This window comes from Heteronotia binoei, chromosome 15, assembly GCF_032191835.1.
Source record: "Heteronotia binoei isolate CCM8104 ecotype False Entrance Well chromosome 15, APGP_CSIRO_Hbin_v1, whole genome shotgun sequence".
NCBI classification, from domain to species: Eukaryota; Metazoa; Chordata; class Lepidosauria; order Squamata; family Gekkonidae; genus Heteronotia; species Heteronotia binoei.
This window is the reverse complement of record NC_083237.1, coordinates 22537058-22652148: the sequence shown is the minus strand read 5'-3', so window position 1 is coordinate 22652148 and position 115091 is coordinate 22537058. Positions and strand designations below refer to the sequence as shown.

Sequence of the window (115091 nt, the reverse complement as noted above, 5' to 3'; positions counted from 1 at the left end):
GGGACGCGCCTCAGATATTGCTGCCAAGACATTGGCCAAAATCCCAACATCCTTTGCGCTCCTGGAATGCCTTTTGAGTCTGGTTGGAGGCCTTTGAGGTGGGCGAAGGATGAATGACAGGAGTTGCTTTGTATGGAGGGGGGGGGTAGGAGGAGGTAGTTTAAAGCGGCTGAAATAGGAACAATTTCTCTCTCCCTCCATTCAGTCTCTTTTGTTTTGTGCAGTTCTGGTATTAGAAGGCCCTCCCCAGAATAGCCTGACCTGGTTTGCTCTCAGAAACTTAAGCAGAATCAGCCCTGGTTAGCGCCTGCATGGGAGACCACTGAGGAACGCCAGGGCTGCTAGGCAGAGGCAGGCAATGGCAAACCCACCTCTGTTCGTCTCCTGGCTTGAAAACGCTACTGCAGGGATCCGCACTCTTTTTGAGATTGTGGGAACGTTTCCAGCTCTGACTTTACATGGTGGGCACAGCAATGCAATGGCTACTGCAGGAAGCAGGGCCAGCCCCAAAATGGTTGTCACAACTTATCTTTGGTAATCCAGTGTGGATTCTGGTGCTGGGGTGGCAGCTGCTTCCAAAGCAATATTTTTATTAAAAATCTGCACAGCCAATCAAATCCAATAATCAATTAGATGCCTTGCTGGGCAAAAGCTCTCCCTGACCCCACCCACTTCCTACAAACCCTTATTGGGCACCAGAACAGATCTCAGCATAGATCACTGCCTCCACGTTGGGACCTGAGAGGGTCACCATATGGCTGCGATTTCACAGCAGTTTACATCACCACTGATAACGTGTCCGTGTTTGCATAGTTCAAGGCAAACTTGATGCATCTTGAACAATTGTGGTTGGAAGGCATTCAACAGGTATAGCTTTCCCCCAGTAGTATTCTAGGCACCGCTGCACCACTGGAATAACTCCCATGCAGTTGTGGAGTGTTTGGTATTGTTTGCAGAGTCGGTTTCATTCCCAGCCTGGGACAAGCAGAAGCACATCTCTGGGCTAAGGGAGTATCATCTTCCATCTTGGGCATATGCCCGGGAGGAGGATGTGTCAGCTCAGCACGGGTGGTTGTAAAAGACCAAGAAGTGCAGGGTAGCCTGCGCTGAACTGGCAGTTTCTCTTGTACACTTTTCTCTAGCTTAGCTATTTCTCTTCAGTTTCAGGAAAATGTCCCAAGTTCCCCCCTTCATCCTTTTTCACCTCCCCGACCATCCCCCCCCCCCCAATTGCTGTTTTCTTTCTCTTTTCACTTGTTCTATGCCCTCTTAATGTCTCTCCTTGTTTCTAATAACCTTTTTCTGCGTCACACTTTGTTTTTCTTTCAGCCAAACACCACTCTGGTTGCCAGTAGGCCTAGAGGAAAAATACACTGTCCTTTTAACTGTTGATTAATATGTGGAAATGGGCTTCTGAAACTTTGCATGGTTCAGAGATAAACAACATTACCTGATAAATAACACCCCATTAAGCCTATATTAAAGGGGCAGGACATTTTAAAGTTGGTTACCATAACCACCACTGCTTCTTTATCCAGAGCTAAAAAGCACCTATAAATATATTATCTGGGCTCTCTCCCTTTTACCTTCATCTTCCTGTCTTCCAACATATTTCAGCTTACGCTGAAACAAAATATTGTCAATCTCTGGCACCACAAGTCTTCTCTTTATTTTTATGCTTTGTCATGGTATTTCAGCCCAATTCCACTATTGCTGAATATCATACTGTTCCTTTCCTTCTTTTAATGCAATCTCCAGACATTGCATTTGTAACCAGTAAGGTAACAGGTTGTCCCTATATTGTATGCTCTCCTTGAGACCTAATGACCTTGGTGACTATTATCCCACTAGCTGTAGTGCAGGAACTGCTAAGAAACTTGCCAAGGTGAACAGCCAGCCAGCAGATTCATTTTCCATAGCTGCAGCCCCCTCCTCACATGTCTCTGGCTTCGAGGTTGGCCAGCTGGTATCATTCAGGGGGTTGAAACTCACCATGGGTGCTGATCCCTGTATGGGGATTGTAAGGATGAGAAAGGTGGAGCTGTGGATGCTTAGAGAAGCCTCTGCAATTTCCCTGCTCCCACATTCTTTTTCTGCCATTAAAACACCTGGCTACATTGCGGGTTTTTTACAGGGGAAGTCACAAGGAATGGGGGGGGCGGGGGACAAAGAAGGGAGATTAATGGACTGGGTGTCCCAGAGCTGTCTGCATTGGGGCGGGAGAAGAACTTAGATTGCTATCTTTAGGAGCCTCTTGCCTGGGTGCCTCTCCAGCGACAGCTGGGGCCAAGCATCCCAAAAAGGAAATTTTCTCAGGGACATTGGATACCCTTGGCTGGGAGAGAGGAAGGGTGGAGAGGGGGATGAAGGAACGTAACCATTCTGCATCTTGCACTTTAAACTGATGTGTGAAACCTTTGAATGTGTTTTGGCATAAGAGACAGCATCCTTTTCACCTGGCCACACAAAAAAATGATGAAAATGCCGTCACCCGCCCCAGTGCCTGGCCATTCACTTGCAGAAAGGCTTCTGAGCCAAATATCCCATGGTTCCAATAGGTGGCCCAGCCCTGAATTCAAGTTAGCCCTTTGTTTTCCAGTGTCCATGCCAGAGTTATAGATCTCGCAGCACCCACCAGACAGAAGAAGACAAAAAGTTTTTGTGCTTTGTAGAAGTTGGTGTGGGCAACTTGATGGGTATAACAAATAAATTCAAGACCTCAAAGTTTTGTACAAGAAGGACTGATATATAGATGCTTAGTATTTCGGTAAATAAAAAAGCAAAAATCCCTGAATGGGACTTAAAGAAGAACAGGTTCCCAAACTGTGTGAAGGAAAGGTAAATCTGGGATGCTGTGGACCCTTAGGATAAAAAGCATCGGAAAAGTCAAACCTAATATACCTCTCCCTTCTCCAAGAAAGGAGCTGGCCCGTTTGCGTTCCTCTGCAGTCTATTTCTGGACTCTGGTTACCCCCCACTCCCACCCCTGGAGCCAAACTGGAAGACAGGGCTATAGTTAGCTGCCCCGCCTCCCACAATGGGTGTCTATATAACCCCAAGGGAATTGGCAGCCTGCGCCTAGGCTACTCACCCTTCTGGGACATCCCCATCGCGCCCACAGCCACTGCTCACTGGCCCACTGAGAAACAATGGTAAGTGGAATAGGTGTCAGAGGGTCCCTAAGGAAATAAGGAGGAGAGGAAACTGGCTAATACCACACACACCTCTGGAAATTTACAACCTCAAAATGGAGAGGAAATTAACAAAAGGAATATTGGTCTATTGAGCAGTTTTCTTCCTTTCTTTCCGAGGGTCTAGGATCTGCAGTTTTTGTCTTGGTTAAAGATGTGTTCTAACTAAAAAATGTTGGACATAAGGGGGGGGGAGACCTTACTCTAATTTAATCTGTGAAAGGAATATTGGTGGCCAACAAGTCTCCTTATCTGTTTTTCTCTTGTGTTCATCTGGTTCCCCACTCCCCTTCTCTCTCTCACACACACACATCTGGCCCTTTCATTTTCTTTCCACTTAATGTATTTCCGCAGCTAAGCGGAAGGAATATTTATGTTCAGAGAATACCTTGGAGCTACTGAAGAATGATTGAGGAGTAATGTTTTAGTGGGGAGGCCATAAAGAGCAGCTGGGGCTTTTGTAAAGCAAAGAAAAATGGGGAGGTTGGCAAAACGGGATCAGAATTGCATGTGATGGAGCATGATATATAAAAAAAAACCCTCAATCCTGCATACCTGGAGCTGGGTTCTCCCCTTTAAGATCCTGCCCTGATTCCCGTTCCTGCACCATGCGCCCAAGAACTTGCTGGTGAATCCTTTGAAGCCCTTTAATAACCGCACAGTGCTCTTAATTCTTGACTAATACAACTAACCCCTTAATGGAACTGGGTATCAGCTGGACCCGCTCTGAAATCCAATGATACTGCCCCACCACAAAGGCCAGCTGCTTAGGAGTCTGTTTTAAGGGAGGGATTCAAAGGAGCAAAAGGCAACTAACAACTGCTGAGCAGACAGCAGCCTCAGGAGTTGGATTCCTGAAGATGCTGCAGGAGTCAGTCAAAAGGAGCTGCGATACAGAAGTGCTGAAGAGGTGGCCAGGATCTATGGGTATTACAACCTCCCTTTCCGTTGGTAATAGGAAACAAAGGGAACATGCATTTCTCTTTTGCTTTTTTAAGCTCTTCATGTCCCCTGAAACATGCCCAGTGTATGCACCTCGTTTTATGCAATCCAGAGCACAGAGGGTGCTGCCAGCCAGAGCCCTGCAAAAGGTGCTTACAAAGCAGCTCGGGGTCACTCATGAGAGTAAGCTGAGCCTCACAGCGCTGCATGTGGAAGTTATCCATCCCCATCCCCCCACTCCCTGCAACAGCCTGGGTTACTGACAGTGCGATCCTATGCTGAGTTACTCAAATGGGCTTACATGGGAGTAGCTCTGCAAAGGAATACCCTGATTCTATCCATGGTGTGAGTGCTGTACAAAAAGACATAGTCCTCCCGCCACCCCCGTTGTGTGCGGGTGTGTCTCAGTTTCTTACTTTATGGTTTCAGATGGTATATGACAAAGCAAGCTTTGACTCAGGAGAGCTTACGCCTTGGAAGATTCTGTTGGTCACTAAGGTCTTATTTTCTGGTGTCGATGTACCTAAATCTTCAGGCTACAGGCCACTTTTTAGACCCTCACCTCACCCTTCCAACTGAACTTCTGCCTGGGGAGGGAATCCAGCACAACACTCTGTAGTGATCTTACTTCGCTTACCTACCATCCATCTTTATGTCTCCTTAGCTTAATCCACTCCTCTATTAGAGATTGTATCATTAAAAAGGACCTAAGAAACAGTCATTTTTCACCTTCAAGTCCCCCTTAGGATCCATCTTGTCCACCAAGCCTCTTTCCCAAGCCTTCTTTTTAAGGTTGCTTGGCCAGTGTTGTACCTGAAGACTTTGGGGGTGGAGCCAGGAGAATGTGGGATTTGGAGAGGGGAGGTTCCTCAGCATGGAACACTGCCCTAGAGTCCATCCTTCCAAGCAGCCATTTTCTCCAGGGGAGCTGATCTCTGCCAGCAGGAGATCAGTTGTAAAAGTGGGAGATTGCCAGACCCCACCTGGAGGCTGGCAACACTGACTTCTTTTGGAGATGAATGTGTATACTTTAGTGCACCTGGAATCTGGAATTATGTCACACCCCTTTAGACACGTTTGGGCCAAGTTGCGAAATATTCTGTACGAACTCAGCAGCAGGCTGTAATTTTATTTTTACTATATTGGCTTCTTCCCGAGTTAATTTCTGCACATTGAAGAAACTTCAGAAAAGCTTCTGAACCAGAATTATGATGTGCCACATTCTATGTGCTTGTTTCCTGCCATAACTAAAGAACACAGATTTGTAAATTAGTCTATTTCATTTACATTCAAAGAAACAATATTATTAGTTACAAAACAGAAATATATATTTGGTGATACCTCAGGTATTCTGTACTACTTTACACATGTAATCTGAAGCAGTAATTACAAATTCTAAGACAAGCCTGTCATTTTTTATATATATATATATATATATATATATATATATATATATATATATATATATATATATATATATATATATATATATATATATATATATATATATATGAAGCATCTTTTCCTCCCAATTTCAGGATTCCTGTACATTTTATTGTCATGACATACATATTGGAATCTTCTGAAATTTCCTCACGCTCTGAGGAATATACAAAACCTGGTACCAACATTCTATTTTGAAGACAAATGGAAGAAAGGTTTATTTAAAAGTGGAAAAGATGTTTCTAGGCATCTTGTTTTCAGAGACTGAGTGAGGGGTATGAAAATACAGGAAATGTTCAACAAGCCTCTCAACATTTTCTTCTCTTGAAATGTGTGGAGGGAGCGCCCCCTTCTTGATATTTGTTTCATGTACCTTTATGCCAGGGGTGGGCAAACTACAACCCGGGATTCACATGTGGCTCTTTCATGCATATTGTGTGGCTCTTGAAGCCACCACCACCCTATCGACCAGCCCGAAGAAAGCATTTGAAATTAAAGTAGCTTTCTTTCCACCCCTCTTTCCTCTCTCCCTCCCCCATTTATTTTCCTTCCTTTCTTCCTTGAAGCTCTCAAACATCTGACGTTCATGTCTTGTGGTTCTCCAACATCTGATGTTTATTCTATGCGGCTCTTACTTTAAGCAAGTTTGGCCATCCCTGCTTTATGCCATGAATTGGTCTGATTTTCCATTGCCTCCTTAACCTGTTCCAGGCACCCAAGAAGGCAAAGAGGAGGGCAGCAGCCGAAGGAGGAAGCTCCAATGTTTTCTCCATGTTTGACCAAACACAGATCCAGGAGTTCAAAGAGGTAAGGAACAAGGACAGCAGTGGTGGGAGGGAATGGATGCCATTTACTGGAAGCAGGACTAAGAGCTAGAGGAGGATTCTTAGAACTCCCAGTCCTTTATAAAGTTCACATTCTGAAAGAAGATCCAAAGGTGGTCTCCCCTGTAATGTGCCATGATTTACGGTCCCTTCTGTCCTTTCTACAGCTTTCTTAACAGTCTCTTTAAAAAGGAGGGATGTTATTTTAGATATGCAACAGCAGAAACTTAACATCTTGGTCTGACGGTGCAATCCTCTGCACTGTTAAGTCAATTCATCTCCAGTCTAAGTCCATTGATTTCAGTGGCCTTAGACTGGAGTAACTCTATGGTACTGTTCATTTTTTTCAGCTCTGTGTAGTGCAAATATTGGCTCTGCTCTGCTTACAAACTGGGGTGCCTTTAACGGCAAAAAACAGAGATTTAAGTGTTTTGGGGGAAGACTAAGTTACATGGGCATAGACATTCAGCTAACAGAGCGCAAAATCCTAGAAGAAATATGTGAAGAATTTCCCAGTTATGTAGATCATTGCCTTGAAACTGATAGACAACATCCCCCCCCCCACACACACACACATAGACACTCACACCGGGAAATCTAGGTGTGCCCCAACACTAAACATGGCAAATAATAGCCCCCTAGAGCTGTTTCAGGTTGGGAAACAGTGCGGGGGGGAGGCTGAACTTCTTTTCCTCATACACAATGATCGCAATCCTAATTGGGCTCACACTCTTGGGAAGTAAGTTCCTGGCATGATCTTGCAACATACATCTGATCATGTGGTCCTAGGTGGGGCCCAGAGAAAACAGTGTAACATGTAGGTAGATCTTCAGTGTCCTATCTTATGCTTTAATAGATGTAGAGCAGTGCTTGTGTAGTAGACGGGAACCTATGTGATGTTGTAGTTGAGAATGTTGGAGTACATCTGAGGAGTCCTCACTCAAGTCAGCTTGGGCCTGTCTCTATTTCACAACCAACTTCAAAAGGTTATATGTTGCAGGGAGCTTCCTAGGACAAGATTTAAAAAAAAAAACAAAAAAAAAACAAGGAACATTCCCAAGTCATAAAAAGGACAAAGATGCATAGCAACTGTAATCTGACAAAGTTTTTAAGGTTGTGTAGGATTTAAGGGCTTAGAACAACTGATATTGTTGATGCCGCTTAGTCTTGCATGTTTCTGTAGCTCCTCCATTTTGTAAGACAGATTTCTCCCCTTCCCATCCTCTCCACCACATGCACACACCCTGTTTCAGAACCCTTTAGTAATAAATCCCAATTCATAGCAAAATGCCCTCATGGAGAACACCAGTGAGGAAGACATCTCAGCTTCTAAGTCTCCATTTCCTTGCCCTTATGTGGGTGTCGCTACCACCCCGCAACACCCCCCACCCCAAGAATGACGGAGGTTCCTTTCCGGAACCCTTGAGACACAGCAGTATCTATTTTGGGCAAGGGATAACTGAGACAGTAGGCAGCATCTGTGCTTGGACGGAACAAGCGGCAGCTCCTTACAAGGAGATCTTTGGAGACATATTCTGGATGACGGGCTTGGAGAAAGAGGGGTCACGGAAATCTACGGGCTTCAAGTCATTGAAAGCGGAGCCAGGGCCCACCTTTGAAAAATCTATAAAAAAAACCCTTAATCTTTAAGTCTCATTCTGGAGGAAAAGGGGGAAATGCTACATTTAAATAGTGGAGTGAGGAGAGTCCCCATTTAAATTATAATTCCTTCCAGCTCGGTTGCTTTTTGATGTCAACATTTTTGAAAAACTTTGGTACATATGCCACATCTCACCAGCAGAATACTGGAAGAAGAGCCTTAGTTTTTCTTCTAGCATCTCCTTAACCACTCTTTGGGTATGATTTTAGTTCCTGCCTTTTGCTTTGCTGACCTCCATTTTTGGAGAGAATCTGTCTAGAGAGCCATTGCCAATTGCAGCAGAGAATGTTTAGGCTTGTTGCACCAACAGTCTTGACTCAGTATACGGTACCTTCAAAGGTTCGGTGTTACTTCTTACTTTATGGAGATCAGTGTCTCTTGCAAGGTGTCTTTTGAGGACAAGGTTCTAGAATTGCACAGCTTTGGGTTGCTGAGAAAAACAAATTCTCAAAGCAAGTACTCCCTTGATTTTAAAATTGCTATATATAAGTTGTAAGCTGCTCACTGTGCGGATCCAACATTTGCCTACGGACACTAATGACACCATGTAATTAACAATAATTATTTCTACTAGTAATAATCACTGTCCTCTCCAAATCTGCCCAAAGGCACTGTGAGGATTTTCCAGTTAGTGTTGTTTTTGAGCATTCAATTTTGACCATATGGATTGGAAATAGGATTGCCAGCTCTAGGTTAGGAAACACCTCCAGATTTGAGCAGTGGAGCCTGAGGAGGGCGAGGTTTGGGGAGTGCCATACAGCCCCCTTTCAAAGCAGCCATTTCTCCAGGTGAACTAATTTCTCTGTCGCTTGGAGATCAGTTGCAATTCCAGGAGATCTCCATCCTCCGCTTGGAAATTGGCAACCCTAACCGGAAAGGATCCGGATTGCGCTTCTGAAGTAGGCCTCATTGTGGCACTCCAGCCACAATGGGGGATTGTTGGGGAAATGCAATTTCTGCCTCTCACCATTCCCAGCAGTGTTCCCTCTAAGCTGCAGAGTCTAGTGAGCAAAAATTCTACTTTGTGAGCTACTGGCAATAAAGTTGTGGAGCTACTGCATAAATTATTGTGCTCTGGAGTCATCCTTCCTGAGCTAAAACAAAAATGTGTGAGCTGGAGGCTAAAAATCTGTGAACTAGCTCACGCTAACTCAGCTTAGAATGAACACTGATTCCCAGTATTTGTAATTTACAGGGGGGTGGGTTTCAAATGAAGAGAGAGCATTGGCAAATCCTCCACTTGTGCATTCCCTGAAGGACAGGACCGGCTGTGTGCACATTGTGGCTATCAAGCAGTTCCTTTGTAGCAGGAAGGAAGGAGACACATGTGGAGTGAAGCAGAGAAGGGGAATGAGTGAGGCAAGGCAGCAGCGGAGACTCCCTCCTTCCCCCTCCCCACAGTGGCAGCCTCTGGAGATCTCATCAACAGCTCCTTTGGAATGTACCACCTGTCTCCCAAGGGAGGGGCTTGGGGTTTAATAGGAGACAGAAGAAAATTGTTTCCATTCCTGGCAGACGCAAAGAGGGATATCGGGTGACAGGTGTCTCTAGGGCACAGCTGCAGAGAAGGGGGGGTGGGGGGGAGAGGCCAAAAGAGAATCAAGTTGGTCAGGTAACCCCCTCTCCAATCCCATGATGCTTTGTTTCATGAAGGGCAGAAATCAGGAGATGTTTGTAAGTTCTATAGAAAGATCTGGCAACCCTGCTAAAAAATTAGTTTTTAGATTCTGTCCCCCTACACTGCTACCTAAAGATATTGAAACTGTTTAATTACAATCCATCCCTACTGTATCTTGGCTGTTCCTCATTTGCCCATGTTAATTTTTCTCCCTCTTGATATTAGGGCTTTTCAGATAGGTAGAAGCCATTAATATAACCTCTTCCTTTAATTTTGCAATCACTTGTTTGTTTGTTTCCATTTATCCTTCCGAGGTCAGTAAAATGAGTACCCAGCTTGCTGGAGGGGAAGTGTGAATGAGTGGGGAAGGCAATGGCAAACCACCCCGTAAAAAGTCTGCCAGGAAAGCAACGTCATCCCAGACGGAAACGACTGGTGCTTACACAGGGGATCTTTCCTTTCCTTCCATTTATATCCTGCCCTTCCCACCGAAGCAGGCTCAGGGTGGCGAACAAGGCCGATAGGCAAACTAAAACAGTAAAACCAATTCGATAATCATTACAATAACATTAAAGTGCTATTTCAGTGATGGCAGTACTGCAAGTCATCTTTGTCAGAGCATTCATGACCTCCAACGCATATCAGGTCTGAGGCCCAAATTCCATGATGACTTGCAATTGGTGAAGTGTATCCCATTTTTTCCTCTTCTCCTCAGCACTACCCTACAGAGCCTGTGTTAACTGAATTGATTTAGGGTCAGCCTTCATAAAAGGTGATGATCTAAGCTGGAAATTGCAGCCAACTTTGTTATTGGCCATTACTCAGGTTGGAATGTCTTCCATATTGTCAGATAACAGCTGAAGGCAGGGAATAATCCAGGGGTCACCTATCAGAGCCCCAAAGTGTCCTTTTTGTACACTGGCCAATTGATGTTGAAGACAGAACAGTTTATTTGACATCCTTTTCATTAAAAGAGAATTTGTACAAAACTGATTATATGCCACCCTTGCAGACATGCTGAAAGAATTGTGTTGGAATGAACTTGCCGAAAATGCAAATATGCTATGCAAATAGTGAGTGGCTGAATTCTTATACAGATTCCATGCAAAGTTGAGGACAGTTGGAATCAGATGCAAGAATCAAAGGCAGTTGGAAAGAAGAGCTATTGTATACAGCACGTTATCATCCAGGTCCATTGTAGTTTAGGCTGAATGTGGAAATGCATTTTCTGCTATCCTGCCATGGCTTCTTTCTCTCTTTCTCTTCCTAGGCCTTCACTGTCATTGACCAGAACAGAGATGGCATCATTGACAAGGAAGACCTGAGAGACACATTTGGTGCCATGGGTAAGATAAGAGGGATGCCTGGAACAGCAGGACCTTGTGAAGAGGAGGTGGGTAGCCCATGGATCCTACAAACCCAGTCCTCAGTCACCCTTCCTTGTCCCCACAGGGCGCCTAAATGTAAAGAATGAGGAGCTGGAGTCCATGATCAAAGAGGCCAGTGGCCCAATCAACTTCACCGTCTTCCTTACCATGTTTGGGGAGAAGCTGAAGGGTGAGTGATTTCCCCCGTTTTGCCCTTTTTCCAAGTAGATGGCATCTTCACCCTTTGGACTGTTAACACCTCCCATTTGCTCTTTGCCTCCACCAGGCGCTGATCCCGAGGACGTAATCATGGCTGCCTTCAAAGTGCTGGACCCCGATGGCAAGGGCACTATCAAGAAGCAATTGTGAGTACCTACTCCCCCTATTAACGATAGAACATTTTGGAGGTCATGAATGTATAGCGTCACGTTAAGTTAGACGTGGCTTGATGGTACTTAACCCCAGGGCTTTTTATGAGCAGGAACGCAGTTCTGGTTGGCAAGGGGTGTGGCCTAATATACAAATGAGTTCCTGCTGGGCTTTTTCTACAAAAAAGGCCCTGCTTAACCCCCACACCATGCCTAGAGGTACTATCTCCTAGAGGCACCATCTCCCACATTAAGGCTCATTCGGTGATTGGTTCCACTTGGAAATGTGCATTATAAGCATTATGTGAAGAGAGAATTCTGACCACATTCCACTGGCCCATCCTCGCAGAATGGAAGTTCCCAGGATTCCCTTGGGAGGGGAACTGATATACCACCACCTTGAATCTTTGGATTAGAAAGTCTGACAGCCCCGGATTCCAAAGAGGTGAAATTAGTTGCCTGCTGAGAAATGGCCCCATTAGCAAGCTAAAGAATAAAGCAGGAACATATTTTGCATTTATGTAGGATTGTGAGCACAGGTGGAGAGATTCTTTGGGCTCTGAGGCCTCCCAAGCTGGAGGATTTGGGGTGAGTTTGATAGAGGGTTCCTAATATTTGGGAACCCCTCTCACACGCCCTGTTTTCTTTGGCTTCCCACAGTTTGGAAGAGCTTCTGTCCACCCAGTGTGACCGGTTCACCCCTGAAGAGGTAAGGCTGCCATTTCTTCTCTCATCTGTATCTTCTTCCTTCTGCCCTCCTATTCATATGTCTTCTGCCACACACTACTCCATATCAATATTTTGTTTCCAAATCCAGTTTTTACAAGGTCTTAGAGTATGGCATCAGCGTTATTAAACATCATGAACCAATGGAGGTTTGTTTGTGAAGGAGGCATCCATAGTTTGAAGCAGGGCTCCCCACAGTCTTTTCCCTCCCTTCTCTTCTTTGTGTGGTCTTTTGCTTTCAATAAACATCCATTGACTGATGTCCAGATCTGGATACTGGAGCTAACTGGTGTTTGTTTCTTCCCCACAACCTGGTTTAATTTCAGGACAGGGCAGTGCTTTAATCAAGGGATAATTAAGAGTTTCTGAACATGCGCAGAGCTTTTCTGCCACCATTGATAAATCATAGCTCATGTCCTGTTGTCCAAAGCACTCCCATTGTGTCAATATTGGCTGGTTTAAATGGCAAAATTCCATCACAGTAAAAGTGACAGATGGTAAGCTTGAAAAGCAGTTAGTGAAAGCCAGGTAAAAACAATAAACAAACACCTTTTTTCATTTGTAAAGCATCCTCTTTGCACCTGAATTTCCCACTTTGCTAGGCTTGCCAGCCCCGCCAGGTCTAGGTGGGGTTCCTCCACTTTTGTGGGCTCCTCCCCATCCACAAATACCCCGAAACGCAGCACCATGACGTCTCCTGAAAGTGACATCGTCATAGAGTTTTGCCCAAAACCTAGAGTGTCGCTGGCGTGATGTCACTTCTGGGGAGTACATAGGAGCCCTCTAACAGATCAAAAGTAGGACCTGGCAGCCTTACACTGTACCCACAAAGATCGTTTCAGGTTGGTCAGCTGTGTTGGTGTAGAGTAGAAGGGCATGATTTGAGTCTGGGGCACCTTAAAGACCAACAACAGTTCCTGGGTATAAGCTTTCAACAGTCAAAGCTCCCTCTGTCAGATACTTCACCCTACACATACTGATCCATCTTTATTTAAAGATGCCAATCAACGTACTGAAGGAGAGATGTGCTAATGCTCCGGTTCCCCATGCAGGTCAAGAACATGTGGCACGCTTTCCCTCCAGATGTCGCTGGCAACGTGGACTACAAGAACATTTGCTACGTCATCACACACGGAGAGGACAAGGAAGGGGAATAAACCCCACATTTCCCACCCTTGTGTTGTGGGGGAATCCACCCAGACACCCCCAGGCCGGGGAGTTTTCTTTACGCTGGTCCCGGGTGATCCACACATTTTTGTGAACCAACAATATAAATGTCAATCAATTATTTATTATTATTATTGGGGGAGGAAAATTACACCCCTCCAACACCAAACCCTGTGCACCTCTACCAGTCTTAACTTGACCGGGATCTTCCTCTGTGAAACGTCTTAATAAAGATGCGGACATCTCTGTTTCTAATGCTCCTGTTGTTACAGTCTTCTGTCTGTCTTCTCTCAGCTTGAAAAGCAACATACATCTAGCAGTAAAACATGTATCTAACGGTAAAGTGACTGACTCATGACTATCAGAAAGACAGCAATACTGGTCCACCCGTGGATAAGGTAAGGATTTCTGCACATTCTGGCGCCTTGTCAAGCATCAGAAAAAAGATGGCTACACAAAAGAAGCGAAAGCAAAATGAATACACTCAAATCCCGGCAAAATAAATGGGCTGTTGAGTTTTAAGTGTGCTCTATGAGGCACGAAACATTGAGAGCAACTGAGAAACCATTAAAAGTGAAAACCGATGACGGAAAATAAAGCCTGCTCCAAAGAATGAAAGAGTAGTAAATCCTGGAGATTTCAGGGTGAGCTGGAATTTCCAAATAATCTCCCTTCCCACAATTCTCTACGGATCTCTGCTTCCCCCCCACTCTCCAATTTTCCCCAGTTATTGTTTTAACTCATTTACAATCTATTTCTTCCATTGCTTCAGCTGTACAGTTTAAAAAAGAAAAAACAGATCTTAGATGGTCCTGGGGAGGGGCGCCAATTTTTGCTGAAGAGACTTTTTAAAAGATGGCTGTTCTACTTGCTTGCCACCTAACCTGTCTGCAGCAGAAGTGGAGGAAACACAAAAGAAAAACATTACAGACATTTTTAGTCATTTTGCCAGGTGATAACCCTAGAGATTATGTCAACTGCTTTAGAAGGTCTGAAATCACAACAGATGCAGCCCCTGTGCCTTTTCCACTGCTTCCTTCTCCAGCTCTGCATCCCACACTAGGCAGGTCCCACTTGCTACAACAAGCAAGAGTTACATGCCATTTTTTGAGCTAATACAACTAGAATTATTATGGCAAGCAGTAAACTGGCATGGCTTTTTTTGAGCAGGAACACAGTTCTGGTTGGCTTGGAGTCAGGGTGTGTGGCCTAATATGCAAATGATTGCTGCTGGGCTTTTTCTACAAAAAAAGCCCTTGCTACAGAGCCCCGTGGCGCAGAGTGGTAAAGCTGCAGTACTGCAGTCAAAGCCCCCTGCTCACTGAGTTTGATCCCAGCAGAAGCTGGTTCAGGTAGCTGGCTCAGGTTGACTCAGCCTTCCATCCTTCCGAAGTCGGTAAAATGTGTACCCGGCTTGCTGAGGGGAAAGTGTAGATGACTGGGGAAGGCAATGGCAAACCACCCCATAAAATGCTTGCCGTGAAAATGTTGTGAAAGCAACGTCACCCCAGAGTCGGAAACGACTGGTGCTTGCATAGGGGACTACCTTTTTTTTTTTACTGGTATTAAAGTTGTGAGCTACAACATAAATTACTTTGCTCGGGCCATCCTTCCTGAGCTAAAACAAAAATGTGTCAGCCGGAGGCTAAAAAAACCTGAGCTAGCTCACACTAATGCAGCTTAGAGGGAACACTGCACCACCTCCCATTTCATTCTTTTCACCACAGGCAAGATTTCCAGGTCTGAACCTAGCAAATGTTGTGTGGAATAAATTCCACTAATCTCCAATTTGACACTTGACTGGCATGTAACAGATGAATGCATAGTCCAGCTCCCCCATCTTCAGAAGTCAAAATTCCTCACAGGCGGCTTGGAGGCTGGGTCTCGGCAGAGCTTGAGGGAGAAATCTACAACTGTGGCTGATTGGGTGAGGCAACCAAGTGAGACCACGTCAATATTGGGCCCCACAAACTTAGCCAGGCTTTCCTCGGTAATTCCTCCACTGGCTTCTATCGTCACATGAGGAAAGGAGGCCTTCAAAGTGCTGGCTGTCGGATGCAGATCCTGTGAGAGGAGAAAGGAGGGAGATTTAACAGGAAGAGAGGCAGGGTCAGACCAGACACATTCACAAAGTATATCAATTTGTTTTGTTACCACTGTGGAACAGTTGCTGTTAGACGTTGTGGTGCCCAATATATATTCAGGTGGGCAGTCGTGTTGGTCTGAAGCAACAGAACGAAGTTTTGAGTCCAGTGGCACCTTTAAGACCAACAATGCTCATTTCTGGGTATAAGCTTTCATAGATCTTAAGAAGTGACACAGAGCACGGTAGTTTTTAACCAAATTAGGTTTTGAGGTTTTTTTGACAAGCTGTAAAATTGATGCCATTAAAGTACTCCACAGTAACGTTACAACTGTAATAATTCCCCATTACAGCGTCAGAAAAAGCTTTGGGGTTTTATTTCCTTGCTTTAAAATTGTAATGAGTTTTGTTGCAAAAGCTGTTCCTATATTGCTGCAGCCCAGTACCTCAGGAGTAAAATTGTCCAACATGACAATATCGGCCCCACATTCTGCTGCTTCAACAGCCTCTTCTAGTGAGCGACACTCAACTTCTATCTTCAGGGCAAAGCTTCCAACGCGGCGGGCATTCTGGACAGCCTGCAAGGTTATAACCATTGAAAGGCAGAAACCTGTTAGAGAAAGGAGTCTTGGATTGCCAAATCAGGCTCGGGAAATTGCTGATATTTGGGGGCAGTGCCTGGGGAGGGTGGAGCTTATGGAGGGAAGGAGCTGAGTGGGGATGTGATGTCACTCTAGGACTTCTGGTTCTTCTAGACTCTGTGGTGTACCAAAGGCATGGAATACCCTCCAAAGCTAATTTCCTCCAGGGGAATTGATCTATGTATTTTGGAGATCAGTTGTGTAATCCAGGGAGAACCCCAGGTTTTGCAAATCCTATCAAGAACACATGCAGGAGGTTTTCCCTTCGAGTGCTGAGCCATCAAGGTTGATGGGAAATGAGTCACCCACCATGTAGGCTGAGGTACCTTACCATAGCTGTGAGGCCCACTTAAACCTAAAAGGTAAAGCTAGTCCCCTGTGCAAACACCGGGCTGTTACCGACCCATGGGGTGATGTCACATCAGGATGTTTTCTTGGCAGACTTTTTATGGGGTGGTTTGCCATTGCCTTCCCCACTCATCTACACTTTACCCCCAGCAAGCTGGGTACTAATTTTACCGACCTTGGAAGGATGGACGGCTGAGTCTTCCTAGATGCAGGTAATTCTGAAATACAGCCTCACAACAGGTTGGGGAAAAGTTTAAGCAAAATGCATTATTCAGTCTCTTTGGGAGCCTTCAGTCTATAGAACAGCAGTTATGAAGATGGCCACTGTATTAATTAAAAGCAAATTTACCCACACTTTGGGACCATAAGTATTCATGCGGACATCTGAGTCTTCAGGTCACTCCGTAACTGTTCCATTTTGAGACTATGGCATAGCTTTTAATCAAGAAGGGTTGTTCTTTTGCCACAGCGGTAGAGTTTCCACAGGCCAGGAAGCATTAAGCCCAAAGTTACATCTCTCTTATGGAAAACGGATTGGGTTTTTGTCTGGGCTGGCCTAAGATTTTTGTTGACAGACAAAAGAACCCCCATTCTGATACTGAGGAGGAGGAGAAGAAGAATTGCAGATTTATACCCCGCCCTTCTCTCTGAATCAGAGACTAAGAGCGGCTTCCCATATCTTCTCCCCCCACAACAGACACCCTGTGAGGTAGGTGGGGCTGAGAGGGCTCTCCCAGCAGCTGCCCTTTCAAGGACTCCACAGCGTTAATGAAGCATATTAAGGTTGGTCCAACATTACTTTTATATTTTCGTTCTTAACTTCAGCCACCCAGCTGTTCTGCACCATAAATACTATCTCTGGATTCCTGGGCCTACCCACTGATGTACTCCTACCCACGTCACCCATAATAAACACACACTGAAAAAAGTAGATGCATCATGGAATTCAAGGAGTGGTTCTCTACAGGATACTTAGGAGCCAATGGCAGCATTTTGTTTTAACAGATGTAACAGGAACTGAACACCCTTCTGAAATAAGAGGAAAATAAATTCTGGAGAATGAATTGAGAATAGCAGTGGGGCAGAGGAGGATGGAAGTGCTTAATACTCCCCCCCTGCTATTTTCTCTGCAACTCCCAAAAGGTTTCACATGTTTTATAAATATGCATTTGTAGCCCTTGTTATTGGCTTCTTACACAGTTGAGTCAAGCACTCCAATCGAATGCCTAATTTGCTTCCATGGTCAAATCCCCTTGGTTTTGTCCAAAATGCTTTCTTTTACAGCCCCTTTAAGTCAGGCTGGTTTAAAGGGACTGCAGAAAATATTGGGGGAATTCATTATATGTGAGTCATGGGCACTATCCACATGATGACACTTTTGTGCTGAGGAAAGATTCCCCTTGCACAAGCAGCTATAAGAGCCAGTTTGGTGTAGTGGTTAATTGTTCAGACTCAGATCTGGGAGAACCGGGTTTGATTCCCCACTCCTCCACTTGCACCTGCTGGTATGGCCTTGGGTCAGCCATAGCTCTGGCAGAGGTTGTCCTTGAAAGGACAGCTGCTGTGAGAGTCCTCTCTGCCCCACCCACCTCACTGGGTATCTGTTGTTGGGGAGGAAGGTACAGGAGATTGTGAGCCGCTCTGAGATTTGGAGTGGAGGGTGGGATATAAATCCAATTTCTTCTTCTTCTTCTTCTAAAAGTGGAATTGAAACTGGGGTTCTATACAGTATATAAATTAACACTAACAATTCCCCATGAAAATCCTCCCCTGTGGAAAAGATCTTACTATACGTTTCAGGAGTAAAACCTATTTAGTAAAAGGTCTGCTTGTCCTTGCAATTGTCCTTTTGTATTAGCCTAATTAAGTACTTTCTGCTCTCCTGGTTCAATTATTAATGTAAACTGAAACTATCCAGAATTCTGAATGATCAGTTCTCAGTTCTTAATGTTCTGTTACTGTTTTCCACTTTGTAGCCAAAGATACTACTCATTTTAAAAATGCTATTGTTTATTGTATTAGCAGGATTACAAAGCAGTATTTTCATATAGGAGATGGCAAATTTTTATAGGCTGATATATTGTTACTTGCATCAATACTCCTCTCATTTTTACTGAAGGTTTTATTGTTTGTACACTTGTTTATTTGCTACTTATATACTCATCTTATGGAGCTTGCTGTATTGCATTCTTCCCCTCTATTTTTGTTATGTTGATATTTGCTTAAATAAAACATGTTAATTTAAAAAATGAAATTAAAAAAAACAAAGCAGCATTTTTAATGATCAGCAGCTTTGGTTGGCTGCAAAGCAAAAAGCAGGACTTAACTCCCCCTCCCCACTTTGTGTACTTGGGTCAGGCACGCTGTCTCAATTTAACCTATCTCACCGGGCTATCATGAGAATAAAAAGGGGGACTAGAGGCCCATACATGCAGCCTGATCACTTTGGGAAAAGGGCTGGATAAAAATAGATAGGTAATTTACCATTGATTTATAACTCCTGTGAGAAAACATGATATAATTAATTAAGTTGAGAAGGAAAGATGGAAAATGAAAGGGGGCAGTAGAAACCTAAATACTGCCTTTTATCTTTACTCAACAGGCTGGTGCTGAAATGTTATGGTTTTATAGAGGTTGTTTAAAAAAAAAATCAAAACAGGCTTGAGAAAAGCAAAAAAATCAACATACCCAGGGCTTTTTTTTTGTAGAAAAAGCCCAGCAGGAACTCATTTGCATATTAGGCCACACCCCAACACCAAGTCAGCTGGAACTGAACATACAAAAAACTGGAGTACAATAGGCTGTCAACAACAATATCTGGATTCTCTGTTAAAAAAATGAAATCAATGAATCATGACAATGAAGAAGCCACCATGAAGGAATAGCCCAGGGGTGTCAAACTCATTTGTTATGAGGGCTGCATCTGATATAAATGAGACTTTGCTGGGTTGGGCCATGTTGGGCCGGGCCATAAGAACATAAGAGAAGCCATGTTGGATCAGGCCAATGGCCCATCCAGTCCAACACTCTGTGTCACACAGTGGCCCAAAAAATTATATACACACACACATATATACACACTGTGGCTAATAGCCACTGATGGACCTTTGCTCCATATTTTTATCTAACCCCCTCTTGAAGCTGGCTATGCTTGTAGCCGCCACCACCTCCTGTGGCGGTGAATTCCACATGTTAATCACCCTTTGGGTGAAGAAGTACTTCCTTTTATCTGTTTTAACCTGACTGCTCATAAATTTCATTGAATGCCCATGAGTTCTTTATTGTGAGAAAGGGAGAAAAGTACTTCTTTCTCTACTTTCTCCATCCCGTGCATTATCTTGTAAACTTCTATCATGTCACCCCACAGTCGACATTTCTCCAAGCTAACGAGCCCCAAGCGTTTTAACCTTTCTTCATAGGGAAACCCTTTAATCATTCTAGTTGCCCTTTTCTGGACTTTTTCCAATGCTATAATATCCTTTTTGAGGTGCAGTGACCAGAATTGCACACAGTATTCCAAATGAGACCGCACCATCCATTTATACAGGGGCATTATGATACTGGCTGATTTGTTTTCAATTCCCTTCCTAATAATTCCCAGCATAGCGTTGGCCTTTTTTATTGCAATTGCACACTGTCTTGACATTTTAAGTGAGTTATCTACCATGACCCCAAGATCTCTCTCTTGGTCAGTCTCTGCCAGTTCACACCCCATCAACTTGTATTTGTAGCTGGGATTCTTGGCCCCAATGTGCATTACTTTGCACTTGGCCACATTAAACCTCATCTGCCATGTTGACGCCCACTCACCCAGTCTCAACAGATCCCTTTGGAGCGCCTCACAATCCTCTCTGGTTCTCATCACCCTGAACAATTTAGTGTCATCTGCAAACTTGGCCACTTCACTGCTCACTCCCAACTCTAAATCATTTATGAACAAGTTAAAGAGCATGGGACCCAGAACTGAGCCCTGCGGCACGCCACTGCTTACCGTCCTCCACTGCGAAGACTGCCCATTTATACTCACTTTCTGCTTTCTATTAATTAGCCAGTTTTTGATCCACAAGAGGCCCTGTCCTTTTACTCCATGACTTTTGAGCTTTCTAAGGAGCCTTTGATGAGGAACTTTATCAAAAGCTTTCTGGAAGTCAAGTTAAACAATATCTATCGGGTCTCCTTTGTCCACATGTTTGTTCACCTCCTCAAAGAAATGTAACAGGTTAGTGAGGCGAGATCTTCCCTTACAGAACCCATGCTGAGTCTTCCTCAATAACTCGTGTTCATCAATGTGCCTACTCATTCTGTCCTTGATAATGGTTTCTACCAACTTTTCCGGTATTGAAGTCAGACTGACTGGCCTGTAATTTCCCGGATCTCCTCTGGAACCCTTTTTAAAGATGGGGGTGACATTTGCTACCTTCCAGTCCTCAGGAACGGAGGCAGATATCAATGAAAGATTACATATTTTTGTCAGAAGATCCACAAGTTCAACTTTGAGTTCTTTCAGAACTCTTGGATGTATGCCATCCAGACCTGGTGACTTATTAGTTTTTAATTCGTCTATCAGTTGTAGGACTTCCTCTCTTGTCACCTCAATCTGACTCAGGTCTTTCAACACCCCTTCCAAAATTAGTGGTTCTGGAGCGGGCAAACACTTCTCGTCTTCCACAGTGAAGACGGAGGCAAAAAATGCATTCAGCTTCTCAGCCATTTCCCTATCCTCCTTCAGTAATCCTTTTACCCCTTGGTCATCCAAGGGCCCCACTGCCTCCCTGGCTGGTTTCCTGCTTCTAATATATTTGAAGAAATTTTTATTGTTGGTCTTTATGTTTTTTGCAATTTGCTCCTCATACTCCCTTTTTGCCTGCCTGATCACAGTCTTGCATTTGATTTGTCATTTGCCTTTTATTAATCTCACTTGGACTAGCTTTCCACCGCTTAAAGGAGTCTTTCGTACCTTTTACAGCTTCCATTACGTTGTTTATTACCCATGCAGGCCTTTTCTTATACCTGTTTGTGCCTTTCCTAACTTGTGGTATATATTTTATCTGAGCTTCTAGGATTGTAGTTTTAAATAGCCTCCAAGCTTCCCCAAGGGTTTTGACTGTATTTAGCTTTCCCTTCAGTTTCCTCTTCACATGCCTCCTCATCAGGGAATTTACCCCCTTTAAAGTTAAATGTGGTCGTGCTGGACTTTTGGGGCAATTCTCTATTTATACAAATGGTGAAATCAATAACATTATGGTCACTGCTCCCAAGCGGTGCGATCACTTTTACATCTCTCACCAAGTCTTGGGTATTACTTAAGACCAAATCCAGGATCGCCCCACCCATGGTAGATTCTGAGACCATCTGCTCCATAGCACAGTCATTGAGAGCATCAAGAAACTCAATCTCTTTCTCTTGACCAGAACACATGTGTAGAAGGGGCCATGTGTGTACCTATTTAAGATTAGGTAGCAGAGATATAAATTTTATAAAAGACACAGAAAAAAACAATTAAAAGATTTTTTAAAAAACTTAAACTAAAACATGCTTAAAACATTAACACTCATTAAGTGTGGGGCTCACGTGCTTGAGCCCCCAGACCCCACAAAGCCTGAAGACAGAAATGTGGGTGGATCACACATTTGGCATATCAGCCTGAGCCGCCCACATTGTGTCTGAAAGGCTAAAAGGGCACAGACATCTTACTCTCATATTCTCGCTTCCTTTTGCTGACACATGTATTCTTGATAAATTGCTGGCTGTATCGAATCTTGGAGGCTATGAAGATATAACCTCATGCTTTTGAACAAAAGCTTCCTGTTTCATTAACTGCCTGATTAGCATCAGCTAGAGATGTATAAATAAAACGAGGACTTGCAGAGAGCAGGCAAGCTTTCCTCACTTCCTCAATATACGTGTCGAGAGTCTTCATTCCTACAATTAAGGTGCTTTCTTTGTATTTCTCCCATGGGATCCAGGGAACTGGACAAAGGAAACTCTGCCTCTTTCCTTCCTTCCCCAGGGCACCAGGAGGGGAAGGAGGCCCAGCCAAAAGAAGGAAGAGAGGCTTAGCTCAATAGTTCTGCTGTGCAATTGAGAGAGCCTGGCAAAGCAAGCTATCCCTCCCCCCCAAGAGAGGAGCCTCAGCAAATGGAGAAAATAGAGGCTTCGCTCTGTAGCTCCTGTGTGATTGAGCAAGCCTGGCAAAGCAAGCTGTGATTCAGAAGAAAGCAAGAGAATGGGAGAAGGAAGCAGATGTTACTCAGGGGCCATATAGAAACCAGCTGCATGTTTGACACCCCTGGAGCAGCCTTTCAACTGCAACATGCATTGTACAATTATGGAGGAAAAGTGAGACATCAACGAAACACCCACTTGTGTGATGCTGCCAGAAGCCCACACGTGGTTATCCTTCAACATGATGAGACTTCCCAGATCATAACGGTGGCAGGACGCTCCTCCCACTAGGAGGGCATATTTCTCAGGGAGACGGAATCCAGGTGTGGTCTTTCTTGTTCCAGCCACTTCTCCATGCCAGCCAGTTTCTTGTGCTACCCGACATGCCTTTGTTGCCAGCGTGGCGATACCGCTGCACCGTCCCATGCAGTTCAGAGCCACCCGCTCACCAAGTAAGAGGTCTTTGGCTTGCCCACGGACTTCAGCCACCCGGGTAATCGGTTCTACCCATACTCCCTCTGGTTGGAACCACTCCACGGAGCAGCCCACCTCAGCAAAGACAGCTTGGAAGAAAGGAAAGCCAGCCAGAATTCCTGGAGACTTGCAAAGGAGCATGGCTCGTTCCTGTCGATCGCCCACAGCGTAGCCTCCATAGTCAAAGCTAGGAGCATCTTCTTGCAGCCACTCACGGGCCAGTTGGCGCAACTGGGCAGCGGGGAGAAGGTGTGAAAGGTCAGGACGTGAGGCCATGGAAGCTGGGAAGGAGAAATGGCAAAAATATACCAGACAACATTCTAAGAAGCCAGTGGAAGACCAAATAGAAGTAAGTAATGAAGATTCCCATCACACGCTCAACAGCAGTGGTTTTCAGTGTTTCCAGTTCTGAGGCTCACTGAACTGCAAGCATGATTCAGAAGGCACATGACAGAGTCACATGACAGGAAGAGAGGGAGCCAGAATTTTGACCAGCCATTGTCAAAGCCAGGACTACGGACCTCGCTGTTCCACTGCTTTTCTCAGCAATTGTACAAAGAGAAACAAGGGATATACCATAGCACTCTGTTATCAAGTCCTTCTGAAAGGTAGCAAAAGAATGGCAGAGCTACAGGGAATTGGGACTCACCAGAAGGGCCTGACCCAAGGCTTCAAGACAACTGCCCTACAACATCTGCTTCTACGGAGTGAATCTGGGGCTGAATACATTTATACATTTATCTCCCAGCTATCCCCTGGGATGAAAATAAATACGAAAATAAAGAAAAATTATGGGGTTATGTTTAGGTCCTTATTTGGCTTATAGTTACAAATTGCCAATCATCCCCATAGTCAGAGACACCACTTGGGAAAATCTGGACTCAGGCAGTTTCCTGGACAAACAGCCATTGTGCCACTGGTGACCTTATTAGGACCAATGGAAAAGTCACTGAAGTAGAAAGTTCAAAACCGTGACCTGGATGGCCCAGGCTAGTCTCATCTCACCAGATCTCAGACGCTAAGCAGGGTTGACCCTGGTTGGACTTGGATGGGAGGCTTAGTCCAGGGGTGCTAAGCAAAGGCAGGCAGCAGCAAACCATCTCTGTACGTCTCCTGTCTTGAAAAACTTATGGGGTTGCCATAGGTCAGCTATGAACTGCTGGTACTTTGCACACAGAGTGAATTCAAAAACTTGCTTACTATTCTGTGATTTTTTTTTTTAGTTAGTTATAATAAAGGTTACTTCTGCTGCTGCTACTTCTGGATTTCATCTAATGCCCCTTTCACAGGTGACAGTGAACACATATATGATCCATGCAATGTTTCCTCTAAGCTGCAGAGTCTTGTGAGCAAAAATTCTATTTTGTGAGCTGCTGGCATTAAAGTAGTGAGCTACTGCATAAATTAGTGTGCTCTGGGGTCATCCTTCCTGAGCTAAGGCAAAAATCTGTGAGCTGGAGGCTAAAAAGCTGTGAGCTAGCTCACGCTAACTCAGCTTAGAGGGAACACTGGATCCATGTAGAGTGTGCACTTGATTTTTCTTTATATGTTCACACAGGAATTTCCGTGTTATATTCAATGCACATACAGCTGAATATATGATTTAAACCCCACATCTGCCCAAGTACTGATCTCCAGTTGCATTTGTAAAGTGAGAGCACACTGGCTTTCTTATGAACAGACAAAAAGTCGCCAACTCCAGGTGAGGCCTGGAGATCTCCCACTATTACAATGGATTGCCAGTAGGGTTGCCAAGTCCAATTCAAGAAATATCTGGGGACTTTGGGGGTGGAGTCAGGAGACTTTGGGGGTAGAACCAGGAGACATTGGGGGGGTGGAGCAAGGCTGTGACAAGCAAAATTCAACTCCAAAGGGAGTTCTGGCCATCCCATTTCAAGGGACCACACACTTTTTTAAATGCCTTCCTTCCATAGGAAATAATGGATAGGGGCACCTTCTTTGGGGGCTCACAGAATTGGACCCCCCCAGTCCAATCTTTTTGAAACTTGGGGGGTGTTTTGGGGAGAGGCACTGGATTCTATACGGGAAATTGGGTGCCTCTACCTCAAAAAACAGCCTCCCCCCCAGATAGGCACGGATCAATTCTCCATTATTTCCTATGGAAATAAGTCTCCATAGGGAAGAATGGAGTGCCCAACAGACATTTCCCCCCCCCCCCGCTTTTTGATGACCCTGAAGTGGGGAGGAGGGCCTTCAAACCGGGGGATCCCCTGCCCCCACCTGGGGATTGGCAACCCTGATTGCCAGGCAATAGAAATCACCTCCTCTGGATAAAATGGCTGCATTTGTGGATGGACTCTATGGCATTGTACCCTGCTGAAGTCCCTTTCCTTCCCAAATCCTGCCCCCAAATATCCAGGTATGTCCTATTTAATAAAGCAGGGGTATGTGTGTACATACAGGAAGTACATATGTTCACTGTAACGTGTGATCATGGCTACAGCTGCCTTCAGTTCTTTTCATAAGGGGAAGAGGGATTTCACACCAAGTGCTAGGAGGGGGTGCCTTCCTATGGACCCCTCCAATCCCCTTTCCTGAGTCAGCTGCTCCTGATGGGTGAGCCAACCAAACCAAATCAACTTTGTAGCCCTGGTCAGCTCAGCAGGATAAAGGTCAACATTCACTTTTGTCTGTACAGGCTGACTTTATTAAGTAAGCTCCACAGAAAAAAGAAAAAACATCTATTTTTGTTTGTTTTTAATTTATTCAGACTTTCAGCAGCCGCTAATGGGAGATCAGGTGTAGATGGGCCTCCACCTCTCCAAAGCGAGAAAGTCAAATCATGCAAGCAACTTTAAAATGCAGCATATACTTTATACTTTATTTGATTTATATCCCCGCCCAGCCTCCCACCCCCCCCCACCCCCCGCCGCCAAGGCAGGCTCAGATAGAGCATGATAACCTCCCCCAAACCAGCAGAAAACGAGAACCCGGAAGAAAATGCAGTTGCAATTGTAGTTAGCCCAGAGCAGATAAAAATGAGGCAAAACAGGACTGTCTTTTTGGTGCGTCTGGATTTTTATTTTATGACACATACCCCATTCCGTGAAAAATTGAAAAAGGAACTGAAAAAAGGAAGCTCTGGTTGCTTACCTGAAGACCCACCCTGCTCAGCTCTCCTTTGCAACTCTGGCTTTAGTTCCACTGGTTGCACAAAACTAACTTCCTGAATTCCTGAGGGGTGGGAGGCTGCAGGGTGAGGGGTGGGATTAGATCTGGAGCACTTTGGACTCAGGCAGTTTCCTGTACAAACAGCCATCCCTGCTCAATACACAGAGATGTTAAAAGGAAGGAGGGACAAGAGAATGACCAGAAGGACAGTCGAAATCCATTCTGAAGGATCTTTAAAAGAGCATTAAAACCAAGGGGATTGGTTGTTCAAAAGAGACTGTCTCCAAGTAGCAAAATTTGAGACAAAATATTCAAGGATTCCACATCCATTACTTATAGCACAGATGCTTTCATTCAACACACGTGTTTACTGAGTTTTGTTTCTCCAAGCAAGATTCATATTTGGACATACAAGCAAAGTTTTCTGTAGAATCTCTTTGTGAGAAAGTTAAAATGCAAGGTAAAACCTCACAGGTGGGATGACAGGGCATTTGCTGATATGAAATCATTAGAGGACATGAGCTCATAAACTGAGGGGGGTGGGCTTTCAAAAACAATGCTCATTGAAAAAGTAGCAAAAACTGAAAAGTGTGTACAGGAAAGCAGGAAACATGCAAACAGAAAGCCTGGATACAAACATACAAAAGGAAACCCACTGTGTGGACTGACCATTCACAATGCACAGTGTTGGGCACCACACCGGTGGCAAGGGAAACACTGAGCACAGTGCTTTCTAGAAGATGCATTAATATGTGACAATGGGCAGCTGAAGCTTTTCATCTCGTCAGGGCAGAAACAGATGGAAAAGGAGAGCTTTCTTGCCTAGGCATGGCTGTTTGGCGTGACCATTAGTCCACTTTGGGAAGCAAGGCACATGTCTAACTGCCACACAGATAGACATCTCTCTCATAGTTATTTGTTAAACTGACACATCAGGTTGGTGTTAGGCCTGGGATCAGAGTCCATAGAAAAAGGAAGCAACCGTAGTATAGTAAATGATGTGAGTGTATATTCCTTTACTCTATGTGTTTTATATACTTTCTGTCTACCGAAGCGGTTTGGTGGTTGTAATTAGTGCTGTCAAGCCACAGCTGGCTTATGGCAACCCCAGAGGGTTTTAAAGGCAAGAGATGTTCAGAGGTGGTGGTTTCCCATTGCCTGCCTCAGTGTGGGGAGACCCTGACTTCCTTGGTGGTCTCCCAGCCAAATACTAGCTGGGGCCAACCCTACTTAGCTTCCAAGATCTGACCAGATCAGGCTGGCCTGGACACCAAAGCAGCTACTGTTTAAAATATTAAAAGGCAAAGCAATAACAATTGGAAAATGCCTTTAACTACTGGTTTCCCCTCTCTCCATAGGCAGACTGTTAATTTTTCAAATTGTTGTCATTGCATATTACATAAAATATAAAAAGGAATATGAAAAACAGCAATGAAAGCCTCCGACCCTGAACTGATCCAGGAGACAGACAGGCGCCCTAGTGAAGGAGAAGGAATTAAGCAAGAAATGTTGGCAGCCCTCCCTGAAACAGGGAGGAAACGAAAAGAAGCAACTTGCCAGGGAAGCAGGATGTCTATCGAAAAGCCTCTTTCCCAAATAATTATAATACAGGGATTTTGCAAAGTGGGAATCCAGCAGCACCTTCAGACCAGGGGTGGCCAAACTGAGACTCAGGAGCCACATGTGGCTCTTTCACACATATGGCTCTTGAAGCCCCCACCACCTGGCTTGGAGAAGGCATTTCTCTCTTTAAACAAATTCTCTAAGCCCAGTCAGCCTGTGTCTTGGAGAATGCATTTAAAGTTAAAGTTGCTTTCTTTCCACTCCTGCCTTTTTGCCTTCCTTCCTTGCAACTCTCAAACATCTGACATTCATGTCTTGTGGCTCTCAAACATCTGACGTTTATTTTATGTGCCTCTGACGTCAAACAAGTTTGGCCATAAATCTTTGTTGGTCTTAAAGGTGCCTCTGGACTCCAACTTTGTTCTATTGTTTCAGACCAAAACGGCTGCCCACCTGGATCTATCTGTAGCCAGGGGTCTTGCGTTAAGGATGGGAACTGCCAATTTTTTTATATATATAAATTGTTTAATAACCACATGCTCTGCATGACGGAAGAAAAAAACCTATACCCCAAAAAGAGGCCACTGCGTGAAGAAAAAAACCCTTCGGTAATACACTTGGACTCCACGCAACACCACATTTTCGCGCGCTACCAGGTCTAGCGCGTGTTTTCCTAAAGCAGATTCACCCGCCCTTCTCCATTGGCTAGCCTGTGTGTGTGTGTTCAAGAGTCAACACCAATCGCAAAAGAGAAACCAGAATACTGCATTCTTATTGGGTCTGCATATTCCAGAGTCTGGCTACCATTGGTGGGAATTGTGAGTTCAGAATACTTTCGGTCTCTTTGTAAGAAAATTATTTCCTTTTCCAGAATCAAGGTTAAAATTTCAACATATAAAAGTTTCCTTTGTGAGTCTTCCTCCCTACCTTTTATTAAAAAAAAAATGTATTAGCTACAGGTGGCTTCTGATTGGACACTCTCTCTGCCTGTCCTCTCGTGAGAAGCTTTACAACCTGCTCCTCCCGCCTTCGTTACTTTTCAGCGATTGGGTGCAGATACCCCCTTACGTTTCCCAACTTTGATTGGGTCACAGATTGTCCTTCCTCCCTGCCATGCCGCTGCTATCCAATCAGAATCCACTTCCATGCCCGCTGCTGCCGAGCCGGGTGGATTGTGAAGAGCTCCGGGCTCCTTTCCGAGGGTCATGGCATCGCCGCATGCACAGCCTCCAGCCAAGAAAGGCAGGCGGATGCAGAAATACCGGCAGGAGTGGGAGAAAGGGTTTCCGTGGCTGCACAAAGTGCAGGATAACGCTCTAAAAGCGCGCTGCAGTGCTTGCAATAGGGACTTCTCCATCTCTCACGGTGGGGTGTGCGATGTGAGGCAGCACGCGGCGGGAGGAGGGCACATGCGCAGCATTCGAATGCAGAACCAAAAGCGAGCTGTGTTTTTAGAAACCGATGGCTCGACTGAAGCCGATAAGGTGGAGTATCTTTCTCTCTCGGCGTGGGTCATGCTGTATATGCTCTGTCATGTTTATCCTGTTCCCAGGGAGCTCAAGGTGGTGTACATGGCTCTTCTTTCATTTTATCCGCACAGCGATCCTGTGATGGAGGCTTGGCCAAGTGGAGAGAAAGCAAAATAGATAGCTAAAAAGGCTTGGGAACTTGAAATGAGTAGGATGGGCTCCCTCCAACTTCGAGGGTAGTGCACGAATGAGTGGCAAAGCATTGCTGGTACTTTAGGTAAATGTCTGACCCAGAATCCCTTTGGCAAATCTGACTGCAAACCATGTATATAATCTGTCACATTCCTGTTTGCGCACAGCTGGCACCAGAGTCTTGCTGAGGGGAGATGTGGCAAAATGAGAATATGAATATTCATAATATGTAATGAACCATGTGTGGGGTTCAAGCCATTTCCCACCTAGAAGCTGCTTCTGCACAGGAACTTGTGGGAGAGAGCCCTGAGGCCTGGCTGAAGTCATATCCTTGCTTCTCTAGCCCCTCTGGTGGTGGTGGTAGTTGAAAGTCCTGTCACGTAGTTAACCCTTGAGGTATTCAGGGCAAGAGATGCTCAGAGGTAGTTTGCCATTGCCTGCCTCTGTGTCATGACCCTGGCTTCCTTGGTGCTCTCCCATCCAAGATTAGCCTGGGCTTACTAACCCTACTTAGCTGCCAAGATCTAATGAGGCTGGGCTAGCTTGGTATGCTCAAACATGCCACCATTCAAGAAGTCCAGTGTAGGAAAAAGATCAGCTAAGAGTAGGAGGGATTTGAAGGGCTTTGTTTGGCTTGCAATATGGAGAATAAAAATCAAGACAGGTTTTGGGTATGTGAGCCCTGGCTCTTGGACAGCGCATTACCCTCCGAGGAGCGTAAACAGAAGCTGGGTCTGGTACCTTGAAGTCTTCTGGGTCTCTGAGCACCACACAAGGGAAGATGTAACTAATAGATGGGGTGTATCCTGTGAGTAAATTGTAATGCTGAAAGAGAGGTGGGTTCTGCTGTGTGTTTGTGTTTCCATTGCTGTAGATGTGTCTGTTTCAAAGGCAGGTAAATCTGGGCCTGGTGGATGGGCAGTTCCGAGCTTGGTGGCTTCCCTGAGCACCAGGTTATCTTAACAAAAGAGCAGAACGGCAGATCTTTAAAGCAGGCAGCAATATGAGATTGGCTGCCTACTACCTGATTCCCAGAACCAGGATGGTGGTGGGCTGTGGCCACAGTGCCCCAACTTGAACTGAGCTGCTCTTCTCTACCCGAAAGCTCCAGTGGCACATGGAGTAGGGCCAAGTGCCTCACCTACAGAGCTACCTGCTGTCCAGTTTTTAACTGATGGGGAAGTTGCTTCATTCTTTGGTGCAAACTAAGAGTTACATGATTATTATTTTTCCTCACTAGGCTCTGCACTCTTCAGCCAGTTCTTTGGATATAAAAGTAGAAAAAACAGATGAAGCGATAGTGGAAGATGGGGCTGGAAATTCAGCAAAGACGTTTCAGTTCAGTAGTGAGCCCACCTTGGAAGACATGTAAGATTCCTTGCCCCTCTTCCACCCTACCCCACCCCAGAACTCAGTCTCAGTTGATAAGGCCGCATCACACAAAGCATTCTGGGTAGGCTGAGTGTCCATTCAAGGGAAGGAAGCAGCTGTATCAGAGTGGCAATTTCCAGCCCTTGACTTGCACATGTTGCTGATGTGCATATACAGATATATGTGAATAGAGCTCTGGCTCAATTGAAAACCCTGGAAAAGGAGTTGGATTTTGCTGTGATGTCGCTATGTCGTCCCATAGCAAAATCTAAAAAGTCTCATAATATTTCGGTTGGTCTTGATTCAAGGTCATGTCATGTGACATAGTGTTGCATGAGTTTTGTTTATGGGCTGCCCACTTTGCATTCCGTCTCCCCATAATGTGGTTTAGGAGAGAGTGAGCGTCCCCATAACCTTGTTCATCTTCAGGTGTTCCAACTGTTTCATTCCCCCATTCTTTCTGAAGCCTTCTGTATGCACATGTGCACATGCACAACCTCCATTCCTGGCCTCATCCCTCTTTTCCTTTCTCTCCCCCAGCCGAAGCCTCCAGTCTGCCTTTGCTGCCGAGAGGGGCTGGGGAAAGTACCACCAGCCTCGGAATCTGCTTCTTGCCCTCGTTGGGGAGGTGGGGGAAGTGGCTGAGCTCTTGTGAGTACCAAGGAGGGAATTGCTGCTCAGCCTGCCGAAAAGCAATACTTGGGAAGGGGCAGGGGGTGGAAGAAGGGGGAGGCCGATAGTTATGTCCTTGGCGGTGTTGATCTCCATACTCCCATCACATTTTAATTTGGAAGAAGCCACAACCCTACCTGGAGACGGGAGTTTGGGAGCTGAGGGTTGCCTGTGCTTAGGCTTTTTAATTAAATGGATGGCTAGGCATTACTTTGCCAAAACCAGTCCATTGGTCCATCAAAGTCAGTTTTGTCTATTCGGATTGGCAATCTCTCTCCAGTGTCCCAGGCAGAAGTCTTTCATGTCATCCACGACCAGTGTTCCCTCTAAGCTGTAGAGTCTTGTAAGCGAAAATTCTACTTTGTGAGCTGCTGACATGAAAGTTTTGAGCTACTGCATAAATTAGTGTGTTCAGGGGGCCGTGCTTCCTGAGCAGGCTGAGCTAAGACAAAAATGTGTGAGTTGGAGGCTAAAAAACTGAGCTAGCTCATATGAGCTCAGCTTAGAGGAAACACTGCCCACAACATAATCCTCTTAACTGGAGATGGCAGGGATTGAACCTGAGACATTCTGCGTACAAAACAGATGCTGTCTTCTTGAACCACAGCCCACCTCTTAGAACATGGATAAAGCATTTACCTGAGCTTAAATGGCACAACACATACATGGTGCAGTCAAGTGTAAATTGTTTGTTTGCATTTACATGGCTGGGTTTTGTTGCTGTAAGCAAAGATGCAAGATGCTGATCTTCTCCTAATCATGATTTCTGTGTTTATTGTGAGGAAACCTGCCTGCCTGAACCCCTGTTCCCGCAAGAGAAACCACAGTCATAACCAGGGCTTTTTTCCTAGCAGGAACTCCTTTACATATTAGGCCACACCCCCTGATGTAACCAGTTCTCCTGGAGCTTACAGTAGGCTCTGAAAGCTCTTGGAGGATTGGCTACATCAGGGGTGTGCGGCCTAATATGCAAAGGAGTTCCTGCTATAAAAAAAGCCCCGCTCATAACGTTCCACAGATTTGAAAATCGCACAGTAATGAAAAAATGACACATAATTTGTTGCTCTTGAGATAAAGTCTTGAGGAGATAGATGGATCAACAAACACATGGCAGTTCCATATAAAATGCTTTATAGAATCATAGAGTTGGAAGGGACCTCTAGGGTCAACTAGTCCAACCCCCTACACAATGCAGGAAACTCGTAAACACTTCCCCCTAAATTCACAGGATCTTCATTGCTGTCAGATGGCCATCTAGCCTAGATGACTTGAGCTACGACAAAGAATGGTGTGTGGGGCAGAAGATGAAACTTCAAATTAGGGTCAGACCCCAACACCTCTTGGTTTTCAATATTACACGCTGCCTTTCAGGCTCTTCATAACCTGGGCCCAGCTGAGGCTTCACCCAGCTTTGTTTGTGTGTTCTCAGCCAGTGGAGGCCTGAAACCCCTGAAGGCCTACCGGGATGGATGGAATCAGAGCGTGAAGCCCTCTCCGATGAGCTCAGTGACGTCCTCATTTACCTGGTGGCCCTGGCTGACAAGTGCCATGTGGACCTTCCTTCTGCCGCCCTCCGTAAAATAGAGAAGAATCACCTCAAATACCCGGCCGAGAAAGTCTACGGCTCGTCCAAGAAGTACACGGAGTATCAGCAGTAGGACTTGCCCCTGCCTGTTCCGGAGCAGGACAGAAACTTAACTGTGGCCTTGAAAGGTTCTTTGGCTCTAGTTTCAAGTCAGGAGGGACAGAGTATGCGGTTGTGATGTTAGGCCTCATCCAGATTTTCAGTTCCAAGCATGCCCCTATCTCATTTTAGCCATTGGATTGGATATCATTGTCCTGATATCCAATTAGTGCGTAATGGGTTGGGAGGGGAAGCATAAGCTGGTCTGCTGTTACTTCCTTGCTCCTCTTTACAAGTTGTCATATACTTCAGTTGCCTCTAGAAACTAACCGAGCAAGCAAAAGTCCGTCTTGCCCTTTCAGACATGGCTTTGAAAAGGCAGCTGAACTTCTAGATGCTGTGGCTTTGGGCTGGTCAAGTGTCAGGAGAAAGCTGGATGTTACAGAGCAGATTGCATATGGCAGCTTTACTGTGTATATTCCTGGGGAAAGCAGCCAGTTTTGGCAGGGGAGAAGGCTGCACAGTCCTTTTGGTTCCAGCCACCGGGGAAGAGGCATCCTTTCTATCCACGAGTGGAAAAGGAGCTGAATGGTGACGGATTTTGAGTGACAAAAGAGCAGGAAGGGAAAGGGTTAAGCAGCACATCTGCCCCCCCACAATCTATTCCCCTGCTCAGGCTGGTTGCCTCCACTGTGTCCTTGTTCACACTCCCCCCCCCCCCCCTCAATTGGTTGTTTTGGGTTTAGCATTAGAATGCAGACTCACAGTCCATTACTCTAGCATAAAGTTTTCTTTGCTTGAGAACTGTGTCCCGTCTGGTTGATCGCCTGGTTGAGTTACCACTAGCTACTCAGTTCTTAAAATTACCCATATCACCTCAGAGAACTGTCTGCCGTAATATTGCAGCCTCTCTGTTTGTAGAGGGTCTGCGGACAGCATGGTGTGTATTTCTAGATAAACAGATAGTTCTTGCAGGTGTTGGGGGGGCAGAGGAAATGGATTCGTAGAGACACATCTGTTTGAGAATAGATAGGGTAGAGACACCCTGACGGACAGGTACCTTTGGGGACAAGTCTTCGGTGAGAAACAGATGTCAGTATGAAAAGTGGGTAAATCAGTTGTGAACTTTAGATGTCTCCATGAACTTTACATTGTGCAAAAATATATTTTACTTTCTTTGAATGCTCTTGCAGTTTATTGAAGCAATTGCACGCCTGTGAACTATCATCACAGCTTTGATTATACTGAGAAGAAAGAAGGATGTATACATGAGTAAGAGATAGGAAAATCTCCAACTGGATTGCCTAAGAGTCTTCTATCCCTACTTCTCTTCCCCCCACCCCCAGAACGTCAACATTGACCCTGTGATCTCCAGTGCTAAAGAGTTTCTTCAGTCACTTGCCATATGGAAGTCAGGGGGAAAATGCAGGAAGTTCCTTTGGTATCTTTCAGAGACTGTCTGATTGCTCCACTTGACTCTGCAACATCTGTTCCTTCATCCTCTGTAACATTTCCTGCATTCGGCGGAGCTGGGCAAAAGAGATAGAGGCTGAGATTGCCCAAGGGGGAGGTGGGTTAAGACGGCAGTTGTTGACACTTTGCCCACTGCTGAGATTGAGCGGCCAGTAAGGGGCCAGGTGACCGTACAGGAGTCTGTTGCCCCCTGATCTCTGATCACGGACTCCAGCAGAAAACAGGATTTTAAAAAGCACAGACCTGCTTCAGGCAAAAGGGCCATTCCCCAGAGACTCACCTCCTCATCTTTCTCACGGATTAATTTCTCTGTCTCAGCATTCAGGGGCAGAAGTGGCAGCTCAGTAGCACTTTGACGAGAGAGCTTCCTAGAAAGGCAACAGAGAGCTGCTTAGAAGCCAGGAATCCTGCCTCCTTGTAAAGGCCTCCCTTTCAGTCATCAGTTTTGTGTTCAACCACTCTGAGCAGCATTTTCTCCACCCCCACCCCTGGCCCTATGTTGAAACCTGTCCTTTGTTGATGACTAACAAGGATTTTATAAAACCCAGCTCCTTTTCATGTAAAGCAGGTTTCCTGGTCAATCTGATAAAAGCCAGTTAACCGGATGACAAGTATCAGTTCCCAGAAAGTTCTCTCACCTTCACACAAACCTCTCTTTCTCAGTCTTTACAAAGCAGTTGATTATTGACCGTCTGGTGATTACCTAATGACGCTTGCAATTGCTAGCCATTTTTAAGATACTGTGAGGTAGACCCAATGATACTCTAAAGCAGTGTTCCCTCTAAGCTGAGTTAGAGTGAGCTAGCGCACAGATTTTTAGCCTCCAGCTCACATACTTTTGTCGTAGCTCAGGAAAAATGGCCCCAGAGCACGATAATTTATGCAGCAGCCCACTTTAATACCAGTAGCTCACAAAGAATTTTTGCTCACAAGATTCTGCAGCTTAGAGGGAACATTGCTCTAAAGTTATAGATTATCTAATCTTAAATTGTAAAAGAGGCTCCCTTTTTATTGATTCCTTAATTGAGTCTTTATCCTCTTGGACCAGTGTCCCTCCCCTCGAAGATGATTTTGGCACCCCAGAATTTTCTTACGCGCGGCTGCTGCGATCCCGAGCCCCAGTTCTGGTCAGGCTCTGGATGCATTGTGCACGGTAGTTTTCATAATGGACTTCATGGGTTACATCCTTTAAGTCCTGCATATGGGTTTGAATCAGCATGTTCCGAAGTTTGAGAAAGTCGCAGTGAGCAGAATTCTCCACTAGGGGGTGACAAAAGGGGAAGTAGCATCAGCGGCTTCCTGTGGCACAGTGCCATCTGCTGGTCCCTCCCATGAATGCAGCTTACCTTCCACTGTTCCCCAGGGATATTGCCTTCCTCGGAATACTTTGTCCTTCAACTCTCTAACAACCTGGCTAGATCCAATGACAGCAAAGGGGATGCTATGCTACAGGGATAACACAAATTGGGTATGTAAGTTTTAGTGCTCCATCTCCCTCTGAAGAAACCCCGAACACACAAGAGCTCAGCTGCCAACCATCCAATTCTCACCTTCATCTCAGCATCCTGAGCTTTGAACTCTTCATCTTCATCCGAGTCACACTCAGGAAACTCATAAATGGTGATCCCATTTTCTTCTAACTCTTGCCGGATCTGCAGGGTCAAAGGAGTTGAAACAAGCAGTTAAACAGCCATGAAAGGCAGCTGTGGGAGTAGAGGGGTAAAACCGGGATACAAGAGTCCCAGCAGCAGAGACATCTGTTTTTCTCCTGGCATGATATTTCAAGTAGGTTTTATTACTTTTGGATGGAGGATTTCTCTGCTCCATTCATCACTCTGCTCCATTAATCAATTCCAGGACCCTGAGATTTGAGGTTCCCTTCCACCACACCCTTCAGGCGCCTCACCTTCTCTTTCTTCTGTTGTACCTCTGTTAGAGTCAAGCAATCAGCCTTTCCAATTACAGGCACAATATTGACTTTGTTGTGGATGGCATGCAAGAATGCTATATCCAGAGGGCGGAGCCTGTGGCAGAGGAGGAGGAGTCAGAATCTTGGCATATCCTATCAGAGCACTTGGGACTTCTGGCACTCTAAATAGGCTGCTTTGCTCTGATGGGGGGGGCTTATATACTCCCAGGTGTGGCCAAGGTGTCTCAGCTGGTTAGCTTTTTCAATTTTGCCTGCCTAGAAACCCTTTCCTGTATCCAGAAGTTTGCAGGCTAGCCGTCAGGCATGAGTGATCAAGGCCCCCTGCACATGTTCAGTGACATCATTTAACTTTTTTTCAGCAGTGAATAAGATGCTTGGAATATATCTGGGGACTCGTCCTGGCGCAGTCTCAGTTTTAATTGTCCCACATCTGGGAAGTATCTGGCCCTCCAGAGACTAAATGTATGGCTCTAACCCCCTCTTCTGTGTCACAGCTGTAAACTTCCACACATTATACCCATGTCCAAAAGGTGAGAGGACGTAGAGGCAGCAGTGAACGCGGCCATCCTGAATATTCTTGCGGTCAAGGCCGCTCTCGTCTCGAAAGTACTGCTCGAACTGGCAGTCGATGTAATGGGCAATTGGCTTCCAGCTGTATGTTGCGCAAGAGATTGGGAAGGAAAACGATGTTATGAGAAAGAGCCCTCTCAGATAGATTCACCCACACAGCCTTTTTTGTAGCAGGAACTCCTTTGCATATTAGGCCACACCCTCTTGATGTAGCCAATCCTTCAAGAGCTTACAGTAGGCCCTGTGCTAAGAGCCCTGTAAGCTCTTAGAGGATTGACTACATCAGGGGTATGTGGCCTAATATGCAAAGGAGTTCCTGCTACAAAAAACCTACACGCGCATGACATTTTAAATTTTCTTGCAATTTAAACCATTGAACACCATATAACCAATTATGAGAGATTGCTGAGCTAAAAGTTTGAGAAGAACAGGTTTAAGATATTGTATGTAGGAAGTTAATACTTAAGAATATAAACTTTATTGTCTACACTGATATTTTGAAAGTAGTCCTCAAAACTGGATCTTAACTTTAAAATCGCTACAGTTTACATTTGGAACAGAGAAATTTATCAGAATGTTGACAGAAATAATTTTAAAACTAAGTTCCAAAGTTCTAATTTGGTTGGTTCCACAGTTCCTTCAAAAGATCCAAGAACTGTAATTCCTTGCATGCCATCTTCCTGATGGTGCCCCTTTTTGGTCACCTTTGTCACCATTAGGGTGACCGTGGCACATATCCATATATATGTGACCTCTTACCACTCCTCGTTGTTCACTGCATCTCCAAGTCCCGGAGTGTCGATCACTGTCAATTTCACTTTCACCCCCCTTTCTTCAATATCTACAGCATGCTTGATGATCTCCAGCGTCTGAGGGATCCTGGCTGCAGAGCAGGGAGACGAGGCAGGATGGAAGAACAGTCAGCAAAATGCTCTTCCTGCCTCCTAATGTTCCAGACAATGCCCATCAGTATAGATCACTGCCACCCAAGTCATTGATTTCATTGGTTCCTTTGACCATAAGACACTCCTTCTCTCTGTCCTGAATCTCTGAGTGCTCAAATCCAGCACAAACTCTTAATCTTTACCTTCAAAGCCCTCTGTGGACTTGGCTGCCCTTCTCTCTCTGTTCTTGTCACCCAATATATCCCTGCCCGAGATCTTTGGTCCATCCCCCTTGGCCATCCAAAGGTCTCCCGCTCCCTCAGACAACCTTGCCCTTTCTCCCTTGCCTCCCCTTATGCCTAAGCTGACTCCAGAATAGCCAAGGAGATTTCCTTCCTTGTAGAAACTCACCTTTTTTGCAACAGAGGCCCTTAGTCCTATTCTTAATCCTAGTCCCATTTACTGTAGCTGCCTTCTTTCCCTCCATAGCCTCCCTATGTGCAATTCAGATTGTAATTGCCTTGGGGCAGGGATCTGTCATCCTGTGGTTATGCTTCAAAGCACTCTGCATGCTGATGAGGCTACTTTATTGTTGTGATTGTTCATGACAAGAAGCCTTGCTCACCTTGGGCATCTGGAACTGTCCGATCTTTGTACAGATCTGTCAAGAAAAGGCTATTGATGAGGGTGGATTTTCCCAGGCCAGACTCTCCTGTAGAATGAATGAGTGAGAGGGAATAAATTGATGATTCTACAGTTCTTGGGGTCATATCAAGCCACACACTGGAAAATCCATGACTGCATATCAAAACATTGTTATGGCAGTGCCAGGGACCCAAGATTAAAGCTGCAGGGTAGGGCATGATGGGGCAGATTGAAGTCTTTCTTTCCTCCTCCCACTCTATTTCGTGAGCTCAAACCACTCTCCCCTCCTCCCAAGCTGCGGTTTGTCCAGTGAGGAAAATGTGCAGGCAATATTGAAGCAACCTGGGTGTTTCTCTAACAGCAAATCTCAGCTTCAGAGGGATGTCTGAAGTGCACCAAACAGTTCAAGAGGAAAAGTTTTAGCTCCCCTCCCTTCCCCAGTGCAAAGTGCTGGAGATCCATCCACCTACAGATCTTCCAGTGTCTCATCCGATTTGATTGTGCCAGGGCATCTGCATAAAGTACGTGGAAAATAAGTACAGAAACAAAGCTGGAACTTTGTGAAATGTTCCTTAGGCCCCCTCCCTTCCTTGTTTGGGAGGAGAATGTAGCTAAATGGGTCAGAGGGCCTGCCTGTTAGGACCTCTGAGTTTCTGCCTCTCCCATACCAGTTTTCAAGTGGGTTGAATCCCCTTTACATTTGTGGAAAGAACAGTCCAATAGGTCTATTAAACGAGCACTTAGGATGCCAGCACCACTCTGGCTTGGGAAATTCCTGTGGATTTGTGGGGGTGGGGATCCTAGAAAGGGTGGTTTGGAGAGGGAACTCAGCAGGGATGTGATGCCAGAGAATCCACCCTCCTAAATGGCCATTTCCCCACAGAGAAACTGATCTTTGGAGAAATTGAGATGTAATTCCAGGAGAAAGCAAGGCCCTCACCTAAGGTTGGCCATCCTAAATGCTAACTATATTCTCCTTCAACTACCAGACTATGCAAATGGCTACAAGGAGGCACCATTTTATACAACAGCATATCTGCAGCTGTGTGAAAAAATAGAGAATCCAGATGTCCTGGGAATGTCGGGTTGGTGTTCATTACAGTGAAAGAAACGGTAATTTTATCACTTTACCTGCGACCATCAGAGTGAAGTCAAAGCCCTTCTTCACGGATTTCCTGTGGACTTGGCTGGGCAGGGTAGCAAAGCCAACATAATCTTTGTCCTAAGGCACAGGGAAAGATTCCATCAAAGACCACCCCTCAAGGCTGGGCCTTCCCTGGTATCCTGACACCCCTTGCTTCTCAAACCCAGAAAAGAAACAAGGCCAAGGGGGGCTGTTTTCTGGGTACTTACCATATCTGGCCTCTGGCTGTGCAGTTCAAGACAGAGTGCTGTCTGCGTACCTTGCTGTCTCTCAGCTTACCACTTCCTCTCGCATTGGGGAAACAGGAAGCCAGTCTTCACACCCGTTGTGGTCCCCCATTGGCTGGCCCACTTTCATTTCTAGTTTTTTTCCTTCTTCACCTGTGGGTGATGCTAGTTGTAAGTGGATGTTGCTAAAGTGCAGTACAGAATTTGGCTGTGTTGTTGGTGTTTCTACCTATGTACTTCCCTGCCTTTTGCCCACGATCATTGTACTGGGCAGACATGTAAAGATACTCTGTGTGTGTGTGAGAGAGAGAGAGAGAGAGAAAGAGGTGTCATCAAGTTGCAGCTAGCTTACGACAAACCCAGCAGGGGTTTTCAGGGCAAGTGGTTAAGCAGAACTGGTTTGCCATTGCCGTCTTCTACAGAGCCTTCCTTGGTGGTCTCTCTCTTTTAAGTACTGACCACTGCTTAGCTTCTGGAGATCAGACTATACTGTGCCACCTTCCCTCCCATGGAAAGATTAATGCTATTAAAAGTTCCCAAGGAAATTAATTTCATTACCATAATGCTAATGTACTATGGTCCAGTTCCGTGTTTTTGTAAACCCTGGGCAACAGCATATATGAACTGTCTGAGCTGTTTTCTAAAACTATCCATGCTTGGGCTCAGGTAAATGGCTAGGAAAACCTTCCAGCACCCCCTACTGGTCTTGTTTCCCTAACGGTGAAATTAGCATTTATTTATTTATTTGTGCACTTTTCGTCCTGGGACTCAAAATTACCTTACACAGTTTAAATAAGTAAACAGAGAAAGTACAATGCACTGACATTAAAAGTTCAATAAAAAGTATAAGAGCAATACATTCTAATAGCTTGTTTATTTAGAAATTGGCTTTCGTAGGGGGAGAGAGAGAGATTGCTTCAAACTCCTTACTGGAAGGTTAGGATAAAAGTTCAGGATCTAGTTACCTCTCTAATTTAAATTCATTACACCTTGGCCTCTAGATCAATCTTATTTCTTTGCCAGCGTTGCTAGGAATTTTTAAAATTCTGAACATTTTTTGGAAGATAGCTAATACAGCAACCATAAAATATAAATATTTATAACACTGCATTTGCTGAGCTGTACAGAAATATGTATTTTAGGTGAATCTTTTGTAATGTTTTGGTGTGGTGTGTTACTATCCCTCATGGAAGTGATCCATAGATTATTCATGCTCAGCAGGCAGCAAAGAACCCCCCCCACCCCCCCCACACCGCCAGATGCTTCATAGTTTTCAGCTAACTCCCGATAGGAAACGCGCTCTCTTTCCCCCTCCTCCAGCCTCTCACTGATTTTTTGAAATTGCAAAATGGCAGTTCCTCCTACTGACACACTTGCTGAGTACCGGCTTCAGACCCCTGCTAACAAAATGCCCATTCAGGAACCTGCAAAAGACACATCAGTGTTAGGATGTTAAATCCTTGCTGTCAAAATAGGCAGGAATTTAGGCAAAACCACTATCCTGTTCACAGGAAATCAGGCATTGCAGTGCAAAAAGTGTTTTTGTCACGCGTGGGCTGACGCAACTCTCATTGCTTGGGGGCAGCTTGGTGCATTTCACCACTCTCCCTTTGAGCAGAGGCAGGAAGAAGCGTAGGTTCCTTCCTCCTGTCACCCATGTGTTGCCAGTTCCCTCTGGCCCATGCTTACTGCACCTTGTGCAGTGGCACACAAAGGGAGGGGGTGTGGGGAGTGTGAGAGATCACTATCTGTTTGGAAATTGAAAAGTCTTTCCACCCCTTCCCCTTTCCTCTGCTTCTTGTGTTCTTTCAGTCTCACTCTGCTCCAAAAGTATCTCTTGGCTTTATCGAATTCTTCAGCTGGGTGCCCTGGCGTCTCCTACCAGGTCATGCTCTCCTGAAGATAAGCGGCTACAACCTTTGCTGCCACAACACCATGGCTGGTCTCCCATTTCCATCCCACTTTCTGATGCTTCTGATTGGATCTGTGCTTCGAGGTAAGTTGAATTGGATGGGGATCAGATGGCCACGGCTTAAGGAAGCCAGGGGGGCGACAGTCTGCTGGTGTAAGCCCACACGTTCTGTGCAGAGTGACCAGAGTGGACTTGGCCTTCTGCTAGGGCTGGAAATCCTTGGCCTTCTCTTGGACAGCCTGGTTTGGGTGTTATTGGGAGGCGTGCAAAGTAAAAAAGTCAAAATTATTTTGCGAGCAAGTAGCTTTATTTGAGAGTTGTGGTGGCGAGGAAGATTATTGAATTCTCCATAAAGTGTCCTGGGAGTTGTATGGTTAGATTCAAAGCCAGTAGAACCTTAGAGAGCAGCAAGAGTTTCATGGTATAAACTTTTTGAGAGTCCAAGCTTCCATCATTGGGCACAACTAAAGTATATATGCAAGTAAAGAATTGTACAACTCATGCATTTCAATTAACATTTGCCCACCGTAATTGACTCCGAACACCATCTTGTTATTACTTCATTGAATGTTTCGTATTGTGGTTTATTATTCTCTAATGCTTCTTTTCCAAAGATTGACAGATTCAAAACTGTAAGCATGTTTGGAATACTCAAGTGTAAAAGCGTTGAGGTGTATCTTTTCCCCTGAACTGATCTCGTAAGAATTCTATGCATTAAACAGATTGTAACAAATGCCCATCTATAGTTGGAGCCCACCTCTAGCAGAGGCTGTTTCTGGGTGTCATTCATGCGGAGAACCAGAATATTTTCTTCCTGGCATTAACCGTTCTTTGTCGTTCTCTCCCGGTTGTGGATGCAGCTGCTTTCAGTCATTTGTCTTGTTGATGTTTTTATACAAGCCGCTTCCCTCTGCGCTCAGCCTGAGTTAGCATTCAGCCCCTGGACTTGGTTTTACTGTTAAGAGTTAGTCTCACAAGACATAGAATAATAAAAGAGAGGAGGCTCTGTGCCTGAACAGAGGGCATCTCCCCTCTCTGTCAGTTTGGTGTGGCGAGCCAGTTTGGTGTAGTGGTTAAGTGTGTGGACTCTTATCTGGGAGAACCGGGTTTGATTCCCCACTCCTCCACTTGCACCTGCTAGCATGGCCTTGGGTCAGCCCTCTGGCAGAGGTTGTCTGTTGTGAGGGAGGAAGGTAAAGGACATTGTGAGACGCTCTGAGACTCTTCAGAGTGGAGGGCGGGATATAAATCCAATATCATCTTCTTCTTCTTCTCTCTGGGCAATTGTAGCCTGTCAGCTTGCTAGCAGTGGCTGTTACTTTAACGGCAGATTGAGGAACAAGCATTTTAATACTTTAGTCATTTAATGGCTGATTATTTTTTATGGAGAATCCACAGGACAGCATTGTCAATCCAGTCCTGTTTCCTCTGTCATTTTTCTATCTTTTTTCCTGATGCAACTGTTGTGGTTTATTTTGATTCTAAAGTGTAACAGCAACATCAGGCTGTCCGACTGGAACAATCAAAGAGCCATGAAGTTTTGCACAGCTTCTTTCAATATTTTTCCATTCTTTTTCCTTTCTGTTTCCTTCTTGTTCTCTTCCAGCTGGCTGTTTTTTTTCTAATCACTAATCAATTCTAAACATTAGAGGCTGTTTGTGAAGGAAAGGGGTCTCCTTCAGTACCATTTTCCACTTTATATTCTGGCAAAGTTACTGCTCATGATTTTTAAATTATTGTTTATTATTGCAATATAGTGTTGTTACAAAATAATAACAATAAAATAAATGTAGCTATTAATCTGTTTTATTTTATATTATTACTAGTTTACAATTGCTCTGTATTGCATTCTTAAAGAATATATTACAAACAATATTTGCAGTTGTTCCATATATCGGTGGTCAGGGCTGACTACAACTTGGAAAATAGCACTGCTCCTTCCCAAGAACTGAGAATTAACCATTGATCTGTGATTTCTGAATGGCCAGCCTCAGTAATTAGGAAGCAAACAAAGGATCAAAAGAAAACTGCAGGGAGAAACAGAACCTTTGCTTGAAGAGGCTTTCTTCTTAGTAGACTCAGTAATATGTTGTTTACGGGGAATATAAAATTAAATACTTAGTAGGCTGCAATGTTCATTTCTTTTTCCTGCTGATTGTGCAATAACAATCCTTTAGCAGCAGAAAACAACCACGCAGATAATCTCAGTGTTTATCTTCATACTGCAAAAAGCTAATTTTTGCTCATCTGGCTGTTTCTAAAGGCATAACCATAAACCAGGCCAACTCCTCCCCCCCCCCCATGAAATGGCAACCATATTTGGTTATAGGAAACACAAGTTTAAATTCTTGCTTGGCCCCAAACCTTACTGTTTCACAGGTTTCGTGGGAGAGATCCATAATTCGATATCCCAATGTTTTCTCTTGCATCAAAAAAGTAGCTGCAGAGGCTCTTGTTTTACATCAAAGCTGCAGTGCTTCTCACCTGTGCTATTTCCTGGAAATAACCCCCAGATATGCTATTAGCCACCGTAGGAAAAAGATGTGGGTACTCTCTCCTTTCTCTTGCTGTGGCAAGTAGAAGCTTGATGTGGAGGAATGACGGGGAATTTCTTTTTGGAAAACAGCATGGGAGAAATTCAAAGGAATTTCAAAGAGATTAGAATGAAGACTGCTCAATGGGAAGTGATAATGAAGCTCAAGACAATGCATCCTCCTGAACTAAATCAAGACCTAGGTTTCTTGTCTTATTACCAATGCTGATTCTCCACACCTGCTAATCCTCTGCATTCCACAACTCATCTTGCTACTGTAATTCATCTGTTGTGGTTATTTGGCATCTGAAATCACTGCACTCCAAGATATAAGGACAGATGGACTGACATTCTAGCTATATCTGTAGAAGGGAGCAATTACTCACAAAAGCTCATACTCTGCCACAAATTTGTTAAGTCTCTAAGGTGCTACTCAACTCTTGTTCTTTTCTACAGCATGAGAGAAAACAGTTGTATTCCTTTTCTCACCATGCAGATGTTCTAATTGGGTATGGTGGAATCTGTGCTTCTAGCAAGGCATTGGTAAGGATTTAAGATCATGTCCCTTGGCCCTGCCATGCATGCACCCAACCATTGTATGTTCTGAGGTCACAGCTGGACAGGCACCTGCACACATATATCTGGACTTGCCCTCTCCAGTTTTTCAGCAGACTGAAAACTGATTTTCAGTTTTTCAGCAGACTACATATATTGGGGTGTATCTGCTGGTACTCCTGTGCAGATGTGACCTCAGAATGCATGGAAGTCAAACACAATGAGGGGGTAAAGAAAGTGTGCACCCTAACAACCACTGTATATGTCCTGTGTCCATTTCGAACATCTGTGTAAGGCTGTTGTCTTTTAGCCAAAGCTGCCTCACAAAGTTGTTGTGAAACTAAAATGAGATAAATCCCCGCACGCTTGCTTGAGTTCTGTTAAGAATCATGGAGGCCTTACACAAGTGAACTGGTTGCTAGCAAGAGCCTACAGAACTGGATATGCCCAGTGAAAATGCTGTTGCTAAGAGGCTGAATGCTAGCACTTTGTAGTATGATAACCCAGGAGGGACCAATACATGACTCCCCTTTCTCCTAACTCAGCCTTGAAATGAGCAGAGATGGGCTTTGGCGACTCAGGTTGACCCAGTGGTATTTGATGCCTCAACAGGCTGTGGCTCTTTTGGGTCTATGTTAGGCACCTTGTCAATATGTCCTCAGCATGCATTGACTCAACACTCCCTGCTGCTGGGACTTCACTAGTTATTTGCAGAGAAAGGCATACAGCCAGGGATACGGCTTCTCACCTGATCCACATGTCAGCTGAGCAGACGTCTATCTGCTGTCTCAGTCCTGTTGGACAGAGGCCCTGCAGCTTGCAGAGATCCACACTGTGTTGGAATTCTGAGTATTTATGTTGCAAGTCTAGGCAGTGTCTAAAGTTCAGTCATTATAGGTTAAATATGTTTACCAGTTTATTGTTTAGCTGACTCAGGAAGGGATATCTGCCTCACTCCCAATGAGATGAGAGCTGATGGAATGTTAAGAAGAGGGTTGAAAAATGATGGTTAAAGAAGAGCAGTTGGCAGTTTTGGATCTGGGAGAGCTGACTGAGTTCCAAGCTTGTTAGCGATAGAGTAAAGACGTAGTCTATAGTGTTATTATTTTCAGTTTCTTTTGCAATCCAGCGGTCCATTGAACTGTCTGGGAAAATTTAAACAATTTCCCTCACAAAATTTCCCAACACACTGAACCCGTAGGACCAAATCAATATGTTTTTGAGGAGGGCAAAATTAAAAAACGGCACCCCCTTATGGGCCCATAGAATACAATGGACTCCATACCCAATTTGGACCTCCCCCTCTGGCGGCACCTGGGGCAGGCGCCCTCTCTGCTCCCTCCTAGATCCGGCCCTGTGAACCAGAACCATAGTTTCTGAACTAGCTTCATCTGGGGCAAATACATGCCGGAGCCTTCATACCCCACCTATTATAACAGTGGTCATCAGCAGTCTTTGGTCAGGCCTCAGGTCTAGGATAAAACCAACTAATCTGTGGAGGCAATTTTAGCTCAGGACAGCTTCTGGCAATCCACATGTGTGAGGAGTTGATGTAAGATTCTGAGATGATTTCAGGTGTCAGTGATGGCAGAGGACTAATTTCCAAACATTTGGAATCTGTCAGCCACTGTCAAGTAAGTCTGCCCCTAAAGCAGGTTAGCAAAGTCAGTAGGAAATTGTGACTCCCTCAGCTGCACTGGGGTTATGTGACAAGTTCTCTGAAGGGTGGAATTCAGATGTGGTAACAAGTGGTATGTCATGGGTGCTGGGGACCCTTCAGAGGAAGTTGAGTCTGATGAGGAAACTGTGCCCCTGCCACCTGCACCAGTGCCCCTGCCTCCTGCTGGAGAAGATCCCAGCCCCCCTGCCTCGCCCTCTCGGGTGGCTCGTGTGCGTGACCGCCTCCGGCAGGACCTCAGGGATCGGAGGAGGGCGGCACGCTCACAAGCAAGACGCTCCCTGAGCCCTGAGTTCTGAGAGGATTCTGGCCCTTCTAAGAGCAAGGATGCTTGAGTGGTAACAGGATCCTGGCTGCCTCCCTGAGCCAGCAATTAGCCCAAACGGGCAACAGCCAGCAGAGGGCTATATAGCTGTGGGCTTTGGGAGGAAGCTTTGTGGAAGCAACTAGTCATCTCCCTGACATTCTAGCATCCACTCCGGCTTGACTTTGGTTCCTGACTCCCTGACTTTGGCTTTGGACTTCTGGACTCCCTGACCTCGGCTTCTGGACCTCAGACCTGCGATACTTCTACAGTGATTCGGATTTGGCGCCTCGGACCCTCCTGCTTACTGGCTACAGACCTCGGACTGCCTCTGGACTTTGCCTGACCCGGCCCCAGCCGTGACAGATTGCTTCCACCGACAAACACCCACTCCACAGGATGGATGCTGAAGCAAGTGAAACCACAGAACTACTGGCTGCGCTCCAAGCCCAGGTACAGCAGCTAACACAGGCAGTAGTGCACTTGCAGCAACAACCTGCGGCCAGTGCTCCAGCCAAGTGCCCAGTTCCCCCACCTGACAGATTTGGGGGTGCCGTGGAAGAATTTCCTGCCTTCCTAGCACAGTGTCGGCTGTACTTTGAACTGAGAGCACGGGACTTCCTCAATGACAAAACCAAGGTGTGTTTCGTCATCAGTCTGTTAAAGGGGCAGGCGGCCAAATGGGCCACACCCTTACTGGTCGCGTCCTCTCCCCTACTGACTGATTACCAGGGGTTTGAGGCCCACCTGTCTGCTGCTTTCTCAAACCCAGTCCAAGCAGCCACAGCCAACCGGAAGATCAGGGCACTGAAACAAGGCAACTCCTCGGTGGCTCAATATGCCACTGAATTCAAGCTCCTGACCCAGGACTTGGCGTGGAATGAGGCTGCCCAGATGGACCAGTTTACTGAGGGGTTGGCAGAGGAGGTCCTGGATGAACTGGCCAGGGTGGAGCAGCCACCCACGCTCCAAGAACTTATCACCCTCTGCCTCCGCATTGATGGCCGCCTGGAAAGTCGCCGCCAAGCCAAGACCAGAGGGCGCCAGCTCCCTGCGCCGTGCTACCTGGCTCCTCGCCCGTCCCCAGCTAGTACCAGCACCAAGGATGAGCCTATGCAGCTTGGAGCTGCTCGACCCCGCCTGACCCCAGAGGAAAAGACCAGACGCCGCACGCAGAATCTGTGCCTCTACTGCGGCACGGCAGGCCACTATGCCTCTGGCTGCCCTGCTAAGCATCGGATACCTGGACCTTCGCTGCCACCGCCGCCAAAAGGGCAGCCCCAGGCGTAAGTGGACCCCCCAGCCTGGGGCGACTAGCTGGGTCCTCCGAACAGCGGGCTGATACCCCAGGGCCATTCCTGCTACCAGTCAAACTCCGTCTGCCTGACGAACGCTGGCTGTTCGTGTATGCCATGCTGGACTCGGGAGCGGCCCACTGTTTTATAGATGCCGCCTTTGTGAAGCAGCACCAGATCCCTGTGCAGACAAAAGGGATTCCGTCGCTGGTGGAGGCTATTGACGGGCGCCTCCTCCGTTCTGGCCCCGTCACCCAGGAGACCTGTCCCATCACCTTCCACGTCCAGCAGCACCAAGAACAGCTGCGGTTTGATGTCGCCCGCATGCCTCGCTTCCCGCTGATTCTAGGCCTTTCCTGGCTGAAGCTGCACAACCCCATCGTGGACTGGGCCCAGCAGGAACTACGCTTCCGAGACCCATGCCCCCATCTGACTCCTCCCACCACTCTAGCAGCTGGCATCCCGAGTGGTGGTCCTCAGCTCCCTCAGAAGTATGTGGACTTTGCTGATGTCTTCGAAGAGACAGGAGCTGATCAGCTTCCCCCTCACCGGCCCTACGACTGTGCCATTGATTTGGTACCTGGGGCACCACTCCCGGTGGGGCGTCTGTACCCAATGTCGGAGCCGGAGTTGGCAGCTCTGCGAGACTTCCTGGACAAGAACCTGAAACGCGGATTCATCCGACCCTCAACCTCTCCCCTATCTGCTCCAGTCCTCTTCGTGAAGAAGAAAAGTGGGGAGCTCCGGCTGTGCAATGACTACCGGGCCCTGAACAAGATCACCATCCGCGACCGGTACCCTCTACCACTGATCCCTGAACTCTTGGATCGCCTAAAGGGGGCCCAAATCTACACCAAGCTGGACCTCCGTGGAGCGTACAATTTGGTGCGCATACGGCCCGGAGACGAATGGAAGACTGCGTTTGGGACCCGATACGGGCAGTATGAGCACCTGGTAATGCCCTTCGGACTGACCAATGCCCCCGCTGTCTTCCAGAGGTTCATGAATGACATATTCCGGGACCTGCTCGACCGCTTCGCGATCATATACCTAGATGACATTCTAATTTACTCCCGCAATCCTGCCCAGCACGCCGAGCACGTCCGCCAGGTCCTGCAGCGCCTACGAGCCCATGGTCTCTACGCCAAGCTGGAGAAGTGCGACTTCGACCTGCGCTCCGTCGAGTTCCTTGGGCACATCGTGTCACCGCAGGGGATCCTCATGGACCCGAAAAAAGTAGAAGCGGTCCTGACCTGGCAGGCTCCTCAGAATCGCAAAGACCTGCAGCGGTTCCTCGGTTTTGCCAACTACTATCGGCAATTCATCCCGGCCTACGCATCCCTGACCACACCCCTGACTCAACTACTCCGCCCCAAAGAACCCTTCCACTGGTCCCCAGAGGCCGATAACGCCTTCTCCACCCTGAAGACTCGCTTTGCCACCGGGCCACTCCTGAGATACCCCGACCCCCAGCTTCCCTTTACGGTGGAAGCTGATGCCTCCAACGTGGCCCTGGGAGCAGTGCTGTCCCAGCGCGAGGAGCTGTCCCAGCCACTACAGCCCTGCGCCTATTACTCGCGGCAGCTCACTGCTGCAGAGAGGAACTATACCATCTGGGAGAGGGAGTTGCTCGCGATCAAGGCGGCGTTTGAGGTTTGGCGACATTACCTCGAAGGGGCTCGCCACCCTGTTCAAGTGCTCACCGATCACCGGAACTTGGAACACCTCCAGACCACCCGCCGTCTCAACCAGCGCCAGATCCGGTGGTCCCTATTCTTCTCTCGCTTCGACTTCCGGATCTCCTACATCCCCCATACCCAGAACCGGAAAGCAGACGCGCTCTCCCGGAAACCGGAATACGCCCCTGCCTCAACTGAGACCGCGCCCGCTGCTCCAATCCTGCCGCCCTCAGTATTTGCAGCCACCTCCACTTCACCAGCACTCGTGGAGGACATTCGGGCTAGCCAGGCCAATGATCCCTGGGTCCAGCAACACCTCCAGGCTCTCCAAGATGACCCAACAGGGGAGTTCACGACTCGAGGCGGCCTCTTGCTACACCGCGAACGCCTCTATGTGCCGCCCGGGCCCTTGCGGGCAGAAGTGCTACGCCTGACCCACGACTCGTTACCCGCCGGGCACTTTGGACAGCATAAGACCACCCACTTGCTGACAAGGGAATTCTGGTGGCCACGAGTTCGCGCTGATGTTGCCCGCTATGTCAGCTCCTGTGACGTCTGCCGACGGGCCAAAGACATCCCAGCCAAACCCTCAGGGTTGCTGCAGCCCTTGCCCACATCTTCAGGACCCTGGGATACCATCTCGATGGACTTCATCACGGAACTTCCACGCTCCAAGGGTCAGACTTGTATCTGGGTGGTCGTCGACCTATTTACCAAGATGGCCCACTTTGTTCCGTGCCCGAAACTCCCCACAGCTCAGGAGACGGCCCAGCTTTACCTGCAACACATCTTTCGTCTGCATGGACTCCCAGCCCATCTGATCTCCGATCGGGGCCCTCAGTTCTCCTCTCGGTTCTGGCAAGCCCTCCATTCCAGCCTGGGTACTCGAGTGCACCTGTCCTCGGCCTACCACCCACAGACAGATGGCCAGACAGAGCGCACCAATGCCACGCTAGAGCAATATCTCCGCTGTTACACCTGTTACCAGCAGGATGACTGGACCACTCTATTGCCCCTAGCGGAGTTTGCATACAACAACGCGGTCCATTCATCCACCCAAATGACCCCGTTTGCTGCAACCTACGGGTACCACCCTCGGTTCTTCCCAGCGATCCTACCACCCACGAATGTCCCCGTCGTCGATGCCTACCTGCAAGAACTCCGTGCCAGCCAAGACTTGCTCCGAGAGCAGCTACAGCAAGCCAAGGAGGCATATAAACGGGCTGCGGACCGAAAGAGGCAAGAAGGCCCTCCAGTGCAGCCGGGGGATCAGGTGTGGCTCTCAACTCGCTACCTGCGCCGGCCTGGTCGGTCTCACAAGCTGGATGCACGGTTCATTGGACCCTACCCCGTCGTTGAACAAATAAACCCCGTCGCCTTCAGGCTCCAGTTGCCACCCCACCTCCGCATTCACCCCGTGTTTCATCGCTCCCTCCTTGTTCCGGCTGCACCCCCTGACCCAGCTCGGACTCCTTCCCCACCGCCGCCACCACCAGTGTTGGTGGATGACGAGGAAGAATATGAGGTGCGCCAGATCCTGGACTCCCGGTACCATCGTGGAGGCCTCCAGTACCTGGTGGACTGGGAGGGATACGGCCCAGAAGACCGGTCTTGGGAGCCCGAGGACAATCTTCATGCCCCGGACTTGGTGCACCAGTTCCACAACGACCACCCCGACCTTCCAGGTCCCTCGACGGAGGGGGTCCCTGGGGGGGGGGATAGTGTCATGGGTGCTGGGGACCCTTCAGAGGAAGTTGAGTCTGATGAGGAAACTGTGCCCCTGCCACCTGCACCAGTGCCCCTGCCTCCTGCTGGAGAAGATCCCAGCCCCCCTGCCTCGCCCTCTCGGGTGGCTCGTGTGCGTGACCGCCTCCGGCAGGACCTCAGGGATCGGAGGAGGGCGGCACGCTCACAAGCAAGACGCTCCCTGAGCCCTGAGTTCTGAGAGGATTCTGGCCCTTCTAAGAGCAAGGATGCTTGAGTGGTAACAGGATCCTGGCTGCCTCCCTGAGCCAGCAATTAGCCCAAACGGGCAACAGCCAGCAGAGGGCTATATAGCTGTGGGCTTTGGGAGGAAGCTTTGTGGAAGCAACTAGTCATCTCCCTGACATTCTAGCATCCACTCCGGCTTGACTTTGGTTCCTGACTCCCTGACTTTGGCTTTGGACTTCTGGACTCCCTGACCTCGGCTTCTGGACCTCAGACCTGCGATACTTCTACAGTGATTCGGATTTGGCGCCTCGGACCCTCCTGCTTACTGGCTACAGACCTCGGACTGCCTCTGGACTTTGCCTGACCCGGCCCCAGCCGTGACATGGTAAGCCAGTGTGGTGTAGTGGTTAAGACTCTAATATGGGTTTAATTCCCCCCTTCTTCTCCCCAGGAAGCTTGCTGGCTGACCTTGGGCCCGTCATAGTTCTCTCAGAACTCTCTCAGACCCACCTGCCTCACAAGGGGGGAGAGGAAGGGAAAGGTGATTGTAAGCCATTTTGAGACTCCTTAGAGTAGAGAAAAGTGAGGTATAAAACTAGCTCTTCTAAATACATTTGAGATAAGGGATCAGTTTTATAGATATGTTTGAGGCCTAGATGGAAGGGGTAAATTTGAAGCCTACTTAAGAGTTGCCAACTGACTAAAGAATATCCACTCCCATCTGCTCCTGTACTTTTAACAACAGCCAGGTGTTCAGATATCAACCGGCAAAGGTTTTCAAAGCTTGGAGATGTGGTTTTTATGGAGAAGGCTGTAGTATTTGGGGCATATTCCAAGAAGCAGAAAATGTGCTTTTCTCAAATGAGAATGTGTGGCGATGAGAAGAGCTTCATCTGTCAAATTTCTTCCTGTTCTGTAACCACTGAAGGTGTAGGGTATTTGCTCTGGGGGACATGTTGACTTCATTAACTGTACACCCAGGGGAAATGGAAGCGGCTTTCAGTAAAGCCTCCTCACACTGCTGTGTGAACTGCACATAAGCACACACTCCGCTGTTTCCTCAGTTCCTCTTCACCGTTGCACAAACTTTTCTTGCTACTTATTGTCTAATCTCTATATGATTATTTGTTATTTGTTATTACTATAGCCCTGAATTAGCGTTCCCAGATCCAGCATGTGAAATTTCTGGAAATCTGGGGACACTACATTATAGGGTTGCCAGCCTCCAGGTGGGTCATCGAGATCTCCCATTTTTATAGCTGATCTCCAGCTGGCAAAGATCAGCTCCTGTGAAGAAAATGGCTGCTTTGAAGGGTGGACTCTATGGCATTGTACCATGTGGAGGACCCTCCCCACCCCAAATCCTGCCCTCCTGGCTCCACCCCCAAAATCTCCAGGTATTTTCCAACACAGACCTGACAACCCTATATGGTGAGGAGCTCAGAGGGGATGTAATGACAAAGAGGCCACCTCCGAAGCTGCCATTTTCTCCTGGGTAGCTAATCTGGAGATAAATTGTAATTCTGGAAGATTGTAAATCTGGAGCTTGCTAACCCTAAGCAATATCAGTACGCTTAGTGTTTTAGAGAGGGAGCCCCGTGGTGCAGAGTGGTAAGCTGCAGTACTGCAGTCCAAGCTCTTCTCATGACCTGAGTTCGATCCCGGTGGAAACTGGGTTCAGGTAGCTGGCTCAAGGTTGACTCAGCCTTCCATCCTTCCGAGGTCGGTAAAATGTGTACCCAGATTGCTGGGGGGAAAGTGTAGATGACTGGGGAAGGCAATGGCAAACCACCCCATAAAAAGTCTGCCATGAAAATGTCATGATGCGATGTCATTCCAGAGTTGGAAACGACTGGTGCTTGCACAGGGGACTACCTTTACCTTTAATAGGCACAGCTGCAGGACCACAGCTTTACTGGTGGTGTTGAAAAGTGCCATCGAGTGGCAGCTGAGACCCTGTAGGGTTTTCAAGGCAAGAGATCAACAGAGATGGTTTTCCGTTGCCTGTCTCTGTGTCGCAAGCCTGAACTTCCATGGTGGTCTCGCATCCAAATACGAACCAGGGCTGACCCCACTTAGCTTCCGAGATCTGATGAGATGAGGCTAGCCTGAGCCAGCCTAGTTGGGGTAACCTCACTATTCCTAAACTTCGGGTTCTCAAATTATGAGGTGACTCCTCAAGCTCCAGAAACTGATAACCAGCTCTGTGAAAGCAGCATGGTGATAGGAATGCCCCTGAGCGCACACAGGGTGCCCTTTTCTATTGTTAATTCACAGGCTCTAGAGCTGAGCTCAAACAGAGGGGAAGGAGGAAATTTTCCATTCCGTGAAAATATATCTCCCCCTGATTTGCAGAGCAACATCCGTATTTTTTTTTAAAAAGAAATCTTCAGCCAAGACTCAGAAGCACCTCAAAAAAGGCACTAAGCCAAGACTCATCTGTCTAAAATTCTCATTCCAGGCAAGCAGCAGCATTTGCACTTTCCAGCCCAGATATTTTAAACACACAAGTTCATCCTTCCTTTCATTTTGTACTGCTTGATCCCAGTCAGCTGGGGAAAAGAGTGGGATGGAGCAGGCAGCGAGGGTTGGTTGGTTTGCATGTTTCGTTTCACAAAATAAAAATGGGTAGTTAGTTACCTAATTGAAGAATTTTTTGTGGATTAATCACATGAGCTTTAATCAGTTTGTTAACTGAAGTCAGCTTGTTCATCAGTTTGTTAACTAAAGAGATTAAGGGTGTGCATGGGTCTGTACTCGGAGAGGTGGGTCCCAGATTGTGATGGGATTTAAAACTGCAGTAAAAAAGGGGTTGTGGGGGGGGGGGGATCAACAGATGCACAACAGAATAGAGCACTGAAGAAGAAGCAGAGTACAACCTAGGAATAAATGCCTGTACAATAAGAATTATGCATGCACTTGTGCCTGTAATAAAACAGCACTATGTGGGAGTGGGGAAATATACTTTCCTCCTTTGTAAGTTGATGTACACAGGGCTTTTTTTGAGCAGGAATGCACAGGAACACTGTTCTGGCTGGCTTGGCATCAAGGGGTGTGGCCTAATATGCAAATGAGTTCCTGCTGGGCTTTTTCTCCAGAAAAAAGGCCTGGATGTGCATGTGTATCGCAAGAAGCATCACTGTCAAACGGGCATTCTCACCTACATGGCATGAGAAAGAAGGTGGAATGTTCTCTTCCAAGACAGTGCTTCAGTTGCTAGCTAGAGATTCAATGCAATCATAACCAGACACACCGTTCTGACCCCGTGGACTTCAGTGGGTTTTAGAAGGCTGTAAATCTCTTTTGGACCACATTTGACTAAGTATTTAAAAATTAACCATTTTAAAAGAAATTTTTCATCTGACTAATCACAGGCATCTTTTTACTTGAAAGATATATTTTCTTTTTTATTGATTAATTTGACCTGGTCAAACTATCTTGAAGTGACAGCCACTTCTAGATTTATGGTGCTTTTGGGGGACTTCTGTACAAAGCAACTCCGCACTACTTTGCCCTGTCCCAGGACAAAACGAAGGAATCTCCCACTAAATTATATTTTACTTTCAATGTTCCTTATGTATAAACGCGTAGCATTTCTGAGCGACAGGCTTTATTTCATGACTGTTTTGTCCATGATGCAGAGGCAAACCCAAATTTTCTGAGAAGCCTAGAGATGCTCAAGCACTCAGTTCAGCTCACACCTCTCTCACCCGTCATGAACAAGGAGGTGATGGTTTGGTGGGAAGTTTGGGGTTGCTTGTGAGCTTCCCCACTTCCTGATGGTCATACACAGCACACAGTAAAACCCTCTGCCCCAGATGCTACTGCTGCCTGCAATTAAATGATGAAAAGGAGCCAATCCCGTATAAATAAATACTGCACAGTTTTTTAAGGCTTATCATTCAGTGTTCATCTGTGTCTGTCTGACACGTCAACATTAATTCTGCCAAGCTGTCTGGAATTGCAGCGCCGTCATAAAGTGCTGCGGGTGTTGTAATTTTCACCACGTATCATGTGCCCATTTGTCACCCTGGGGTGAAGGGAATCCATTTTGCCTACTGTGTTAGGTGCAAAAGCGCCCTCAAGGCAGAAAGAATTTAAATTCTACCACTGCAGCTCCTGCATAGCTGCAAAACTGCTCGGCTCAGCTCTCGAGTCGATAGAGAGCAAAGAAGGTGAGACAAGGTGACTTGAGCTGTGGTTCACAAGTAACCACACGGCTATTGAAAATGGTATGCTTAACTGCTGAGCATATTTGGCGCAACGTTCTCAGAATGGCTAATTGTGCTTTCTAGAGCCTCTTCTCCAGGGCTTTATAAAAACTCATTTGCCTATTAGGCCACCCCCTGTGACATCACACAGGGCTTTTTTGTAGGAAAAGCCCAGCAGGTATTCATTTGCATATTAGGCCACACCCCGTAGCACCAAGCCAGCTGGAACTGCATTTCTGTGTGTTCCTGCTCATAAAAAGCCCAGCTCTTCTCCCAACTCCTCCCTCCTGGCTTCTTAGCCAATCTTTTCCAGCATCTCTGAGGATGCTGTGCTACCACACGGTTTGCTCCTTTAGGAACGTACCTAGTTGTTATGGTCTGCAGTGGTGGCCCTGCTATAGATGCTTCTGCTTTTGTCAGTGAACTGGGAGGTTGACAAGGATAGAACCTTCTGCATTGGGAAATATGAAATTGCAATCTCTCCAGCCAGGCCACTTTCCCATTCAGTTCAGTCTTGTCTAGTTTAACCCGCAGCAATTCTTCAGGGTCCTGGGACCACTTGACTGGAGGTGGTAGGGACTGAACCTGTGATGTTTCCTCATGGAAGGCGCGTGCTCTGCCCCTAAGCGATAGCCCCTGCCTGCTGGTCCTTTGCTTGTGGAAATCCCTGGCCAAAGCTCTCTGCCGGGCATCTACTTTGCTATAATATTTTTGTGCCAGGTGAAATATTTTTCTTATTGTACAGGCATTTAATGATATTTGGCTGTTTTCTGCCATCTCTAAAGTGGTCCATTTAGTTGTTCGCTTGTTGGTTGTTGTTTTTTCTGCCCCTGTTTTTATGGGCCCCCTCACAATGTGGGACCCACTTTTCCTGGTAGAGACCCATGCATACCCTTAAATCTGCTCAACAATCTCATTTGTCTGTTCCCTCACACCAGGTTTAGCCTCTGGTCTTGGTTAGACAGCAGGTATTTATTCGTTTGCAAATACTTATCCATCCTTCACCTGAGCAACCAAAACAGTCTCTGTCCAAAGTCAGGTCTGAAACCCCATTGAAATGGGTCTAGTCTTTGATCAGATCTTACTTCGAAATGCCTCCATGTTCTTCCTCCTCTTTCTGTATTTCATTTTCTTCTTCTTCCTGCTTAGGCCTTTTGTTCTACAGGTACCAGTCTTCTGGTGAAACCAGAGATTGTCCTCTCTGTTCATTGCTTGGGCTCTTGGCAGCATTTGAGACAATTAGGAGAGACTTGAGAATAGATGCAGGGAGTCCAGGAATAATATTACCCTAAATATTACGCAAGATAATAAGAGAACAAACTGACATTGATCGTGCCAATGAGGGCTTTTTTGGTATAAAAAGCCCAGCAGGAACTCATTTGTGTAGTAGGCCACACCCCCTGACGTCAAGCCAGCCGGAACTGTGTTCCTGCTCAAAAAAAGCCCTGGTGCCAATAGGCTGAAAAGAACAAAGAGAAAATAAATAAATAAAACAAACAAAAAAAATACAACAGGCCTTCGCATTTACTAGATTTGCCAGCCTTCAGGTGGGACCTGGAGATGTCCTGGGATTGCAACAGATCTCCAGAGCACAGAGATTGGTTCCCTTGGATAAAATATCAGCTTTGGAAAGTGGACTCCATTGCATGACATCCTTGCTGAGTTCCCTCCCCAGGCTTTCCAAATCTCCAGGAATGTCCCAGACCAGAGCTGGCAACCCTAGCATTTACTGTACAAGGATACAGAACAGAGATAGCAGCAAGTTGTTGTGTGTGCATGTAGTGGAAAACACAACTGTGTGTGTAAGCCAGCTCAGCTGGAAGGAGATCAGAGCCTGAGAACCAGAAAAGAGGGTTTTTTTTGTTTTAATTAGCAAGGGTAATCATGTCGGAGTGAGAAACCTCCCTCAAGAACCACATGGGTAGTAGCTGCTCACCTTTCAAAAGAGTGTGAAGTGGTTTCTATTATTATGCATGAGAATGATGAAGAGATAGGAACAGAGCGCTTTCCGGTATGTAAGAACACCCCCATCTTCAGGTGGCCCCTGCTCAAGATTCCATCATCCAGAGAGAGTCAGCAAAGAGAAGACAACCCCCCCCCCATTTCTACCAGTTTGCAAAAAAATCTCAAAACGGAAATTTCAGGAACACCTTCTTGTAGAACAGGGGTGGCAAAACTTGCTTAATATAAAGAGCCGCAAAGAAAATAAACATCAGATGTTTGAGAGCAACAAGGCATATGGAAGGAAGAAAATAAATAGATGGGGAGGGAGAGGTGGCAAGAAAGCAACTTTAATTTTAAACACATTCGCCAAGCCACCTGCTGGCTTGGAGAAGTGACGTAACTTAAAGACAAAAATGCCTTCTCCAATCTGGCCAATGGGGTGGCGGTGTCACAGAATTTTGGGTTGGGTCTCTTGTGAAATAAGCTCTTCAAACACCTTAGAAGCCTCTATAGCTCTCTATGATTTTTGGCTGCAGTTATGAACTTGGCCACCAGAGTTCTAAGCTCTTCAGCACCTTAAGCGTTCATATTGCTCTCAACAGCAATGTAATCACTCAGCCATAAGCTGAGAATCTGGGTCAATGTGTGAAGGTTGAAGCTGCCTCCCCAAGACAGGAAGACCATATTTGGTATTGCAGGAAGCCGCCATTTGCAAAGACCCAGAAAATAGGTGAAAGGGAAGAGTGAACTGCGGACAATCTTGACCTTAATGTTTTGAGTTGGCAAGTATTATTGTTGACATCAGAGGCACAACTGTGACCCAGTAGATCTGATAAGTGATGTCAGTGCTCCGGGAAAAAAACGTTTATAAACCCTGCACTTTTCAGCAGAAGGGGCTGACTGAGTGAGAGGCAGGGGCCTCTTTGTCAGTCCAGCCAAGAAATTAATAATCCTTGTTAATGCCACACTCTTGCTCCTGCCTCTACCCCCAAAGTCCTCAGATATTTCTTGAGTCAGATCTGGCTACCTTATTTGAGCCTGTCATATAATGGTTCAAAATATACTTGAGCATCTTCAGTGTGCAGGTAAACTCATTTATACATGAGTCAGTGGATGAGGCAGTAGATTCCTTAGGGGTGCCAGGTTCATGCCAGGAGCCCCTAGGAGATTTTGGGGGACAGCACACAGGAAAGAGGACATCAGCAACATGTCAACAGCACTTCTAGCTAAAACCTGAAAGTGATAGCAACGTCTCATTCTCTATGGTGAAATCTAAGATCAGCAAAATCCTAGCATACCGGTGACATCACATCCAAATTTTAGCTGGAAGTAGTGTTGATCAGGGCTTTTTTTTTATAGCAGGAACTCTTTTGCATATTAGACCACCCCACTCCAATGTAGCCAATCCTCCAAGAGCTTATAGGGCTCTTAGAACAGGGCCTACTGTAAGCTCTTGGAGGATTGGCTACATCAGGGGTGTGTGGCCTAATATGCAAAGGAGCTCCTGCTACAAAAAAAAGCCCTGATGGATTGACAATCCATCCCCCCCATTTTCTCCCTCCTCTCATTTGAGCAGTGGTGAGGGAGAGTTTGCCTGCCAAAAGCAGGCAAATGGCACCTCTAAACCTGATGTACAAATTGGACTCCGTAGACATCAAATTTTTGACAGGGAATGCTGTTTCGGATTATTTTTCTATATTAAAAAAGTCTGCAAATAACCCCTGTAATTTATCAGGTGTAAGATTCTAGCCTCACTTGTTTCCTGATGTGGGATTTATCTAGACACTTTTTAATATCAGATAATATTTCAGAATCCAGTCCCTCCACCAGTAGTGTGAAGGAGTACTATCAATTCTTCCTCCTCAAAATTCTACTACATGTGCAGATTAAAGTTTGTAGATTTGCCATGATGGTATGAAATAAAATTCAGTGGTTAAGGGCACAGACTCTTATCTGGGAGAACCGGGTTTGATTCCCCACTCCTCCACTTGCAGCTGCTGGAATGACCTTGGGTCAGCCATAGCTCTCGTAGGAGTTGTCATAAGAACATAAGAGAAGCCATGTTGGATCAGGCCAATGGCCCATCCAGTCCAACACTCTGTGTCACACAGTGGCCAAAAAAATTATATATATACATACACACACTGTGGCTAATAGCCACTGATGGACCTCTGCTCCATATTTTTATCTAACCCCCTCTTGAAGCTGGCTATGCTTGTAGCCGCCACCACCTCCTGTGGCAGTGAATTCCACATGTTAATCACCCTTTGGGTGAAGAAGTACCTCCTTTTATACGTTCTAACCCGACTGCTCAGCAATTTAATTGAATGCCCACGAGTTCTTGTATTGTGAGAAAGGGAGAAAGTACTTCTTTCTCTACCTTCTCCATCCCATGCATAATCTTATAAACCTCTATCAAGTCACCCTGCAGTCGACGTTTCTCCAAACTAAAGAGCCCCAAGCGTTTTAACCTTTCTTCATAGGGAAAGTGTTCCAAATCTTTAATCATTCTAGTTGCCCTTTTCTGGACTTTTTCCAATGCTATAATATCCTTTTTGAGGTTCAGTGACCAGAATTGCACACAGTATTCCAAATGAGACCACACCATCGATTTATACAGGGGCATTATGATACTGGCTGATTTGGTTTCAATTCCCTTCCTAATAATTCCCAGCATGGCGTTGGCCTTTTTTTATTGCAATCGCACACTGCCTTGACATTTTCAGTGAGTTATCTACCACGACCCCAAGATCTCTCTCTTGGTCAGTCTCTGCCAGTTCACACCCCATCAACTTGTATTTGTAGCTGGGATTCTTGGCCCCAATGTGCATTACTTTGCACTTGGCCACATTGAACCTCATCTGCCACATTGACGCCCACTCACCCAGCCTCAACAGATCCCTTCGGAGTTCCTCACAATCCTCTCTGGTTCTCACCACCCTGAACAATTTATTGTCATCTGCAAACTTGGCCACTTCACTGCTTACTCTCCACTCCAAATAATTTATGAACAAGTTAAAGAACATGGGACCCAGAACTGAGCCCTGCGGCACGCCACTGCTTACCGTCCTCCACTGCGAAGACTGCCCATTTATACTCACTTTCTGCTTTCTATTAATTAGCCAGTTTTTGATCCACAAGAGGCCCTGTCCTTTTACTCCATGACTTTTGAGCTTTCTAAGGAGCCTTTGATGAGGAACTTTATCAAAAGCTTTCTGGAAGTCAAGTTAAACAATATCTATCGGGTCTCCTTTGTCCACATGTTTGTTCACCTCCTCAAAGAAATGTAACAGGTTAGTGAGGCGAGATCTTCCCTTACAGAACCCATGCTGAGTCTTCCTCAATAACTCGTGTTCATCAATGTGCCTACTCATTCTGTCCTTGATAATGGTTTCTACCAACTTTCCCGGTATTGAAGTCAGACTGACTGGCCTGTAGTTTCCCAGATCGCCTTTGGAACCCTTTTTAAAGATGGGGGTGACATTTGCTACCTTCCAGTCCTCAGGAACGAAGGCAGATTTCAATGAAAGATTACATATTTTTGTCAGAAGACCACAAGTTCAACTTTGAGTTCTTTCAGAACTCTTGGGTGTATGCCATCCGGACCTGGTGACTTATTAGTTTTTAATTCGTCTATCAGTTGTAGGACCTCCTCTCTTGTCACCTCAATCTGGCTCAGGTCTTTCAAAACCCCTTCCAATATAAGTGGTTCTGGAGCAGGCAAACACTTCTCATCTTCCACAGTGAAGACGGAGGCAAAAAAATGCATTCAGCTTCTCAGGCATTTCCCTATCCTCCTTCAGTAATCCTTTGACCCCTTGGTCATCCAAGGGCCCACTGCCTCCCTGGCTGGTTTCCTGCTTCTAATATATTTGAAGAAATTTTTATTGTTGGTCTTTATGTTTTTTGCAATATGCTCCTCATAGTCCCTTTTTGCCTGCTTGATCACAGTCTTGAATTTGATTTGCCACTGCCTGTGTTCCCTTTTATTAATCTCACTTGAACTAGCTTTCCGCCGCTTAAAGGAGTCCTTCTTACCTTTTACAGCTTCCATTACTTTGTTAACCATGCAGGCCTTCTCTTATACCTGTTTGTACCTTTCCTAACTTGTGATATATATTTTATCTGTGCTTCTAGGATTGTAGTTTTAAATAGCCTCCAAGCTTCCTCAAGGGTTTTGACTGTATTTACCTTTCCTTTCAGTTTCCTCTTCACATGCCTCTGCATCTCAGAGAATTTACCCCTTTTAAAGTTAAACATGGTTGTGCTGGTCTTTTGGAGCAACTCTCTATTTATACAAATGGTGAAATCAATAACGTTATGGTCACTGCTCCCAAGCGGTGCGATCACTTTTACATCTCTCACCAAGTCTTGGGCATTACTTAAGACCAAATCCAGGAACGCCCCACCCCTGGTAGGTTCAGAGACCATCTACTCCATAGCACAGTCATTGAGAGCATCTAGAAACTCAATTTCTTTCTCTCGACCAGAACACATATTGACCCAATCAATCTGCGGGTAGTTAAAATCACCTATGACAACACAGTTTTTACGTCTATCTTTAAGCCTTCCATCATATTATAGTCATCCTCTATCTTTTGATTTGGTAGGCAATAACAAACTCCCATAGTTAAATTTCCTTTTGGGCCCTCTAGTTCAACCCAAAGCATTTCTAGAAGGGAATCTAATTCTCTGACCTTAGTCTTACTGGACTGTATGCCCTCTCTGACATACAGAGCCACCCCACCTCCAACCCTTCCCTCCCTATCCTTCTGATGTAACTTATATCCAGGAATCACTGTGTCCCACTGATTCTCCTCATTCCACCAAGTTTCTGAAATTCCCACAATTTCTATGTTTTCCCCCAACACTAAACATTCCAACTCACCAATTTTACTTTGAAGACTTCTAGCATTTGTGTACAAACATCTATAATTTCCCAGGCAAGCTTCCTTCCCGCCACCTTCCTTCTGCCACCTCGAGACTCTGGCAGGCAGTCCATTCTGTTTGTCACCATCTCAGTGGACAACTCGGATCCATTATCCAGTAGAAAAGTAACAGCTAACTCTTCATCTCTTTGAGATGAGTCCTCTCGAACCAGAGACATTTCATCTCCTGTCGGCTTTCCCCCAAGATTTAGTTTAAAAACTGCTTTGCCACCTTTATGATTTTAAGCGCCAGCAGCCTGGTTCCATCTGGGGACAATTGGAGACCGTCTTTTTTGTACAGCTCCCGCTTCTTCTAGAAAGCATCCCTTGTCATTGAAAGGGCAGCTACTGTAACAGCTCTCGCAGCCCCACCTACCTTACAGGTGTCTGTTGTGGGGGGGGGGAGGGAAGGTAAAGGAGATTGTGACCACTCTGAGACGCTGAGATTCAGAGTATAGGGCAGGATATAAATCCAATATCATCACCTTCTTTACTAGTCATTAAGAAAGAGAATATTTTGACTGTTCTTGTTGGGAAGGGAAGCAGCATGGTAACGTAAGCATTTTGTGGAGTGTCTGCAGATTTCAGAATGACTGTGATTGGTGCTTCTTGCCATGTTGCTGAACTCGTATCTTTTTCTCAAACCACAGCCAAAAGCTCAGTTTGTTTAGAAAATGCTTATGCCACTACTAGGGAACCTGCTTGATGCAGTTTACAGTCACTAATCAACTGCTACTTATGGCTTCTGTTTCAGTAACTCATCAGTTTAGAAGATCTCAATTAACCCGTTAAATAGAGGAGGGAAGGAACACATTTGTAGGAGAACAAGCCAAGCTTGTGCCTGTCAGAGATTTGTGCATGGCATCTGAATGCAGTCATCACCTTATTCAATTTTTTAAAATTAATCTGGACCTAACTATACATTATGTTATCCTGACATCCTCCCCAGGTCCTCCTCAAGGATTTTGGTCCCATGTGCCTTCTGAGGTTTGTGCTCAGAACTTAGTGTCCAGGTATGCTCTCAGAACTCAGTGTCCAGGTATATGAAGGCCCTGCTTGGATCAAAACTGTGGTGTGTGGGGAGAAGAGAGCCAGTTCAGTGTAGTGGTTAAGTGCACAGACTCTTATCTAGGAGAACCAGGTTTGATTCCCCACTCCTCCACTTGCAGCTGCTGGAATGGCCTTGGGTCAGCCATAGTTCTCACAAGAGTTGTCCTTGAAAGGGCAGCTTTCTGTGAGAGCTCTCTCAGCCCCACCCACCTCACATGGTGTCTGTTGTGGGGGAAGAAGGTAAAGGAGATTGTAAACTGCTCTGAGACTCTGATTCAGGGAGACAGGTGGGGTATAAATATACGGTCTGTGGTCTAGAAGGGGTATGAGCCTTCCCCACCATCGTCTTTTCTCAAGCAAAAATGCCCTGCTAGGGAAACCTGCATAAAGCTATCAGTATCTGTATCCCAAATTGTCAAATAGTAGTTTCCTGGGATGTTTCAGTTCAGGAAAGTGGCATTTGAGACAGAAGCTCCTGTGTCCATGGGAACTGAATTCTTGTCATAGAATTCACAAGGCATGTCTGATCAAAGGTTATCATATGGGCATGAGGATAGATTAACATAAAGTTAGGTCTTGTTGAAGCAAAAACAAAAAGGACTTTTTGGCACTCTAAAGATTTCCATGGACTACTAGAGCTAGGAATGTCAGCCTTCAGGTGGCACCTGGAGACCACCCTAGAATTGCATGTCATCTCCAGACTTACAGAAATCACTTCCACTGGAGGAAAACGATGTTTTGGAGAGTGGGGTCTATGGCCTTGTACCCCACTGAGGTCCCTGTCCTTTCCAGGCTCAACCTCCCGATCTCCAGGAGTTCTCCAACCTGGAGCTGTGTTTGTGTGTTCACATGCGTGTGAGTGTGTACATACACACACACATTTTAGATCTTTAACCCGAGGCTTTCCAAGACCTTCAGTAACCATTTCTGTTTGGCGTGTCTGTATCTTAACGGTTCCAAAAAGAGAGAGAGAGAGAGAGAGAGAGAGAGAGATAAGCTTGGTGTTTTTAACAGTTTCTATTTGAGAACTTTGTTTCTAACTTTGGTTAGTGGTCTCTCTTTGATTTGATAATGCATGAAGCTGGCAAGCAAATCTTGTGGGCGAGATTTTTTGCTTCAGCAATGGAATGTGCTTTCCCCATTTTTGGGACGGTCTCCTTCTCCTGATTCATAGGCATGTTTAACCATCATGCAGGGAAATTTCTAAGGTCAAAGCCCTTCCTTGTCTTTGGAGAAACACCAAAAACATAACATTTCTTTTGCCCTGCGCCCTCTACTTTGAGCTTGAGCTGTTCTTCAGAAGTTTGAGTCATGCCTATCCGCTGCCAAGTAAAACCCAGTGCAATTATAGCATCTGGAGGATTCACACAGCTTCTTTAAATTTTTCATGTGTGGAACTCATCCTGTTACTGCTGGGTGAACTCAGTCCACTCTTCAGAGAGCCAGTTTGGTGTAGTGGTTAAAAGTGTGCACTCTTATTTGGGAAAACCAGGTTTGATTCCCCACTTGCAGTTGCTGGAACAGTCTTGGGTTAGCCATAGCTCTCACAGAATTGTCCTTGAAAGGGCAGTTTCTGTAAGAGGTCTCTTAGACCCACCCACCTCACAGGGTGTTTGTTGTAGGGGAGGAAGGTAAAGGAGATAGTGAGCCACTCTGAGATTCAGAGTGAAGGGTGGGATATAAATCCAATATCATCATCCTCTACGGTAAAAGGGTGCTCTAAAGATAGATCCAGGTGGGCAGCCGTGTTGGTCTGAAGCAGCAGAACAAAGTTGGAGTCCAGTAGCACCTTTAAAACCAACAAAGTTTTATTCAGAATGTGAACTTTCATATACTAGAAGTACACTTCATCAGACAATGAAATGGGGTCCAGTTAGCAGTGCTACATATAGCTTGTTGTGGGCACTGGTTAAGCATGCAAAATAGTACAAAGGTAGAATCCAATGGGCAAATAGTGAAATTAACGAATTAAAAGAACAAGTTTGATGCTCGAAAGGATGATCTTCATTTTGTTCTAAAACATGGAACCTGCATGTTGTAGTGGTTAAAGCATCAGACTGGGATCTGAGAGATCAAGGTTCAGATTCTCAGTCTGCCATGGAAGCTCATTGGTGGATGGCCTCGAGCCAATCACATGCTTTCTACCTAGCCCTACCTTCCCAGCTTCTTGTTGTGAGATTAAAATGGAGGAGAGGGAAGGCTTTTTTTTTTAGTAGGAAAGCAGTTTCAGCTGCCTTGGTGTCAGGAGGTGTAGCCTAATATGCAAATGAGTTCCTTCTGGGCTTTTTCTACAACAAAGCCCCGTGCGAAACAATGGTGATGTCATGGGGTGTGGCCTAATATACAAATGAGTTCTGGCTGGGCTTTTCCTACAAAAAAAGCCCTGGAGAGGAGAACAATGTTGTGAGCTGCCTTGAGTCCCATGGGGGAGATAAGCAGGATATAAATATCAAAATAAATGAATGATAGGTAGACTCCTAGAGTCATATGGTTATGGAATTTGAAATGGGCTTCAAGATTGTGTGCTCTGCTTCTTTTGCTCCACAAACTTGGCCCTGTGCCTTTGACAAACTGCTTGATCTAGAATTAATAGTAAAAGATTATTTTGAGCTCCATATCATGGGAAGATTCCCATGAGCTACACCTGTAGCTCAAATTGCTATTCAGGGCAATAGAAGCAGGCCAAGCTGATCATCTGGTGCAGAAGAGAGACATGAAAGTTAATTCCAGCATATGTTAGATAAACATTGCTTCTTTTCTTTTGGCAGGTCCTTCCCCAGCACTGGGGTACAATATCGACATCTCTCCTGCCGCTGTATTCTCTTCCAACTCCAGTGTGCAATTTGGATATGAGGTTCTGCAGATTGGGGAAGGCCCTGAAGCCAGGTAATTCCCTAAACGTAGTAGAATCCAGGGTTAGTGTGTGCATGTGTGTGCGGCATGCCAGTAGGAATTGTAACTTGTTCTACTGGATCTCAAACACATAAGCCCATCGCCATTGTTTATATTTAGAAGTTAGGGTTTCCAACGTTGTATAGGAAAATGCAAGGAGATCTGAGGTATAGTTCTTGGGGAGAGTGGAGGTGGAGAAGGTGTGTTGTCATGTCCGGGCGATGCTGTAAAACTTTCCCCCAAAGTTGCCAGATCTCCTGCAATGGTGAGAGATCTCCTTCCAGCCACCTGCTCTCCTCAAGAACAAGTTTGGTGTAGGAGCACTGACTCTAATCTGGAAGAACTGGATTTGATTCCCCACTCCTTCACATGCAGTTGCTGGGTGACCTTGGGTCAGTCCCAGTTCTCTCAGAGCTGTTCCCTCAAGAGCAGTTCTCTGAGAACTCCCTTAGCCCCACACACAGGGTGTCTGTTATGGGGAGGGGAAGCGAAGGAAATTGTAAACTGCTCTGAGATTCCAAGTGAAGGGCGGAGTATAAATCCAATCTCCCTCCTCCTCCTCCATTACCACTGCTTTGGATGCAGGAAGAGAGAAAAAAAATCACTGACATTTCGTGTGGCATGACTTCTGGGGAAAGCTCTCAAGTGATGGCAAGTTGCTCTAGAAATTACCAGAAACTCTGTGGCTTTACCGCAGAGTAAAAGCAATCAAGGTATGAACATGACTTGTAGGGTTGCCTACTGCCTTGAGGGGAAATGCCCTGCCCCTTGATTAAACGTTATTTACTTTTATGCTGTGAAAAGCTCGGATCGCCTGCTTTCACAGATGGAGTCTCTATGCAAGGGACAGGTGATTCTTCTCCCGGCCTGTTGGCAGTGGCAAACTTAGGGAGGAAGCAAAAAAAGAACTGGAAGTCAGTTTCACTGGCATAAAACTGGAGAGTCCCGTGGGTATCTATAAGCTCAGGGAGAAGATTGGGTGAAATGGGAAATGAACAGGCATTTTGGAGGTTGCATCACAATGGAAGTGTTTGTTTGGGGAAGAGGAGTCCCACACATGTGACTTCTACTTTCAGTCTGGATTCTCTTATCAGGTTAGATTCAGGTGGGGTAGCCATGTTGGTCTGAAGCAACAGAACAAAATTTGAGTCCAGGGGCACCTTTAAGACCAACAAAGTTTAATTCTGGGTATAAGCTTTCATGTTTTCCCCATCGAGCTGTATTTGATTAGCAGAGTCAATCGCGCCACACAGTTTCATTTCGTTCAGGGTAGAGGGGCACGTCCCTCTCTTCTTTAGCTGTTTCATTGGCCTGAATCTCACCTCTTGTTCCTTTTTTGGTGAGTCATACCGCTTCTTCTCACATGAGTTGTTGTAGGAAGTGAGAGTAAAGGGTTGGAGCAGGGAGGGAGATAGGAAGTGCATTTATCGATTTTGAATATTTAAATCTTGCCTGTCCCTTGAGAGACTCAAGGTGGCTTAATGAATGAATGAAATCAATTAAAACAAGCCGCAAAAATAATATTCGCAACTGTTTGCTAAAGCAACAATGTTGGCACATGGGTCTCTTTAACTGCTGCATGAGAGGCTGAAATACAGATGCTGCTGCTTTCCCCATTGTCAGGAAAAGGCTTTCTCTGTTGAGTCCTTCCTAGAATTGCCAACTCCAAGTTGGGAAATAGCTGGAGATTTGGGGTGGAGCCTCAGAAAGATGGAGTTAGTGAAGGAAGAAGAGATTGGATTTCTACCCTGCCCTTCACCCGGAGTCTCAGAGCAGCTTACACACACACTCCTTCCTTTCCTCTCCCCACAGCAGACACCCTGTGAGGTAGGTGAGGCTGAGGGAGCTCTCAGAGAACTGCTCTTGAGAGAACAGTGGCCTGCCCAAGGTTACCCAGCAGCTGCATATGGAGGGGAGGAGTGGGGAATCAAACCCAGTTCTCCCAGATTACTGTTGTAAGCCACCCTGAGCCCGCTTGTGGGATAGGGTGGGATATAAATTTAAAAAATAAATTAAATTCTGTGCACGGCATCTAACTGGCTCTCAGGCCACAGAATCCACCTTCCAAAGCAGCCATTTTCTCAAGGGGAACTGATTCCTGTCATCTAGAGATCTGTTGTAATACTGAGAGAGCTCCAGGTCCCACCTGGAGGTTGGCAACCCTAACTAACATGATTATTTTTAAAGCACAGGAGATTATACCTTTGAATAGGGGTCAAGCTTAAGCCTGGGGATTGAAAATAAGACTTGACGGTGCTTTGGAAAGAGGTCAGTTTACTAATGATAGCACTACCCTGTCTGTGCCCTCTATTCTTTTATTTCTTTTCAGGATCATTATAGGAGCCCCTGGTGAGCCAAACACCACAGGCCATGTGTACCAGTGTAAAATGCAAAATGAAGAGTGCCAGGATATTCCACTTGAGGGTGAGTATCAGGCCTTGAATAAAAGGGAATGAGCGATCTTTCATAATTGAAAAGGACTCTGGTGCTCTTATGGAGAGAGCACCCAGGCTTTTCAATAAATTAGGTGCTCACGCACCACTGGTACTTCTCTAGCCAGCAGGTATCCAACAGTGCCCTCCTTTAGGCTTCTGTTCAGTTCATTGTGCTACTGACTGATCCTGTGAAACGATTTACTGAAGGTTCAGAGAACAGCATCTTTGTCAGCTTCCAGGAAGACATACTACCCAACTGTGTTTCCAAGAGGTTTTAGCTGAAGTGTTGAGCATAGCCAGCCAGTTTGGTATCGTGATTAATTGCACAGCCTTTTACTTGGGTTTGATTCCCCATTCCTCCACTTGCAGCTGCTGGAATGGCCTTGGGTTAGCAATAGCTCTTGCAGAGCTGTCCTTGAAAGGGCAGCTTCTGGGAAGAAGATATTGGATTTATATCGCGCCCTCCACTATGAAGAGTCTCAGAGCAGCTCACAATCTCCTTTACCTTCCTCCCCACAACAGACACCCTGTGAGGTGGGTGGGACTGAGAGGACTTTCACAGCAACTGCCCTTTCAAGGACAACCTCTACCAGAGCTATGGCTGGCCCAAGGCCATGCTAGCAGGTGCAAGTGGAGGAGTCAAACCGGTTCTCCCAGATAAGAGTCCACACACTTAACCACTACACCAAACTGGCTCTCTCAGTCCCACCTACCTCACAGGGTGTCTGTTGTGGAGGAGGAAGATAAAGGAGATAGTGAGTTGCTCTGAGACTCTGAGCAGAGGCTGGGGTATAAATCCAGTATTATCATCTTCATCTTTTTCACACCTGGAGAAACATGTCCTGGTCTGTTAACAGAGGCTTAATGTGTGGGAATGGGCCACTGAAGCTTTTCATGACATGGAGGTAAAAAACAGCCTGATCAACAGAATCCTTCAAGTCTTTATTGGGGGGACAGGGCATTGCTTTTTTTCAGGCAGTGGACAGCTCAACGTATAGGGTTGCCAGGTCTCCCTGGCCACAGGCAAGAAGTGGGAAATTGGGTGAGTCTGAAGTGATAAATTTGTGGTATCTATAAAGGATGGTGTAGATATCCTCTGCTCCAGACTATTCCCTTATTTATGCCCATTCACTGGAGAGAAAGAGCCCTGTGGTGCAGAGTGGTAAAGCTGCAGTACTGCAGTCAGAGCCCTCTGCTCATGACCTGAGTTCGATCCCAGCAGAAGCTGGTTCAGGTAGCCGGTTCCAGGTTGAACTCAGCCTTCCTTCTGAGGTGGGTAAAATGAGTACCCAGCTTGCGGGGGGAAAGTGTAGATGACTGGGGAAGGCAATGGCAAACCACCCTGTAAAAAGTCTGTTGTGAAAACGTTGTGAAAGCAACATTACCCCAGAGTCGAAAATGACTGATGCTTGCACAGGGGACTACCTTTACCTTTACTGAAGAGAAGTGTGTACTTTTTCTTGAGCCATTTCTCCTGCTCTAAGGAGCAGAAGTTCACCAATCACATTTAGAAGAAAGATTTCATAACTTGCTTTTAATTTGGGTAGAGTTCAAATTGGGATGCTCTGATAACATGGTGGGCCTGAGGGCCCATTCCTCCAAGATTAAGAAGACTTTGGTCTCCATCAGTTCTTGGAACAATTTGATATTATGGGAACCTTGTATGTTTTCAGACAGACACTGTATATTTCAGTCCTGTTCTGTCTCTGAAAATATAGCCTTCTTGTTAGATGGTTCTTAACTATAAAATAGCCAAGGCGTGGTCCAAGCTCCTTCAAGATAGGAAATCACACCTCCCCTGACAGTGCTCAAAGTAAGAAAGGTAGTGATTTCACCTCAGCGGAGCATCTCTGGGCCTGAACCAGTGCTCTGCTTTTTTGAATAGTGGTGCCAAATCCAAACATGTGAATCTGCATTATACAATCAAACCCTTTGTCCATCAAGTTAAGTCATCTATGCAGACTGGCAGTGGCTCTGCAGTGTCTCAGGCAGTGGTCTTTCTCATCACCCACTGCCTGGTCCTTTTAACTGGAGATGCCAAGGATTGAACCAGGGACTTTCTGCATGCCAAGCAGAGGTTCTATTACTGAGCCATGGTCCCAGGTGGGGGGCGGGGTGGGGAAGCATAGGCACGTGTCTACTTCAGCATTAATCCATCTGGCCTCATGTGTCTTCCCAGGAGGCTCTGGAGTATCCCACCTTGGCATGACACTGGCAAGCAACTCTCAGAGATCTAAGATGATAGTAAGTACTGCAGCATGCAGCATCTATTGGACTGAGCCTGTGCTCCTTTTAACATTAGTTTTTTCTTACCAGGCTTTTCTTCTCATTACGTCAATTCCATGCTGAGAATATGCATGTTGATTTGAGTGAGGCTGTTAAAAGGCTTGAGATGTGCACAGCTATTTTAGGGAGCTGGAGTTTGATGTAGTGGTTAAGTGTGCGGACTCTTATCTGGGAGAACCAGGTTTGATTTCCCACTCCTCCACCTGCAGCTGCTGGAATGGCCTTGGGTCAGCCATAGCTCTCTTAGAGTTGTCCTTGAAAGGGCAGCTGCTGTGAGAACCCTCTCAGCCCCACCCACCTCACAGGGTGTCTGTTGTGGGGGGAGAAGATACAGGAGATTGTAAGCCGCTCTGAGACTCTGATTCAGAGAGAAGGATGGGGTATAAATCTGCACTTCTTCTTCTTCTGGCTATGTTTTCTCTAACTTTGTTTGTTTCTTTGTGAGATAATGTGTATCTGGATTAATTATACTATTCTTGAATCAGCTAGTTTCAATAGGACGCTTATTTCTGGCAGCCTGTTGTTGTTCTTTTCTCCCTGCCGCTAGCGATGAAATTCTCAGGGGTTGCACTCCTTGCCCAAGAAGTCTTTCCTTCATCATGACAGGGAGAAACTGTTCCTATTTTATATGCATCTCACATTCTCACTTGCAGAATGGGCCCAGTGAGGTGTGAGTTGGAGGGGTGTATGTGACTTTTTTATAGTTTCTCAGAACTATCAAGTGGTAGAAGGGGTCTATATATGTATTTTTAGAAAAGGTGGTATTCCTGGGCAAGGAGAACTGAAGCTGTTCATGCTCAGATTCCATGCTGATTTACAGTATCAGAACTAGGCTGAGACAAAAATGATTCAGCTTCCAAGTATGGTACTGGGCAGGGTATAGCTTCCTGTTTCTACATGTTCCAGTTTTGTTTTAAAATTGATACACACACATGCTTTATTTTTACATAAGAACATAAGGATTCCCAACTCATTTTTTCCTGACAGGCCTCATACATGGCACTTTCAACATCAGTCATGTCTGATTTGTGAAGCTTTAATCTCTGCCTCTGTTTCTCCCACCTGCAAAGCCAACAAGCTGCCTATCACAGGGGAGAAGGGCGAAGTCTCCCCCTTGCCCCTCTGCCTGCCTGCTTGTAGTTGCAAGCAAAGCATTTGCCTCTGAGAGCCAGTTTGGTATAATGGTTTGATTCCCCACTTCTCTACATACATCTGCTGGAGTGACCTTGGGTCAGCCACAAGTTCTCTCACAGCTGTTTTCTCAAGAGCAGTTCTTTGAGCGCTCTCTCAGCCCCACCTACCTCACAAGGTATCTGTTGTGGGGAGGGGAAGGAAAAAAGATTTGTAAGCCACTCTGAGACTCCTTCGGGTAGTGAAGGGGGTATAAATTCAATCTCCTTCTCCTGCTCCTCCTTCTCCCCCTTCTCCTTTTCCTCCTTCATCTTCTTCTGCATGGATTGCTCCTCCCCCCCAATAATTGGGCCCTTTCCCACTGGGAATTCAACATGCTTTTAACCTGTTTCTGAACTGTAGAATCTCCACTTTTGACTAAAATGCATGTTACTTTTTTATTTATGTTATGTTAGAGTACCCTGTTTTGAACATGCTTTCCCTGAAGCTGCACAGCAACTGTGGGCAAATGCATTTTAAAATCCACAGGAGCTCAGTTCTGCTTGGGACTGTGGCATGAAGGGAAGAGAGGCTCCTGCCTTCCTTTCCATGGTGATGTCTTCCAAAGCTGATGTGTCGCCAGCTGTGAAGTGATTTGCGACAGAAGCTGCAGAGCGCTCAAGGTGCATGGCACAGTGGAATTACCTGGTGTGGGTGCTGTTGAAGAAACAAAGTTGCCATGGAGCCTTTCTATCTTAGCAAAGTAAAGAGTCCTTTGTTATAAGGCACTCTATTCCAGGCAGGATAGAGTAGAAATAGGCAGGCCTCGGGTTCAGTGGGAGCTCAAAGGAGCACAGCTCCTGAAGCTTTCTGACAGTTCCACCTCCTCCTTCCCATCTTGTCCATTGAATAGTAGGTGCAGCTGCATAACAATCCCTGGATGAGCTCCACCACCTTTTTTTCTACAAAATGACCCCTGGAAATAGAATTTGGATCTAAGTAAGCAGGTAGTGTGTCCCGCTGTTATGATAGCAAGATGGAGAAAAGGCAGAGAAAGTGAAGGCAGGCAGGAAGGAAGATTCCCAGAGAGTAGCAGTCTACATAGCAAAGGGATAGTAGCAGAGCAGTTGAAATGAATAATAATAATAATTTTTAATTTATATCCTTCCCTCCCTGCTGAAGCAGGCACAGGGCGGCTTACATAGCATAAAATACAACATTACAATAGTACAATAATAAAATACCCCAATTACATAACAGTTATGTTCCTTAATTAAATATGCAATTTCATTAAAAACAGTAATTAAACTAACAATTTAAAACCACAATTTAATTTGGTGCTATGATTGCAGGCCTGGCGGAACTGGTTGAGGTTCCACAAGGCCCATATCTCTTCTGGTAACTGATCTATCTATCTCTCTGGCTGGCTGTAGTTCTCCTCTGAAGTCTGAGGCTAAGGGGCAGCGCAAAGTTTTTCACTACTAATGATTTGTATAACTTTGGAGCCTCACGCGGAATATTCCAAGTCCCTGTAGCTCCAGAATTAAGCCAAACTTCTTGCTGGGGCCTTTTTGACTTGGGAAAATGTGGTAGGGTAGAAGGCAGGAGCTTCTCCTTCCCTCACTGTAGAGTTTGAAGCAGAACTGGACTCCTAAGGATTTTTTAGAAATTAATCTCCCTCCCCCCCTGCAGCTGCTGTGTGACTGCAGGGGAAGTGTGTTGAGACTCAGGATCCCCAGCCTACCTTGCCAAAAATGGCATGTGTAGTTAAGTCCTTACTGAAGTTGTATTTAACGAGTTTGGTTGCATGATCATTTGAGCAGTAATTTTATGTGCTATTTCACTCGTGTTCTTTGTCAGCAGGAGCGGCTCAACCAGCTGCCACATCACAGTCACATTTGCAATAGTCCCCACAACCCAGAAAATAGTTCTTGTTTCTCACACCTCCTTATATTTATGCAGTTTACAGAGGGGGTGTGTGTGTGCTACAGTGTGCTACTTTTATCACTTTCCTTCCCACCCTCCATGAGAAAAGCACAGCAAGGAAGAGAAAAGCAGAGGTGATCTAGTCAGACTAGGAATCAGGCAGCAAAGGAAAAAGAACAACCACTGTACCCTCTTGCAAAAAGATTGTCCTGTGTGACTTTGTGTTTGTATGACATCTTCTTTAAACAGAGCTGCTGTTTCTGTGGAGCCAAACAGCGAGAGTCCAAAATCCTTCGCAAGACTGACCAATCACAGGCTTGGATTGACTACCAAGAAACCCTGTGAAAAAGCTCCCCTAGCTTTTTGCAGACAGCAGCAAGATGGTAGGAAGTAATTCTGGCACTGAGAGCTGAGCAGACTACCCTGTCAGTTGCAAAAGGCATTGAACTCTTCCAAAAATCAGTAGGTTTGTCTCAGTTGAATGGAACTTTCAGACAAAGTAGACTGGCATATCGTTCAATAGATCTGCTGATCTCCAGCACACCTGGCAACAGTCTCTGCCTTTAACACGGCTTCCATTTTCTCTTTTAAACTGACAGTGCAGTTTTCACTTGACAGCAGTATCAAATTTTAATAGGCATGACTTGAGGTGGCAGATCAAAATAGCTTCCTCTCACACACATCTGTTAATGAATACAGGGCACAAGCCACTAGGGAGTGTTCTTACTAAGCTTGCCATTTGCACACTGACAGCAGGAAACCCCCCATTCTTGACAATTTGAGGAGTGGGAGAAAAAAAAACTACAAGGGGAAATAGCATCAATGGTGATGCTCTAGGAATTTCTGAAATCTCAGAAAAATACCATAGAGATTATAAGGACTCCTAGAGTATCATTTGGAAGTGACAGTACATCCTCCAAACCTCCACCTGGAAGTGCTGTCATATCTTAGGTGAAAACTAAAAATCTCCCCATCTCTGTGGTCTTTATCGTAGAAACTGGGGGATTCCTAGAGCATCATGCAGAATGTGCCTTCACATTCCCTGAAACTTACCAAACACCACCCCAGAAATCTCCCAGCATTTGTCTGCACAGGACTGTCAGTCCTAGTTCTTAGCTCCAGTTCATGTCAACTAGACTTGTGCAGGAGAATTTCCCATCAATAAAAGCAATAATCTGTTATACTGCCCCAAATTTACCTCTGTCATGGCCAGGACAGCCACCTGAGGTAGCTTTGTGGAAGGACGTCACCAGCTAAGGAAAAAGAACTCACTGTGGAACTTCGCACTCACACCGCCTCTCATTTCAGTTGACCTGCTATCTATGCAAAGCAGCTACCCTGCTCAATACTGTCACTCTGGAATCCAGTTTTTGAAATTCTCAGCATCCCCACTACCTGTTCCCCTTATTAAAATATAATACATTTATTAACTTGTTATCTCTTCTCCTGCAGGCGTGTGGGCCAGGAGTTGCCCAGCACTGTGACAAAAATCTCTTTGTGAGCGGGATCTGCTATCTGTTTGATGCCAAACTACATGAACCCAAGAACATAACTACAGGATACCAAAGTGAGAAGAAGTTCCATCACTTTCAGGCAATTTTATTCTAATCTCTTGGCACCCAAAGTTTAACCCTTTAGAACCACCACCACCCCAATCCCAAGGATAAAACTTGGGTGGCATAGTTATTTATTTGTATCAGACAGATAGTTGTCCTCCAAATGGACAGATATCGAGGCAGACTTTGTAAGTCGGAATTCATAAGTAGCATAATATTTTATGTGCAGTTTCTCAGGGAACTACCACTTTGCCAAAGCCCTCAAATGCAAGAGTGGATCCCCAGGTCCCACCTGGAGGCTAAAGACAGCACAACCAAAGTTATAGTGACCAAATAAAAAAGAATGTATTGAAACAAAATCATACAATATGTTCAATAGAAGACTAAATAACTAAATAAACCTTTGGGGAATTGTTAATTCTGTTTAGTCTTCTGTTGAACATATTGTATGATTTTTGTTTCAATACACTTAGTTATTTGGTCACTATAACTTTAGTTGTGCTGTCTTTATCCTACAAGTGACCTCTCTCCCTTTACCCACCTGGAGGCTGGCATTCCTATCATGCCATCTGAAATGGCACACCTTTAGAGCTCCATCTGCCATGCTGTTTGCTGCATGTGTAAAGTAGACCGAAGAAGAACCAGAAATGCTCCCAGTTAGTTCATAAGTAAAGACCTATTCGCAAGCAAAGAAAGAGAGGCAGGAAATGGGTGTAGCTAGAAGGCCGGCGGGGTGGGGGAGCGGGGAGGAAGCTATGAACTCTGTGGTTTATCCTCTGCAAAGTAGGAGCTGGCAGGGGAAGGGGGAGAACAGCACACTTCCCTCCACCTGTTTACCCCACTCTTAGGGCCTGCCCTGCTATTAGGCAAACTAGGTGATTGCCTAGAGCACCATTCTTCTGGGGGTGTCAAATTGGGCACCCCTGTGTGATTCTGACATCAGTGCAGGGGGAAAAGAACCAGAAATTAGACTTGGCTAGGGCACCAGACAGTTTAGGGCCAGCCCTGTCCACTCTCCTCACATTTTGCATAGAATGAGCAAAGCTCTTCAAAAACATAATCTCAGTAATCTTCACAAGAACTTTTAGGTCACTATTATGGTCCCCATGTTGCTGAGGAGGGGGGCAGTGTTTTAGGATGAGTCTTCTCCAGAAATTAGGCTTTACTTCCTTTCCCCTTAAAATAAGGAATTTCCAGATATGAATGCTCCTTTTTTAGGAAAGCTTTGTACTAAGAAACTTGCAGAAACCAGCTGAACTGAATAAAAATCTTTGGGTATGAATTGTTAGGTAATTTATCTTGTTTCTAAACACTCATGTTCCAGTAGAATAGCTGGTCTAGGATTGCACATGTTATCTTTATAAACAATGAATGCACAGATGGGGGGAGGGAACTGTACACTAGGGTTACCAACCTAGAGATCTCCAAGAATTACTGTGCACAGTATATATTATCTGTTTGCCATGTTTATTATTATCTCGCTCTTGCTACATTGTTTTCTACCTGTGTAGTTCCACATTTTGGTACTGTTAACTTATTGTGTCTAATAATACTTCCAGATCTCTGTATTGCTACTTTGCTTATCAGATGTCTTACTTTGATTGATTGCATTGATTTATGCTATTTTCTTGAGAGCCAGTTTGGTGAAGTGGTTAAAGTGTGCTGACTCTTATCTAGGAGAACCAGGTTTAATTCCCCACTTCTTCACATGCATCTACTGAGTGACCTTGGGTCAGCCACAGTTCTTTCTGAGCTGTTCTCTCAAGAGCAATTCTCTCAGAGCTTTCTCAGCCCCACCTACCTCACAGAGCGTCCATTGTGAGAAGAAGAAGGGAAGGAGGTTGTAAGTTGCTCTGACACTCCAAGTGAAGGGCAGGGTATAAATCTAATCTCTTCTTCTCTTTGTACTCTTCCTTGAATCTCAGTATTGCCTCATTTAAAAAAGTTATAGAGAATATGTTTATACCATGTAGAAACAACTTTTAATTTTATTCATCTGAAATTTGAGTGGTACAAAAGCTTTTCTTTAGCAAAAATGTTCCAAACTGCTGTACTTTTGGAGACTCTTGAGTGATCTCAGCAGGGTATAATGCCATAGAGTCTGCCCTCCAAACCAGCTATTTTCTCCAGGCCAATTGATCTCTGTGGTCAAGTGAAATTCCAGGAAACATCCAGGGCCCACCTAGAGGCTGGCAACCCTGTATGGAACTCTTATGAAATAGATGTACTTCTGTTTGATACTTACACTAATTACAAATGCAAATGAACTTTTAAATTTGTGATTAATTGTTGTAACATTTAACATTGTTGGGTAACATTTTTACCTGTGGATAATTCACTGAACAGCTTTTTGTTCTGGAGCAGCTAAGTCGGAAAATGGAAACTGAAATAAATTAAAAGTGATAGCAATTATTAAAAACAAAAAACGGATGTGCTAAGCTGTGAGCAGACCAGTTCTTCCTATGAAGCTGCCCCCACACTAATAGCAACTGGACAGCTGGGGAAGGTTTGCGGTGCTGTTACATGCACCCCTAGGGTTGCCAGGTCTGTGCTGGAAAATAGCTGGAGATTTCAGGGGTTGAACTGAGAGAGGGAGGGGTTTAGGGAGGGGAGGGGCCTCAGTATGGTACAATGCCATAGAGTCCACCCTTCAAAGCAGCCATTTTCTGCAGATGGAGATCAGTTGTAAAAGCAGGAGATCTCCAGGCCCCGCCTGGAGGCTGGCAACTCTATCAGCACCTTGACTGTTGCAGGCTGGGAGAAGGGCAAGCAGCCCTCATCCCATTGCTTGGTAATGACACCATAATGGATTTTTAAAATGGTGATATTCTGGCTTCATGGAACATTCCACAATCCTGGACGGTGCTAAATAGATAAGACAGTTGTCTTCCATGCCAATCCTAACTCTGTCCCATCTTTGTGTCCTGCAGAGTGCCTGAAAGGGGATGTGGACCTGGTGTTTCTCTTTGATGGCTCAGAAAGCTTGAAAAGTGGGGAGTTCAACAACATCAAGGAGTTCATGATTGATGTGATGGAGAAATTACACAACAGCACCATCAGGGTACAACATGCCAGTCATTTCTTTATTTAATTCATTCATTTGCATCCAGCCTTCTTCCCAATGGGCTTACATCGTTCTCCTCTCCTCCATTTTATCCTCACAACAGCCCTGTGGGGTAGGTTAGTCATGTGCTGAGGGTTAGTCATGTGCCCAAGGCTTTTAGAGACCAAATAAAGTGGGGCCACATCCACACACATGATTTTTTCCCCTGAGGGGCAGTTTTTTTCTAGCAGTGTGCATGATGAGCATGTCATTAATGCTGCCATATAATCCAGGTGCATAATTCTTTCCTGATAGGAGCATATGCTGGTCTTGGAGGTACAAGGGAAAGAACTGCTGCAACATCTCTCACTCTCCGGGCTATGTACAATAAAAAGTTGGAGTGTGCAAACAGCTTTTTCTCCCCAGGAAAGTACTGGGTTATTCTGGCAGCTTGTCCCAGCTCAGCCAGTGAATGCAACACATAAAGATCCACCTGCTCAGCAAAACTGCACAGTAGAAATCTTGTAGGGCTGTACCATTTCAGACTGCAGGTGTGGGAGGAGGGTTTCTCCCTTTTTGGAACAATAACACCCCCTTTCCTGTAGAAAGCTTGTATACCAATCAGGAGGCAAGGCTACGAGTATAGTTTCTGATTGGTTCATTGCCTATATGCAAAGAATTTTTAGTGTATGAGAACATTTGAAAAAAAATGGTTACACTATGCAGCAGAAATTGATACAGCCAGGAATATACTGTATGATTCTGTAAAAACTGTACGTGGCAGCTAAGTCTTCCGAAAAACTCAACAGTTCTTTCAAAGACTTTGGTCACTGGTTGCTTCCACAGTAGAGACACATTTACACAATTCCAGACCGAGGGTGGAAGTAGCCTTTCTGTTCACACCTTTTTGTGGCCTTTGAGTGTTAGCTCTTTTATCCCTGAACCTGAACAGTAAGAGACATTGTATAATGTTGCCTAACAATGTTCCTGTTTTCCTTCCAACTCCCTCCCCCCAGTTTGCTGCTGTGCAGTTTTCATTTGATATCAGTATCGAGTTTGATTTTAATAATTACACCAACAATCCCAATCCTCGAAATTTGTTGGCTAGTGTGGAACACAAGAAAAGTACTACAAACACTTTCAAGGCCATCAGATACGTGGCGTGAGTACTTTTGTCATTAAAGTGGGGAGACGGTGTCAGGAATGAGACTACTTGGGAACTTGTGGGATGCTTCAGGAGTTAGGGATGATGGTCTTGTGACATTATCTACATACAAGCTGAGAACAGACCCTGGGTGACAGGAAGCAAGATTTGTCAAGAATGGAACACGATAGTACGCTGGTTAAAATGTTGGATTAGGACTGTGGGGGATTGGAGTTCAGATCCCCACTTGGCATTGAAGTTCAGACTTCCTCTATGCTGGGAGTTTCCCCGGCACAGAGAACACCAAGCCCCTGCATTTTTGAGAACTTCCACACAATGTCCTGCTGTTTCGTAGTGTTGTATAGTCAAGTGGTATAACATGCATGTGTGAACGAGCCAGTGAGCAGAATAGCATTAAGCATTTATTTATATTCTGGTGATGGTGGTGTATATTTATATACCTCATTTGTCGATGACAGGGAAAATGTTTTTGTTCCTGAACGTGGCACCCGACCAGGAGCAAACCGAGTAATGGTCATCATCACAGATGGAGACGCCACCGACTCAGACGCTGGTGGAAGAAGCGTACAGGCTGCCAAGGACAAGAAGATCTTGCGCTTCATAATTGGGGTAAACATTCTAAGAGTCCTTTGTACTTTTGTAAACATGGGCATTGCTTAGTTCTCTGCATTCTGTGTAACAACTTAAGGGGATCCTGCAGTTTTTAGATTTCATTCTTGCCCAGTTCCTCTCCTTACTGCAGTCCCTGCCCATAGATGGCTTTTGCTCATGATCTCCAGAAGAGACTTGTTGTGTCATCAAAGTGAAGACCCACACCCCTTTTCACCAGACAAAATGTTGGCTGGATCCCACCCTGTATATTATATGAACTTTTGCTTTTCTAACTGATCGTAGGCCACCTAGAACAGGACTCTGAAGCAGCAGCATAGAAATATCCTAAAAAAATAAATAGCTGGATGGCTTACTCCAGAATCAGGTTTCTCATACAAATGTGTAAACCAGGGGTGTCAAACATGCAGCCCAGGGACCAAATCAAGCCCCTGGAGGGTTCTTATTAGGCCCCCAAGCAACTGACTGTCATTTGCTTCCTTCTTCTGATCTCTTGCTTCCTCCTCTGCATTACAGCTTGTTTTGCAAGGCTTGCTCAATTGCACAGGAGCCTCAGAGTAAAACCTCTATTTTCTCCATTGGCTGAGGCTCCTCCCTTGGGGAGAAAGAGGGGAAGGCCGAGTTTGTTTTTCCAGGCTCTCTCAATCATACAGCAGAGCAACTGAGACAAGCCTCTCTCCCTGGGGAAGGAAGGAAAAAGCCACAGTTTCTTTTGCCCAGTTCCCTGAATACCAAGGAAGAAATACAACGAAAGAACCTTTAATACCAACAAGTGCTAACATTTTAAGCATGTTTTAAGGTTTCTTTTTAAACAAATATTTAATTCTGTTTGTGTTCTTTATAAAGTTTATATCTCTGCTACCTAATCTCAAATAAGGTACACACATGGCCTGACCCAACATGGCCAAGGCTGACATGGCCCAGCCCAACATGGCCTGGCCCAACACGACTTGGTCCGGCCCAACAAGGTCTCATTTATGTCAGATTCGGCCCTCATAACAAATGAGTTCGACATCCCTGCTCTAAACTTTATAGGGAAAGGGTTAAACACTTGCTTCTTGGATCTCCTCTCTCCATCTCTAAGTGAGTTGTTAAAAATGTGATTTTACTTAAAAATTAAAATGCTTTGAAGATAAGTCATGGGCCTTCTGCATACTGTGTAGTTCAGAGAACTGTGAGCTTAGGTTGGCTGGAGCCTGCAAGGAATCTGTTTACTGGGAAATCTGGGAGAGCCAGTTTGGTGTAGTGGTTAAGTGTGCGGACTCTTATCTAGGAGAACTGGGTTTGATTCCCCACTCCTCCACTTGCATCTGGTAGCATGGCCTTGGGTCAGCCATAGCTCTGGCAAAGGTTGTCCTTGAAAGGGCAGCTGCTGTGAGAGCCCTCTCAGCCCCACCCACCTCACAGGGTGTCTGGTGTGGGGGAGGAAGGTAAAGGAGATTGTGAGACTCTTCGGAGTGGAGGGCAGGATATAAATCCAATATCATCATCATCTTCTTCTGTTGGAGGACTAGCAATTGTGCTGCCTGCTGTTAGGCATCCCTTTAGGTTGGTTGTGCTTTGCTGGAATAACTAACTGAAACAGAACAGTAAATCTCCAGTAGTCTCTTATCTGAAGGTAACTAAACCTAAATCACTTTTGAGAGTGTGTTGCAGGGGTTCAGGGAGTGTCCTTCTCACCCTTTCCCTACTCCGCAAATTCACATGTTTATGTAGTAATGCTGCCTAAAGCCTGCCCTTTTATTAATGTTTTGCATGAGGACCTTACCTTGACCTGGATGGTCCAGGCTAGATGGATCTCATCAGATCTCAGAAGCTGAATATGGTTGACTCTGATTTAGTACTTGGATGGGAGACCACCAAGGAAGTCCAGGGTTGTTAAGCAAAGGCAGGCAATGGCAAAACCACCTCTGAACGTCTCTTGCCTTGGAAACCTTACAGCTGGGCACCATTTTCCACCTTCGCCACCATCATGAGTATCTCCCTGTGCAATGAGGAGCTCTTCTCCTGCAGGGTTCCTGGTTACCCAGAGAAAGCCTTGCATGCTTATGATCCATGTTTTAAACTGAATGTGTGGAGGCTAGAGTGACTCCCCACCCAGGCATTCAAAATAATGTAAAATTAAAAAATAATAGAATGAGTACCCAGCTTGCTGGGGGGAAAGTGTAGATGGCTGGGGAAGGCAATGGCAAACCACCCTGTAAAAGTGTCTGCCGTGAAAACGTTGTGAAAGCAGCGTCACCCCAGAGTCAGAAACGACTGGTGCTTGCACAGGGACCTTTCCTTTCCTTTTTTTTTTAGTCCTTAGAACTAGTAGTACAACCTCTAGATCAGGGGTGTCAAACTCATTTGTTATGAGGGCCGGATCTGACATAAATGAGACCTTGTTGGGCCAGGCCACATGTGTCATAAAATGTAATGCCAGGTAGCAGAGATATAAACAAATAAGCAAAAAGATTTTTTAAAAGCTTAAAATAAAGCATGATTAAAACATTAGCATGTGTTGGTCTTAAAAGTGCTTTTTTTTATCTCTCCTGTGCGATCCAGGGAACTTGGCAAAGGAAGCTCTGGCTCTTTCCTTCCTTCCCCAGGGGACCAGGAGGGGGCGGAGCCTCAGCAAATAAAAGGAAGAGAGGCTTGGCTAAGTAACTCTGCTGTGCAATTGAGAGAGCCTGGCAAAGCACACTATTCCTACCCAAGGGAGGAGCCTCAGCCAATAGAGAAAATAGAGGCTTTGTTCTATAGTTCCTGTGTAATTGAGCAAGCCTGGCAAAGCAAGCTGTGATGCAGAGGGAAGCAGGAGAGAGGCAGAAGGAAACAGATGACAGCCGGTTGCTCGGGGGCCTAATATGAGTCCTCTGGGGGCCTTATTCGGCTCCTGGGCCGCATGTTTGACACCCCTGCTCTAGATTTTTCTCAGTTCATAGAACTAGAGAGCAAATCACAGAAGGGTTGTGCTCTCTCTCTCTCTCTCTCTCATGATTTGCTCCCCAGCTCACTCTCTCAGGATCTCCCTTCTCTTACCACTGCTCAAAATCTGCCTCTGTCTCACGTGGTCCTTCATTGCCTCCCCAGGTTGGAAGTTACTTTCCCAAGAATGTGAGCCAAGCTAAGGTCACAAAGATTGCCTCTGAACCCATCAGTGACTTTGTGAAGGTCCTCAGGAGCTTTGAGGAGCTTAAGGACAGCTTCAATGAGCTCCAGTCAAAGATCTACGATATTGAAGGTGTCATGTCAAGCTTACATATCACTTGGTGGGTTGAGAGGGGAGGAGACATTGAAAGCCATGCTTCCTAAAATCTGATTGGTTCTTTGCAAACCCAGCCCACATTTCCACCCTCCCAGAGTTCCTTCTGGGCTTCTAGGATGGGAGGAGCATCGGTTTATTTTCAAAGATAACCTTTTCCCTCCTGTCTTCATTGCAGACACCAGTGACAGCGACAGTCGCTCCTTCTACCTGGAGATGTCGTCCAGTGGATTCAGTGCTGATATATCCCATGTGAGGGTGAACCAGGGGCATGGTGTGGAATTAAGATGGATCTCAGATGTGGGCGGGCCTTGCAAGTGCTAAACCTTTTCTTTCTTCCTCTCCTCACTCTAGGGCCGGGTGGTCCTGGGAGCTGTAGGGGCTAACGATTGGGCCGGAGGCCTGTTAGAGCAGCAGGAGGGTTTGGCCCACGAGAAGTTCATCACTGCCTCTGCTGCTAAGGATGAAATGAAAGCAGCCTACTTGGGTATGTAGAGAAGGTCTGTGAGAAATTCTTGAGTCAGTTTTGTGTAGTGGTTAAGTGTGCAGACTCTTATCTGGGAGAACCGGGTTTGATTCCCCACTCCTCCACTTGCACCTTTTACAAATTGCACACCTTTTACAAAATTTGTAATGTGGTAAGGAAGCATTGGCACATTGTAAGTGATATTGGAGGTTGTGAAATGCCACCACAAATAGGATTGCGTCGCACTTATTCCATTAGGGATAAATTGGTAAGATCTAGAGAATACCAGTCGGTCAACCATACTCTTAAAGGGCACTTTGATTGTAAAAGGTGTGCAATTTGTCATTTATCTATGAATGTCAAAGAGTATTATTTTGCTGAAAAGACTAGACCATTTGTTCTAAATCATTACTCTACATGTGCTACCCGCTGTGTCGTGTATTTGATCATCTGTGGGTGTGGCCTAAGGTATGCTGGCAGCACTACTCGAGCCCTTAGAGTACGTATTCTGGAACACAGGAGCAGACTTAGGACCCATGTGATTGAAGCTCCTACGGTCAGCCATTTTATGCAAAAGAATCATGACTGTGAAGATTTTTGTTTTTTCACCTTATACAAATATGAACAAAGAGATAGAAATGAAGACGTGCACAAGATCCTGCACTTGGGAACCCATGGATCAGGCCATATCCAGGAAAATCTGAAACTGGACCAAGATAGTATGATCTTTTCCCAGAATGCCATATTTATTATTGTTCAGAGCCAGTTTGGTGTAGTGGTTAAGTGTGCGGACTCTTATCTGGGAGAACCGGGTTTGATTCCCCACTCCTCCACTTTCACCTGCTGGAATGGCCTTGGGTCAGCCATAGCTCTGGCAGAGGTTGTCCTTGAAAGGGCAGCTATTATGAGAGCCCTCTCCAGCCCCACCCACCTCACAGGGTGTCTCTTGTGGGGGAGGAAGGTAAAGGAGATTGTGAACCGCTCTGAGATTCTTCGGAGTGGAGAGCGGGATATAAATTCAATATCTTCTTCTTCTTCTTCATACTTTGGACCCTTCCTCTCAGGCCCATGGAGTAATCCTAGGCAGTCAATATTGTCAGTCAGTCTGCGTTTATTACAGCTCATGGACCATTCAGAAGAAGAAAAAGCACTATTATAATATTATAATGTGAGACATTATAATGTGAAATCTCAACATACATCATTCATCCTAATATATTTAACATTAACGATTAACATCTGAGTAGATTATGCGCAGGACATTAAGTCAGCCTGTATTTTCATTGCAGAGAACAGCAATTGAGCCACAGACAGCAAGTGTTCCCTCTAAGCTGAGTTAGTGTGAACTAGCTCATAATTTTTTAACCTTCAGCTCGCACATTTTTGTCTTAGCTCAGGCTGTATGGCCCCAGAGCAATCTAATTTCTGCAGTAGCTCACATCTTTAATGCCAGTAGCTCACAAAGTAGAAGTTTTGCTCACAAGACTCCACAGCTTAGAGGAAGTATTGCTGATAACAATAGTTCTCTGCATAAAGCAAGGAGATCTACATAAACAATATGATCCTACCCATTGTCCCCTGTTAGCTGAGTTAGCGTGAGCTAGCTCGCAGATTTTTAGCCTCAAGCTCACACATTTTTGTCTTAGCTCAGGAAAATTGACGCCAGAGCACACTAATTTACTCAGCAGCTCACAACTTTAATGCCAGGAGCTAACAAAGTAGAATTTCTGCTCACAAGACTCTGCACCTTATAGGGAACATTGATTCCTACCCACCATAGGATATATTTATTTATTTAATTCATTTATACCCCCACCTTTCTTCCCAGTGGGGACCAAAGCACTTTACAGTGTTTGCCATTCCTCCAGTGTGACTGGCCCAAGGTCACCAAGTGAGCCTCCATGGAACGAGTAGGGGTGGCCAAACTGTGGCTCGGGAGCCACATGTGGCTCTTTCACATATTGTGTGGTTCTCAAAGCCCCCACCACCCCATTGGGCTGCTTGGAGAGGGCATTTGTCTCTTTAAATCACTTTTCCAAGCCAAGCCAGTCAGTGGCTTGGAGGATGCATTTAAAGTTAAAGTTGCTTTCTTTCCACCTCTCCTTTCCTCCCCCCATCTATTTGTCTTTCTTTCTTCTTCTTTTGTGGCTCTCAAACATCTGATGCTTATTCTGTGTGGCTCTTACATTAAGCAAGTTTGGCCACCCCTATCCCAGATCCTAGTCTGACGCTCTTAACCACCACACTGGCTTAACAGAAGCACAGAGAGCCTCCCAGTGCCGGCTTAGCAAGTTACTCATCCTCCCTGCCCCCAAACCTAGAAAAGGAAGGTGAATTGATTTGACTGTGTAGAGGCTTCCTCATCGCACCTTGATTTTGTCTTTCCTTTCCAGGGTATGCGCTGAAATTCTTACAGCATCAGAAGAGGGAGCTGTATGCGGTCGGAGCCCCTCGGTACCAACATGTGGGAAGGGTCTTGGTGTTCGAGGTCAACCCCAGCCCTGCCAACTGGACATTAAAGCAGCAGATTCCCGGGGAGCAGGTGAGGGGGGTGGGGGTGGGGTCCTCTATTGTAAACAAAATTGACTGGGGGGGATTTTTATGGCAGCTACATTATTATTATTATTTTCATTGTATAGCCCACCCTTTCCCAAATGGGCTCTTAGTGGGTAACAACAAGCCAAGTGTCATGCCAAGTGTGGTGCAGAGGGCTAAGGACAGTGGCCTAGCCTGCCTGATCAAGACTCACCATGTGCCTTGAGGGACTCCTGTGTCCTTTTCATCCCACACATTTGAACATTTCCTTTGCAGATAGGGTCATATTTTGGGGCAGTACTTTGTTCAGTGGATGTGGACAGCGATAGTGAAACAGACCTGCTTCTCGTCGGGGTGCCACTGTATTTTAAAGACAGGAGAGGAGGTCGGGTTTATGTCTACGGCTGGGCACAGGTGAGGAGACTGGGCAGAGAGAAGGGGCAGTGCCAAACGTTGGGGGGTTTTGTGCCCTGTTGGGACTACCCAATATCTTACCACAGAATTTGTGAATAGGAACACCCTTTCAAGGATACTTCTCCTTCCAGGATAATCTTGCCCTCCTGGGGGAGCTTCAAGGGGACTCAGGATATCCCTTTGGCAGTTTTGGAGCAGCTGTTGCTGACCTGGCAGACATCAATGGGGATGGACTGACAGATGTGGCTGTGGGAGCCCCCCTAGAAGATGGGGAGACTGGAGTTGTCTACATCTACAATGGCTACGAGAAGACGGTGCATATGGAGTATAGCCAGGTAATGAAATGTAATTCCATAGCTGGATGACAAGGGCTTTTTTTTGTAGCAGGAACGCCTTTGCATATTAGGCCACACGCCCCTGTTATAGCCGTTTCTCCTGGAGGTCCTGTACTGAGCCCTGTAAGCTCTTGGAGGATTGGCTATATCAGGGAGGTGTGGCCTAATATGCAAAGGAGTGGATCATTCTAGTTCATAAGCTGCAACTTTTGAAGATCTGTTGACTGACAAACACAGCCACTGCCAATCAATTAGGTAGCACCTTTTTTTTAATACTCCTTGTTGGAAAAGAAAAGCATGGGAGGGGTGGACTCTTCAAAGATGGTGTTTACTGCGACCATCTAACAGTAAAAGCAGTGCATTTATTTTTCCTTCAAGGTGATTGTTTTAGTCACAGGCATTTCTGTGTATATTTAATGAACTGATTGTATCAATCAAAACACATAGGAGATTAATCCTAAGGGAATCATTTTCAAATTGCGTCAAGTAGGGCCCTTTTTCCCTATCTTTGTGCCCCTGGTTTCTGGCAGCGCATGTCTGGGGAGGCAGTGGGCATAATGTATCACTTCTCAGACTGTGGTTTGCACCTCCCTTGCAGGTGGGCCATGAGACCCAATGGAGGAGAACAGAAAGGCTTGATAGCAAATTTGGGTTTCCCTACTGTATTCAGCTTTGTTACTCAGTAATTCTATATACTTTAGAAACACTAAAGATGGGAGGTAATTTCTTTGCTCTTTACCGATGTGAGTTTCCTGCATTTTTATGTGGAGGAAAGGAAAAGAAGCAAGTGATCATAGTTTTCAGGCCCACCCAGCAAAGTCAATGAGTGCCAACCAATACTCCCTCTAAGCTGTGGAGTCTTGTGAGCAAAAATTCTGCTTGATGAGCTACTGGCATTAAAGCTGTGAGCGAGCAGTTTGGCTGCTGCATAACTTAGTTTGCTCTGGGGCCATCCTTCTGAGCTATGACAAAAATGCATGAGCTGAAGGCTCAAAAACTGTGAGGAAGCTCACATTAACTCAGCTTAGAGGGAACACTGGTGCTACCAAGGACGTGAAAGGCCCTTTCCACATGGGGAACACTTTCCTGTGGTTTCCGTGTTGCTGGTACAGCAGCTGATGGCTATTTTCCCTGTTCTAGTTGCTTTAGTGGTCAAACAAGGGTTTTTTTTTATTTTTTCAATCAGTCGTTAACATATTAATATACTATTACTGATATGTAGCTGTCTGGTCATAAGTTAACATTTCCCTCCCCCAGAAAATTAAAGGAGCAAACATTTATCCTGGCTTGAAATTCTTTGGACGGTCCATCCATGGAAAGACAGACCTCAGTCAAGATGGGCTCCCTGACGCTGCCGTGGGAGCTCTGGGAAAGGCTGTGGTGCTCCGGTGAGTGACTGCGGACCAAAATTCCTGAGAGCTTTTAAAATGGCGGCTGAGGTTATAGGAATGTGTGTCTGTCTTTTCCAGAGTTCCTGGATTATTCCCTCCATTTGGTAGTAAAATGGTGTATTAGAGAGGAAGAAGTATTGAAAGATGAGTCCAGGATTGTTGGGTTTTACCTCCAGTAAATGAAGAGAAGTGGGTTTTGTTTGATGAGAAATGTGTGTGTGTGAGCCTGAAAGAACTCCAGCAAATAAGCCCTTGTGAAAAAGAGAAGCCTATGGAGAAACAGGGACTCTGGGACTCTGGTTATGGAAGGGAATTAAAATCTAACTGGTTGAGGAAAGGGGATGTGATGCTAAGACTTCTCAGGGAGGGGAAGGGGAAGGATGGGATCTACTGATTCTGTCAGTGAGTGAGCTGTGAGCATACAAACAGCCCTGGTGAATCAGAAGATTCCACCTTGTCTAGCATCCTGTTCCCACAGTGACAAATAAGATACCTCCAGGAAGCCTGCAAGTAGGGCAAGAAGGCAAGAATAGCCCTTCCTCCAAAGTGTGAATCAAGATGAATACATAGCTGGGACTTAATGTAAATCCTGCAACCTATGAAACCATATTTCAAGAGGGGAGTGCCTTGGAGCATGTCCATAACTCTATATGGGCAGCCATTTTAGCCTATAGTATCAAAATAAAAGAGTAGTCCAGTGACACCTTGAAGACTAAGACAATTTATTCCAGCCTACAGCTTTCACAAGTCTGAGCTCACTTCATCAGATAGACTGAAATGTATGTCCATTGGTGGTGGAAAGTCACCACGGACTTACGGCAACCCTGTAGGGTTTTCAAGGCAAGAGACTGTCAGAGGTAGTTTGCTATTCTCTGCCTCCATGTCATGACTCTGGCATTCCGTGGAGGTCTCCCATCCATTTATTGGCCAGGGCTGACCCTGCTTAGCTCCCAAGATCTGGCGAGACTGGGCTAGCCTGGGCTATCCAGTTCAGGGCATACATCCATTAGGCTGTTAAACTAAGAGCTGCAAACAACAGAAAGGCAGTTAGGGGAAGAGGAAGTGTTACAAAGGGCATGTTGAGAGCATCTTTCTGCAGAACTAACCAGAGCTGGCCCTTAGATATTTATGATCAGTAGGCAGGGCTTCCAGGAGATTTGAAATACCAGCAATTCCTTTAGCCTCGCCCGGAAAGCTTTTGTCTGCAGGGAACAGCAGGTGATAACTGTTCTCCGTGTATCTGCAGCTCCAGGCCCATTGTGACAGTAGCTGCAACTGTGCAATTTTGGCCACTGGAAATCCCAGTGAAAGAAGTGGAGTGTCTGGGGAATGCTGGCTCCTGGCAGGCGGTAGAGATCAACCTCACCATCTGCTTCAATGCCAGTTTAGCCACCAAGCACTACCAAGGTAAGGAATGCCAGAGATTCAGGTATAGCTGATCCTAATCCCTGCTGCCCAGGGACAAATTCAGCATCCAGGGCTGCATATACAGCAGGCAGCAAGCAACTTCAGAATGGGTGGGAAGGGAACACATTGCATCCCTATGCTGCTGATATTCTGTCCACCCAGGGCTGCTTTGGTAGAAAAAGCCCAACAGGACCTCATTTACATATTAGGCCACACCCTCTGACATCACCTTTGCTTCACATAGGGGACTTTTTGGTAGAAAAAGCCCAACAGGAACTTATTTGCATATTAGACACACACCCCGCCATCACCTTTGTTTCACACAGTGCTTTTCTGTAGAAAAAGCCCAGCGGGAACTCATTTGCATATTAGGCAACACCCCCTGATTCCAAGCCAGTCTGAACTTCATTCCTGCTCAAAAAGAGCCCTGCGTTCACCTTATAGGGAGTAGTCTTTTTTTGCTTACAGGGCATCTCTCTGCCAACCTTTCCTTCTACTTGGAGATTGACGGGAACCGGATGAAGAACCGAGGAGTGTTCAAGAATGGCAAGAAGGTTGTGGAGGGGACCCAGCGCATATCTGTGGGATCAGTGTGCATTCAAGATAAGATGCGCATCCCAGTAAGTAGAGGTTTCACTCCAGGATGAGAAGCGGCAGCTTTTCTTTATAGGAATCACTGCAGCTGCTGAGATGGAGCTGGCTGGGTGTGCACAGATCCCTCTATAGACAAGAGCGGATTTGTACCTTCAAGGGCTGTGTGGTGTTATCTGGCAACCATTTCCATTGCCTTTCAGAACTGCATTGAGGATTACATCTCAAGTATCAAGGTCTTTGTGAATTTCTCCCTCATCGATGACGAGGACCCTAACAAGGGAGATCTTGGCCCTATTCTGAACCCATTGAGCAACAGAACTACAGTGGAGGTAAGAAGGGGGGATCTGAACCCCTGGAGTCCTTGGAAACAAAGTGGATCTGGCAGAGTAGAGCAGACAGAGGGCTGATCATTACATTTCTACAAAGGGTTTAGTGCAGGGATGGCCAAACTATGGCTCAGGAGCCATGTGTGACTCTTTCACTGTGTGGCTCTTGAAGCCCCCAGTGCCCTGTTGGCCAACTTGGAGAAGGCATTTGTCTCTTTAAATCATTTTGCCAAGCCACGTCAGCCAGCAGCTTGGAGAATGCATTTAAAGTTAGTTGCTTTCTTTCCACCCCTCCCTCCCTGTCTTGTGACTCTCAATTTGATGTTTATTCTGTGTGGCTCTTACGTTAAGCAAGTTTGGCCACTCTTGGTTTAGTGGCTCTGGGCGGAGCAGTATTAAGGGATAAAACAGAAATATGGAATGACTAAGCTGACTCCAAAGCTTTCTGTGTTGGGAAATGCATGAAAGTGGTATTGATCTTTCCAGTTAAAAAAATAATAATATTACTATTGAACTGTAGGAAACAGGGCTTTCTGGAGGGGGATGGATGAGCTAGAGCAAAAGGCTTCTAGCAAGAAGAGGTAATACATGGAATGGATATAATACACTAACTACTCTGATGCTCTTGGTAAATGTCAGATTCCTTTTGAGAAGAATTGTGGGGAAGATGGGGTTTGTGAGGCTGACCTGAGACTCCGCTTCCATGCTTCAGGGTATGTAAAATCCATCTGATGGCAGCAAATAATTATTCTCTTGTATTGCTTTGTTGTTGCTGTCAAGTTATGGCTGACTTATGGCGATCCTGTGGGATTTTTAAGGCAAGAGATGTTCAGAGGCAGTTTGCCATTGCCTGCCTCTGCATCATGACCCTGGTATTGCTTGGTAGTTTCCCATCCTAATACTACCCAGGGCTGAACCTCCTTAGCCACAGCGTATTGATGGAACTCTCTGTCTGGGGCAGTGATGGTCTGTATTCTTGGTGCTTGGGGGGGCACAGTGGGTGGGCTTCTAGTGTCCTGGCCCCACTGATGGCACCTGTTTTTTTGGCCACTGTATAACACAGTGTAGGAGTGGATGGGCCATTGGCCTGATCCAACATGGCGTCTCTTATGTTCTCTTAATATTACAGCTGTCTGCTGTATTAATATTCCTGTATCGCGGGTGGGGGGCTGAGGCCGAGAGAATATTGGCTTCTCTAAGGTCTTGTTTATACCACAAAACTGAAGTGGGTACATGTAGGGAACCAGCTTTAGGAAATGCCAGCAGTTAATTGAAAAACTGTGGCAGTGGATTTCAGTGTTTTGAGTTTATGTTGTGAGTAGTCGCACAGCATTCTGTAAACTTTTGTTTATTCTACATCACTGTCTCCTGTGGCATCATATGATAAACCTACCAGCAATGAATAATATAAAACCTATATCAGTTCTACACTAGAATAATCATAATGGCTTCCTCCAAAGTATCTGTGAGGGTGCTGAGAATTAACTTTTAGCAATCCATAGCCATCTTCTTCCTGCTACAAGACTATAGTTTCCAATGTGCCGAGACAGGAAATAAGTTTTGAAGCATTTTTTTTTTGTAGAGCTATGCTGCACAGCTACCTAGCAACTTCCACATGGGACAGCCATCTCTCTGATGTGTTCCAAAAAGTGGTGACCCAAATGAGGAACTGAGAGTGGCTAACGTATTTGTTCCCCTGAAACTTCTTTTTGAGCAGGTCTGAGGAGCTGCTTCTCTCTCCTGCATTTGTACTGCGGGTGGTCTTGGAACTGGAGAACTTCCATGAGGATGCTTACCATGCCGTCCTCTCCTTGCTCCACGTTCCTGGCCTCTCCTTCCGCAAAGTTTCTGTGCTCAAGGTAGGTACTCCACCTGTACAAGGCCAGGTCTTCGCAATAATAGTAACCTATCTTTCCCCCAGCATGTTGTGACCTTCCCAGGTGGGGTGGTGCAGGTAGGTTTCTTTTCTCCCACCAGGTGAAAGAGAGTGCGCAAAGAAAATTGCCGCTGTTATCAAGAATTGGATGGAATAATGAGTAGAAACAAAGGGCCAAACTAGATGTTACATTTTTAGCAAGTTGATTCTTGGTTTCCCCAGCCCAGCTTGCAGCCACACAACAGCGGCCAGGAATGTCATTTTAAAGATTACAGGCAGCCCTTTTCAGCTTGGAGCTCCAACACAGGGAAGATGGGGATCCTGCCTGGAACTGCAGTGTGGGTCAGGAGGAGTTCTTGCCCTCCCCCACAGGCCCCATGCCTCAAAGAGCTCTCTTTGATTTTTAACATGACATTCCCTGTGGCTACAAGGGAAAAGTGGTTTGGTCGAAAGAACCAAAACCCAACCCGCCAAAACCCGTAATGTCTGGCTTGGCCCTGTGTCACACAGCAGGGGACCAGGATAGGGTTGCCAATCCCCAGGTGGGGGCAGGGGATTCCCCGGTTTGGAGACCCTCCCCCTGCTTCAGGGTCGTCAGAAAGCGGGGGGAGGGGAGGGAAATGTCTGCTGGGAACTCTATAATTCCCTATGGAGATTTATTCCCATAGAAAATCATGGAGAATTGATCTGTGGGTATCTAGGGCTCTGGGGGAGCTGTTTTTTGGGGTAGAGTCACCAAATTTTCAGTTTAGCATCTAGTGCCTCTCCCCAAAATACCCCCCAAGTTTCAAAAAGATTGGACCAGGGGGTCCAATTCTATGAGCCCCAAAAGAAGGTGCCCCTATCCTTCATTAATTCCTATGGAAGGAAGGAATTGAAAAGGTGTGCCATCCCTTTAAATGTGAGGGCCAGAACTCCCTTTGGAGTTCAGTTATGCTTGTCACAGCCTTGATCTTGGCTCCACCCCCAAAGTCCCCAGATATTTCTTGAATTGGACTTTGCAACCCTAGACCAGGAAGGGCCTTCTGCTGACTGCCACCACTCTGGAAAGGGTCTGCCTGGGAGGGCTCAGAGCACACACACGCACCCAACTACTGTGTTTTCCTTCTTAACAAAACCGTCTTTCTGTGACTGAAGAGACGTGCAGACCCAGGCAGTTTAACAACAAGAAGTTTATCATAAGTGCTCAAGAACAACAGATGGATAGTAAAACATTTAGTGCACAGTGAATATAGAAAATAGTAAAGGTTGGTACAAAGAAATAAAAACCCTGACGGTTCTGACTAGGTGTTCCCATCCTCTAATCCCAATAGACTCATTCACCCTCCTTGGATGAGGGATTCTCTCCCACTCCCTTCTCTTCAGATTGCAGCCTTTCCAGAGAGACCAACCTCTATCTCCAGCTAGGCCTATTTATTCTGTTTTCCCAGGTCCCACCCCTCTGGGCAAGTTTTTCCTCCAAAACTGCTGCCCACGTAATCAGAGGGACAGAAGGGATCCTGGGAAATGTTGGCCTTGACGCTTCTCTAACCTAGGCTTCCCTGGAGCCTGTAGGCCTCACTAGGCCTAGGCTCATGACATCCTGAGATGCAATTTGGGAAGTGGGCAGAGGGGGGCTTTACTCATCCAAGATGTTCATAATCTCTGAAGATTTGGGTCTCATTGCAATCGGGCAAGAGAATATTTGCAACTGGGTCGATTTTTCTGTGGCTCATGACACCCCTTGTTTTCTCCCAGTCTAGTGCTCAGACCATCGTGAGCTGTGATGGGATGCCAGTCACACAAGGAGTCAAGAATCTCATTTGCAATGTCAGCCATCCTGTTTATAGGGCACAAACAAATGTGAGTAGGCAATAATGCCAGTGATTTCACAATATCCTGTGTGGTATTTAACTGGAGCTAGCCCTAAGCCCTGAGACAATTCCTTCAGCTCTAGAGAAGACATCTGCCCATTCTGTATTCACTTTTTGGGCTGGCATCCTCTGGAGACTACAGAATTAGCCTCCTTTTGGGAGGAAAAGATGCTCCAAGATTGAAGTCTTCGATAAGCCACTCTGTGTTGACGGGAAATGTATCTTGGAGCCAGGAGCAAAGTTAAAAACACGCAAGAGCTAGAAGAGGAGGAGGAGATTGGATTTATACCCCGCCCTTCACTCGGAGTCTCAGAGCGGTTTAGAGTCTCCTTCCCTTCTCTTCCCAAAACACCCTGTGAGGTAGGTGGGGCTGAGAGAACTGTGACTGACCTAAGGTCACCCAGCTGGCTGCATGTGGAGGAGTGGAGAATCAAACTCGAAAAAATAATTGCTTCCAGGCTCCATTGTTCAAACCCCTGTGAGGATTTTGCTGAACTCTAAGATTTGACAAACTTTCTAATATTTCCCCCCACAAAAAAATGGGGAAATAACCAAAATATATCAAGCAGACGGATGGAAATCTTCATCATGCCACTGTGGCCACGTAGGAGAAAGTAATTTTAAAAGTATGATGGAAGTAAGATTTTATTATGACAATTATAATTCAAGAAGCATTTGAAGGTAGATGCTGAGCTGATATAAGTTAGTACACCTTCCGGTGATGTCAGGGGTGTGGGGCATATGCAAATGAGTTATACAAATCAGTTGTGCTAATGAGCTCTGGCACCTCTCTTTCTACAAAAAGGCCCCTGGGACACCACCATATGAAAATGACTGTCATTCTCTTTGCAATGCCAACTTCCCTGGCATGCATCTCTCTTTTGTTCCAAGTTGTGGGTGTACAAGGGAGGGATCAGTCCTCTGGAGAAAGAAAGAAAGAAAGAAAGAAAGAAAGTTTTGGCTTCTCCTCCATTTCAGGCTTTGATTGAGCTCCGGTTTGATGTCCTTGAAAACAGCTCCTGGGGAGACAATGTGGAGATGAAGGCATATGTCAGCAGGTAAGCTTACGCCATTCAGTGTCTTCTGGAGGGTTTGTGCTAAGGGGCTGTGCAGAACATGGCCATGGAGGGAGAATGCTGGGATGAGGAATTTGGTGGCAGTGCCAGGGCATGCAGTCAAGAAAGGCTTTGATAGGGAAGAAGGGCTTGAGGACTAAGGACTTGGAAGAAGAGAGGAAAGTGGAATGATGGAGAAAAGAAGAGAGCCCAGAAAAATGCTGATCACTGTTTTGGGGTCAGGAAGCAATTTTTCTCCAGGCCAGTTTGACCAGGATTCCTGGAGGCTTTTTGCCATCTTCTGGACATGGAACAGGGTCACTGGTGTGTATGTGGGGGGAGGGATGAGGTACAGAAGTTCCTGCATTGTGCAGGGGGTTAGACTAGATGACCCTGTGCGTTCCTTCCAACACTGTGATTCTATGAAGAGAGACTCAGTCATACAGAAGAGTATAGCAAAAAAGCACAGTAGAACATAAGAGATTTTAATTTATTTTAAGCATTTATTAGCTCCTTTTCTTCCTTATGGAGGTTAAGACTGCTTGCCACAGAGATAAAATAAATGCAATAAAATAGACTAAAATAGAAAAACCAAAATAGAAAATCATAACTGAGTACTGCTAGTAAACATGAGCAAACACAGTCCTAGATAAAACTGTCTTCTGATGCCTCTTAAAGATTGAAACTGAGGGGGCCAGGCACACCTCCCTGGGAAGATTGTTCCACAATTGTGGGGCTGTCACTGAAAAGGCCCTCTCTTGTGCACCCACCAAATGAGCTTTTTTGAATGATGGGATGGTCAGGAGGGATCTTAATTTCCAGACAGGAACATATGGGAGAAGATGGTTCTTTAGATACCCTCATTGCAAGCCTTGTTGGGCTATTGTTGTTGCCCAGCAGGAATTCATTAGCTATTAGGCCACACCTCCTGACACCAAGCCAGCTGGAATTGCGTTCCTGTGCATTCCTGCTCAAAAAAAGCCCTGGTCATCATCGTCATTAACTCTGGGCAATGTACAACATACATAAAACCACAACAGAATAAAAACCAATTAAAAAGAAGTTATGGAACCAACACTTTTAATTGGGCTCAAGAGTGGCTCAGTAGCCAGTGCAATGGCTGTATATCAGGCTCAGATGCTCTTGGTCTAGCTGTAGCATTTTGTACCAGCTGTAGCTTCTGAAGACTTTTCAGGGGTACATACAAGGATACATCTAGGATGCAGGGGCAGATTTCCGTGTAAGGACTTGATTTCTTGGCTATGCATGGGCTCAAAAACATGAGACGGTTCCTGACCTTAGTTAAAAAAACAAACAAACTTGACATCTGTTTGGCGGTCTGTCTTGCAGTGATAATGAGAGGAATGACACCCTTAACAACAACGTGGACACTCTCAGCATCCCTGTCCAGTACCCCATCAACATCATGGTCAAAGGGTAAGAGAATCGGTGCCTTTGCACCCTCCACTCCCACTTTCTTCTAGAGCTAAGGGAAGTTCTGGGCCATAGCTGTCTTTTGTACAGTTCCATGTAAGTGTCACACAAGTGTAGAATCTGGAAATGGGTGCAGAATTCATCAGCCTAAACATCTTGGACTGAACCCAGCGACTGTCCTCTGCCAAGATGGATCCACTGATTCCCTCACTTAACAGAATGGAGTCCTTGGGATCCAAAGCCTTAGCTTTCATTTGTATGTTTTAAAGTTAAGTTTCTAGCCCTTGCTGCTATGAAAGTAGGTTTGAAAGTTAGAGAGCAACACTTGGGTGAATCACAGTTGTTGTAGGGATGGGAAGGGGAAGAAGAGACCTGTGTTCTCCACCCATTTGTCTTTTCCTCGTGTCCTAGCAGAAGCAGCAAGAGGGCACTGTTGCAACAAAATCACCTTGTGTCAATTTAAGGATTAATAGGTTTATTATGGTATAAACTCTCAAGGTCAGACGCCACATAGTGTAATCCTCAATTGGATCTGTGTGTGTAATCACGTGGATAGAGAGGAAAAATTATAAGCAGTTGAGTTGAAAGACTCTGAAACGCAGGAGGTGCAGCCTGTGACGTTTCTGTGGGGCAGAGGCTTGAGAATTTGGAATGTTATCAGAAAATCTTACTGGCAAGGAAAAGGGGAGATGAGAATTAGGGCCTGGGGTGGTCTAATGTAACTGTGGTTGGCGATAGCTGGCCTCCAGCTCTCTCCCCCCCACCCCATGCCAGATCCCCTGCCACTGATGTTCCATTCAGGGCTTTTTTTGTAGCAGGAACTCCTTTGCATATTAGGCCACACACCCCTGATGTAGCTAATCCTCCTGGAGCTTACAGTAGGCCCTGTACTAAGAGCCCTCTAAGCTCTTGGAGGATTGGCTACATCAGGGGTGTGTGGCCTAATATGCAAAGGAGGTCCTGCTACAAAAAAAGCCATGCATGGCATACTTGCAAAGAAGAAAAAGTTTCCCCCTGGTAACAAGTTCAGGCTTATTCCCCCCTTCCTTTTTTTAGCTAGAACTGTGACAGTGACTACAGTGGAGTTATTGGAAGATGTCCAGTGGCAAATTGTCCCATTCATTGTTGCTAATAATAATTTATTTTCTAGCATTGTGTCTGGTATAGCCAGGAGACCCAAAGATGATCTAGCAGCCTTTACATTCTAACTCCTTTAGTGCTATGCATCACTAGGTGGCGAGCTAAACTTATTGGGGGGGGGGGGGCTAGGAGAACTCTGAGAGCTGTGATTGACCCAAGGTCACCCAGCTGACTTCATGTGGAGGAGTTCAGAATTGAACCCAATTCTCCAGATTAGAGTCCGTCACTCTTAACTACTACACCGTGCTGGTTCTCTTGTTGCTGAAATAATGGGGGTGAGCTCACCCTGCCTCAGTGTCTTGCCCTTTTCATTTTTGTGTTTATTCTTTTTCTAATACAGCTTGGAGACATCCATACAGTACATTAACTTCAGTTCTGTCCATCAGGAAAACAAGACGGTGACGCACATCTATGAAGTGAGTGAGAGAGAGAGAGCCTGCAAGGCCATGCAAAAAAACAAGTTTAGAATATTCAGGATCTGAAATGATCAGGAAACATCTTACCTGGGTTCCAGCTTTCTCTTTTGTAAACTTTCTTGCCAGTCTTCTCTGTTCTGCTTCTAATCAATTAGGACTTGGAAAGTCCAGTTTTTCCTTCCTATGAAGCTCTGGCTACTGGAGCTGGTTGGCCTTTGTTAAGTTATTATATAGGTTTCACAGGCTTTGAACAGGAGAGCTAAGGAGGCTGGGGACAGATTGTGTGGACAGATGTCTATGGAAATAAAGAGGTTCTGTATTATTAGTGAAAATAGAAACAGATTTAGAGATTGCTTTACTGGGTCTGCCTGAAGTCCATTTGTGTCACTTCTGTTTCATGTGCAGGAGCCAGATAGATAGCTAACCCCAGGAAAGCTTAGAAACAGGGTTTGTTTTTAGGGAGAAATAGCAAATTTTCATATGGATCCAAAATCATTAGTTACAGTGCTGGACTTTAGTAACTAAACAATTCTAGTGGGTGGATTTATTTCCTGCTCTGCAACAGAAAGAGGTTCATGTTTTGCTCATAGGATTTTACCTCTGGGAATGGGCATTGCTGTGCTTTTATGGGGAATATAGGGCTATATTGCATTCTGCAGAACCTGTTTCAGTTGTGTGTAGCTGGTCCTAGAGAAGGATTGTCTTGAGTAGTGCAAACGTTCATCTTTGGCCTTTTATTCCTTGAAAAATAACCTGCCATCCCCTCAGCCTCTTGCTCCTTCTCCCTCCAGGTGAAAAATGTGCCCCTGGGTGATTTCCCACCTGCTGCAGTGACAGTGTTTGTGAAAGTGCCAACCACATTGACTGCTGGGCTGATATGGGAAGTTAATAGTGTCCAGGCTGTAAGTATTATACAGAGGGATCTGGATGTCAGCTGGATGTTTGGTGGAAAGCCACCACCCCATCGAGCTAGGAACAGACAAGATAGATCTTTCTATGAATCTGAAAAATGCCCTAGCTTTGCAGAAAAATCTGAAATCTTTAAAAAATATATACATTGAGGGGTTAACCCCCATAAAACAATAGAAGCAGTGCCTGTAGCTTTAAGAAACAAGTGTTCTTGTTGCTAAGCGACCACACATTAATGCCAGCCTTCAAGCCTTGGTTTCTGTCAGTACAGAGCAGGAGTCTCCCCTTGCATTTACTGATGAATGATTTCGTATTTCGCGATTTTCTTCTCCTTTGGTCTTTTTTAAAAAGTGCAAGGAAATCAAAAACGGACGTGACTTGATACCTTGTGACCTTTATGACTCACCCAAGACTATATGCTTGTGACTGTTCAACAGCAGCATCTCCCCAAAAGCCAGTGTGATGTTGTGGTTAGAATTCCAGATTAGGAGACCCAAGTCTGAATCACCACTCTGCTGTTGACACTCACTGGGTGATCTTGGACCATTACACACTAACTTACCTCACAGGGTTATTGTGAGGATAAAATGAAGGACAGGGGAATTATATAAGCAGCTTTGGATCCCCATTGTGGAGGAAGGCAGGGTACAAATTAGATCATAGGTATAGTAGCTGAAGTTGGGGAGGCAGAAAGAAGAGTAGGTAGGCTGGTGGGTGGAATAGAGAGAAGGTAGCAAGAGAAAGGGAGAAGATATGGGGGCTTTCAAGGAAAGGAAGGAGGAGAAAATGAGATGCCCCTCACAACTCCTTGCAGGTCTTCCATTTGTAATCTACAGTTTACATGTGGCCAGATAGATAACAGAAGGACCCTATATTCAGCCGATCGACATCTACTGGCAATCCCTGGCCCAAAAGACATCTGTTTAGCCTCAGTTCGGGCCAGAGTGTTTTCAACTCTGACCTCGACCTGGTGGAATGAGCTCCCAACAGAGATCAGGGCCCTGCAGAGTCTTCTACAATTCCGCAGGGCCTGCAAAACAGAGCTATTCTGCCAGGCTTTTAGCTAACACAACAAAAAATGCAAGCTAGTGACCAATTTACAAAGAAGTATATAGAAATCAGTCCAAATGTCCAAAACATGTACATTCAAGTCCCAAAGTAGTGTGGTGACAAGCCAATCGATTAAGTACTTGTTTCTTTCCAGTCTTCGTCAGACCTGGGACCACTAACAAAAGAAAATATTATACAAAAAATTTCAGAAGGACATTCAGACACCACCAACCCTCTTCCAGTGAAAAAATATATCATACTTACATATTGATTCAAGTATATAGATTATTTACACAATTTTCAAAAAAGCAGCAATTTCACATCGGCTATAGTTCAGTATGTGGCTTCTTGCGCACCCTAATGGTGCAGCTAACATATTTAAAAAGGCAAACATCTTATTTACAGCTGCCATTACACAACACTCTTAAAGGTAAAGTAACATATTTCTAATGCAACATGCTAAAAGACACAAACACCGCAAACTATATCACAGCAGATACAACATACAAAATATTCCATACAAAGAATGTCAAATCCCATAATTTATACAAAAATACGTTATCACACAGGCAAATTATTCACAGCACTCATAATATTATAAAGAAGACCATTCATAAAAAGCATGTCAAATCATTGGTCATATTCAGTCCATATAGAGAAATGCAATTCAACTGGTGTATCCAGTATGCCTCTTTTTGCAGCAGGATCTTGTGCACATCTTCATTTCTATCTGTTCGTTCATATTTGTATAAGGTGAAAAAACAAAAATCTTCACAGTCATGATTCTTTTGCATAAAATGGCTGACCATAGGCGCTTCAATCACATGGTTCCTAAGTCTGCTGCTGTGTTCCAGAATACGTACTCTAAGGGCTCGAGTAGTGCTGCCAGCATACCTTAGGCCACACCCACAGCGGAATAATACTCTTTGACATTCATAGATAAATAACAAATTGCACACCTTTTACAAAATTTGTAATGTGGTAAGGAAGCATTGGCACATTGTAAGTGATATTGGAGGTTGTGAAATGCCACCACAAATAGGATTGCGTCGCACTTATTCCATTAGGGATAAATTGGTAAGATCTAGAGAATACCAGTCGGTCAACCATACTCTTAAAGGGCACTTTGATTGTAAAAGGTGTGCAATTTGTCATTTATCTATGAATGTCAAAGAGTATTATTTTGCTGAAAAGACTAGACCATTTGTTCTAAATCATTACTCTACATGTGCTACCCGCTGTGTCGTGTATTTGATCATCTGTGGGTGTGGCCTAAGGTATGCTGGCAGCACTACTCGAGCCCTTAGAGTACGTATTCTGGAACACAGGAGCAGACTTAGGACCCATGTGATTGAAGCTCCTACGGTCAGCCATTTTATGCAAAAGAATCATGACTGTGAAGATTTTTGTTTTTTCACCTTATACAAATATGAACAAAGAGATAGAAATGAAGACGTGCACAAGATCCTGCACTTGGGAACCCATGGATCAGGCCATATCCAGGAAAATCTGAAACTGGACCAAGATAGTATGATCTTTTCCCAGAATGCCATATTTATTATTGTTCAGAGCCAGTTTGGTGTAGTGGTTAAGTGTGCGGACTCTTATCTGGGAGAACCGGGTTTGATTCCCCACTCCTCCACTTTCACCTGCTGGAATGGCCTTGGGTCAGCCATAGCTCTGGCAGAGGTTGTCCTTGAAAGGGCAGCTGCTGTGAGACCCCTCTCCAGCCCCACCCACCTCACAGGGTGTCTGTTGTGAGGGGAGAAGATAAAGGAGATTGTAAGCCGCTCTGAGTCTCTGATTCAGGGAGAAGGGCGGGATATAAATCTGCAATTCTTCTTCTTCTTCTTCTTTATTGTGATTTTAATTAATGTTTTTAAAAACCCTAACATGGTTTCTCCGTTATAACTCATATGCTGTAAACCGCCCTGAGCCCACTTGTGGGGAGGGCAGGATAGAAAACAAATTAATAAGAAATAATTCTCCTCTCCCTAGGAACCCTTTGTGATGTGTGAACTTATTCCACTGGACAATGGCACAGAAAGGACAAAGTCCATTAAGGACCATCCTCAGCTAACCGAGGTAGATGATCTCAGTATGGGAGCTGATACTGTCGCAAGGGGAAAAAGTAATGTACCCCAAGGGACAGTTCTGTGACGAAACACAATAAGGTGGTGTCCTCCAGGCAAGTCCAGTTGAGGGGTCAGCCTCTGCTGTTTCCCATGCCTTAATGTCCCTCATGTCTTCCACCCAGGAATTGAGCAATCAACAACCATTTACTCAGGGCTTTTTTTGTAGCAGGGACTCCTTTGCATATTAGGCCACACACCCCTGATGTAGCCAATCCTCCAAGAGCTTACAGGGCTCTTCTTACAGGGCCTGTTGTGAGCTCTAGGAGGATTGACTACATCAGGAGTGTGTGGCCTGATGTGCAAAGGAGTCCCTGCTACAAAAAAGAAGCCCTGCATTTCCTTCTCCAGGTCTTTAAACACAGAGCAGTCAGCTGAGAATGCCCAATATGGCTTCTTCAGAATATGGCAGTGGAGTGGAAATTTGGGAAGGAAGGTGGCAGCCATAGCTGTGGATTCAGTGGGCAGTTGGCCCCTAAGAGCACTCTTGATTCAGTCACCTCTGAAAAACCTCGGGGTCTTGAAGACATTTTAAAGGGTTTTAGAAATTGGCAGTCCTTGGAGACATTTTGGAAAAGATCAGCAGCATCATGTTCAGGGCCAAGTGGCTACTGATCCCAGACAGGCTTACCTGCTGTAAGCTTCCATCCCTTAGAATGCTCCCTCCAGGGCACTGAGGTCCCTCTTCTTTCGACAATATGCGTCTCCTACTTAATCGGGAATCTAGTTGCTTCAGTGTGCTGGATGACTGGAGTGCATATTCTCCGTGCTTTGGTTCCTTCCTGCTCAAGTTTAAATCGCTGAGATAATGAACATATATGAACATATGAAGCTGCCTTATATTGAATCAGACCCTGGGTCCATCAAAGTCAGTATTGTCTACTCAGATTGGCAGCGGCTCTCCAGGGTCTCAAGCCGAGGTTTTTCATGCCTATTTTCCTGGACCTTTTTTAGTTGGAGATACCGGGGATTGAACTTGGGACTTTCTGCTTACCACGCAGATGCTCTACCACTGAGCCACCGCTCCTCCCCAATGTGTTTACAGTTCTACAATTCATGCTGAACAGTGCCTATCTTTAAGAGTAGTGGAAAGCTATCTTTTTAAAAATTGTACCTACCTAACAACTTCACTTTTATGAGTAAACTGTACAGTTAACTCTGGAATTCTTGAGCAGCTGCATAACTTTATTGGTTATTAATTACTTTGTTCTTGAGGTTATTTGATACCAGGATATCCAAGTCTGATTCCTCTTGTTCCTGAGTGGCCTTGCTTTGGGGACAGCAGCAAGAAGTAATCTCTGCCAACCTGCACAAAGTTTACCCTTATTTTTCATGGGGGTGCAGTCATTAAGTGGCAGTAAATTAAATGGGATAAAAATGAAATATTCACTCAGAAATAGCTATTCTTGGAAAATAACTAGTGTTGGCAGCTCTGGGTTCGGAGATATGTGGAGATTTTGGGGGTAAAGCCTGAAGAGGGTGGGGTTTGGGAAGGTATGACTTCAGCAGGGTAGGATGCCAGAGTCTGCTTTCCAAAGCAGTAATTTTCTCCAGGTGAACTAATATCTATAACCTGGGGATAAATTGTAATCCCAGGAAATCTCCAACCACTTTCTGGAGGTTGTCCTAAAAATAACACTTTGGAGTGTGGATATACACTTTCCTTAATACCTCTGTTTTCTTTCTACCAGTGTGCTCTTCACAAATACCACATCTATCAATGTAGCCTCGGACAGCTAAATTCCTGTGTTATCAATGTTACTGGAACAGTGTATTCTACGAGCAAAATTGAGGTAAAGATTTCTGAATAATCTGGAAAGGGCAGGGCTTTTTTTGTAGCACAACTCCTTTGCATATTAGGCCACACACTGTTGATGTAGCCAATCCTCCTGAAGCTTACAGTAGGCCCTGTACTAAGAGCCCTGTAAGCTCTTGGAGGATTGGCTACATCAGGGGTGTGTGGCCTAGTATGCAAAGGAGTTCCAGCTACAAAGAAAGCCCTGGGAAAGGGTAACTCATGGGGGGAAACCAACTCCTATCTAGCATGGGCTTACACTGGTAGGGTTGCCACCTCGGTTTGGAGATTTGTGGAGATTTGGGGGGTGGAGCGTGGGGAGGGGGGACCCTCCGTGTGCCATAATGCCCTAGAGTCCATTCTCCAAAGCTGCGATTTTCACCAGGGGAAATGATCATAAGAACATAAGAGAAGCCATGTTGGATCAGGACAATGGCCCATCCAGTCCAACACTCTGTGTCACACAGTGGCCAATACACACACACACACACACACATACTGTGACTAATAGCCACTGATGGACCTCTGCTCCATATTTTTATCTAACCCCCTCTTGAAGCTGGCTATGCTTGTAGCCACCACCACCTCCTGTGGCAGTGAATTCCACATGTTAATCACCCTTTGGGTGAAGAAGTAATTCCTTCTATCCATTTTAACCTGACTGCTCAGCAATTTCATTGAATGCCCATGAGTTCTTGTTTTGTGAGAAAGGGAGAAAAGTACTTCTTTCTCTACTTTCTTCATCCCATGCATAATCTTGTAAACCTCTATCATGTCACCCCGCAGTCGACGTTTCTCCAAGCTAAAGAGTCCCAAGCGTTTTAACCTTTCTTCATAGGGAAAGTGTTCCTACCCTTTAATCATTCTGGTTGCCCTTTTCTGGACTTTTTCCAATGCTATAATATCCTTTTTGAGCTGCGGTGACCAGAATTGCACACAGTATTCCACACAGATCCCTGTTGTCTGGAGATCAGTTGTAATTCCAGGAGGTCTCCAGGTCCCCCTTCCAAAAATTTAAGACCAGAAAGGCAACGTATTTAGCATGGGGACTACAATGGAAAGAAATTCCAAGCCTGCAGGCCCAGTACTTTTCTATGCTTATGCTTGCAATTAATATACAGAGTGCTACCAGTGGGTTTCCCATTATTATTATTATTATCTGTTTATTTATATTCCACCCGTTCCCTAAAGGGGCTCAGGGCGGAGTACAACATGAGTAGTAAAATCAACATAACAATAAAACAGCATTACAGTAGAACCAATTTCAATATACCGTCCAACAGAATAGTTCAGCAGGACCAGATGGCATTACAATACAATGCAGCAAAACAGCACAGTAGGATAATACAGCAGGGGAGGCCAACCGATGTAATGAATAGATGCCCACCGCTTCACCCCAAAACCTGGCGGAACTGCTCGGTTTTGCAGGCTCTACAAAAGGCTAGCAAGCCAGGTAGGGCCTGGATCTCCATAGGGAGCTGATTCCACCAGCTTGGGGCCTGGACTGAGAAAGACCTGGCCCTGGTAGAGGCCCATGTGCATGTCCAGCCTATTTTTAAATCAGCTGTTGCAACAGTGACCACCTAGAAGCATGTCTCTTACTTGGAAAGGAAGCTGGGGATTTCTGGATGTGAATTTTATTGTCCAGTGTGATCTAAAGCTTCTTGTTGTTGTTTTTCATTCTGCCAGCAATTCTCTCAGTCCAGCTTCTGCACAGCCTCATGGCTCACGTTTGACACCAGAAGATACTTCAATCAGTATGACAAATATGCCCAGTCTCAGGTAGCAGAATAAGCAGATGCCCTTTTTTCATTTACTGCAAGTGTATTCATGCAGTTTGCAACATTGGTTCATGACATTCCATCTGCCAGGAGTATTTTGTGAGCCAAAGTGTTAACCTCTGTGGTTTATAGGCCGCAGCCCAAATTTGCAAGAGGGGATCATTCACCAAGACTCTGGGAAAATACCCATAGAGAACAGAGAACATCAGACTGAAAGTCCTTAGATGCATGACAATTTATATTGCTAATACATGGTTATAAAATTCAGAGAATCTCATGGAAAAATTACAATGAATACATGGTTATAGATTTTACCTGGTTGCAGCCTTCTATAGCTATAATGTCCCCTATAGCTACAGTATCTAGCCAATCAGCAAAGCATTACTATGCAATGGGGAAAGCTTTGCTTTGCTTGATATTAGGTTTGGCCACCCCTGGTTTGGAATATTAAGTAAATGAATAGATTAAATATATATTTAATATTATGTGGGTGGGAAAGTGGGTGATATTGAATAAGAAATCTACAGAGCAATAAGTCTCACTAGTGCTATCTTGGATTAGATCACTTCTGCTAGAAGGGAGGGGGCTGTGGTTCTGAGCTGGAATCTGTGACCAGCATGTAAAGGCATGCTCTAGCTGTGATATCTCCAATTAAAACATCACGATAGCAGGACGTTTCTGTTTGTGTGAGCCCCTGAAAAGCCATTGCCATTCCCAGCAGACAGTGCTGAATAGATCAAACCAAGGACATCTTTTGTATGTTCATTGCTGTCTAGAGAAAGCATGAGAGAAGTATTTTTGCTGATTTAATTTTTTTTCTTCTTTTCCCTCTCTTTAGGGAAGCTATCAGTTTGTTGATGTTGAATGTAACACTGATTTGTGAATGTTGTAAATATTAATTATGCCTAGAGCCAGGCTGTCCACCTCAGACTGCTCCCAACATGACTGGTGATTTGTGTCCCTTCTCTGTCTTTCCACATAGGTCACGACAAAGGTAGATATGATTTACGTGATGAATTATCTCCCTATTATTATAGGCAGCGCTGTAGGAGGCCTTTTCTTGCTTATTCTCATCATTGTGGGACTTTACAAGGTAAGAATCACATGTGTTTTGGAAGCCCAGGGTTAAGACCTGGAAGGTCAGCTGCTTTGGAGGACTTGAATAAAAATAGGGTTTGAAAAAATAAAATATACAGTTTAATTACTTTAATGTTATGATGGATCATAGCCATAAGGTCTCCACAATACTGTGTAAAATTTTACGTTTTCCAAGCTCTGTTAGTGTTTGATCCGGTTATCTCTGATGTGGAAAATCTGTTTCAAGGCTCAGAGCAGGGCTTTTTTGGTAGATAAATCCCAGCAGGAACTCATTTCCATATTAGGCCACACCCCCTGATGCCAAGCCAACCAGAACTGCATTCCTGTGTGTTCTTGCTCAAAAAAAAAAAGCCCTCAGAGAATGCTGCACTATGAGAACTTTTGACAGCTGTTTCAGCCACTGAAATTGTATAGAGTTCCTGCTGAACCTTGTCCTTGATTTAGAGTTGCCAACATCCAGGTGGGGCCTGGAATTGTTCCAGAATTGCAACTGGTCTCCAGACTACAGCTCCCCTGAAGGAGATGCAGGATTTCTGGCCTCCTGGCGGAAACAAGGGATTTCCCCCACCCCCACCTCCTGTTTTCCACCACTCCATGACATCACATCCTTTCTGAGTTTCCTCTCCTCCTGGGCACTGATTGTCATATGAACATATGAAGCTGCCTTATACTGAATCAGACCTTTGGTCCATCAAAGTCAGTATTGTCTTCTCAGACTGGCAGCGGCTCTCCAGGGTCTCAAGCTGAGGCTTTTCACACCTATTTGCCTGGGATTGATGCCAGGGATTGAAATGCCAGGGATTGAACCTGGGACCTTCTGCTTCCCAAGCAGATGCTCTACCACTGAGCCACCATCCCTCCCTATGATTACAAATCTCCAGGAACTTCCCAAGCTGAAGTTGGCAACCCAGGTACAGCCTGGAGATTTCCCCAAATTAAATTGATATCTAGACTAGAGAGATCAATTTCTAGGGTTGCCAGGCCACAGCCAGCAACCCCCGAGAGAAATTGGGAGGGAGGGCCTGGTGTGCTGGTGTCACACTGGCATATTGACATCACTTCCTGTAAAAACCAGAAGTGACATCAGTAGACACTCTAGAATTTGCAAAATTTGTAGAATTCATAAATTCTGCATCATCTACTAGTAGTTTTTACTGGAAGTGAAGTCAATGCAAGCTGGAGCACACTCCATTTCTTCTGCTGGCACCTCAGGCACCAGTAGGCAAAGCACAGGGATGTGAGGAGGTCTCCTGCTACATTGGCAGGCCTGGCATTCCTTTGAGAAAATGGCTGCTTTGGAGGGTGGACTTTATGGTATTATTGCCTGCTGAGGTCTCTCCCTTCCCCAAACCCATATACTCTGGGTTCCACCTCCAGGACTCTAGAAATTTCCCTACCCAGAGTTCCAACAGTAGCCTTAGCCACCAGATGATATCCTGGAAGCTTCATCTATGATTCGAAGGGCTATCATATAGAGAGGATGGCGCCAAGTTGCTTTCTGTGGCCTGAGAAAGTCAGGCAAGAACCAACAGGTTGAAATTAAATCAGAAAAGCTTTCAACTATACATTAGGAAGAGCTTTCTGATGGTTAGAGCTGTTCCTCAGTGGAACAGGCTTCCTCGGGAAGTGGTGGGCTCTCCTTTGGAGGTTTTTGAACAGAGGCTAGGTGGCCATCTGACAGCAATGCTGATTCTGTGAACTTAGGGGGAGGTATTTCTGAATTTCCTGCATTGTGCAGGGGGTTGAACTAGATGACCCTGGAGGACTCTTCTAACTCTTATTATTCTGTGACTCAGAAGTTGCAATCCTAAGAGCACTTTCCTGGGAGTAAGCACCATTGAATAAAGTGGAATTTACTTCTAAGTAAGCCTGCTTAGGACTAGACCCTCCTCCCACACTACAACTACTCAAAAGTTTTAAAATATTTAATGCTCAATGTGTTAGCTCTCCAGTAAGCTTTTATTATGTTTCAGGAATGGTTTTGTCAGGTAATCTTATGTACATATGCTGACTGATTTCTGTCTTTTGTGTATTTAGATTTTTGTGTATTTTGTATATTTAGACTGTTGTTGTGAGCCATATTACTGGAAAAGTGGGATCAAAATGCTATAAAAGGATTTTAAGAGTGGCTGCTGTCAGCTCAGTCCTGATAAAAACATGACTCTGTCTGACTCCAGTAACTGGCATAAATATATTTTGACTGAATAGTCAGGGTTTTCACTACACAGAACATGTTCTGTCTTGTTTCATTTTTCATTTCATTTCATTTTATTCGATTTATATCCCGCCCTCCCCATCGAGGCGGCTTAGGGTGGCTCACAACATAAAGTTCTAACATTAAGATTAATGAATATTAAAATACATTAAATAGTTTACAGCAGTTAAAACAAGAAAACGATCTAACAGTGTGCTATCCTACAACCTTCCTTTGGGGTTTTTCGGGTACCGGTCAGTTATATGCCAACTGGAAGAGGACTGTCTTACAGGCCCTGCGGAACTGCCCAAGGTCCTGCAGGGCCCTCACCTCTTCCGGTAGCTTGTTCCACCAGCAAGGGGCTGTAATCGAAAAGGCCCTGTCCCTGGTTGACTTCAGACGGGCCTCCTTCGGCTTGGGGATTAATAGATTTTGAGAACCAGATCTAAGCACTCTCTGGGGAACATGTGGGGAGAGATGGTCCCTAAGGTAGGCAGGTCCTAGGCTATCTACTCATGGACGGACGGCCTGACTGTGTCCCAGAAAATTTGGACCTGGCGTTACAAGCCATGGCTAGATAGCTCAAGCTGAGTAGATTGAAACTAAACCCAGCAAAGACTCATCATATTGGTGACAACCCAACCCATACTTCTGGGCAATCTGGGCAAGGGGGCGCATGTAGATGTTGAACAACATCAGGGAAAGCACTGCCCCCTGAGGCACTCCGCAATCAAGCGTGTGCCTCCGGGACAGTTCACCCCCAATCACCACCCTTTGTCCCTGACCATCGAGGAAAGAGGAAAGCCGTTGTAAGGCCAGCCCCTGAATCCCCGCGTCGGCGAGACGGCAAGTCAGCAACTGATGGTCAACCGTATTGAACGCTGCCGATAGGTCTAACAACATCAGTACTGCCAAGCCGCCTCAGTCCAAATGCCGCTGAAGGTCATCCACCACAGCAACAAGCACTGTCTCCGTCCCGTGACCCGGGCGAAAGCCAGACTGATGGGGATCGAGAACGGAAGCATCCTCCAGAAAACTCTGTAACTGCAACGCCACTGCCCTCTCAATGAGTTTACCCAAAAAGGGTAAATTCGAGACCGGCCAATAGTGTGCCAATTCGGCCGGATCCAGTGTTGATTTTTTCAGGAGAGGGTGGGCCACCGCCTCTTTAAGAGGTGCTGGAAAATGCCCTTCCGTCAGGGATCTCTTCATGATATCCCTTACAGGATATCTGAGCTCCCTCTGGCAAGCTTTAATAAGCCAGGAGGGGCAAGGGTCCAGATCACAAGTTGTAGGGCATGCAGACAAGAGGATCCTGTTAATTTCCTCCAGGCTGAGAACATTGAAACAGTCCAGAACACGATCCAAAGACAGGCACGGAGCCTCGGGTTCGCATATTATGTTACAGAATATGGTACAATCCGGAGTCTTGTAATCGTATATATTGTTTCCCTATCTAATTCAGAGTAGAAAGATAGGACAGTTGTAGTAAAGATTCCACACACACACGCCCCCAATGTAGTCCCACTGATTCCCATTCCACTTCATTGTGAAGAGACTTGCTTGGCTCCAAGCTGTTAGATAACCATGCTCTTTATTTTACAGTATTCAGTATGACAGAACAGAAGTGTCTAACTCATTTGTTATGAGGGCCGGAGCAGACATAAACAAGACCTTGTCGGGCTAGACCATATGCATACCTATTTAAGATTAGACAGCAGATATATAAACTGTATAAGGTCACAGACAAACACAATTAGATATATTTTTAAAAAAACTTAAAACATGCTTAAAACATTAGCACTCATTGGTCTCAAAGGTGCTTTCTTTGTATCTCTCCCGTGCAATCCAAGAAACTGGACAAAGGAAACTCTGGCTCAGTAGCTATGCTGAGCCTGGCAAAGCAAACTCTCCCCCCCCCCTTTCCTCCCCAAGGGAGGAGCCTCAGCCAATGGAGAAAATAGAGATTTTGCTCTGTAGTTCCTGTGCAATTGAGCAAGCCTAGCAAAGCAAGCAATGATGCAGAAGGAAGCAAGAGAGGGAGAAGGAAGCAGATGACAGTCAGTTGCTCAGGGGCCTGATAGGAGCCCTCTGGGGGCCTGATTCGGCTCCTGGGCCAGATGTTTGACACCCATGTGATAGAGCTTTTAAAAGTTCCATAGATATGAATGAGAGAAAGTATCTTTTCCTTTGTAATCAGCTGGACTTAAATGTACTTAATAAGGGCAGGACTGTACTCTTTACTATCAATTTATAGTATTTTCCCAGTCTACAGAGTGCTCTTACAACAATCAAGTAGGCTACATTAGGTTGTATTGTTCAGGATTACCCAGAGACCTTCAGATGGGCTGAACAGGCATTTGAAGTTGGGATCTCTCAGAGACTGACCTAAAATATTACCCAAACTGCTGCTGATGTCTTCCTTCTCTATTGCCTATAGTGTGGATTTTTCAAGCGTAATTATAAAGACAAGATGGACCATGCAGGTGAAACTGAGACTGCGTTCCCAGCAGAAGGCAGCCTGGAGGATGATGAAGAAAAAGTCCCACAGAACGGAGAAGTAGAGAGCAAATAACCAGGGGCTGCTTCCACACTAGCCATTTGATCTGGAACGGACACTGGTTTTAACAAAGAATCCAGATGGCATTGTTGACAAACTGTTGCTGCCCCCCATTTTCTGACTTTTGTTAAAAAAAAAATTGATCTGTAGTGTTGAGGTTTTTTACATACTTAAATTTAAATGCCATGCTAGTTCGTCTATGGTAGACAGAGAAAACGTTATTGAAATTTCTCAGGGCTACTGCCCCTTTAAATCTGGCTCCTTCCCTTCTGCATCTACCTTAACGTCTGTCTTTTCAGTCATGACCAGCAAATCTGAGCGGTGGATTATTGATTCTTGTGGGGCAGGCATGTGTGAATTATTTATTTTCTCTTTGCCGTTAAAGCCGTTTTTTAAAACAATAGCTGTAATTATTCTAGAGTAAGAAATAAGAGTGTAGTGTCTTTGGCTGCAAAGAGAAAAGCACAATGTAAGTCCCCCCCCCTCCTTCCTCCCAAATAATGGAAGATTAGCTGTTGGTTCAGGAACGCTGCAGCTGAACTGGAAGTAATTAATTAGATGTCAAGCCTAATAGTTGAGTCCAACTCTTTGCAACCCCATGGACCAAGTCACACCAGGCCCTCCTGTCTTCCACCATCCTCCAAAGTCCGCTCAAATAAGCAATTATTTAAGGGTAAAACAGAAAAATGCAGGAAGAAGCGGGACTTTTGCTGATTGTGTCTTTAATTAAAAATATGCCATGCCCACACACTTTCCTAGGGCCTGCAGGCACAGCCTTGATTCCAGACTTCTGCCTACTCACTGCCAAGTCCTGTTCCCACTAGGGCACACACACTTTCCTCCCTGTGGCTATTGCGTCATAACTCTCCCCCAGGGGTTATTCCTGGTCTGACACTGGATAAGACACTGTCCAGAGCACCCCACAGTCCACCTGCCTTCCTTCCCTCTGTGGTGGTGGAAGCAACATCAAAGGCTTTGCCTCCTGTTTGTCTTAGCCAGGGAGCCTGCTCAGCTTTTGGGTTGTTACCCAACTGCCCATAGAGTCACTCAGCTCCTCCTTTTTCTAGAGGCTTGTCTGTCTGTGACATCATTTCCGGTGCCAGCCAGTGCCAGGAGCTGCTCCAGTCGCCCTGGTAAAGCTCCTGCAGGTGACGTTCTGTAATATAATAGTATTTCCATGGGGAGTATAGTGCTGAAGAATGTGACACTTCAGCTGACTGTAATAAAGGAATGGCTGAGCCATGCAAAAGTGTCCTAGAATGGAAGCAGCCCGTTTCCCTCTCGCAAATCACAGTCAAGATATCTGACCTAAGGACTTCTTCAGTGCAGCAAGTGAGGACTTTTACTCTGGGCTTTTGTGTGTGTGTGTGTAGAAAAAGCCCAGCAGGAACTCATTTGCATATTAGGCCACGCCCTGGCTCTAAGCCAGCTGGAACTCAAAAAAAGCCCTGCTTTAACTCATTATCTTATATGTACACCCTGTTGCAGAAAACAGGATTGTTATTTCATGCATTTCTAGTGTTACCCCTGGAGCCCGTTTTAGTGCTGCCAGATCCCCCCTGACCATCAAGGGTCGGGGTAGGGTTGCCAGCTCCAGGTCAGGAAACTCCTGGAGATTTGAGGATGGAGCCTTGGTAGGACAGGGATCTCAGTGGGGTACATTATCATACAGTCCACTCTCCAAAGCATCCATTTTCTCCAGGGGAACTGATCTCTGTAACGTGGAGAGGAGCTGTAATTTTGGAGGATCCCCAGGTCTCACCTGTAGGATGGTATCCCCAATCCTGTTTATTCAGTGCTTTGAAACAGAAGATGCCACATGCAGCATGTGAGAAGAAATTGGGGTGGGGGGGGGAAGGAGTTGAAAGCAGGAGCTGTGGACTAATGCAGGGATGGCCAATGGTAGCTCTCCAGATGTTTTTTGCCTACCACTCCCATCAGCCCCAGCCATTGGCCATGCTGGCTGGGGCTGATGGGAGTGGTAGGCAAAAAACATCTGGAGAGCTACCGTTGGCCACCCCTGGACTAATGCATTTGTGTGTCTCTGCTGCCTCCCGGGGGAAAGGACAGGCACTGCTTTGTATGGACATACTGTAACAGTGGTGCTCTCTCTCCACAGCTTGCGGA

General features: G+C 45.5%; 5 protein-coding genes across 5 annotated transcripts; 3 read left to right on the top strand and 2 right to left on the bottom strand.

The window, feature by feature from the left end:
- Positions 1-3006: 3006 nt before the first annotated feature.
- MYL11 (myosin light chain 11) lies at positions 3007-13556 on the top strand. Its single transcript, XM_060256752.1, has 7 exons — positions 3007-3152; positions 6288-6383; positions 10949-11024; positions 11131-11235; positions 11332-11410; positions 12074-12122; positions 13192-13556. The coding sequence occupies exons 1-7, from the start codon at positions 3150-3152 to the stop codon at positions 13294-13296; spliced, it is 513 nt and encodes a 170-aa protein (XP_060112735.1). The 5' UTR covers positions 3007-3149; the 3' UTR covers positions 13297-13556.
- On the bottom strand, positions 13414-26217 carry QPRT (quinolinate phosphoribosyltransferase). The gene is made up of 4 exons (XM_060256751.1): positions 26132-26217; positions 22742-23298; positions 15836-15967; positions 13414-15370 (listed from the first exon to the last, which is right to left on the bottom strand). Exons 2-4 carry the CDS (start codon positions 23291-23293, stop codon positions 15149-15151), a joined length of 906 nt encoding a protein of 301 aa, XP_060112734.1. The 5' UTR covers positions 23294-23298; positions 26132-26217; the 3' UTR covers positions 13414-15148.
- A 2592-nt stretch (positions 26218-28809) lies between these two features.
- DCTPP1 (dCTP pyrophosphatase 1) lies at positions 28810-34222 on the top strand. Its single transcript, XM_060256633.1, has 4 exons — positions 28810-29196; positions 30614-30741; positions 31285-31395; positions 32846-34222. Exons 1-4 carry the CDS (start codon positions 28918-28920, stop codon positions 33072-33074), a joined length of 747 nt encoding a protein of 248 aa, XP_060112616.1. The 5' UTR covers positions 28810-28917; the 3' UTR covers positions 33075-34222.
- On the bottom strand, positions 34213-39999 carry SEPTIN1 (septin 1). Its single transcript, XM_060256631.1, has 11 exons — positions 39896-39999; positions 39674-39764; positions 38523-38609; positions 37773-37896; positions 36961-37095; positions 36420-36537; positions 36064-36165; positions 35860-35959; positions 35608-35773; positions 34794-34881; positions 34213-34569 (listed from the first exon to the last, which is right to left on the bottom strand). Exons 1-11 carry the CDS (start codon positions 39896-39898, stop codon positions 34489-34491), a joined length of 1095 nt encoding a protein of 364 aa, XP_060112614.1. The 5' UTR covers positions 39899-39999; the 3' UTR covers positions 34213-34488.
- A 1647-nt stretch (positions 40000-41646) lies between these two features.
- Positions 41647-113094, top strand: ITGAL (integrin subunit alpha L). Its single transcript, XM_060256636.1, has 30 exons — positions 41647-41909; positions 66703-66820; positions 69156-69250; positions 71441-71505; positions 76036-76150; positions 79070-79200; positions 80199-80344; positions 80806-80956; positions 84032-84182; positions 84382-84455; positions 84558-84690; positions 87063-87211; positions 87481-87618; positions 87750-87953; positions 89211-89341; positions 90591-90751; positions 91220-91371; positions 91546-91674; positions 92311-92384; positions 93389-93530; positions 95285-95389; positions 96379-96458; positions 97806-97892; positions 99370-99445; positions 100237-100347; positions 103403-103489; positions 105228-105329; positions 107021-107113; positions 108095-108205; positions 112845-113094. Exons 1-30 carry the CDS (start codon positions 41849-41851, stop codon positions 112977-112979), a joined length of 3507 nt encoding a protein of 1168 aa, XP_060112619.1. The 5' UTR covers positions 41647-41848; the 3' UTR covers positions 112980-113094.
- The last annotated feature ends 1997 nt before the right edge of the window (positions 113095-115091 follow it).

What these genes read in the sequence shown, in the direction of transcription:
- SEPTIN1 (XM_060256631.1), bottom strand. An exon ending in CTTCACTCTGATGGTCGCAG is followed by an intron (nt 38,610 to 39,673) that starts GTAAAGTGATAA and finishes TTCATTCTACAG; the next exon opens with GAGAGTCTGGCCTGGGAAAA. An exon ending in TCCGTGAGAAAGATGAGGAG is followed by an intron (nt 34,570 to 34,793) that starts GTGAGTCTCTGG and finishes TCTTTTGCCCAG; the next exon opens with CTCCGCCGAATGCAGGAAAT.
- MYL11 (XM_060256752.1), top strand. An exon ending in AGATCCAGGAGTTCAAAGAG is followed by an intron (nt 6,384 to 10,948) that starts GTAAGGAACAAG and finishes TTCTCTTCCTAG; the next exon opens with GCCTTCACTGTCATTGACCA. An exon ending in GTTTGGGGAGAAGCTGAAGG is followed by an intron (nt 11,236 to 11,331) that starts GTGAGTGATTTC and finishes TGCCTCCACCAG; the next exon opens with GCGCTGATCCCGAGGACGTA.
- QPRT (XM_060256751.1), bottom strand. Translation starts at nt 23,293, where the DNA reads ATGGCCTCACGTCCTGACCTTTCACACCTTCTCCCCGCTGCCCAGTTG. An exon ending in CTTCTGGCAGCATCACACAA is followed by an intron (nt 15,968 to 22,741) that starts GTGGGTGTTTCG and finishes ATAACCTTGCAG; the next exon opens with GCTGTCCAGAATGCCCGCCG. An exon ending in TGGACAATTTTACTCCTGAG is followed by an intron (nt 15,371 to 15,835) that starts GTACTGGGCTGC and finishes CTCCTCTCACAG; the next exon opens with GATCTGCATCCGACAGCCAG.
- DCTPP1 (XM_060256633.1), top strand. Translation starts at nt 28,918, where the DNA reads ATGGCATCGCCGCATGCACAGCCTCCAGCCAAGAAAGGCAGGCGGATG. An exon ending in GAGCCCACCTTGGAAGACAT is followed by an intron (nt 30,742 to 31,284) that starts GTAAGATTCCTT and finishes TCTCTCCCCCAG; the next exon opens with CCGAAGCCTCCAGTCTGCCT. An exon ending in GGGGAAGTGGCTGAGCTCTT is followed by an intron (nt 31,396 to 32,845) that starts GTGAGTACCAAG and finishes GTGTGTTCTCAG; the next exon opens with CCAGTGGAGGCCTGAAACCC.
- ITGAL (XM_060256636.1), top strand. Translation starts at nt 41,849, where the DNA reads ATGGCTGGTCTCCCATTTCCATCCCACTTTCTGATGCTTCTGATTGGA. An exon ending in TACACAACAGCACCATCAGG is followed by an intron (nt 79,201 to 80,198) that starts GTACAACATGCC and finishes CCCTCCCCCCAG; the next exon opens with TTTGCTGCTGTGCAGTTTTC. An exon ending in ATCAACATCATGGTCAAAGG is followed by an intron (nt 97,893 to 99,369) that starts GTAAGAGAATCG and finishes TTTCTAATACAG; the next exon opens with CTTGGAGACATCCATACAGT.